General features: G+C 42.9%; 3 protein-coding genes across 4 annotated transcripts in view; 2 read left to right on the plus strand and 1 right to left on the minus strand.

Annotated features, from left to right (window-relative positions):
- Nucleotides 1-16,990, minus strand: part of CHN2 (chimerin 2) — a 251,383-nt gene extending 234,393 nt beyond the window's left edge. The window contains exon 1 of the mRNA XM_075271454.1: nt 16,542-16,990. Coding sequence (XP_075127555.1) covers nt 16,542-16,590 — 49 coding nt within the window. The 5' untranslated portion in view covers nt 16,591-16,990. The remainder of the gene's footprint in view (nt 1-16,541) is intronic.
- A 16,462-nt stretch (nt 16,991-33,452) lies between these two features.
- Nucleotides 33,453-86,794, plus strand: CPVL (carboxypeptidase vitellogenic like). Of its 2 annotated transcripts, none has more exons than XM_075271451.1 (13): nt 33,453-33,576; nt 39,447-39,633; nt 41,487-41,605; nt 44,084-44,198; nt 47,625-47,683; nt 50,042-50,121; nt 51,121-51,187; nt 54,745-54,867; nt 55,144-55,275; nt 59,006-59,104; nt 60,620-60,793; nt 71,493-71,675; nt 86,636-86,794. In XM_075271451.1, exons 2-13 carry the CDS (start codon nt 39,456-39,458, stop codon nt 86,750-86,752), a joined length of 1,446 nt encoding a protein of 481 aa, XP_075127552.1. In that variant the 5' UTR covers nt 33,453-33,576; nt 39,447-39,455; the 3' UTR covers nt 86,753-86,794. The 2 variants fall into 2 exon arrangements, with proteins under 2 accessions (XP_075127552.1, XP_075127553.1); XM_075271452.1 differs by having other exon boundaries at nt 33,459-33,525.
- A 10,724-nt stretch (nt 86,795-97,518) lies between these two features.
- On the plus strand, nt 97,519-101,819 carry TRIL (TLR4 interactor with leucine rich repeats). The gene has a single exon (XM_075271391.1). It carries the CDS (start codon nt 98,055-98,057, stop codon nt 100,680-100,682), a length of 2,628 nt encoding a protein of 875 aa, XP_075127492.1. The 5' UTR covers nt 97,519-98,054; the 3' UTR covers nt 100,683-101,819.
- The last annotated feature ends 42,360 nt before the right edge of the window (nt 101,820-144,179 follow it).

Raw genomic sequence — 144,179 nt, forward strand, 5'->3', positions numbered from 1 at the left:
GTCCAGAGGGTGCTGCCGCGAGGTGGACGTTGGGTCTGAATCAGGCGCGGAATGCGCCTAAAGAAAGGCAAGCTCACTTCTTTTTTCCATGAGTAGCGAAAAGTAAGCTAGCGGTCTACATAGACCTCTATTGTGAGGGGGAGAATTATGACGTGGATTCAGCGCCAAAATCCGCCCCCTCTTGCCCGTGTGAACGAGCCCTACAAGTTAAGATGGCCAATTTCAACATGGCAATTGACCATTTCAAGGTGTATGGGAGTCTCCCGGACCAGGATAAAGGGGATGATGGAGGTCACTGTCACAAACTTGGCAGATGCCAGTTGCATCTGATAGAAGTATTCATGACGGTCCGGGCTAAAAGGAAAAGATGAGAAAACAGAACAAGTACAATCAGAGGCCACTGGGTGTAATAAGTAGTTTTTCAGTATTGAGAATTCAGTATTTGTCTTTGGTCCCAGTATTTTTAAGACCATAGTACTCTGGACCAATTAATAAGATCTCTGTGTTACTTACAAGCATTTTGAGGTTTTGGGTGGGGTAGGGATTTTGGTCTGACAAAAAATATTACATCCACATCACTAGAATGGCATCCCAAACGCCATGAATGGCAATGTTGTCGCGCAATTGCTTTGCCATGGCATTCAATGTCAAAGGGATGATGGAAATACCCAAATACAAAAATGATGACCCTTCGTATTTAAGACCTGGAAGATGGCTTGTTTGGCTCATAGAAATTGTTCTTCACTTGCCCACAGTTTTGACATTCTGTTCCTAAGAAAACTCATCAATATTACTAACAAAGATGGAAAACCTCATCCATTTTTAGCCCTTTTTACATGATCCACATTACATCTCTATATTGATGTCATGTTTTTTTGGATAAGAACTAGTCACCTCATCTTTTTCTCCCATAGACAACCATTTTGAAACAAGCACCCTCCTCATAAACCGCACTACGACAAAGAGCTTGTAGGGTTATTGGTTACTGTGATTGTCGAGGCGTATTCTTTGATTTACGGGAAGAACAATGCTTCTACTCAGAGCAAAAAAATACATTGTGTGAATGGTAACAGTAAAATACTGCAAAGTCAAACGTGAGGCAAATGCTGTGTGTGAACTGGGCCCCATTGTTCCTTACAATAGCTGAGGAAGAACAGATCCATTAATCAATAAGGACAATTTCTCATCTACATGAAGAGAAGCTTCATCTTTGTTTTGCTCATAGTCATCAAAAGGAAAAGTCATTACCTCTAATCTCCTAAGTATTTCAGAAGACGACGGCAGAATTATTAGCTGATTAAAACCCAGAATATTCCATAGTTTATGAACAGATATGAAAGGCAAAAACACAACCAAAAAGTCACAAAAGTCAATCACATTCTTCTTATTATTCCACAATTACATACAATGTCTACAGCTTAGAAGAAATCTAGAAAGGAAAGTTAAAAGATAACATACATGTGATTATACATGACATAGTTATACAAATGCAGAAGGTATGTGGACCCCAGCATTAGAAGGTTCTGGCAGCAGGACCCTGACCCATCAGGCTTTCATTGAAGTTGCTTCTGCCACACAGCAAAACCTTTAGAAAGTCCTCAGAAACAGGAGCATATGTACAATGGCCATAAAAAGGGTGCTAAAAGTAGAAAACAAACGAACGGTCCCGTTAACTACTGTTTGACATTCGTCGACTGCTTGCTGACAGTTTCTATATGCTGCAGATAGTTGTGTTAGTGGACCACTTTTTTGGCCCCATCTATTCCTTCTGATGCCCCCTTCCATTTCCACATACACTCAACCAAATGTACATGTATTCTTGAAGGGTAAAGCTGGCCATTCTTATTACAAGTATGTAATTTCTTCCGTTATTACCTACCACTGACCAAAACTTGGGGCACCCCCCAAACATATTAGCTGGGCAGCTGGTCCTACCAAAAGTAGATTGCCAAGGTTTATCTACTGTGTATGGACACCTCAAAAATAAAAGAGTAATGACGCTAAACTAAAAAAAAAGCAAAAAAAGGAAAGACTCTCAAAGGGGTATTCCAGTTATTTCAAGTTACCCCCTGTGCACAGGATTGTGGATTGGTGCTGACCATTGGAATGGGGGTCCCCCGTCTAAATGGAGGGACAACTCAAGCATGTTTGTTGCTACTCCATTCATTTTCTATGGGAATCCAAATACAGTGTTTGGCTATCACAAGAAGTTTAATAAAAGTGAATGGAGTGGTCGTACATGTGTGACCACAGACCTCGCTCGTGACTGGTGGAGGTCCCAGTGTTTAACCCCTACCAATCAGCAACGTCTGATGATATAAAAGGAATAACCCTTAAAGTTTTGCATAACTGTAGAGCAAATGTCCATAATTTGTGGAACTTTAACTATGATCATGTAGAATATGAGATGAGATAAAAAAACAGATAATACAAAAAGGATGTAGTATCAGATGATCAGATCATGTATCAGATGATGTATGTAATGAAGAAAACAGAAAAACTGTACTGTGGCGTCTATGAGAGACTTTACAAGTGCAGCTTTATGATGCAGTGTTTATTTGGCACATTACATAGGCACATTATACCATTTACTATGCTATATACACGTTGCATAAGTAATAAAGACACATTTGTTAGATAAAGCTGTACGAGGAGATGAACTACAGGACTGTAAATTGTTGTTTTACAATGTGCTTACATCTTAGCCCTTGAAGGGCACAGACAATTTTCTCAGCTAACTCTTCTGATGTGAGGGCATATAACCATTCATGGCATAGCAAGGTGGGGGCACTAGAGATCGCCCAACATGAGATGACTAAAAAGCCCTTTAATTCTAATTAATTCAGGTTCATAGTAATGAGTTTAGTGAGGACGCTGGTAGAAAGGATGAGTATTTTGTATTATCTCTTTATTATCTCTTATATTAGACATGATCACAGTTAGAGTTCCATGGATGATAGACATTAGCTTTACAGTCTGCAAATGCAAAACTTAAAGGGTTATTCATCAGATATTGGTGCTTGGTAGGGGTTAAACACTGGGACCTCCACCAGTCACAAGAACGGGGTTTGTGGTCACATTGCTGTGTGTCCAGCACTGTCACCCAGTAGTTGGCATACGTGCTTATGGCTACCTAATGGTCCCCATTGTACTGTTTTGTAATTTGTCCATTTTACAGTGTCTGCCCACTCTGGCCCATCTTTCCTGCCAGCAAGTTCATGGGTGACATCATTTAGGGAACTGTTTAGCAGGCAGTCATTTCCTGATGATACACACAGCTCCCATATATTACTGGGTATCCTCCATTGTGACAGCTCCTTCTACTTGTGTGCAGACCCTCTTCAACTAATTCCTTTTATAGGGTTAGTCCCACTTTAGGGCATATTGCTACCTAACACGGTGGGGTTTGGCCTCTCCTGAAAATAAAGTGGTCTAGCACTAATTTAGCATTGCACCCACTTCAGTGCACTGGCCCCTGTCTGGCAACTGAACCGTGGCCCCATGCAAGTGAATAGGGTCAGCAGCCGACATGTATGGAAGCACTAAATAAGTACCATTTGCTGTTCGTTCTCAAGATCACTGGGCCGGAATTAAAAAAAACGCGTTGCCCACATCAACCAATCCCATCATTAATTTTTCAAGAGCCCTATAAGAAATGGAAGCTGTGCGTCAATTGGTTGCTATGGGCAGCAAAGACTATTTTTCTTTCAGACAGCTTCATAAATCTTCCGCTACAGAGTTTTCCTTGGATATGATCTATTTCTATAGACGTAGCTGGTATATCCTAGCAGGAGCCATTATGTATAGCACTCAGTGTCATGATGTCTGTAGAGCCGCTCTCTCCAGGCCTCACTTGATAGATATTGTAGATGTCTGACCAATGTGAACAATTTGCTACAGGGACCCCCCAGCATGACCTCCATCAGTTTCCTGTTCCATTTCACACACTCGGTGTCACACAAATCGTACAATAACAAGTGTGCAGAAATACTGAAAAATTTCATGAAAATGTAGAGAAAGAATGTACATAATTATTATTATCATTGTTTTATTGGAAAACGCGAAATTATGAATGTAACGCACATATATGATAATAACTATCCTGGAACTTGTAGTGCGAGAAATGTATGATCATCTATGGAACTATTTACATCCCCAGTTAGAGGGTCTGTAGATGCAAAAATGGAGGCTAAATATGGATGAAAATGGAAGCAAAGGGATCAAGTCCTGTACACAAAAAAATGGATCCATCTATAATATTTTTTTTTTAGACACCAAAATGTATTGTATTACATGGCGACCATACAAATGGCCGAAAGAACTGCAACGAGCAGATGTTGTGTAAGGGAGATTCAAGTGGTGACTTTTGACTTAGAAATCATATCATACAGTCCTATGAAAAAGTTTGGGCACCCCTATTAATCTTAATCATTTTTAGTTCTAAATATTTTGGTGTTTATAACAGCCATTTCAGTTTGATATATCTAATAACTGATGGACACAGTAATATTTCAGGATTAAAATGAGGTTTATTGTACTAACAGAAAATGTGCAATATGCATTAAACCAAAATTTGACCGGTGCAAAAGTATGGGCACCTCAACAGAAAAGTGACATTAATATTTAGTAGATCCTCCTTTTGCAAAGATAACAGCCTCTAGTCGCTTCCTGTAGCTTTTAATCAGTTCCTGGATAAAGGTATTTTGGACAAACAATTCAAGTTCAGTTAAGTTAGATAGTCGCCGAGCATGGACAGCCCGCTTCAAATCATCCCACAGATGTTCAATGATATTCAGGTCTGGGGACTGGGATGGCCATTCCAGAACATTGTAATTGTTCCTCTGCATGAATGCCTGAGGATTTGGAGCGGTGTTTTGGATCATTGTCTTGCTGAAATATCCATCCCCGGCGTAACTTCAACTTCGTCACTGATTCTTGAACATTATTCTCAAGAATCTGCTGATACTGAGTGGAATCCATGCGACTCTCAACTTTAACAAGATTCCCGATGCCGGCATTGGCCACACAGCCCCAAAGCATGATGGAACCTCCACCAAATTTTACAGTGGGTAGCATGTGTTTTTCTTGGAATGCTGTTTCTTTTTGGACGCCATGCATAACGCCTTTTTTTATAACCAAACTACTCAATTTTTGTTTCCAAAATGAAGCTGCCTTGTCCAAATGTGCTTTTTCATACCTCAGGCAACTCTATTTGTGGCGTACGTGCAGAAACGGCTTCTTTCTCATCACTCTCCCATACAGCTTCTATTTGTGCAAAGTGCGCTGTATAGTTGACCGATGCACAGTGACACCATCTGCAGCAAGACGATGCTGCAGCTCTTTGGAGGTGGTCTGTGGATTGTCCTTGACTGTTCTCACCATTCTTCTTCTCTGCCTTTCTGATATTTTTCTTGGCCTGCCACTTCTGGGCTTAACAAGAACTGTCCCTGTGGTCTTCCATTTCCTTACTATGTTCCTCACAGTGGAAACTGACAGGTTAAATCTCTGAGACAACTTTTTGTATCCTTCCCCTGAACAACTATGTTGAACAATCTTTGTTTTCAGATCATTTGAGAGTTGTTTTGAGTAGCCCATGATGCCACTCTTCAGAGGAGATTCAAATAGGAGATCAACTTGCAATTGGCCACCTTAAATACCTTTTCTTATGATTGGATACATCTGGCTATGAAGTTCAAAGCTCACTGAGGTTACAAAACCAATTTTGTGCTTCAGTAAGTCAGTAAAAAGTAGTTAGGGGAATTCAAATCAATAAAATGATAAGGGTGCCCATACTTTTGCACTGGTCAAATTTTGGTTTAATGCATATTGCACATTTTCTGTTAGTACAATAAACCTCATTTCAATCCTGAAATATTACTGTGTCCATCAGTTATTAGATATATCAAACTGAAATGGCTGTTGCAAACACCAAAATATTTAGAACAAAAAATGATTAAGATTAATAGGGGTGCCCAAACTTTTTCATAGGACTGTATTTGATGAGTCCAAGTCCTTTCCGCTGTTGTATACAAGGATTTACCATCTACGTACAAAGACTACATTAGTGATGGCGGCTCTATGGTGGTCCATGGTGCTTTCTGTCAGATCACACATATTCAGTCTGCCATACTGAAGTAAAGTGACACCTGCTGCAAATCCATTTCACTTTTTCACTGCAATATCTTCCGTATCAAACGGCTATTAAATTTTCACATCTAGAAGGCGGACCGGAGGACCATTTCAATGGATCTTACATCATTTCTATACTAATGGCGTTTCGACTCCCCGTGCACTTCTGTCTGCTTTCACCTACTGGGAACTAGGACGATACACTCAAGACACCAAGCAAGAACATAAGATAATTACATGAAGAGTAAAAAGCTTCTGGGAAGGTGGTCTCAATATAAAGGCGGACATATAGCGACAACAGGAGCGCATTGATTGATGAATATGTGCAAGCCTGGGAAGTCACATGTCCAAGTCAGTCAGAGGCAAAGAAGAAAACAGAGAATATTTTACTTGTGATCAGACATTGATTTACTAAGAGACAGCAGCTTAAAGGCAGCTTGACGGGAGAACTCCAAATTATAGAATATTAAATATTAAAGGTGCGGATATAATTGGCGCTGAATTAAATAAACACAAATCAATAGTTATGGGTTCCCCTTCTACCGAATAACCGCACAACATGCTGACGCTGCAAAATAAAATGGCTGCTGTAATAAATCGCTTGCAGAAAGCACTTCAGGATCTCATTAGTTCTTATCAAAGTCATTTTACACCACCACAAATGTAAGACTATAATGCAGAGTAGTCTATTTAAAATCACTCATACAGAAAGAACAACTCTGTCAGGCTGCATTCACACGTTCAGGTTTTAGCAAGCAATTTTTAAAGCGAGAATTTAAATGGAGCGAATGTATAAAGGACGGGTGCTGCGTCGTCTTCCAACCCACAATAACTACATGCAAAAACGTGCACACGATCCCTAAAGGGAGTCTGTCACCATGGTGAAGCATATTAAACCAGCAACACAGTTAGATAGGTCAGGCTCACCGGAACGTAACGCTCATTTCCCCATGAAAGTTCAGGCCTCCGTTACTGAGATATTCATTTATTTCACAATATGCAAATGAGCAGTCTGGAGCTCCAAGGACGGCTCCACAGCGCTAAACTGCTACACTCCAAACTGCTCTAATATGCCGGCATTCACATGAGAGCTCAGGGCCAGGCAAGATTTCAACATTTCCACATTCTCTGGCAATAACAAAGGAGGGTTATTAGAGCAACAGAACCTCCCTCGGTGCTCCAGATTGCTCATTTGCATAGGGTGAAATAAATGGCAATGGAGGCACAAATTTTCAGGGGGAAAAGGCATTACATTCAGATGACCCTGACCTGCCTAACTGTATTGCTTGTTTAATATACTTCACCCTAGTGACAGACTCCCTTTAATACTACCTCTACCAACTGCAGTTTGCATCCTTTATAGGCGCTGATCCACTGACTTCGGCATACAGGTGTCTTCCATATGACCCCACTCTAGCAGAGCATAAAGGCATATGCATCGTCTCTATTCTAGATGGGTTTTCCCCATCTCAGAGTCTCAGCAGGCTGCCTGCCATGTCTGCTTCTCACTTCCTGTATTTGTCTCCCCTCTCCTCCCTCTGGCTAAACGGGACACAGAACACTTATGTAGATCAGATAATACGCAGATGCTTGTACAGAATGGACTCAGCGTTATCTGTGTGTTTACATAGTGAGATAAACGACTCTGCTTCATCAGCAAACTTCTATTAGCTGAACGATTGTCCTGCCAGCAAGAGCAGTGAGAGACGTCAATTGTTCTATAGGTCCGTGGTTATAGCAACGCTGTGTAAACAATGGAAGGAATAAATTCACATAGCAGGCAAACAAAGCAGAATTTAGCAATATAAAGCAATATATTTAGGAAAAGTCTTCAATTTACATAAGCTACCAGTATAGATAGGATCCTTGAGAAGGAACAACCCCTTTAAAGGGAGTCTGTCAGAAGCAAATTGGTTCTACACAATCACAGTACCTTGTAGAGGTGATTCCACAGTTTCCAAATATGCCTCTTATTTAGCTTTGGAGCCCCATTTTTAGGTAAATTGCCATCTTATTAATAGGCAAAGGAGTGCCCTAACTTTCCTGGGCTTCAGTCTCTACATTCCCTCATTTGCACACAAACAAAATGTCCAATTACATGAAAATGGGGTTCTAAAGCTGAATAACAGATTTAGAGATATAGTTGGAAACTATACAATCACCTCTGCAATGTTTTGGGATTAGGTTTATAACTAATGTACTGCTGACAGACTCCCTTTAAAGGCCATCACAGTGATCTAAAAATCCTCTGTCCTGATGTGAGCGGATACTTATACTAATAATAGTAGAATCCACTGGTGACACACACATAAGTTCAAAGGTGTAAAGGCAAAGTTCCGGTGCTATTTTATCCGCCCACACGCTTTACAGATGTACAGAGCAGTTTTGTGGACAATGTGGGCAGAATATGCAGAAGTGATTGAGTCAGAAATGCTGACAACCCAGGATGTTTCCAAGTGCAGGTTCATCGCTGGTAAACACAAAGGAAACCGAAAAAAACCCTAAAATAATTCTATAGGAACTGCTTAAGCAGAGACAGTGTAACAACACTGAACTTTAATGCTATCAGCTGTATATAGGCTACCTTTGTTGGCAGCCTATATTCTGTCTGTATGAAGGAGTAGGCCAAGACAGTCAGTCATAAAATAGGCTGTGCACGCTACAGAGTTACGGAAAAATTATTTCCCATTTCCCTTTTTTATTACTGGAACACTCTTGCTCATTCTGGAGTTAGGGACGACTTTCTATAAGGCTACGTTCACATCTGCACCAGGTGTCAGTCTGGCACAGATCCGTCAGAATAAAAAAAAAAAAAAAAACACCTGATAGATCCCATTATAATCAATGAGATGCAATGGGCTCCATTCCCGTCCCTTGTTTTTTGGGGTCCATCATTATTCTTTTTTACATTCTTCCAGTCCACCAACAGACCAGATACAGAGATGCAAACATAACATAACCACTTGTTTCTCTGTCCTTTCAGTTTCAAAAGGACGGACACCCGACGAACCCCATAATAGTCAAAGGGGTCCAGCTGGCTCCATCTGTGTCCACTGTTTTAGTGGTCCGGCTCTCCCCCAACAGACCCTAATGACGAAGAGCTGGGGCTACTGTGAACCTAGTGTAACAAGCCTCTTAAGACTACAGTACCATACTCATAAGATTATTACCTGTAAGGAACTGTCCAACTCTCAAAGCAAGCATCCAGGAAGCTGAATATTAATGGGGTTGTCCAACATATTTTTTGCTGAAATTAGTGACTGGCTCCAGTAGTCACCTAGCACACACGGGACATCATAGCTGATGTCAGCCAGGGACCTCTAAAAGGGAGACCACAGGTGGAGGACCGGGGAGAGGTGAGTATTTTATTTTAATGCTACTTGGCCCTTTCACCAACACTGTTAAACATTTAAAAAAAAAATTGGACAATCCCTTTAAGGGAATATCCTATGGGAACTGAGACACTGCAGAAAATTGGCAGATTCAGGTAAGCAGACTAATCCATTCCATACAATACAGAGAAAAATCTGCAGTGGAAATGCTGCGATTTAAAAAACGCACTTTTTTGTAAAACACAGCATGTCCATTATACCTACAGAAACGCTGGCATTTTTCGCCTAGGTATAATAGAAGCAGAAATTCGGACTTCCTGTGAAAAGTGCTACAAAAAATTGCAATGTATTTCCGCCTAGTATTTTTTCTGCATCACTTTTTGGCTGTGGTTCTCTACATGGGGACTTCGCCTTAAAGGGCTTCTTTGGGTTTTTATTTTATTTATTTTTTTAATGTAGATTGTGAGCCCCACATAGAGCTCACAATGTACATTTTTTCCCTATCAGTATGTCTTTGGAATATGGGATGGAAATCCATGCAAACATGGGGAGAACATACAAACTCCTTGCAGATGGTTTTATGCCCTTGGCGAGATTTGAACACCAGGACTCCAGCGCTGCAAGGCTGCAGTGCTAACCACTGAGCCACCGTGTGGCCCCTTTTGGGTTTTTATTTTAAAACCTATTGTTAGAATAGCTCATCAATACATCATTAGTAAGAACTGACATGCAGACCCCCGAATCGATGAGCCGCTTGGGACTGCTTCCAGGTCTATACAGTGTACAGAGACAGAAGCAGATGTCTCCATACATTGACTAGTGGGAAGCCACACTATTAGTTCAGCAACCATTCATATGATAGTAGTACAGTATAGTCCCCACACTATGCACAAAGCCATCTGCTACCTGCAGCAACCCCAAACAGGCTCCATCAAAACTATATATGAACGTCACTGATACAATGTGAACAGGGCCATACACTTGTGAGTTCATGAGCTGGAAACATTCCCAATTTCCCGTGTGAAGGAGCCAGCATCACAGAAATGTCTGACCAGCACAGAAGGATTCAGGATTATTAGCAAGTCCCGCAGTATTAGTTCTGGGAATTGGCGGTGTGCTCCGCTCAGCCATCTCCATTTCATGTCAGTGAAAAACACCTTTAATAAGCAAGGCCCAGTGACAGCATAACAGATCAACTCCACTGAGAATATACCGTCGGTAACACTTTAAAGAACACCTTTCGTCAATCACGAAAAAAACTTGACAATCCTGCTGAATCTTGACAGACGCAAATTAACTGCTTGTACTCCAGACCTCTCCTGCCATTATTGGGGACAGGAAGTAGCTGTCTCTCACCTAGAGCTATCAGCCATATTACAGTTCCTGGGATTTTGTTCCGTCACCGGGTCACTCAGTGGCCCCTTCTAATCGATATATAGTTTAACCTTAGACATAACTAGATAATTTTTTTTTTTTTTTGCTGCGGCGTTTTATATTACCTGCAAAGTGGATGGGATTCTGTCTAATTCCATGCACACACTGCAGGAAAAACGCTTTGGATGCTTTGTAAACTGAAGTATGTCAATTATACCTACAGAAACGTTGGCGGTTTCCCTATAGGTATAATAGAAGCAGAAAGTCCGCAGGGGAAAACTCTGCCGACTTTTTTTTTAAAAGAACTGCAGGAAAAACCCTTGATGCATTCCACTGTGTTTTTTCCCCCCAAACGGACTACCGAATGCATTGACAAGCAGTGAAAGCACACGGACCCCAAAGACTATAATGGGGTCCATGTACGTTCCGTGCGGTCTCTGCACGAGTCATGCGGAGAGGAAAGTAGATCATGAAGTACTTTTCTGTCCGCATGTTCCATGTGGACACCGCACGGAAAACACACAGACCCCATTATAGTCTATGGGGTCCGTGTGCTTTCATAAACTCACTGCTTGCCAATGCGTTCAGTATTCCATTAGAGGGGGTCCCCATGCGGACTCCTCGAACGGATTACCAAACACAGATGTGAACCAGGCCTTACTTAAGGAATGGCATACAAAAGTCTCCCTGGAAGGTGGTGCCCGGATCGCCCATGGACCCGTTGTTCTTTGTTACACAGTTGGACGTCTAGGCGCACCGCTGTACTGGAGAAGACTGCTAAACTAAGGCCACAGCGCCTTCACTATGAGGATTGGTAGGTGTTCCAGAGGTAAGATCCCGTCTGATCATAAAGTAATGACAAACCCAAGAGATAAGTCATGAATTATGGGCTAGAAATACTCCTTTATCCTGAAGCTCCATTTTTTTTGTTACAGATGTTTTTGAGCCAAAGCCAGGAGTGGTTTGAGAAGAACTTCCTTTGGTAGCCATTCTTGGCTTTGGCTCAAAAATCTGCATTTCCTCAACGTGGGGCCTCATTCTTAGGGCTAGTTTCACACAGGGTCCACAGTGCAGCGGCATCCAGTCGCGGCTTTCGGCTCCAGATTAGGCCCAAATGAATGGGCTTAGTCCAGAGGGTGCAGTCGCGAGGCGGATACGGCAGCTGAATCAGCAGCGGGATCCGCCTGAAGAAAGGGCAGCTCGCTTCTTTTTTATGCGAATGGGAACAAACCGCTAGCAGAAAAAAAGAACATTAGCGCTCTACTTAGACCTCTTGCCCCGTGTGAACTAGCCCTTTGACCGAGTTCACAAAGAGTTTTTTGGTCAGGAATTTGGTCAGGAATCCGCCTCAAAAAAACTCTGTGTGAACTCAGCCTTAGGGTGCATTCACACTGAGTAAACGCTAGCTTATTCTGAACGTAAAACACGTTCAGAATAAGCGGCGTCTAAAGCAGCTCCATTCATTTCTATGGGAGCGGGGATACGAGCGCTCCCCATAGAAATGAATGGGCTGCTTCTTTCACTCCGTGCAGTCCCATTGAAGTGAATGGGGAGTGCCGGCGTGTACGCTCCGGCATGAGCAGAGCTTGCCGTATACGCCGGCACTCCCCATTCACTTCAATGGGACTGCACGGAGTGAAAGAAGCAGCCCATTCATTTCTATGGGGAGCGCTCGTATCCCCGCTCCCATAGAAATGAATGGAGCTGCTTTAGACGCCGCTTATTCTGAACGTGTTTTACGTTCAGAATAAGCTAGCGTTTACTCAGTGTGAATTCACCCTTAGGGTCAGTTCACACAGAGTTTTTTGCAAGCTGAAAAAAAATCTGCTTCAGGAATTAGGAAACTTTTTTTTTTTTTTACACGATTTTTGGCATGACACAGTTTTTTGGCATGGTGCATTATATTTTGCTCTAGCACACTGTATGGACCTAGAAACTTCTCTTTTAAAAAAAAAAACGTTAGTGGTTTTTAAAGCGGTTTTTGCAAAAACTATGCCAAAAAAATAAATAAATAATTTTTTTTTTTTTGCTTCCCATTGACTAGAATGGGATTTCCAGGTGGAATCCGCCTGAAGATAGGTCATGTCGCTTTTTTTTTCCCCTGCTAGCTAAAAAAAAACGCTAGAGGAAAAAAAACTGCTAGCGACTCCCATTGAAATGAATGGGAGGCGATTTTTCAGGCTGATTTTGAAGCGGATTGGACAGCATTTTCCATGTGACAGGTGTCCTATCAGAGTGAATTCACACTGTTTTTAGAGCTGATTTATTGGTACTTTCCACTTCAAAATCTGCTTCAAAAATGCCCCAATTTGCCTTTCATTGTCTTCAATGGAGGATAGTGACCAATACGTCTTTTTTTTAACAGCACAAAAATAAGCCCCCTACCCTATAGCACTGCGTATTCAGCGTCAAAATCTCTGCTAAAACCGCACAATTTAGCCACAATGATCAACCCCCAAACAAAGAAGGTGCCTCGGATTTTCTGCCACAGTTTCAACAGGCAAAATACATGTTAGGGTGCAAAAAAGAAAAAAGTTCTATGGGGAGGCTTTTTTCCGCGTGGGAATCTAATGTGGATTCCGTGCTAATTCCGCACGGAATCCGCGCCATTTTCATCTGCGTGTGAATACACCCTGCAGATTTTTGCTTTTTTTTTGGGGGGGGGGGGGGGATTCAATGTGAACCCAGTTTAGGAAAGGATAGATTTATATTTTCCTGCGGAAGTGTCCTATTATGAAGTGATGTACATGTATATACAGATGTATTACGCTGAGGCACAACAAGATGAGGAATTATCGTGTTTTCTAGGCTGCAGCACATCTTGACTTAATTTCTTTGATAACCTAATCTAAATATTTCCGCCATCTGATGACATCTTTACTAAGGAATAGCATACACAAGTTTCTACAATAAAGCCATGCATATTAATGATGAAAACATGTAATGTGCTTGCAGCGGTGTCACTGACCCCCAGCCTCGCAATGAGCTGATTTGTCAAGAGCAGTGTATGGCTGCAGAGTAGATTTAGCCTCAGGTAACGTACACATAAGGAAAGGGTTAAATGAGAACTCAGGATGCCGCACAACCTGGCACTGCCTGACGTGGCCACGGGGACAGGAGCAGCTGCCCTTTAGGACAAGTTTCATTTTAGCTATTGGATACAATGGTAAATCATCTGTCATTCAGGAACCAGAGCTGCTCAGCCCCTGGCTATGGCAGAATAAACCAGCGCTGCCAATCAAACTGCAAGAGAGCATTCACAGGGCACGCAACGCATCCCGGATTATCCTCTGCACTGCATGAACTGTCTATGACACTGAGTTACAGATAGCAATGCCTGGACATAGGATCACCCGCATAGCTGTGCACAGGAAGGGTTAAGTACATTGTAACTGCCCATCAGTTACAGTAATAATAATACATTTTATACATATTCCGCAACAATTTGTAACATTGTTACTATATAATAAATAGTGGTATAAAAGGTAATGGAGAACTTATAGGGCACCCGATGCCAGGAGGAGGGTTAGGAAGAGCAGGGAAGGGCTCTACTTATGTTTTATAGGACCACAAAAACAGCATTGACTGATCTGTCATATGACGATGGCACCTGACGGACCCTGGACTGTAATGTGATCCATTCAGATTCCATTATGGTGTCCATCATTCTTCTAGATAATATAGCACTGCAGGTCTCTGCTGAAATTCGGACAATATTGCACTGGCGTATTTTTCCCTCTTCACGTGTTTCTGAAAACCATAATTGCAGATCCCAAAATCCACATTACTGGATGTCATCACAGAAAAGCCACAGATTACCCCATTAAATTACAATAGGGCTAATCCACATATCGATCTCCTAGCCATCAGCATCCTGACAATTTTTCCTGAATAATCTGTGGTGGATTTACCTATGCAAAATCTGTGCTATGTGAACATGGCCACAAATGATGAGCCCCTACTAAAGGAGAAAGGTCTGACCTTAGCTCTGTACACACAATCCCTGGCAAATAGAATAGAAAACATTATAAGGAATAAGCAATGACAGGGGTGTAAAAGATCAGACAACAGCGTAAGAACAAGCACCATTCCCACAGGCAGGGATGATGTGCGGACACCAATTCACCCGGGTATTTTGGAGAAGTGGGCACTCGTTGTCGCCTGGTTTTATTTATTGGGGGGGGGGGGCATTTTTTTTTTTTACAGGGGTTTTCATTACAATGGTCTATATTACCTGAGCAATAGAGCAAGTGACCAAGTGTAAGACAGAGAAGACCTGCAGTCCTATGCAAAATCACAGGTAATGCAGCAGATTATGATGGAAGCAATAAATAAATCTTTCTACATACCTACAACTGCTCCACTCATATCTACACACATACATACTCTGCTACACATATATATCCACCTGCACCACACATATATACTCTGCTACACTCATATATCCATCTGCTACACACATATATACACCTGCACCACACATATATACTCTGCTACACTCAAACATTTATCTGCTCCATTCATACATACTATGCTACACTCATATATACACCTGCTACACACACACATTCTCTGCTATACACATACTTACACTCACTCCACTCATACATACTCTGCTACACTCATACCTACACCTGCTGCACTCACACATACACCTGCTGCGCACTCACTACACTCACACATGCTCTCTACTACACTCACACATACACCTGCTGCACTCACACATACTCTCTACTACACTCACACATACACCTGCTGCACTCACACATACTCTCTACTACACTCACACATACACCTGCTGCACTCATACATACTCTCTACTACACTCACACATACACCTGCTGCACTCATACATACTCTCTACTATACTCACTCACACATACTCTCTACTATACTCACACATACACCTGCTGCACTCATACATACTCTCTACTACACTCACTCACACATACACCTGCTACACTCACACATGCTCTCTACTACACTCACACATACACCTGCTGCACTCACACATACTCTCTACTACACTCACACATACACCTGCTGCACTCACACATACTCTCTACTACACTCACACATACACCTGCTGCACTCATACATACTCTCTACTATACTCACACATACACCTGCTGCACTCATACATACTCTCTACTATACTCACTCACACATACTCTCTACTATATACTCACACATACACCTGCTGCACTCATACATACTCTCTACTATACTCACACATACACCTGCTGCACTCATACATACTCTCTACTATACTCACTCACACATACTCTCTACTATATACTCACACATACACCTGCTGCACTCATACATACTCTCTACTACACTCACTCACACATACACCTGCTGCACTCACACATACTCTCTACTACTCCAGCCCTGCACTTCAGCTCTGCTTCATCTTTCAAACTCAGCTTTGCAACGCAGTATCTTTCCAATATCCGGCAAACTCAGCTCCACTACATCTGCCATTTAAGTTTAAACTAGCTGCGAGGTCCAACTCTGCTACATCTTATAACACATCCAGCTCTGCTTCATATGTAAGGACACTTCCACTACAGCTGACAGACTCAGCTCGACTTCACCTCTCCAACTCAGCCCTGCTGCATCTGGAGAAAGTTGTATCGGGCAGCAGAGGGCACCTCCCGGCAGCAGCAGCCCCTCACCCCCCGCCCTGCTGAGGGCACCTACCTGAGGAGAGTGACGAGCCCGAGAGGCTGGAGTTGCTGGATGCTGCCATGCTGGACAGCTGTGGTGAGGCTGGAGCTCTCCTCAGCCCATGTCAGCCAGCGTGCATCCTCCCACTACTTCCTGCTCTGTCAGATGACGCGCTCCCTGTCCTTCCAGGTGTCGGTGTGTGGAGTCCTGTCACATCGGAGTCCTGCAGCCTGTGCCGGGATGAGCAGCGCCGAGAGCCCGGGCTCCCTCAGCCGCCTCCCACCCGATGTGTGTGCAGGCACAAAGGCAGTGCTGGAGATAGATGGCAGCGTGCTGGGGGCTGGAGCCTGCCCTCTCCTCTGTGCTGCTAGGCAAGCGCAAGCTGAAGAGTCAACTTGTGGATGGCATCCAAGTGCTGCTATCTGCAAACATTGCACAAGCCCTGTGTGTGTTTGTGTATTGTGCGTCTGGCACAGCACCAAGTTACATTATGTGTCTACGGAAGAGTCAGACAATAATACACAAGACATGCAGCAGAGGAGGGAATCTCTGTGACATCATAGGGTGAAGTACCTGGCCAGTGAAAGGGTTAATAACAGGGTATAATGGGGGGACTCTGATCATGGATAAGCTCAGTTCTTCATTGGGCTGTCACCAAAATATACCAAGGTGGCAACAGGTGCTACCGACCATATCCTCGTAATGGTCCACAAAGTTCAGTCACTGACCAAAATAAGATTTTTAATTTATTTTTAATCCTACAGTCAGGATGGAAGTAGAATATGGTCATGGTTTCCTGGGAGGAGCGTTTCTTTAAATTCAGTATTTTTACACATGATAACCATCATGTATGCCATAAGAGTTCTCACATTTGTTGCCACTAGAGATGAGCGAGTACTGTTCGGATCAGCCGATCCGAACAGCACACTCCATAGAAATGAATGGATGCACCTGGTGCTTCCGCTTTGACGTCGGCCGGCCGCTTAACCCCCCGCGTGCCGGCTACATCCATTCATTTCTATGCGAGCGTGCTGTTCGGATCGGCTGATCCGAACAGTACTCGCTCATCTCTAGTTGTCACCAAGCTCTCCCATGCTCCTGAATAAGTCCTGTATAGCTATGTAGAATTACATTTCAGGATCTTAGGCGAGTAGGGTTACAGCCTCAGTAGGGCTCTAGTCACATCTGTGTCTGAGGCTCAGGTAGGAGTCCCTGTCAGAAAGGTCATACAGAATATCGCAGCTTACAATAATGCGAGGCCTCGTGCCAGTACCTGACAGATCATATTATAGTGAATGGGGTCCGTCAGCCACCAATAGTGTCCTCCAGGTCATGGGCCGGCACTTCTGTTAATTTTATTGATCTGATCCTATAACAGTAGGTTCACACTAGTGTTGGCCTATCCATTGTTCTGGTCCTATGATGAAAAGCTGGACCACTGCAACTACAGACACATACAAAGCCTGATGGGCCCCATTATCTGTAATGGGATCTGTTGGGTGTCCGTTCTTTTACTCTGAAACTGCTGAATAAAAAGATTGGACTTGCAGAACTTTTTCATCCAGCGACTTTCAATGCACATTTCTAGGGTCTCCAAATGTAGACTCCAATGCAGATGTGAATATAGCCAAGCAGGGCAGACAAACCAATGCAGATGTGAACAGAGTCTAACCATAACGCTCTACAGTTCTTGCATTTAGATGGATAGGCTGTATACTTTATCTGTAGGTGCAATTTTCATTTAGATATCATGGTACAGATGAAGCAACTACCTTGGATTATGCATTAGAACACGGTATAAGGCTGTGTTCACATGTATGTTTTGGTTTCCACTCTTAACCCCTTCCCTCATCTTGCTGTTATGAACAGGTATGCATTAATGCATATTGTTGTACATTTATGGCATAATCATGGAGCTGAGCCCATGACCGCAGTGTTTGTAAGCTGCAGGGTGCCATGTTGCTGCAATAGCCTGGATCAGATCTGATCTTAACTGTTTAACCCCTTAGATGACGCAGTCGATAGTAACCGTGCCATGTAAATGATTAAACAGAGGGAGAGGCCTCTCTGTCACCTCATCATCCCTAATAGACAACTCACAAATAGGAAGTAATACACATTACTACTAGAGATGAGCGAACAGTGAAATGTTCGAAGTTCGATTTGAGTAGCCGCTCAATACTTGACTGTTCGATCGAACCCCATTATAGTCTATGGAGAATAAATACTTGTTTAGGGGGAAACCACTATTCGACTCAGGAGAGTCACCAAGTCCACATGACACCCCAGGAAATGATGCCAACACCCTGGAATGCAACTGGGACAGCAGGGGAAGCATGTCTGGGGGCATCTAACATGCCCAAGTTACTGTATTACGTCGGGATCCCTGTCAGCTTGCGATATGCGGGAGCTGACTTTTTCCCATAGGAATGCATTGATCAGCATTGATTGGCCGAATGCCATACAGAGTACAGCATTCGGCCAATCAACGCTGGTCAATGCATTCCTATGCCAAGATGTAACAGTGCTGGCCGTGCGCTCAACTTGGCTACACTGGAGATACCGCCGAGCTGAGCGCACGGCCAGCACTGCTACACCGGAGATGTGAACCCTGCTGCACACTCAGCTTTGCTGCATCAGAGATGTAGCAGACTGAGTGTGCGCTGAACCCTGCTGCACACTCAGCTCTGCTGCATCAGAGATGCGCTGAACCATGCTGCACACTCATCTCTGCTGCATCAGAGATGTGGCAGAGCTGAGTATGCGCTGAACCCTGCTGCACACTCAGCCCTGCTGCATCAGAGATGTGCTTAACCCTGCTGCACACTCAGCTCTGTTACATCAGAGATGCAGCAGAGCTGAGTGTGCGCTGAACCCTGCTGCACACTCAGCGCTGCTGCATCTCAGCAGAGCTGAGTGTGCAGCAGGGTTCAGCGCAAACAACGCTCTGCTTCATCTCCGGTGTAGCAGTGCTGAGCGCACGGCCAGCACTGCTACATCTCGGCATAGGAATGCATTGACCAGCGTTGATTGGCCGAATGTCATACAGAGTACAGCATTCAGCCAATCAATGCTGGTTCTGCTGGAGGAGGCAGAGTCTAAGATCGGTCCACAGCAGTCTCCATTCTGGTCAGATCTTAGAGTCTGCCTCCTCACAGACGAGCCTCTGGAAGAACCAGCATTGATTGGCAGAATGCTGTACTCTGTATGGCATTCGACCAATCAACGCTGGTCAATGCATTCCTATGGGAAAAGTCAGCTCGCGCATACTGCAAGCTGACAGGGATCCTGACCAGATAGAGCCCCAAAGAGCTGTGTGAGTGAAATTCCCACCTAAATAAAGGTAATCCCTAGCTATCCCTGCCTGTACATCTATCCCTGTCTCACAGTCACATAGTTCACAGTCCCATATGAACCGGATATTAAATCCACTGTTCATATAAATTGGAGGTCATATAAATTGGAATTATCCAGCCAATTACTGTTTCCGAATTTTTTTCGATGCCTCCATTGTCATAGTTCCTGTCCCACCTCCCCTGCACAGTTATTGGTGCAAAAAAAAGCGCCAGGGAAGGTGGGAGGGGAATCAAATTTTTAGTGAGTTTGCCACCTGGTGTTCGACTCAATTCGAACATCCGAACAGCCTGATATCCGATCGAACGTGTACTCGATCGAATGCTGTTTGCACATCTCTAATTACTACGTAAATGGAACTACATGAAAAAAAACTAAATAATAATTATTATTATTATTACTGTAGCACTCATGCACCTTTCCACTAGAGTGTAATCCAGAGTGCATGGTTCTCGCGTGCCAGTGAGATGAGTGAAAGAATTATACGGTCCAATACTTATTTTTGTTAAACACTTTGCTTTAATTGAAAATATATTTTTTAAAAATCATAACAGCAGCTTCAACACGTATCAGAGTCGTTATCGTGTTATGCATTTTGGACAAAACTTGTTCTTTGTTGAGCATACAATAGATACTGTCCAAAATAAATAGCATGGCAATGAATGTTGAAGTTGCTCTGATTTTTTGATTATGAGACTACCGTATTTTACGGACTATAAGGCCGATAGAGCCCAACCGTAAAAGTTAGATTAAACTACCCCCCCCCCCCCCCCCGTTTTAAAATAAAAGCCTGAAACTGAACTGATAATGGCCTGGGCGCATGCGCAGTAGTAGAAGCATTATGATATTGCACATGCGCCCAGGCCATTAGTTCGCGAGCGCCGGAGGAAGTGGTCAGGACATCGGAGGAAGAGGAGGCCTGAATGCCCGCCCGCCCTGCACCGCTCGGTAAGTTTCACGTTCTGTTTCAGGCCGGCGTGACAGCAGGGCTGCCGGATACTTCCAATTCATTTCTATGGGAGCCGGCATGCGAGCGCTCCCCATAGAAATGAATGGACTGCTTTTTTCCATTCATTTCTATGGGGAGCGCTCGCATGCCGGCTCCCATAGAAATGAATGGGAAGTGTCTGTCCATTCATTTCTATGGGGAGCGCTCGCATGCCGGCTCCCATAGAAATGAATAGGAAGTGTCCGGCAGCCCTGCTGTAACGCCGGCGTGTACGGCTGTGATACACGCCGGCGTTCCGTAGTGTGAATGCACCCTTAGGGTGCATTCACACTGAGTAACGCCGGGCGTGTATGAGAGCCGTACACGCCGGCATTACGGCAGACTGCCGAACACTTCCCATTCACTTCAATGGGAGCGCTCGTAAACGCCGCTGTTACGAGCGCTCCCATTGAAGTGAATGGGAAGTGCTCGGCAGCCCTGCTGTAACGCCGGCGTGTACGGCTCTCATACACGCCCGGCGTTACGTAGTGTGCATGCACCCTTACGGTGCCTTTTATGTATGTATGGAAGCGGCACGCAGACTTTGCCGCCGCTTCCATCCATATATAAGGCGCACCGGACTATAAGCCGCACTTGCGATTTCTGAGGAAATCGTAGGTTTTTATGTGCGCCTTATAATCCGGAAAATACGGTAAAATATATTGTGAAAAAAAAACAAAAAAACCTATTTTTAAGAATGAAAAAAACGCAAAAATAATTTTTAAAATTCAGAATTGCTTTTTTTTTTTTAGTTCATCCTGAACCCAAAACATGGAATGAAAAGGGATCAAAAGGTTATGTGTAACCCCAAAATGGTACCAGTTTGGAATTAAACCCTGTCCAGCAAAAATCAAGGCCTTCCGCAGCTCTGTCTATGGGAAATTTAATAAGTTATAATTTTTAGAATATGGCAGTGAAAAAAGATGTTTTTTAACCATTTGCCATCATTTAAAGTTGCGTGGTCAGTCAGCATATAACTGTGCAAGGGTGTTTCTAACTTAAGTACCAAAGTGCTTAATTTCTATGACTATGTATTTAGCAAAAATGATTGGCAAAGACAGGCATTTGATGGGGGGGGGGGGGGGGTGTGCATGCGGACTGGAGAGACACACACAGAGGTCTGGTTAGGGGTCCCTGACCTCTAACACGACACTTTAGAGCTATGGACATTGACAGCTGATGCTTCTATTCTGTATTATTCCTGTATCTACTTTTATAAAGATGTCAATAAATTTCCATGTTTTTATATTTTACAAGTGAGTGAGGCTTCCTGCACGTTTTTCATGACTAGCATACTGACCTGTTATATTGTGATGGCCCCATATACTTGTCTATGTATTATCATGAGGCCGTGAGAATGGATCAAAACTTAAGATAGGTCCTATACCTCTATGGCCCAGGCTCATTGAAAAAGTGAATAGGCCTGTGGAGACAGGCGGCCATTGGCGCATCAATGACATCCTTCATTGCTGTCTGGATTGGAAGAAACACACAAACACCCTGGTCAAATGTTTCCCCTCATGTTTCTAACCACTGAAGACAGTCCCTTAGGGTTTCGTGTTTCTACAATTGTAGCGGTGCCTGATCCGAGCACTGGTTTATTGCACAGTCTATTTTTCCTGTTGAGCTGCACCATTTGCCATTTCTCCACTTGGCCTAGGCGGCACTTCTTTGATATCTGTACCTTTTGATCTTTGTGGTGTCATATTGCCATGATCTGTGTTAGAATGTCGTAAGAACTAAAACTAATTCTTCCTCTTGGTTTCTGGTCTTGTGCCAGTCTCTAGCCTGTTTTTCTTGTATCATCCTCTATCCTGACTTCTTAGTTTGTTCCTGATTCCCTATTTGACATCCCCATTGGTTTCTTGCCCCAGTGTGGCTTATTCTTCTAGTTTGACCATTGGCTTTGTCTTTTGAATAAATATCTGATCCTTAGTCTCAGACTCCTGGCCCTCGGCAATCTCCTGTTTATACTCAGTATCTCCAGCTGTTATCAAATAGAAGCTTCTTTGAGAACTGCAACCTGGTGATCCCTTGTGGCTAAATCCAAAATCTACAAGAAGGGGTCAAGGGTGTAGATCAAGGAATCACTAAGGGCCCTTTCTTTGAACTATGGGGGGAAAGAAAAACTGATGAAGATTAAACATGTAGTGTGAATTCTCAGACAGCACATTGAGTGTCCTTTTCTGATTCAGGAAAATCGCCCGAGAGTCTTCATGACAAATCCTTAGTACTGTGCTGTATCATCCATAAACCTGCACAGCAAAAACATCAATTACAAGACTGAAAGGGCCACAGTACATTCCCAAATAGGATTCAGAGAGTACTGTTTGTCCTTGTGGAGACCTACATCTGGTATAAGTAGACTAATAGACGGGCAATGTACCCTGGGAAATGGCTATGCAAACAGCTTCCTTTCTTCCAGATGAGAACTAATTTGCATATACTTTAGCAAATGTTATGTTCCTTCAACATTAAAAGGAGTTTACTTCGTCCCCAAACATATGGAACACCATCGTGTTACAGAACACATTACAGTGATAAACAGCGTAACTTTGTTATATATGCCACTTTTGCAGATTTGGAGAAAAACAATTTTGAAGTCTTATGCAAATGAGGCAGTTGGTGCACTGGGGGCGGGCATTAACTGAAAGTCCCCGATGCCTCCTCCTTGTAATCATTGCTCCATTCACTGCCATGAGGCTTCCGGGACTGCAATCTTTGCCAATGCCAGCATGCCCATAGCAGTGAATGGAACGCCAGTAATGCAAGTGCACTAGGAGGCGTGAGGGATGTTCACTTCATCAAAGGGAGTCCCAGCAGTTGGACCCCTACAGTCTGATACTTAACCAGTGATTGTTTACTGGACTGCGGATTGTTCATTCCGAAGATGTTGGTGCAGAGAAGAATCAGGCATGTCACATTTCAACAGGACTGACATCAAGTCGGCACTTGACTATTACTGTACATCACTGACCTCAGCGGTTTCACTAAAGTGATTGTCTGGAGTGGCAATCTGTATTCAGCACTTATTACATCTTTTTCTTCCCAAGACTATGCTACTGGCTCAGTCACTACTGCAATCCCAGTCGTAGTCACAGTGCAGAAGGACACATATCCTATCATCCCTTTTTATTTCATATGTCTAAAGGTATATCATCCAGCACAATATAGGATACCGTGTTTGATAAAGAGCTTCCAATACAGAACATCCCCTTTAATTAAAGGAAGATTACCCTGGCAGTCTGTATGGTTATAGGAGCATCAAAATGCACCACCGTCTTGGTAGCCTTGAAGGAAGTGTACCAGCACCAAAATATCTACTAAACCACTTATATGCTGTTACAGGTGAGATCAGTGATTTAGTGAACATACCATTTCATGTCAAAGTGCAGCCTTGGTCCCAAGAAAAATCAACTTTGTATCTATATGAAATAATATATTGAATGTGCCCCAGAATGTGACTGTGCTTGCCAGATCAGCCATTTTCATCTGTGATTGCAATGTGTCCATCCCCAGCAGCAAAATTTCACTCTGACTCAAAATAGATATGTCCGCTATGCCAACAATCACCCCTACAACAGCATATTGTGGTTTAGAAGAGATTTTGCTGGCTGTAGGCTCCCTTTACCTGTAACAGCTCCATGCTTAACACTTGTCCACCAACAGCTATTTCCTCCAATCTTCACATACACACAGTGCTTAAATTGGGCCAAAACGCGCCAGAATTCAGTTCCGGCATAATTACAAACTGTCCTTCAGCATTCCAGTATAAAGTAATCAAAGCCTCAATAATCCAAAGTGCAGAACATAAAAAACACCATTACTCACCTCTCCTGGATCCGGAAGGCTTCATGTCTATTTGGTGACGTCCCAGTCGTCATGTGGGCTGGGACTTGTGTCCTTTTGCATCCCGACGCAAGCCCCTGCTCACGTGATATGCCGTACATCATTGAAGATGGCCAACATCTGTGGGGAGTGCATTGGAGCCAGGTAGAGGTAAGTAACAGTGTTTTTTTATGTTTTTATCCTCCCCTGAGTCTCCGATTATTATTATTTTTCATACCCCAGAGTATAACAATTGTACATGGGTGTCCACCATGGGGCATAATACTGTGCGCAGGGGCCACTATGGGACATAGTACTGTGCGCAGGAGCCACTATGGGGTATAATACTGTGTGCAGCGGCCACTATGGGGCATAATACTGTGTGTAGGGGCCACTATGGGACATAATACTGTGCACAGGAGCCACTATGGGTCATAATTGTGTGTGCAGCGGCCACTATGGGGCACAATACTGTGTACAAGGGCCACTATGGGGCATAATAGTGTGTGCAGGAATGTGGGGGGGGTCTCATCCATCAGTGCGTCAGGCTTTTTTTTTTGGGGGGGGGGGGACTTGGTTTGGCTGAGCATGCATGTGTGCTTCTTCATCTACCTTGAAAACAAAGGACAGTGCATGTTGATCCTTCTTGCCAAATGGCCTAAAAATGGCACAATGGTGTTCATTCTCTGTAACATGTTAAAATACGTTGAATTGATATGATGAAAATGTCTGTACTAGAATAGGAGTAAATTAATTTCGGGTGTCACCTTGTGTTTCATTTCAGTACCGCTAGCAGTAATTGTACAGGCTTTCTGCCCCTACTGAATAAAAGCATATATTAATTTTCTCATTCTTAAGCGAAACACATACTGAACTTCTATCAAATGAAGATCCTTTCTTCACTTTTAATTACTATTATCAACCTCATTGCGATTACAGCTTGCGTCCCTGTTTGCTGCAAGTAAAATTCCAAGCTTTATTCTTTTCGGCGCTGTTAATTGAGTGTTCTTTCTATGGGGGGCATACAGCAAAAGAGTGGAAGCGGTGATTAGGAGAAGGGGGACGGAGGTTAGAAACCGCACAGAATAGACAAACTCGAAAGCTCTGTCAAAAGCTTCCTTAGCTCTGCAGCTGCATATCACTCAAATGCTCTTTTGGGTCAAGGATTAACTGGCAGTAATTTGAGCGAGTGCCCTTCCTGGGTACTCCTATGGCAACTGTACGTATTGTAAGCCTCCTGAGAGGAAAGCAACATTTTAGACAGTTCTTCTTTCCATCGCAATATATCAAGAACAGTCAATGGCCGGCTATAAAGTGCATGTCAGAGACTGAAAATCTCCTATCTGCTTAGAGACAGGAGCCAGACCTCAGGGTTGCCATATCCATCATGACAAATGTTCCTCATAACAACAGCGGGGTTTATTGTTGCAGGACTATGGTAAACTATGTAGTGAAAATGGGATATTTGATTTATAAAATGTGTCATAATCCTTACTGAGACTGCTGCAGATTGTGTGAGAAAAGCTCCTGCAGAATTTGTAATAATATCCCCAGCTGGTGCGGAAAATGGAATGTCAGCTATATTATGCCGCTGTTAAGTATTGCGCTTAAAGCAGAAATTGTACATAAAAAACTGGACAAAGGTAAGAAAACGAATATGATTAAAAAGAACAATAGCTTACGGTTAGCTGGAACCGTGAAATCATAAATGATACAGTAAAAGCAGCAGTCGAAAATGACATAAATGTCATACGAAAAATCACATTGTAATAAAATGTCAGTGACTACTAAAACTTCACATCATTGTTCTCCTGTCTATGGCATGAATGGCGTCCCAGTTAGAGGGGCTGAGGTCCCCTTTGTAAGGCATGAGAAGTCTATAAAATGTTCTGCAGAATATTGTTTTTGTTTTAATATGGTTCCATCAGGGGAAAAACCTGGGGTATCCCGGCCCACCAGAGGAACTTATTCTGAGACTCACCCTCACATCCATACAATAACAGCGTATTTCCATTTTAGGTTTTGAATGTCATTGACATAACTCAGTTCGGATGAGAGGAGGTCCTACAATGGAGAACCACTCTGATCACTAGAATGAGGGTGGTTTGCTTCCGCTTGTGAATGGAGCAGTGATCAGTGCGCTCCCACTCATACATTTCAAGTGGACTGAAATGATACGGCACGTATTTTGACCATCTCTATATTCAGACCACTGTTTTTGTGATTTCAGCAATTGGACCCTCTCTGATTTGAAAATTATAAGTGGGAAAATCTCATTAGGGCTATTGGCGCAATGTAGCGTCCGGCAGCAAAAAAGTGGTGCGGTAAAAACTGTGGCGGCAACACATTGCAGTTTTTCTCGCAACACTTTTCACAGAAAGTTCACAGTGGTTTCCTCTGCGGACTTTCTGCTTCAATAGGGAAACCATAACGTTTCTTTCAGCGGCGTTTCTGCCATGGGCAAAGCTCAGCGTAAAGAGGTTTTTCAATACCTATTCCATGTTTAATCAGTACCTGTTCTGTGGGGGTTTGATACCCAAACACACACAGATCAGCTACTTTAGCTGCATCCAGATGCCTGAAGCTACTGCAGTGAATGGGAAGTGAAAATAGCTCCTATTTAAAGGGATTCTACCATTAAAAATCTTTTTTCTGTGGCTAACACGTCGGAATAGCCTTTAGAAAGGCTATTTGTCTCTTACCTTTAGATGGGATCTTCTTAGTAATAGTAATACCTTAGTAATACCGGTTTTTACCGGTATGTAAATTAGTTCTCTGGCAGCGATGGGGGCGGGCCCCAGCGCTGAAAATGCGATGAGGGCGTCCCCACCGCTGCCCGAGAACAGGATCCTGCGCCACCTCTATCTCCTGCTGCGCCTCTTTCTATCTCCGAAGGATCCAGCAAAAGATAGAGGCGGTGCAGGATCCTGTTCTCGGGCAGCGGTGGGGACGCCCTCATCGCATTTTCAGCGCTGGGGCCCGCCCCCATCGCTGCCAGAGAACTAATTTACATACCGGTAAAAACCAGTATTATTAAGGAACGGTGCGGCGGAGATCCCATCTAAAGGTAAGAGACGAATAGCCTTTCTAAAGGCTATTCCGACGTGTTAGCCACAGAAAAAAAGATTTTTAATGGTAGAATCCCTTTAAATAAAAAGAGGTACAGATTCATCTACTCTATAGCAGTGTCACCAGGGAACTGCAGCTACTCTCGTATCACTAGAATAGGAGTAGAGCTGTTTCCATTCCCTGGATGCTGATGGAACAGCTGATCTGTGAGGTGTCTGGGTGTGGGACACTGAAGATCAGATACTGATGACCTATCTTAGGGTACATGCACACTGAGTAACGCCGGGCGTGTATGAGAGCCGTACACGCCGGCGTTACAGCAGGGCTGCCGAACACTTCCCATTCACTTCAATGGGAGCGCTCGTAAACGCCGCTGTTACGAGCGCTCCCATTGAAGTGAATGGGAAGTGTTCGGCAGTCTGCCGTAATGCCGGCGTGTACGGCTCTCATACACGCCCGGCGTTACGTAGTGTGCATGCACCCTTATGGATAGTTCATCAGTATTAAAGAGCTTGTCCAGGGAGAGGCCGGGGTAAAATCAGACCCACCTGTCCTTGGTGTTCCCTGTCTGCTGCTGCTGACCATTTAAGTGTGTGCTGCGCCTTTCATTACCAGAAGTATTGCCCTGCACAAATTTATGCTATGCGGGGTCCCGGCCTTAAAGAAAACTGTGTTAGCTGCCCATAGCAACAATCACAGCACAGCTTTTATTTCTTGTAGTGCTTATGGAAAAAAATCTTTGCTGTGATTGGTTGCTCTGTGTTTGGACCTCAGTTTCCCAGTTAAATACCCCTGAAATACTGTATTGCCACTATAAAGGTACCAGTGACCCAACAGTAAACAGTATTCTACCACTGTACCATAGCAGAATATTACTACCACAGTGACTGAATAAGCAGTTGTCAATCCTCATGTTAGTTAAAGGGTTAACAATTTAATTACAATTTTTTGTTATGGGGTCCTAGGACACTCAGCTCATCAGGCAACGGTATTTGCTAGCCAATCCTAGCTATGCCACTATGTGACCTGCCTGGGTAAGCAGGTAAAGGATTACAGATGCCCGGCTTCCAACTCTAGATTTTTATGGACTTCTTTATACTGCACATTCTGAACACAAAATTGATTCATGAATGAAACATTGACAGCAGTTTTGTAAAGTCTAATATCAATCGTGTAACATCGCTTTGCAAAATCTATATTCATTTCCCATCTGCAGCTTCCGCTTAGTCCTAATAACCATAATCATATCAACCTCTATATTCATTGCCAAAAATGGGAACAGACCCCAGCAGCAGGAAGAAGAAAAGGTTATCTTTCTCCCTCTGACTGAGATCTGTTCCTCTTTTCCGCTTAAAAGTAAAATACAGATGTCACAAAGAAGCATCATAGCACAGGTATAATATGCGCAGGAATGTCCCAATAAAGGGATAATACAAACAGTGATGTCATATTACAGGCATTATGGAAATAGTCATGTCACATCGAACCAAAACCCAGAAAATAGACATATTGTTTCTAAAACCCTAAAATAAAAGAAAACAAGAATTCACATATTTTTTTTTTACTCACAATAGAACATAGAACACATATCAGAAGTTGAAAGTGAGAAATTTTCCATTTCAGATGAAAAAATAACTAGAAATTGTGGGCATCACATCTCCAAAAAGCTGCGAGAGGGTTAACAAAAGGCGGGCAAAGTTACTGGTACTTATGAGAAAAGGGGACGACATGGTGGCTTAGTGGTTAGCATTGCAGCACTGGAGTCCTGGGCTCGAATCCCATCAGGAACAACATCTGCAAGGAGTTTGTATGTTCTCCCCGTATTTGCGTGGATTTCCTCCCATTCTACAAAGACATACTGATAGGAGCAAAAAAAATGTACATTGTGATCCCTATACGGGGTCTCAGTCTACACAAAAAAAAACAGCTGGAGGGTCAATTTTCACCTGTCACATGACTGTATAAAGCGATCATGTTAGAGGTAGCATCAATTAAAAGTAAAGATGGTCAGAGGTGAAAAACTGTGGATAAATATTGTGGAACAATATAAAAAAAAGTTCTTCATTGTAAAATTACAAATACTTTGAATACTCCACTCAGGTATGCTATAAGGAATTTTGAGGCGCCATACTGTGAAAATTTGTGGGCCCCCTTCTTCCCGATGTATCTCACAGTTTTCTGCCCCACACAGTATATATAATGCTCCCCAGCGTATGATGTTCTCAGTTCCTTTTGATAATCCCTTAGATGAATATTCATGACGTTCGGGCTTTTCAGTTCGGTTCAGTGCTATTCTTGTACTCTGTTAAACTCACCTCCCATGGGAATCTGGTGTCCCCTGGTGTCTTCTTCAAGCATCTTCTGGCCCTTGGCTAAAGCACCCAAGGATCACATAGTGTACACTGACATCATGACACGTTGACCTAGGAACCGCTGGATGCCCAGGTTAGGTGATATGACTGTTTGGTATTTTTACTTACCTGCCAGGTCCTCCACTTATTATTTTATAGGATCTGGGGTCTCTCCAGAGTATAATAGTGTTTTGTGGGTGACAAATCCCAAAAGTTTTGGTTTTGGGCAGAGCCTGAAAATTCTGGAAAATTCTGATTGAATGTGATACTGCCACCCTTCATTAGTATTCACTGACATCAGAGATGGGCAAATCAACTTGTAACAAGCCATGTTTGTCTTGAATAATCCAAATTATTATTTTTTTTTTTTTACAAAACCGAACAAATGGAGCAAAATCTAATACGTGGAAGCCCAGAGGAGATTACAAAAATAAAAAAAATCACTCATTCTTCCCTTCCGTTACCTGTCTCGTGCCTTCTTGCGGTGTCTGGCGCTTTTCTGTGACATCATCAGCCTGGGATCAGCACTGAGCACTGTGATTGAGTTTTACTGGTGACCTGGGCACGCCAAGCGTCATGGCATCTTTTATTGGTAGCTTCTATTAGCAATGTGACCAGGTCTCAGAGAATCCGGAGAAATCCATGTGCACAAGAGGCAAGTAGAGCTGTGGGTCAGTCATCAGTAAGAAAAAGCATCTTGGGGCTGGAGAACCATTTAATTCTTTGCGCTTGCAGTGTAAAATATAGTAGCAGCTATACCCTGGATGTGGACTAGTCATGCGGTAGTGGCAGAAAAGTGTGGCTGTTTGAGGCTAAAGCCCCATGTACCAAAACACAGCTAAAAAAAAAATCACAACATTTTTCATTGAGTTTTTGCTGTGTTTTCCGCTGTTTTTTTTCCCCACAAAATGAGATTAAGCAAAATCTCATTCACTTTGCTGGTACTGTTAAACACTGCGTTTTTTTCTGATATGTCTCTGTAACATTGGGCCTTACCGTGTCCATGAGTTGGGTCCGTGGTTGAACGGCATTGGATGATTTTTGTGTTTCACTGTTTCTCCACGGACCCATTACTTTACTACCGCACTCCTTGAGGAAGTATGGTGAAACGCATGCTGGAGTGGGCATAGCTAGGTGTTTGTATGTGTCCATACTGGGTCAGTATATGAACTATGGTGGTTAGGCTGTGTATCATTATTTATTAAGGTTACTTGAGTGTTTCGAACATATTGGTGATGCGACCTATCAGTACTTATGCACTTTTGGTGCTTTTTGAATATACTCAGGACATTATTCATTTACTAGTAGCTATGCACCTTTGATATTATTATTTGTTTGCCTGTCATACCTCATATTAATGGTTCTGGTGTAGAGATGAGCGAGTAGTATTCGATCGAATACGACTATTCGATCGAATACTTGTATCAGTCGAATACCACGCGGGAAAATTCCATTGAATTCAATGCAAAAACCTCCTCATGCTCCTCGTCCTACTACTTCCGGAACTTGTAGGATCCAAGGTGTCGAACTTTGGTTTCCATGGAAACCGGAACAACATTCCTGTTTTTTCCCATAGACTATAATGTTATTCGATATTCGATCGAATACTACTCGCTCATCTCTATTCTGGTGTGATATGTGGAGGTGCTCAACCCATGAATATGGAGAAAATTCTGGCAATATCAATTAGCATTACTCCAAGTTTTTTAAGTCCAGATACAAATCAAATGATGTTTTGGTAAAACGTAGAAAACCACTGCAGATTCTGCTCCAAATCTGCCTCCCGTGGTTTTTAATGGGAGGCAAAGATCACAGCAAGACGCTGAAAAAAATGAGCATCCTGCTCAGTCTTGCCGCAGATTCCGTGACTCAGGAGTCCCTGCTAGTTAGGCCCATCATCCAGGCCTAATCAGCAGAGGAAAACCGTAACTGAATGCCAGTGTCCTGCATCAGCATCACAGCAATCTGAATACAGCGGCGGGAAATGAAGAGGAATCCATTTCATTTTCCACTGTATGAACCTAGCCTAAGACCTTCATCAGATATTGGATATCAGGAAAAATCTGCGTAATTGGGATACAATATACAGTATGTCAAGACATTGTTAGGTCTGTTGTAGTACTTTATTTCAGTGAGCCTGGGCCGTGAAACAGATAGTAATAGGACCAGGGGTGAACCTAGCTTTTATGCCGCCTGAGGCGGACGACAGAAAGCCGCCCCCCACCACCAGCGGACGGGGCGGCGTTAGCAGGCAGAGAGCAGGCAGGGAGAGGACCTGCTCTCTGCCTGAGCGTTTAGGGGAGGCCAGTAGAGCAGCGCTGCGTCCACAGGGCCTCCCCAATCCACCGCTCGCTTCCTGTGCCGGGCTGCCGAGACGGTGACACTAAGCCAGTCCAGGACAGCTTGTCCTGGACTGGCTTAGGTCAGCAAAAATGCCGCCCCCCCCCCCCCCCCCCCCCGGGGTCCGGCATAGCTCCGCCTGAAGCGGTTGCTTCAGGTCGCCTCATGGGAGGTGCGGCACTGAATAGGACCCAAGGCCCCATATACCAGGCTAATAAGTGGTCGTGGAATATAATTGGTCAGTGTGGTAACAGCTAGCACACTGATAATGTACACAGCCATGTGTATGAGGGTTTGTTAGGGATAGTTCACACGGTGGAAAAAGTTTGATGATGATGATGGTGTGATTTCTCCGCGTGGCTAGCCGCAACAAGATGGCGATGCAGGCCTGAATTAATGGGTCTAATCGGGAGTGAGTCAGACGCGGAATCCGTGGGAAGATAGGACATGTCTGTCTCTTCTTTTTTCAACTTGCTGAAAAAAGTGCTAGCTCGACAAAAAAGTGATCAGGGGGCTGATTTCTGATTCATAGTGGAATACACTCACATGATATCCAAAAAGGATAGGATCTGCTCTATAATAACCGGAATGGGGCATCAGCTCCCATTGGAAGAGTCTCAGCCTGCCATGGAAGACTCTTACTGCTGATTCCCCTGTATCATACAGGATAAAATAAGATAATCCTTTAATAGTCCCACTATGGGGAAATTTGATAATCCTCAACATCGCAGTTTTCACCGTATGTACTGTGCTCTGTTGCCCAAAACAAGCTAGAAATACAACATGAAACAACCTGAACGTCCAATGGATCCAGCAATCTGAGCTAACCCAAATATAGCAGCACCTGTGTGATGTCACTCCAGCCTGCAGGTCACCCCCAGCACTCTGACTGCTTCCACTATCTGGGACTATTGTGCAGTCCCCTCTGGCGCTGCTGCTTCCAATCATGTTACGATCTGCAGCGCCATCTATTGGACACGTGAGTAATTGCAGCCTATTGTCCTAGCACTCGGCCGAGCACTCCGGTGTATTTTAGGGCAGGCCCAGCCGGTCACTGCTCCGTCTCTGCTGAGGGAGAGCTAGTGAGGTGAGGCCGCGCAGCTGAGCTCTGCTACATCTACTATATGGCAGGCTGTGTGTAAGTACTGAACTGTATCCTGGCGTGTATGTCACCGGCTGCCTGTGGCAGAGAGGACGTGACTGCACGGGCACACAGCTTCCTGTTTATCTGCCTGCTGCTACTTCCTATAGAGGGCTCAGGGGCTGACTGCAGCCAATGGCTGTGGAGCTGCCAGTGCGGGGCATACTATATAATGTTCTATGTGTGGGCTACATGGCAGCTTTCCCTGTGCTGCGGTCTGTGATGGTATACAATGTGTCATGTTTATTATGGCTGCCCCCAGTGCTAAGCTGACCGCTGAGGGTCCTGTGCCCCATGCTGATGGCCGCTGAGGGTCCTGTGCCCCATGCTGATGGCCGCTGAGGGTCCTGTGCCCCATGCTGATGGCCGCTGAGGGTCCTGTGCCCCATGCTGATGGCCGCTGAGGGTCCTGTGCCCCATGCTGATGGCCGCTGAGGGTCCTGTGCCCCATGCTGATGGCCGCTGAGGGTCCTGTGCCCCATGGTGATGGCCGCTGAGGGTCCTGTGCCCCATGGTGATGGCCGCTGAGGGTCCTGTGCCCCATGCTGATGGCCGCTGAGGGTCCTGTGCCCCATGCTGATGGCCGCTGAGGGTCCTGTGCCCCATGCTGATGGCCGCTGAGGGTCCTGTGCCCCATGCTGATGGCCGCTGAGGGTCCTGTGCCCCATGGTGATGGCCGCTGAGGGTCCTGTGCCCCATGCTGATGACCGCTGAGGGTCCTGTGCCCCATGCTGATGACCGCTGAGGGTCCTGTGCCCCATGCTGATGGCCGCTGAGGGTCCTGTGCCCCATGCTGATGACCGCTGAGGGTCCTGTGCCCCATGCTGATGACCATAGTGAGGGTCCTGTCACTATACCCTAAAGTAATGCTCAATACGGGCACATCTTGGGTACATGACCAAGCAGCGTACTCCAGAGTAAGAGATGGTCTGTGCGGTGACTTTGTGCTCCAGCTAAGGCTCCATGTACACAACCTTTGTCAATGAGCCCTCAGAGTTTTTCACAGCTAGTACTCTGCAGCAGACATTGTGTGATTTCCATAACCGTTGTGTTTTTGGAAAATCGCAGCATAAAGATATAATTGAAGCAGAAAGACTCGGTTATTTTGCCCCTAAGGTCACTCCCGCACATGGGGCTCCCAAAGTACCAATAGGTCTGGAGTACGGATCCATAAAGACTCTGTATGCTACCATATGACGGCTGTGCACATAAAGTCTGTTTTATTTTTTACTCCGTGTCTCATTAACCACCATATTTACCACAACACGGATGACCACTTTTACTTCTGCTTCCTGTTACCTTATTTGCATTGTGTGGGTGTTGTACCTGTACACCTCATAACTTCTTCTGTCATTTTATATCATTGCCTTCAGACTCCTTAGCCCCTTAAAGGGCCAATGCTGACCAGCTGTATCAAGGAACCACAGTTCCCTGTTCACTATTTATATCACATGATTCGCTGCCTGTTTTCTAGTGGCCACGTGATGTAATTACTGCCTTGTACCATAGAAGTGAGTTACAATTACAGCAATACCTAATTTTATAGCAAATATTTTACTACATTTGCACCATATTCTGACATCCATTTAAATATTAATTTGATTAAGATGTGCGAGTTCTCTGTGCAGGATACAGTTTGGGTCATTACAGATATATTAATACAAGTTTTTTTTATTTAATATTTTATTAAACTTTGCTGTATAATATACCTGTCAGTTTTATATGGATAGCCGGCATATTAGACCCTGCTCGTTGCAAAATGTCAGGCTCCGAGGACACTATCTGGTCTAGAGCTGCCATGGCAAACCCCAACACACTGCAGTGTCTGCCAGAGAGGAACATGTTACTTATGTGTGGTGGTGTTTTTGTTTGTGCAGATTAGGTAGGGTTCACACTGCCGTTGGTGTCCGTTTAAAAAAAAACAAAAAAACTGGACACATCATAATGAACACAAACGGACAGTAACTAATGGCTATCAGTTACTGTCTGTTATATGTCCGTTGCCCATAGACCTCACTGTTGAAAAAAACGGACACTTGCTTTCTTTTTTTCAAACGGACTGAAAGTCCTGCATGTAGGATTTTTTTATCCGCTTGAGAAAACGGACATGGTTGTAAAAGGACACAAGATAAAATCCCATTGAAACAAATGGAAATTGCAAACGGAGCAGCTAGTGTTTGTGGCTAAAATCTTACAGACAATAGCCATGGACACTGCTGAGTGGACACTGGTGAGCGGACACTAACTGTAGTGTGATCGCCCCTTACTATGGAAAGGTTTCAGAAACCAGCACAGAATTGAGGTCAGCCTAGAATTCCAGAGGTTTCAGGATCCCTATTATACATTTTGGTCATAACTAGGGCTTGGTGTTTATGGCCTAAATCAAATTAATTGAACAATTTATCTTGATTATGAATAATGAAGGATTATTATAAGCGCTCCTCTTATTACATGCCACGTATGTTATTCATATATCATCAGTCCTGATTGGGCAGTGTACGGTAAGTGACATATCTGATTGGGGTGTGAGACAGGATGACACGGGTATGGAAATAATTGAAATAATCTATGTAAGCAAGTTTACATTGCTTACTTATTAATAAATTTCCCCCTGTGTTTCACCTGGCCCTTAAAATATTGTCTCGCTTCTCCAATCCATGTATCAGCGGATCTATGAAGAAAAAACTTGCTGGAACAGAAACTTCTATATCCTTTTTTTTCCGAAGACTTTTGTAATGCTCATCTGGGCTTGGTAGTTATTGCACCTATAGACTGACCAACTTCCTCACCTTGCACCCACACAGCTCTTCCTGTGTTGGTTGTATTTGTTCCAGAGACTTGGTCCTTCTTGCAGCTTTACATTTGTCTTTACTACATTTTTTTGTCTAATACAGACAAGAGCAAATAATAATAAGAAAAAGTAAAGTGCATGGGAATATGCAAAATTGTACAACAGATAGTACTAGTTTTTCTATATTAAAGAGGCTCTTCCACCTCCTGGGGCACATGTGGTTGTATATACCGCTAGAAAGCCAACAGTGTTCTGAATTCAGCGCAGTATCGGCTTTCGCGTTCTGTGCCCCCGGTAAAGAGCTATCAGTGCCGGTACCGTAGCTCTTCACCGTCAGATGGGCGTTTCTGACAGTCAGTCAGGAACACCCTTCCACACAGTAGCATCTATTGCACTGTACTGTGAGAGCGTTGAGGAAGACCCCCTGCCCTCCTGATAGTACTCGTCCATAGACGAGGACTGGGGGGACGTTCCTAGCGTTATCGCTGGGTGGTAAGCAACACCCCCACTCACAGTACAGCGCAATAGACGTTACTGTGAGGAAGGGCATTCCTGACTGACTGTCAGAAACGCCGTTCTAAGATTGAAGAGCTACAGTACCGGCACCGATAGCTCTTCACCAGGGGCACGCCGCTAGAAATCTGTCATGCAGAGAGGCTGCATACAGACACCGGTGGCTTGCTTTAAAAACCCATTCAAATGAATGGGTTTTTAAACTGACGGTTGACAAGCTGTCCCCAATGCAGTTTTTCTGGGGATTAGGACGGACAGGGGCGCAGGTGTGAATGCCCCCTTAGCCGGTCTCTCCCAGTGTTGCCCTGTATCCTTGCTGAAAGAATTCTTCCAGATTACCATTAATAAATCTACCATAATATGTTAGATGTAAATTGTGGTTAACAGCACACTATGCCACCCCTCCACCCACACCCCCCAGCAGGACACTGTCTCCCTGTAATAGATAAGCTCAGCCTTATGTGTTGTATAGACTGAATTTATTTACCCACATTTTGATAAATGGCAGAGTATAAGATTTCTAGCTCGCAGATATCCCTGACTTAGCTGTTGCAGAACTTGCTGTGTGTGCAGTCCTGCTCCTGTGGTTAATGTGTAGAAATACTAATATTACAACACTTTGTTGGTCATCAGCTCCTTAGTGGACTATTCCCTAAATGCAGGCAGACGAGTTAGGTTACCTGCACCGCCGACCCTGACGCCGGGACCTGTGCTGTGGCTGGTGAGGCTACCTATACACCTGATAATAGTTTGCTATCAGTCAGTTTTTTTTTGTTTTTTTTTTTAGAAGAGGTCATGTGCCCTCTTGGTTTCATTGGATTCTGGGCCAGACTCTGCCCATATAGTATTATATACTGTATATTACATACTGGATATAATTTATATTTTTTATGTTTTATTTTTATTAACTGGAAACGATCTGCTTCTGGTTCACTAAGAAATTTCACCTTATTTTTTCCTGTAATTTGAGTTATTTAGAGGTGTGAACAGATCTAACATGTAGATAACGTGTAGAAACCAAGATCACAGGATACATAGGTCATATTGGCTAACATAAGGTTTTGCTCAACATAGTTCCGTTTTGTTGTGTTTATTAAATAAATAAATATATATATATATATATATATATATATATATATATATAATTATTCATGAAAGGGTTTTTTTGGGAGTAAAATATTCATAGCATATCCTTAGTATCTGATATTTTGTTGCTTGGGGTCCATACTCAGGATCCTCACAGATCACCCACTTGAAGCAGCAGTGATTTGGTGATTGTATCTTCTGCTTAACATGTGCAGTGTTGTTCGATATTTACTGAAGAGGCTGTAGCTGATCTGTGAGGGTCCACATCTCAGAACCTCACTGATCAGATATTGATAGCATATCTTATGGATACAAAAATCCATTACAGAAAATCCTGTGCCATATGCATGGGAAAGATTACCTGAAAATCTCTTTAAGACTAAGGCCCGACGTAGCGGACTATGATGGTTTTGGAAATCACAGTGTGTCTGGTGCGTGTATTTTTCCGCAAGGTTCACTAAAATCCCATCCACCTTGCAGGGAGTACAGTTTTTGCCATGGGCAATGCCTTCTTCATCAGTTTTTGGCCAATGCTTTCCTCGCCCCTTTAACTCTTGCCTAAACCTTTATTCTGTATCTATGACCCCCTTACTGCATCTGTTTAATTGTCTGTTTTTTTCCAATCCGTGCTTTCTTAGTTTAATATGGTTGCTAAACTTCTATATCTTCTCATGCAATTTCATAAATGGTTTCCTGACTGTTGTGTTTTAGAAACCACAGACTAGTCATGCTATTTAGTTGCACAGTGATCTCTAGCTATATCACAGATGGTTTATCTGTCTATGTAATATACTTGTTACTTATCTAGTGCAACTAATCCGTTCTAGTTCTAGATTTGGGTTAGGCCTCATATACACAAGTGTGATAATTTTGTCCCTTAATACCAAATTAAAGGGGTTGTCCAGGAGGTAAATATTGATGACCTATCCCAAGAAGAGAGTATCAGCATCAGATCAGTGAGAGTCCAACACCCAGAACCCTTACAGATTAGTGGCAACAGTGGTTGGGTGAGCACTGCTTCTGCTTCACAGAATGTCATCTGATGTCATCTGCTTCACAGTGATGTCATATTTATTTGTCACATGACCCATGTACAGCTCACTCCCTTTCAAGTACAGCACTGTGCTTCATACTCGATGTAGATGTCGTATCGCCCAACCAAACACTGAAGATGCTTTAAACAGCTGATTTTTGGGTCATTGAACCACCACCAGATTGATATTGAGCACCTTTCCTAAGCATAGGTCATCAATACCTGGATATACCTTTAAGGCCTCCTTCAGACAACCATTGTGGAATTAGCCTGCCAAAAATAGCACATGCTTCATAACTTATGGCCCTTGAATATGGCAAGGACACATGGCTGCAAAAATACCAGTCGTGTATCTCAGCCCATAGAAATGAATGAGCCCTTTTTTTCTACAGTCATATGCATGAGGTCAAAGTATAGTTACTGTAAACCTTTGTTTTGTTACAGGTAAACAGAATGGACAGTCTCAGGATTTTGACACTCTTGGTGGTGGCCGGTAACCTGGAGCTAGCTTATGCTGGGGGTTCCTTAAGACACATGTTTCAAGGAGTGAAGGTTCCTCCAACCACTAGAGGAGATCCTGGCAAGCCTCTCTTCCTCACACCTTATCTAGAGAGTGGGCAGATTGATGAAGGTAAGAAAACATGCACCTCCTTATTGATGTGAATTGGCAGTTTAGGTTAATATCCCGACTTCCAGACTATCCATGTTGAACAGTTTTGCTCTGAGGCACTTTTCCAGCCAAAACAGTAGAGGATTCCATGACGTCGTGTTTGAAGCTCTTGGCTTTATTATTCTTCTTCAATAATCTCCAAACTGTGGTTCTCCATTTGTTGCAAATACTACAACTCCTAGCATGCCAATACACCTGCTTCACAGTGACCGGCGAGCCGTAGGTTGAAGACCACTGTTCTATGTTAATGTTGGACACAACAGATGGGGGGGGGAAAAAAGGAAGCCAAAAAATAATGACACGATAATAATATTAAAAGGCATGGTCATGAAGACTGCAGGCTAGGAGGCTACATTTAAAGTGTCTGCCACGAAGACCTTACCTAGTATATCTTACTGGGCAACAATATGTGAGTTATATATGGGTGGACGCTGTTCTAGATCTACTCCAAAACGATCCCACAATCTGATCCGGTTTATGCCCCAATCCTGTTCTAGAGGCTAAAGTGGCTTTACATGTTAAGTTCCTACATGCACACATTGTAATTTGGTAGATATGGTTGGATGCATAAAGACACAGGTTCATGAAGACCAACCCAATATTGATCTAGAAAAAGGGGGGGGGGGGGGGGTACCAGATACCCTATATTAGACAAAAAAAAAATCCCTTCTCAACTTGGAGTAAATCTGTTGACCACCATCCATACCAAAATAAATAACTTTCATAATTTATATATGATATTTATGCTTTCAAGGAAGGTATCCAGACAAGTTATCAGCCAAAACAACATTCTATGGAGGACAGTTCTTACTGTAAGGGGGCATTCACACAGAAAAATTTGGCGCTGATTCTGTTGCGGACTCTGCATCAGAATCAGCGCTCAAAAAAAGTCTCCCATTGACTTTAATTTTATGTTTTCCATGCAGTACCCATTAAAATCAATAGGAAAAAAGCCTCTCATTGATTTCAATGAGTTCCGCGCTAAAAATGGAACCCATTGAAGTCAATAGGAGGCTTTTCTCAGCGCTGATTCTGATGCGGATACCACGCCAGAATCAGTGCCAAGTTCCTCCATGTGAATGCCCCATAAGAACTCCTATGTACGATGTTGGTAAACCCTTTTTTCAATCTAGACATAGAGGATGCCCCACTGTAACCTTGGTGTAAAGAAATCATTGGAAAGATCTCTGTACTGTCCGTTCATATATCTACATTATTGGAAAATCCCATAGCCAAATGTTCTCCATAAACAGACTATACATATTCTAAGGCCTATATGAGTACGGATAAACCAAGTTATGAATGTTTTATCTAGATTGGTGACTGCATGGATTTAGTTACATAGTTAGTAAGTACGGTTGAAATAAGACTTGTGTCCATCAAGTTCAGCCAGGGGATGGGAAAGGGCGACAGTCTATACATTTCCATTAGCATCAATGCTATTTTGCTCTATAAAGCCATCTAATCCTTTTTTGAAGCTGTCAGCTGTGCCCAGCTCCTGGGTAGGCTATTCCACAGATTTATAGTCCTTACAGTGAAGAAGCCTTGTCTGCTCTTGAGATTAAACCTTTTTTCCTCCAGATGGATGGAGTGCCCCCTTGTCCTTTACATGGAACAGCTTTTCCCCATATTTCTTATATGGGCCATTTATATTAACTCCTTTAGTCTCTCCTCATAACTGAGGTCCTCCGTGCCCCTTATCCATTTTGTGGCCCCCTGTTGAACCTTTTCCAAATCTTGGATATTTGTGTCTGTGTATCTAGATTGTTTTTAGTATTATATTCACATAGTAAGTAATTCTGCTTTTATTTCAGCCCGTGCATTAAGCCTTGTGGGCGAACTCCCAGGGACAAATGTCAAGAGTTATTCGGGATATCTCACCGTGAACAAAATCTATGACAGCAATCTCTTCTTTTGGTTTTTCCCTGCACAGGTATGAGTACAAACCATTTTCTGTGCTGTACTGCCAGCTTCTCTCTTGTATAGATATGTTATGCCTCTGTAGATTAAAGGGATTATAACATTAAAGGTGTATTCCCATGTACAGAAACATTTTTAAATTTATAAATAATTAAAAATTAAACATTTTTGCAAATATAAGTGATTAAATATTTTGCAGAGTTTTAACAATTTTCTCTAAATATCTTGTGGTCACACTTTTATGTCGTTCACACGTGAGCCCAGGGGAGGTTTTTGACAGCGGATTTCGCGTCAAAAACCTCCCCTTACAATGGTGGTCTATGTAGACCGCCAGGCTTCTTTTTTCCGCTAGTGGCGGGCTGCTGCTAGCGGAGAAAAGAAGCGACCTGCCCTATCTTCAGGCCACTGGAGCGCTGCTCCAGTGGCCTCCCCAAACCACCACTCGGTGCTAAGCCAGTCCAGGACAGCTTGTCCTGGACTGGCTTAGGTTAGCAAAAATGCCACCCTCCCTGAGGCCCTGGCATAGCGCCGCCTGAAGCGCTCGCTTCAGGTCGCCTCATGGGAGGTGCGGCGCTGCAGTTCACGTGTGAACGAGCACTTATGATTTTGATCGGTTGCCAGTGAATACGACCATGAATGCAAGATCTTTCTAAGGTCAGAAAATCAGGAATGATTTTGTTATTATGGCCGGGATATCTTCTGATACATGTAACGTCCCTGCCTGATAACACAGCTACAATAAGAAAATCATGGCTGGATTTTTGATAAATCTCAGATTATATTATAATATATATATATATATATATATTATATATTTGCATACAAACAAAAAAACGGGATTTCTACCGAGCAGGGGCCCGGAGAAGACATCTAAAGGTAGGAGAAGAATAGCCTTTCTTAAGGCTATTCCTACTTGTGATCGAGAAAAATTGTGATTTTTAATGGTAGAATCCCTTTTAAGATATAGTGTTTTTTAGAAACTCCATAGCATAAATTTACTACAGGAGCCGCTGAACGAGTGTATTGTGGAGTGCCAGTCTTATGTTTTCAGGAATTGGATTATTTGACTTGCTCTCCTCTATAATATTTCGCTGTAGACAGAATTATGGGAAGTTTGTAAAATGGGCAGAAAATTATACAGTGTAAGGGTCCAATAGGTAAATATGTAAATACACTTTACCAAGTTACCTTACTGACATTTCCTGTTTTATTTTGGACGGGGGATTGTACTGTACATGTTCCCCTTTCAATGGAAAAAGTAAAACTTTTTTGTTTTTTTATTATTCCAAGTATATGCAATAGATGGAGCTGTTTCACTTTTTTTTTTTTTCCCGATGTGATCAAATTACTATTACAGTTATTGGCCTAATCTTTATTAAAATAAATATAAAATACCATGAACATAATTTACTTTTTTGATTATTCTAAAATGTTAGTGCTATAAAACCTCTTTTAGGTGACCTCTTAAATTTGTATAGATCTTTTTGTGAGGGGGTCATCTCAAAAATGTATACAAAATGCAGGTTAAAGTGCCTAATGGAGTCATCAGAGATGTATAGATAATATTGTATAATTAATTAGATACATAGTTTGTTACATATTTACTTTCATAGGAAGTCAATCACTGGCTTTTTAATTAACTTTACTGCTTCTGACTGAGGAGTCGGAGTCAGGTTGTAATAAAATAGGAGTTGGAGTTTGTGGATTGGCCTACTGACCTGATTAAAACCGCCTTGGTACTGTAGCCCAGAGGAAGATGGCCCCATTATTCCTGGATCCGGCAAGGCGCTTTTATAAATCTTGTTCCCCTGTCATGGCTCCTCTCTCATTCTTAGTCCAGAGCATGGCTCATATATCTGTTTTCTGCTTAACTTGATGGCCAAGATTGTCACATCTAAGCACTGCTCTAGAAATGCCCTAAAACTTGCAGGCAATTCCTATTTCAGATGGGATTTACATAAATTTCACCCCTTTTGGCTACCAGGATTGCAATAATAACATGATTGCAATCCTTGACATTCATTCTTGACTCATAAGAGAGGTCTGCAGCCTCCCTTCTTCAGCAATTTCAGGACTTGCTCCATCTCTATATACTCCAGTGATGCAGCCCATTGCAGGCAGTGTTTCTCCCCTGGTGTCCCATGCATACACCTGCATAGCACATATGAGCCCAATGTGTGGTCAAATGGGAATTCCCATTGAGAAAGCTCAAAAAGTAGTCTTTGGTCAGAGTGAGGGGTGGTGTGCTTATAGAGGGATAGTTTATATAATGTTTAATTGGCATGGGAAGAATCCTTCTGGAAGGGGCGATCTTTTGGGGAGGGGTCACTGTGCTTTATATCCTCATTGGAGAGACATTAACTTCTTTTGTGTGGTGCTCAGTTATGGTTATAGTCAGAAATTAATAAAAACTGAGAAATTCGGTTTTTAGACTAAATAGTAAATGCTTTTTACTCAATGACTGATTTCAACCTTTTCTCTTGACTTACAGCTTAGACCGGAGAGCGCTCCAGTATTATTGTGGCTGCAGGGAGGACCAGGCGGTACGTCCATGTTCGGCCTCTTTGTGGAGCATGGACCATATGTCGTGAATAAGAACCTGACTTGTAAGTAATTTTACATTTCTTGCTTATTCTACTGATTAAAAAGCCAATTCGCAATAAGAATCAGGGGGCGAAGAGTAATAGTTTATAGTCTGTAACCATAGAGACACACAGTTCTGAATACAAGCTGTATACACACATCAGGTTTGCAAATTTGCTTTGTGTTATTGTAAATGCCATGAAGGAATAAAAAAAGATTGGGTTACTACAGTTCACATAGGGCATGCTGCAGCCAGCTATCAGGGTGAGATACAGATCACTGAAGTGATTTTGTTTTAACCCCTTCCTGCCTGAACAACTTAATTACTGGGTTAATGGTTCTGTCTGATTCCCTGTTTGCTCTTGTGCATAATACCATCAGCTGGTTTGGGTTTCAGGACAGACCAATCCCTGTACTGTGTCCTCTCTGTGTCAATAAATGACAACATCATTGCAAACAAAATCATCTGAGAAGGTCGGCATGATGTTAAAGGGAGCGCCCTCTATTGGTTTGCTTGCCTGAGACTCTGTCTTCCTAATTACATCATGGAAGATAGACTTGCACATTCTCAGTCAGCGCCCTCTGAGGCACTGGCATCCTAATTACATCATGGAAGTCAGATTTGCATATTCTTTCCATATTTCCTTTATGTAATAACTGAAAACACAGCTTGTATATGATGTGTTGTCTCAGCCAAAGAGTATGTTTTACATACTGAAAAAATCTGCTACAGGAATTAGGAAACAGTTTTTGCCACATATATTATATTATGTGGCTTTTGACCCTTTTGTAATTTTATATCCAGTTAAAAAAAAAAAAAAAAAAAAATTGCTAGCTTTTTTTTTTTTTTTTTTTTTTTTTTTTGCAAAAAACAAAAAATCTGATAGGTCTTTTTCTGTATCCCATTGATTTCAATGGTTTTTCAAGATGGATTCCACATGAAGATAGGGGGAAAAAAAACTTGATACTGACTCCAATTGAATTGAATGGAAGGTGTTTTTTGAGGGGGGGGGAAGCAGCGGAAACAAAGGTGATGTGTTTCCATTGCTTTTTTTTTTTCCGCAGCGTTTATTTGCTGCATTTCATTCTGTGGGGCCTTAGCCTAAGGGGGCATTCACACTTGCGCCTGTGTCTGATTGCCGGGTCTACATCCTAATCACCAGAGAGACTGCATAGAGCAAGCATGTCAAACATGCTCCAGCGGCCGCCCCTCACCCTTCGCAGAGAGCAGGTCTCCCTGCCTGCTCTCTGCCTGCTCCGCCCCCTCCTCCCCCTCCTCCCCACACGCCAGGTGATGTGGCCACGTAATCGGGCCCGCACCCGACGTGTACCTGCGTCCTACGCGGTCTCACAAGACCACTGCGCAGGCTGAAAAGCAGAAGCAGGTAAGCTTCTGCAGAAGAAATTGTGATTTTTCAAGTATTTAACTCCTATCCTACGGATAGGGGATAAATACTAGATTTATGATGATGGGGGGTTGGAGTGCTGGGGAAGGGTTGGGGGAGGGGGGCTTTTTGATGTCTCTGGCCCTTCCTTAGGCTTGAGGACTTTTTTTTTTTTTTTTTTTTTTTCCCACCCACCTTGTAATTCTTTCACTTGGGGGTTATTTGGAGCATTACAGTCTGTAGTGCTCCTATTAACCCCCAAGTGCAGGAATTGCAAGTGGGCGGGAAAAAACAGTCCTCAGGCCCAAGGAAGGGCCAGACATCCAGAAGCACCCCCCTTCCCCAGCACTCCAACACAATAATGGTGTCTGCCAGCTTTAACTGAGGTGCCATTTTACCGGCAATCGCAGGCACCCGGAGCAAGATTCGGGGCCTGCGTGCATTTTTATGGCAGCCGGGAGCCTTGTGAGGCTCCAGCCTGTCATTCTATACTTTCTATTGTAGGCTACTCTATGTAGCCTGCAATAGACATGCCGGATTTTTGCGATGCATGGTATTAGTGATCAGTCCCCTAGGCCCTAGCCATTAGCTGCTGTGTGCGGCCCTCGCAACAACCTCTTGTTACTCATGTGGCCCTCGGGTTACCCTGAGTTTGACATGCCTGGCATAGAGGACGGCTTCCTGGCGGTCGGTTTTAAAACTCATTCATTTGAATGGGTTTTTTAAAGCAAACTGCTGGACTTTGTGTCCTTGCAAAAAAAAAAAAAAGGTTTCCCCCTGGAGAGGCCACATACAGACACCGGTGGTTTGCTTTAGAAACCCATTCAAATGAATGAGTTTTAAAACTGACCGCCAGGAAGACGTCCTCTATGCAGTTTCACTAGGGATTAGGACAGAGACCCGGCGGGCAGACTTGGCGCAAGTGTGAACGCCCCCAAGACTGTTTTCTCTTCCTTCCGTTACTGCATGGATTGTGTAGCATTGTGTGCTCTTTTCCACACCACTTTTCAACCTGGTACAATAAGTCATTTCATTTATTCTACTTTCTATTTAGATTGCTAACAGAATCCCATCTTATTTTGCTTATTAGATCTTCCCCATTGCATTGTGAGCAGGAAAATCTGGTGTTTAGTATTCCGCATATAGTTCACAATAAGGCTGGGGTCATTTGGGAGTGGTGGTAGAATTGCAGAATTACTACAACTGAATGGGACAAAATTTGGATGCAAAATTCTGTCTCAAATTAGGGCAACTACTAGATGGTTATAAACTCCGACCAGACAGTCTAAAGATGCTCTAGATTTATCATCCAGACTCAGTCTGGTGAGTTTTCAGACCAGTTCACATCTGCGTATAGGTCCCTAAGCGGACTCTCCGAATGGAAACCTAATCTGCATAAAAATCCCATAGACTATAATGGGGTCCATGTGGTTTCCACTCGGTTTTCCGCACCAAAAATGCGGAGAGAAAAGTGCAGAGTTTTTCTGTCTGCGTTTTTCATGCAGAGAGGGGACTGGACAGGCCTCAACGCAGATGTGAACCCAGGCCTTAGTTTACACTATTAGGTAAACAGTGGCCTAGATTTACTGTCGGGGAAGACGCAGACGACTTGCAAGACTTTTCCACCTATAGGGAAACATTAACTTGTGGTAATGCCATAATACTACGCAATACCACGCCTCATGGTGAACTTGTGTGGCTTTATATAACCATGGAATTTTCTGCTTTGTTTTTCTGCTACCTCCTTAAGAACAATTCCTTCTTTTAACCATTTCATAGTGGATTGTGTTCTGTATGACTAGTTTTGATAATTACTTTACACGGTTAAATTGTAAGTATCCAGTGAATGCTTTTAAAAAATGAAAAAAAACGTAAAATGCGGATTATGTGGGGGTCGGGCCTCCTCTTCTTGTGTAAATATCCAAGCAGATTTTTTTCTCAGTAGTTAGGGGAGTTCACTGTTTCATCCAAACATAGAGGGATATTTGTAAAGAAACATCTGTTTCGGGGATTTTTAGTGTTATTGTCTGGTAATGACCACATGTTCTTCTTGTGTCCTTACAGTGGTTCATCGGGAATTCGCTTGGACAAACAAGTACTCAATGTTGTATATTGATAATCCTGTAAGTTTTATTCACTCTCTCTTTTCTATTTAAGGGCGTAAGACAAATGTCAGCTCTTAAAAATCCTGCATCTGGGTTACAACAGGCCATAGCAACCAGATTCAGATGCAGATATCGCTCTTTTTACTGTGACACTTAGGATAAGGAAAGTCATGGCCTGACTGGTTGCAGTGGGCAACTACCCTACTTTTCCTTGCACCAAGTTCAATAATGAGATCGTCCATAACTAGTTATTTGTGTTCCCTATTCTCATATAATGAATGGAAAAATCCTATGCATCACGTTTTTCGTAGATTATCCAAGGATGCAAATCTGATACAAAGGAATGTGACAAAAGGTGTACTGGGATTTACTTGCTATGAACACTTAAATCATGTCGGTAAATGGGATACAAAATCAAGGAATTGTACTGGTGTGAAGTACCTAATGTAGCCTGCAGATGTCAGTGCTACAGATGATTGCTTTATGTTGAATGGATTATGTACAAGCATGTCATCTAATACATCCCCAGACCCTGCTTTACCAAGGAATGTAGCCGTGTAGATTTGTTTCTTAAGCTGGTCTTACACAACCGTAGTTGTTTTTGCGGTCCGCAATGTGCTGATCTGCAATACTAAATTACACTCCAAAAAGTCATTCCGCAGATGTCCGTGTCCAGCTGCACGCGCCCAAAGAGTTCTATGGGACAGTCCGTGCCGTGCTGTGATGTCTGACTTTGCGGACATGCAGTATTCAGTGCGGACCTCTGGCACCGCACACCACGGATAAAATATCTGGTGGTGTAAGAGGCCGCACTGAATACAATGTGTCCACAAATGGTCAGCAATTGAGAACCCACATTTGCGGACTAAACTTACTGTTGTGTAAGGCTGGTCTTACACGACTGTAATGCTTTTACGGTCCACAAGTTGCTGATCATCAACATAGACTCCGCAGATGCCCATAAACTGCCGCACTCGCACATAGAGTTCTAAGGGCGAGTCCGTGCAGTGCCGTGAATTATGGCCATTATGGACATGTTCTATAAAGTGTGGACCTCGGTTGCGGCCCGGCCACACCACGGATAAAATATCCGGTGGTGTAAGAGGCCGCATTGTATATGTGTCCGCAAATGGTCTGCAATTGAAAACCCTCAATTGCGGACCATTTGCTGTCTTCAACTATGGTCTGTAAGACCAGCCTTGCATGTGTTAAAGTTCCCTTGCTGGGTGTATAGTTACTAATAACCTGTGGCCCTTTCATGTATCACTAGAGTAATATTCTAATTAGAATTTCCCCAAACCATTGGCATCCTTAGATTCTGGTCACAGGTTCCCAAGAAGGCTGCAAGAGCTGGAGACATCCTCACATACCAATTCTGTCCACAACAAAATATGTGATGAATCTGCAGCAAAATCTGCATTCATTTCATGCAGATTTGCCTCAGAATTTGTCCATAGTAAAAATCTGCACCATAAACTGACATGGAGGTGTAAAATCTGCACCACCGGTCAGTTATCAATGAAGATTTTCCTACAGCAATAGATGAAATTTTTCTGGTACACTAGTATGGTGTGTGTTTTCCATCTGCAAATCCGGACAGAAAATTCATACCTTATCTGTCCTGTGTGAACATACTCTTACAGTAGTAAAAGTAAATTATTTTTAGACTTCTCAAAGATTTCACTTTGCAGAATCTGGCTTTGATTTTGAGGGAAATTCCGCCCATTGTTTTCAATGGAATTCAGCTGCAGAATCTGTGTCATGAGACACACCGATAATGAAGTCAATTCATCAATGCTTAATGAAGAGGAATATAGAGCTGGGGTCTTCCTCAATTCCTCATCATTTTCTGCCCTTTAGGGTAAGTTCACACAGGGTTTTTTGGACCTAAACCTGAGGCGGAGGCCGCATCAGGTTCCGGTCCAAAATATAGATAGCTGCAACTGGATGCCGGTGCACTGCAAATGAATGGGCCTAGTCGGGAGGGAGTGTGTTCAGGCAGATGTCGCAAGGCAAATCCACCTGAAAGAATGAGCATGTTTCTTCTTTTTCCGGGAGCCGGAACAAACGGCTCCTGGAAAAAAGATCTGACGGGCTCCCATTGATTTCAATGGGAGCCGTCTTGTAGGTCAGGATTTTGAGGCGGCTACGTCCTCAAAATCCTGACCATAAACCCCCGTGTGAACTTACCCTTACAGTCCTTTGCCTATCTCTACACTAAATTCCTATTGAGGTGAAAATAAGAGTATGGGATTCCTGAGAGGAGAATTTTTTTTTTTTTTATATTGGTTGGCCCCATAGTAATAAAGCTATTGCACTATACTGTACGCTTTCTGGTTGGGATAATGAATAGTTGTCATCTTTTGACCATTTTAGGTTGGAACTGGCTTCAGCTTCACAAGAAACGACCGAGGGTATGCAGTAAATCAGGATGATGTCGGCAGAGACTTGTACAGGTATGGGGGTGGGGGTTGTAATAATTCACAGTTCTGGATTTGATGGGATTAATCTGTCCAATGCAGTAATTCTGTAAGTGCTAAGTATTATCACAAAAGGTCTGACTATCCACTCTGCAAGAAATATTGGTCCATTTATGTAACGTCTAATACTACGTACTGCTAGTTATGAGTCCACTTTATTCATGAGCCCGGTGTACCACTTTTGCACTACTGGGTGACTACTCTCCACCATGGACTGGAAAATTCATCTCTGGCTGCAAATGATCAGTGAGGCCTGATGGCGAGACGATAATGGGCTCATGAATATAGAAGACTCCTGACTATGAGTTTGATGTATTCTTTCTTCTTGGTTGATGTGCCAACAGCCCAGTATATGTGGTATATGGTGTAATAGCAAGTCATACCTCTCAGACCACCCTGTGATAGCCAGTCATACCTCTCACACCACCCTTAAATTTTCTACCAGAAAAGTACATTGGGCAACAACGGGACCCGTTTGGGCTGCATTCTGTTGGCTGTAACGTAGCTCCTTGTAGGAGTTGTATATTTTGTGTCAAGAAAGAGACTGGGTTGTGTCTGGTCAGAGTAGGGAAACCTCTTCTAATCAACAGTTCCCCTTTAGTCCTCCTTCACCTCTTACGCTGGTTTCTACACATTAGATGTACATAACCCAAAGCCTCCTATCTCACAGGACTGGCCAACCATGTAATGAGTACGGGGGCCTCCCATATGGACCCTGGATTGTACGTTGGAATTGAACATGTTGGATCCTTTTGTTTACAGGGAAAAGAAGGCTTTCTACCCATTCAGAATATATACACTCTCAGATGCGTATACATGTGTATGGCGGTATAGGAAGAGACAAACTACTTAATGCCAATGACCCGCATTATATAGACCATTTCTGAGAAATTTACTAATCTAATGAGCTAAAGAGACTGTTATTATTATGTTGTCAAAATCTAATCTTTAATATTTCTTTTGATTCCCTTTTAGTGCACTTACTCAGTTTTTCCAGATCTTCCCAGAATATCAGAAAAATGAATTTTATGCCACTGGAGAAGTGAGTATTTAGTTTAAGAAATGGTGGCCTAAATAACATTGCAAACCATCCATACACATTGATACAGTATGTACTTGTGTACCAATAGGTTGTGCTGCGTCAGAGATATGACTGAGGCTTAGATTATAGGCCTGTCCCTTATACAGTATTCTATAGCTCATGTGATTGTTGCTGATAGACGTCTGTAGCTTGCAGCAGAGCCTTCCATAGCAAGCAAGAATATAGTTCCCTAGTATTCCATATGTACTGTAGAGATTTGTTACACAAACAACGTATACATATTAGTAACACTACAGACCTGGACTTCTATGCTTTTAACTGGGGTAACATGTTATATAGAGGTATACTCTTCTTATAGTGTGATAGCATGTCACTAGGATATACCATCACTTTATAATCTAGGGTGGGGTTACGATTTCTGGGATCCACACCAATCCTGACAATGAGGGGATATACAGAGTTGGTGTTGTGTGCTTTCCCCTACACACGGTTTTAGCTTTGCACAGTAGGTCTCTGGCTACTTGGAACAGGAGCGCAAACCTCTTCAAGTAAATAAGGCTGGCTGTGGCCATAGTTACATAGTAGATGAGGTTGGATGAAGACATCAGTCCATGAAGTCCAACCTATAACCCTACAATCCCCATGTGGCTGGGAGCGCTTCTGTACATGTAAAAGAAATCTGCAGTGTGTCCCCATTATTCTCAGGATTGTTTCGGGGTCCCAGAGGTTAGAACTGAACAGTAATATAGAAATTGCGTATCTTAGTCCTATACACTCAGCTTCTAAAATGGAAATAATCTTTAAAATAGCTGTAACTTTTTTCACACATTATTATCCTCTTTAGTGACCATCACAGTGTTCTGTATAATTCACTTCATACATTGCGACCCCTGTCCATAAGCACTATAAGGACACATGAAGCCCCACTAACAAGGAGAACTGCTTGGTCTCGCATCCATTTGTCTTCTCTCGACAAAATCTTTGTGACAACCCCTTTAATGACTTGGCAAAGATTTTAAAGGAACTATACAAGCTTCTGATCTAGATTGCCAGAGAACTTGCCAGTGTGTTGCTCAGTATGGTACAAGTACATTGTGACTCTTAATGTCCCTAATATTTACCTAATGGTTTAAATTGATCCTTGAACAAGATTTGTCCCTATGTGACCCTGTAGTGATGTTTCGTTTGTACACAAGGGGGCAGTGTGCTTCCACATACTCAGAATGTCAGTCTCTTATACAGTAACAGCCTGAATCCAAGATTAATATGAAGGTTTGCCTGATTCCTCTTGGGTTTTTTTTTAAATTGAGGTTACAGTGGCCAGTTGGCATGTCACTGTCACCAGGGCCGGGTTGAGGGTACCAGGGACCTAGGGCTGTTCAGTAAGCTTTCTCCCTCTCCCTTAACACTACAGATCCCTGTGACAGTATATTGTACCATGGTGGCACAACACTATGACATAACACTCTTATATTTGCTCACCACATATCCCCATGGTGCTCATGATGATAATGTGAAACATGTTCTAATATGGTCCATTTTTTCAATGTGCAGGCCTAGATTTGCTTTGCACTGGATACTTGAACCATCGCTCTTTTCCTACCGTCTTCATGAATAAGCCCTGTGTGAATAAAGTCCTTTTTCAGTTGCCCAGTCACCAAACCTAAAACAATTTTGGTGATATTTACAGACTGACCTCAAAAATGTCTCCAGTAGGTAAAGAAATAAAAGCTAGACAAATGTTACCATGCAGTTTATGGCCTCTAGGCCCACTATGTGTACTGGCATTTCATGGTAGTGGCATTCTTGTGTTTTCCATATCCTGAGGCCTGACTCTGTAGTTTATTGCATTGCAAAGGAAGCTTTAACTGCACAGCAGGAGGAGATCTTCATTGTTTAGTGGCAGCAGACGATTAGAAGAAGAATAGCGGCCTGGTAACATGGGCAGACCAGTGTTGTTTAAGTTCAATTTCAATGTCTATTCACATTCGAGTGCAATGTTTATGGGCTGACATTAAGTGTGTGAATAAGTCTATACACATGAATAGGACTGGGGAAAAGCAATCCACAATAGCACCTTATGCTCTATGGTAACCTAATTCTATGAGAGTAATACAATATGTTCCTGTAATCAGCAGTTTTTCTGTTTTGCCAGCTATCACTTTTCCGTCGCACTGGTTTGTATGCCAAGTCTATGTGATGGCATAACAACCCCATGAAAATATTCACTTCTAAAAATTCTGTAGGTACAAAAGCAAAAAGATGATCTTGTGTATTTATTTTCCGTGTCTATAACCAGCATATGATATGATCATTTCCAAATTTGTGCTTAGTAGTCTGGTAAAGCTAGGTGGGATCCCTTTTGCAGCTGTATGTCTACAACCATATCTACAAGGTCCTGCCATGTACTCTAAGGGAGCGTTCACACTACCGTCGGTGTCCGACAGGTAGTGTCCGCTGCTAATGTCCATTCAAAATCTTGCACTGACATTAGCAGCGGACACTAGCTGTGTCCGTGACATTTTTCATTGATTTAAATGGAGATCGGGTGCGTTCTTTTACTGTCCATGCCTGTCCTTAACTGTCCGTTCCCAAAGATGTCCGACTTTTCAAGTGGACAGCAAAAACCTACATGTCAGATTTTGGATCCCACATGGACCCCATTAAGACTATAATGGGGTCCATGTGTGTGCTGTCCGCACGACTCATGAGGACAGGAAAGTAGATGGTGAACTACTTTTCTGTCCGCAAGATACCTGCGGAGATCTGGTGGCAAGCACACGGAACCCATTATAACCTATGGTGTCTGTGTGCTTTTACTTCGCCAGAGCTTTCACTTGCGTTTGGTATTTGTATGGGGGGTTCCCATGCGGACTCCCCCGAACGGCATCCAAACGCTGATGTGAACGAAGGGTAACCTGAGTTTCATTCAGTAGGACGATGATGGCTGTCTCGTAGTACACAAGCTGAGAGGTGTCCATGTATGACCATAGACTAACCTAAAAGGGAGTTTACATTAAAATATCCATTGCCTATTATTAGACGCTCTGCACTGTAGCCTCTTCATTGTTTGCGTTTGCCCATCTGCAGTGCAAGGTATTACCGCTGTGACCTACCCAAGTAAAGCTTTTTGGAGTTGTGTCATGAAGGCAGTCCCTGTCCATAGGCCCAGTTTTGGATATTATAGAGTGTGTTTCTCCTCTAGGAGTTAAAATAGAAAACCACTTTATATCTTCAGCAACCTTTCTGGTGCTCTTGTGCCATACTAGTATTACATGAAGCCATATAAGATAATAGTCTTGCACTACATGGACAGCCAAAGGCAAGGAAAATGCCTGGGTGGGAGTGACACATTTGACTGTGTGGTTCAGAAGTGGGACCCGGGGTGATTAGGTAATTGCCCCGGCTGCCGTTGCAATACATGTTGCTGTCATTGTGAGCATGCATGCTCCCTCCTTATGTCTATCTCCCCCATTTCCATGTTCCAGAAATGTTACTTTTTGCCTATATTCTTAATCTCCAAATATATTGCTTATGTATTTATTTCTCTTCTGCAGTCCTACGCTGGGAAGTATGTTCCAGCTATCGGCTATTATATCCACACTCGCAACCCAACAGCTAAGGTTAAAATCAACTTCAAGGGAATTGCCATTGGAGACGGGCTCTGTGATCCTGAAGTGGTAGGGCATTTTAATTCAATTTTCTATCCTTTTGATCTACAAAAGGAGGTGGAATTCCTTTCTTCCCTTGCACTCTGTTTTGATAAAGTATGCACGTTCCCTTAAGACGTCTGATCTGAAACATTTGTTAACAATGCATTACTAAGCAAGATGCTGTATCACGTTTAGGCTAGAAAGGATTTACCATTTCTTATTGCTTTAACTGATTAGGATTAAACACAAACCACACGGCGCAGGGAATCAGTAATTCTAATGACTTGTGTGTATGTCGAACAGATGTTGGCTGGCTATGCTGACTTCATGTACCAAACTGGCATGGTGGATGAGAACCAGAGGGACTTCGCCCAGCGACAGAGTGACCTGGCGATAAAATATATCCAGCAGCAGAAGTGGATCGATGCCTTTGACGTACGTATTGGCAGTATTGTATCAGCAATGTCCTGTAACACCACAATAGTGTTTAGTACCGATTTATCGTTTTGCCGGCAATTTCAGGGTTAAATTTTCCCACGAAGTTGAGATTTATTTATTATGTTTTTTAATTGCTCCACTTCAAAAGCCTCACATAAACCGGGGACAATTTAGATGGAAGTGAAATGATTTGCCTGGTTTGGGAGTGAGGGATAAACCAACCTGAACATGAAAACTCATTGCAGATGTCCTTCTGCTTGTATACGGAGTAGGAAAACTGCAATGTCTATGATGATGGTAATTTCCAGCCAGATAATGCATGCTGCCACTTTACCAGTTAGGCCTGGTTCACATCTGTGTTGGATATTCTGTTTGAGAAGTCCACTTGGGGACCCCCCGAACGGGATACCGAATGCATTAAAAAGTGGTGAGCAATGAGGCCACATGGTGTCCGCACGAATCATGCGGAGGCAAAAGTGCTGCTTGAAGTACTTTTGTCTCCACATGATTCTTGTGGACACCGTGCAAAAAACACACAGACCCCATTACAGCCTGTGGGGTCCGTGTGGTTTCATTGCTCACCGCATTATAATGCATTCAGTATTCTGTTTGGAGGGGTCCCCATGCAGACTCCCTGAATAGAATACTGAACGCAGATGTGAACCAGGCCTTACCTACAGAGCTAAAGAAATTTGTACCTATGGAGACTTTTATGTAAGGTGTAGGCTCTTGCACCTAAAAAAAAGTACATGATGGAATAGAAAATGATCTGAACTACAGGCATTCAGAATCTGGCACAACACAACAATATTGTAGATGGTGGAGGGATTGTGAATATAAGATATATATTGTGGCCAGTACACACTAATCCACTGTACATGGATATACAGTATACAGTGGTGTACAGACCTGTTTTGCATGCTTGTTACCGTGGAGGTTTTTTGTCTTTACTGGAAGACTATATATTTCCCTTTTAGGCTACGTTCACACTACCATTAGTACAGTCCATTTCTATAATCCATCATAGCATAACAGCAGCAGACATCATTGACAGTAGAGTAACGGGCACAGAGCCCCCTCTGTCTGTGACTGTTCCCATTGACACTAATATAAACAATAAAACAGACACTTTCTTCCGTCTCGTTTGTTTACTTTTGTAATGGAAGGAAAAGCTTCTGTTATGTGTCACTTTAAATAATAATAAATTTTATTTATACAGCGCCAACATATTCCGCAGCGCTGTACAATTTGTAGGGTTCAAATACAGACAGAAAGATACATTACAAAGAAAGTCATTTCACACAATGGGACTGAGGGCCCTGCTCGCAAGAGCTTACAATCTATGAGGTAGAGGGGGTGACACAAGAGGTAGCAGGGGCGGCATTGCTCATACAATGGTCAGACAATTTTGTAATAGAGGTTACGGTCATTACACAAACATAAAACTTTGAGCCGTCACCAGTCGTGTCCTTTAACATGTGGATGGTGCCTGGACATATAACCATGAAATGGCATCATATCATGTGGGGTAATGTGGGAGCTGGAACAGAGGAGGGTTTGCTTTAGGGATTCTTATTACGGTACGGAAGGGTTTACATTAGGAATTGTGATAGGCCTGTCTGAACAGATGGGTCTTTAGTTTGCTGTAGAAATTGGGAGTTAATCTGCTTGTCCGGGATAGAGCATTCCAGAGAAGTGGTGCAACTCAGGAGAAGTCTTGTATACGAGCATGGGAGTGGTTTTCAATGCAGTTTTTGCAACAAAAAAACACATCAAGTGGATTCTGTCTCAAAATCAGTCTGCAAAAAAACCCAACATGCCCTTAGTTAAACCTGCTGATTGGGGAGGGGGGGGAATGGCCAACTATCTAAAGGAGTTTCCTGACTCTCCCCTGCTGACAGATGTCAGAGGAAAGAAAGATTGGACATGGTGGATCTCTCATGGGATATAGGCTACTACCAGATGAGTCTGAGCATCTTGTTTCTTGCTCCCCATAGATAGTATGTGCATGTTCGGCCAAGGGTGCTTGTACATGGGGGGAGAAAAAGCAATGACTGTCAGCAAACCAGCTTTTGTCCGACAACTTCAGTGTCTAAGGTGGTGTCTTAGGCACAGTTTACACTTTCATAGTGTTTTATTTTTGTATCTGAAACTGGAAATGAATTAAGAGGAGGAAAAAGCCATTTTACCTTAAGGCTTAGTCACTGGATTAGTCTTGATGTCTTGTGTCTAGTTATAAACTTGTCAACATAGTGCACAGCGATGTAATAGGGATACATAAGACTGCATGACAGGAGAAACCTGGTGTAAGATCTCTGCTGGCTTAAGTTTACAACATAGCAAAGTTTCATAAGGATTATTCAATATATAATGGGATCTGCCATTGTTGTGTGCACAGACACCGAGTTGCTGAGGCCTATTTGTATGATTATAATTCGGAGCATATGTATTACTCTACTGTTGTCATGGATGTGTTGGGAATCAGGGGCTGGTGATGTCATCGGGGTATACAGTACATGCGCTGTTCTAGACTGCTTCTCATTAGGCTCTTACATGTTCTGTCTCTTGTACACATGGAGTTTATTTCCACGTAATCCTTAGCCTAAAAAAGACCTACAATGCTCCCTTCAAAAAAAAAAAAATATATATATATATATATATATATATATATATCTGTGTAGATATTTATTAGGACTCTGCAATTACCGTAATTGAATTAATTTGCCATTTGAAAGACTCATAAAATTGATCATAGCCCAGTCCCCGATATAGTCCAAGGAGACTTTTTGCAAACTATGTATAACAGTTCCTTCATTGTAGCCAATAGTTGGGTGGGATGAGGAAGCTTGTGTGCAATATATCTCACTCCCCCCCCCCCCCCCCCCCCCGTGCACCAGATCTCTGAATTTTTTTTTTTACAATATTTTACTTTTTTTTTTTTTTAAATAATCCAGTCCTAAAATTTATATATTGGGTAATGACCATATTGGTTGCTATTCATAGGTGCCTCTTGTTATTTCTGGGTCCCATGTTATCTGTTCATGCTGTTGCAGTTGACATGGAAAGCTAAAGGCTGGCCTCTTCTCTACAGATATAGTAGAGTAGAAGTGTATACATGAAGACAATATACCTTTTTCTTTTTTTTGCATTGTGGCCAATGGCAGTTATGAGATACTTTTACATTTTGGGTCGATTGATTGTAATGTTATAAGCCAACAGTATTGTTGCAGAGCCATGACCAGCTTTAACTTAAAGGGATTCTATCATTGGGAGAACTCATTTTTAGACAAGCACAATATAAATAAAAACCGACTTATACAAAAACTACTGAGGCAATTTACATACAAAAGGTAGGTGTGAAATAGCCTTTCTAAAGGCTATGCAAGGTTGTGCTTCGCTAAAAATGACATTTCCTAATGATAGAGCCCCTTTAAGCCTGCGGAGCTGAGTGGATTTTACTGCTCACTCATAGCCTTCCCTCTGTTAGTATTCATGGCGCTGGACTGCCTACTGGGCTCCGTTCCTGAAAAAAAAAAAAACTCCCCTTGCTCTGTAGCATAATGCTGCACCATGTACAGCAGGATCCATATGACAGGTCCTGGATCTGGAGCACCGGATCATGACGTTAAGCCTATGGTGTACCTGGTGTTCCCGTTGAATGGAAATTGGAAAATAAAGTTTTCATTACTTTTTTACTTTAATCCCTCTTTTGCTTATTTTTCCATAGGTGTTTGATTCATTACTGAACGGTGATAGGACTTCATATCCTTCTTTCTATCAAAATGTTACAGGTTGCAGCAACTACTTCAACTTTCTCCAGTGTAAGGTTAGTGTTATGCTGGGTTCATGCGATCTTTGTCTTTTCCTATAGACGTACACCAGAAAATTTTACAAAGTTTTCATACTTGTCTGCTTAGATCGGTGGAGGAGACAGACTTGGAGACAATAGTCTTCAAGTCCATGACCTCTGTAGTATGACTGAAATAGTCCATGCTGTTCAGACAGGGACACCACATGGACAAAAAAATGTGAATTGGCTCTTACCACTGAAAAAGAAGTCTGTAATGGACTTGAAGATTTGGAGTAGGTTCTGAGGTTGCCAAGAGGTTTGTGATAGATGTATTGTATACTGCTAGTTTTTTGAGGCAGTTTATATGAGTGATGTTTGCTTTTAGGATACTGGAGCATATTTAATATTCTTATTTAATATTTTGACAGTGTCAACAGACTAGAGAGTCTATAAATGCAGAAGATTTATCTCTGTGACTGATGCTGGATGTGATGTGATGTGGTGTGAGCTACATTTATACCTCCTAGTAGTTGGCACAGTTTTGCGCACATTGCAACATCTTGAGCCATGCCCCTTTTGGACAACCTATTTCCCCCTAAGCAAAGACTGTATGTGCAAACTAAAACTCCAGCTCTGTCAAGTTCAATTTTGTACCTCGTTTAATAGGTGCTGCTCTACTGATTCCGGCACAGTTGGGTTTTTTTCTGTAGCCCCCACCGTTCCCAAGCAACAAGTGCTTTTACTTTTGGTGCGACTTTTTTTTGCTCCGGACTGACATCACCCACTTGACAGTATGGAGTCTAAATGGCTTATCAGGCTCTGAAAACTAATTCACTGAGTATTCAGGAATGGTGAGAGCTAGAGAAAAAACTCCAACTGTGCTGGAATCCATGGAGCAGCGCCTATTCACAGATGCTAAGAACTTGAGGTGGTGATGGATCCTCTTTAAGCCAGTATTCTGGTATCTTTAGCTTAGTAAACCTCCCCCAATATAATTCAATGTTGTAGCCATGCAAGAATAAGGAAACTGACTAATGGGGAACACCATGGTGGATAAAATTTGGGGTATAAATTTGACAAGCTGTGAAATGGAAGACATCCAGCACTCGGGGATAAAATTCTCCAATTTTATAAGGACTTAGGAATCAGGTTTTGAAGTTCATATTTTTTGTTGATTTTATCTTAAAATCTGCAGATAATAAAGTTGATATAATAAGAACGTGACGAACCATTACTTATATCCTATAACAATTACTTCCACTGGTGTTTTAGATTTTTTTTTTTTTTTGTAAATACTAGAGATGAGCAAACAATGTTCGGATCAGCCGATCCGAACAGCATGCACCCATAGAAATGAATGGAAGCACCTGTGACGCTGACTTTGCCGCCGGCCGGCGTCACAGGTGTTTCCATTCATTTCTATGGGTGCGTGCTGTCCGGATCGGCTGATCCGAACCTTGTTCGCTCATCTCAAGTAAATGCGCAATCCATTTTACTATATCTCCTGGTTGTTTGTCCTTCTAGCAGTCTGACACTTTTTATAATGTGTAGGAGCCAGAAGATCAGGAGTACTTTGGACCTTTCTTGGCACTCCCAGAAGTGAGGAAATCTATCCATGTTGGTAACCTGACCTTTAATGATGGATCTGAAGTTGAAAAACATTTGCTTTCTGATGTGATGAAGACCATAAAGCCATGGTTGGCGGTGCTAATGGATAATTACAGGGTAAGTGTCCTGCAGCCTCACGTCTCATTACTCACATTAGCCATCAGGACATGGCCGCCATTGCTTCAAGGTTAGTGGCTTTAACAGCCTTTAAAGTAAGATGAAAGCTCCACTTCTCCCCATGCAGCACAACAAGGAAAGGTCCTGCAATATTGGAGGGTCACCCAATGATTTATAACTTTTTAGGTGGTAAAATGCTCTTGTAATGGATAGTATTAAGAAGTGTAGTCATTGTGTAGCCTATTAAATGGCTTTTGAACTACGCGTACCTATACAGCTGTACTTTCACAGCTGGAGATTCGGCAGGTTTTGTGGTACACTTGATTTGTATATGCTTGTTTTAGTATGTTGGACAAGCAAAAAAAAAAGCAATTTAAACCAAGTTTTGCTATTTTCCATCTCATGCCTTAAATGTCTTATAGGTACAGACCCTCCCCTGTATATCAGGAACAGTGGTCAGGGTCCCATAGCGGTTCTGAAAGGAGAGGTGGCTGCACATTGTGCATTAATGTTCCTATGGCAGTTGCAAAAACAGCTGAGTTAGCATTTTTCGTCTAAGTAAATAAATAAGCAATTGCCGAACCACTTCTCATTTCACAGCAAAACAAGGGTCCTCAACCTCCATTCTTGAGTTAGGTGGGACTAGCATCTATAAAACATCTACAGCTTTTCCATTAGATCTACTATATGTGCCTGAGCGGGCAAAGACCTTTACAAAGCAGATTATTTCATATGTTTGCAGTAGAAACCACCTTCTTATGTCAACCTGTCATTGATAAATGTAATTTTAAGGAATGTTAATTTACAAGCAGGGCTGTGGAGGCCTACGTCCAACTCCCCCTGCTCTGTTTGCCTTGCCTGACTACGACTCCTTCATAAATGGCTGTCAGTCATTGTCCGACAGAAACCGTGAAGCTCCTATAACTCAGAAAAAAAGTGATTGAATTCTTCTGAAACTAAACATGCCACAAATGTTACATCTAATTAATTATACAATATTAATAATTATACAATTTAAAATAATTAATCTTAATAAGTAATGTAATTTTTAAGCCAGAGTCTGAATCCAGGTTCACACCTGCGCCCGGTCTCCGCTTCGCAGGTCTCCGTCTTCTGCCCAAGAAATTGGACAGAAGACAGAAACTAGCAGTCAGTTTTCAAACCCATTCACTTGAATGGGTTTGCAAAGTGTCCGCCCGTGAGTGTCTTCTGCTCTCCGCGATGAAACGGTTTTTTTATTAACTGGACACAAAGCTGGATATGCAGGACTCTGTGTCCGGTTAAAAGACAAAAAAAAAAAAACTGTTTCGCTGCGGAGACCAGAAGACACCCACGGGCGAACACTGTCTGCCAGGTTTCCGTCTCCTGTCCAGTTTCTCAGGCAGAAGACGGAAACCCACAAAGTGGCGCCCTTATTTTTTTTTTTTTTTTTTTTTTTTCTTCTTCCCTATCCCTGACTCGACTGGACCCTGACTCCATAGCCCTGTTTATAAGCCTATTGTAGCTAATGATGCGAGCTACTGAAATAAGTAAGAACAAAGTATCGGTTGGGGTGAACATATGGCCATCCCATTTTCATTTTTAGAAATTTTTAGTGTCTTGTGTCCTTTGAAATAACTAAGCAAAGAAACTGTTAACGTCAAATGGATGTTTTATTGGGGTGTTTGATCCTGAGTGATTTATGGGGGTGAGTTTTCCAGCAGACTTCATATATTGACTGTAGTGATTGTATTTACATACAGCTGTCAAAAGACTATCAAGCCGAGACTGTCTAAGGAGATAAGGACTGCCCGTATGACTCTTTGTGGGTAGCATGCATACTTTACATCTCCATGTTTTGATTTATGCTGCAGGGGACTTTTCAGAGATGTCCATTGCGTAGAGCGATATGGTGACATTTTAACGGACTGAAGCTGTGATGTCGGGTTCCCTTTAATTGATCTTTCTTCTTATAAAAAAAAATTCCAGATTTCTATCATTTGTGACAATTTTATAATGTGGCCAGAAAGCTAAAAGCAAGTTTGGCGCTCAAATTTTTGGAAAGCAGTGCTTAGTCATTCCTAAACCTACAGTGCAAAGCTGCTCTTAAAACACCTAGTCCGCTTGTTATAACTTCCCTTGTGGATGGGAATTACTGAGATTAGTCCATGACATGCAAGTTACGTTGTGATAGTTGATGTGCCCCGGGACAGGAGCAGCCTGTTTAGAGATTACCTAGCCAGGAAATGATGGTTATAAAACCGTAGAAACTGTCAATTTCTCATCTGCAGCTCATTACTTCCCAGCTAATTGTATCCTTCTTGTGCTGCTCAGTGGTTTGAAGTTTTTGGCAGTTTATAAAATATTTTCTTAGGTTCCAAAATCTAAAAACATAATGGATTTTTATCTGTTTAGTCTTATTATACTAAAGATTCTTTATTATTGTTTTATTTTAGAACTAAATACAATCGTATTGCATATTTGTAGAAATAATTTATATAATCTATGTCAATGTTGCCTGAAGGTGGACAAAATTCTACATCATTTAATCATATATCATATTTCTTTATTTTTATATGACCACTGGCTTGTCATGTCATATATTTACATCTAGCAGAAGGTATAGAGAGTTACATGCAACTTGTCCTAGCTTCGAGGGCATTTTCAGGGCATTACTTGCTTAATAGGAAAAAGTAAATGTTTGCTTATTGACACAGCCTGAAAAAAGGTGTGAATAGAGCCTAATGCTGTAATAATAAGATGATTCCTGACAACTTGCGGGTTTGATCACTACAATGAATATTCCCCTTTCATGTTAATTGTATACATGGAGCAAATGATTTGCTGCCACTTGTCAGCAGAGGCGACACTTTACCTTTATGTGAACTATTGCCCCTGGGCAGTCGTAAAAGGAAATAGGCCTCAGTTCTCCACACTTCATTCAGATAAGTGATATTAAGGTGCCATTTGTTACCTTGTTTGAAGAAATGACAAAAACAGATTTGAGGCATGGAGTGAACCAGAGAAAATACTCAGGGATACTTTTACAACTCTTCAGTACATTTATACCTACGTACATAAATGTATTATCTTTACAGTATCAAATAAGCGGGCTATAGAATAGAAATGTATTATATAGTGTGAAGAGAATCTGGTTTTATCGTCTATTGTAATAGAATCATATAGTTAGAACATTCTGTGTGAATGCGATTTTCTTCGTGTAACTTCCACTACAGCTTTCCTGAATCTCTGTATATTAAAGGGGGTGTTCAGGTACCTAAAACCTTTCAAAACCATTTAGTGTGCTAGAATAAAAGAAGTAATACTCCCTGTAAATCCCTATCACTTCTTTCTTGATCCCCAGCGGTCTCGGTCCATTGGCGACAATATCTGTGCAGCCATGTGACTGGCATTGGCTGCAGAGGTGCTGTCGGTGGAGATGACAGGTCACCGCTATAGTAGTCACCTGTCTGTGTCAGGAGCCCGGGATAAGACCAGTGGAGACTTGAGAAGTATTAGTAGCATGGGGAATCAGTAAGAGGAGTATTACTGCTTGGATATTTTTATTTTTTTTTATGTAGATTGTGAGCCCCATATAGGGATCACAATGTACATTTTTTCTTTTCCTATCAGTATGTCTTTGTAGAATGGGAGGAAATCCACACAAACACGGGGAGAACATACAAACTCCTTGCAGATGTTGTTCCTGGCAGGATCCGAACCCAGGACTCCAGCGATGCAAGGCTGTAGTGCTAACCACTGAGCCACCGTGTTGCCCCTTGAGTAATTTTTTTAACGTTTGTCTTTACATTTTTGTTGGCCAAACAACCCCTTTAACAGAATGGTTACTAATAAATATTCCCTCTAGGAGGAAAGATGCTCAGCACTCCACTGTGGGGTATAAAAAAAAACCACAAGTTGGCCCCTTTTTCAGCTTCCCATGAACCCTGGCATCAGGTTAAACCATCAAACCTAAAAATGTACGGATGGGGCAATTGAAATTTCAACATTTTTATTACACACTGTATATCAGCTGCTTTTATGGATGACGCTACAACATACTAGCCTTGGTATAGATCATTATCCATATAACTAATATATACGTATACTAAAAACCTATAGCAATAGAAATCTATTCCTTACAGTGGAGATTCTCATTGTCCCACACACAAAGATCCTCTCTAGCCTCCGGGTCTGGCTAGCAGATGTGGAATGAGATCTGCAAAAGATAAGGGAGGCCCTAAAGTCCATATTTACAGAAGAGAAATGTCTCCTATGCTGTCTCTCAATTATCTGGAGAATTGGATAGTGGATTACATGCAGTACACTTATTCCATATGGATTTGCATAGTTTTAGACTTTATCGCACATGGGGTTTTTCTATATTCCTCCTCTGAGTAATACTCTAGGAGGGGAGGCCCCTGTTCAGGATTCTCATTTATTGGCCAGCAATGCATACAGTGATTCATGTACTAGACAAAGACGTAACCTTGATTTATTATCTATATATTATAGGGGAGTGAAATTCATTTAGAGGCACTGTATACTCCTCTTCATGAATTCGGGGCATCTCCTGTACTATGAGCACCAGAAACTCAAACTCTTCTGACTGGTTCCCTTCAATATGTCCCAAACCCTGCCTTCAAAATGTGTGTTTTTGTTTTGTTTTGTTTTTTTTATAGGTTGGGTCTGTAAATTTGGGTTGGGTTGTGGTTCTGACTCTGTGAAGCCATTGGTGTGCCAGTCCTTCCCCTCAGTAACCCCAGAACAATGTCTGTTTGAGTGATAAACAGACAGGAAAGCCTTTCCAAAAATGTGATGACCTTACAGCACCTACAGTAAAGCAGATAGTTTGATATCATAATCTTTACACAGATCTATGTAAAGTGACTACCGATGGACCATCTGTAGTTTTCTACTGAACGCTCTCGACTCCTGCTATTGATTCTTTTTTGGAATGAGAGTAAGTGATGCAATGCTGCAGTCAGAACTCGTCAGCCCCATGAATATGAACACAAGCTTTACTACATGCCATAGAGCAGTATGGAAGTAATTATTCTTATTATACTCCATTGTTCTAAGTAGTATCCCATCTCCAGAGTGTGTGAGAATATGTATGAGGCATGACGTTCCATGTTGTGAGCGGAGTACTAGAAAACACACATTACAAGGAGCAACAAACTATTGGTAAGGTCTGTAAAGAGTTCAGGTTGTTATAATGAAGATAATCCGCTTTGATAAGGAGTAACTCCGGCCTCTAAAGATGCCTCAATATTTATGGGGCAATGATTTTTTTTTTTTCTTTAAGTTTTATTAACGGTATTTAAGTATTGCAAACAAGAAAAGGAAAACTGCAAATGGCAAGTATAAATAGGACACATAAAATAGTGGTTTACAGCTTGAGATCATTGGTATTTTTGCAAACACTCGAACAACATAAAAAAATAAGGATATTGGAAAGTGTAATAACTAGAGATGAGCGAACAGTGTTCTATCGAACACATGTTCGATCGGATATCAGGGTGTTCGCCATGTTCGAATCGAATCGAACACCACGTGGTAAAGTGCGCCAAAATTCGATTCCCCTCCCACCTTCCCTGGCGCCTTTTTTGCACCAATAACAGCGCAGGGGAGGTGGGACAGGAACTACGACACTGGGGGCATTGAAAAAAATTGGAAAAAGTCATTGGCTGCCGAAATCAGGTGACCTCCATTTTAGACGAATAGTGGATTTCAAATCCGGGTCATATGAGAATGTGAACTTTGTGACTATGAGACAGGGATAGCTGTACAGGCAGGGATAGCTAGGGATAACCTTTATTTAGGGGGGAATGTTATTAAAAATAACTTTTTGGGGCTCTATCGGGTGTGTAATTGTGATTTTTGTGAGATAAACTTTTTCCCATAGGGATGCATTGGCCAGCGCTGATTGGCCGAATTCCGTACTCTGGCCAATCAGTGCTGGCCAATGCATTCTATTAGCTTGATGAAGCAGAGTGTGCACAAGGGTTCAAGCGCACCCTCGGCTCTGATGTAGCAGAGCCGAGGCTGCACAAGGGTTCAAGCGCACCCTCGGCTCTGATGTAGGAGAGCCGAGGGTGCACTTGAACCCTTGTGCACCCTCAGCTCTGCTACATCAGAGCCGAGGGTGCGCTTGAACCCTTGTGCACACTCTGCTTCATCAAGCTAATAGAATGCATTGGCCAGCGCTGATTGGCCAATGTATTCTATTAGCCTGATGAAGTAGAGCTGAATGTGTGTGCTAAGCACACACATTCAGCTCTACTTCATCGGGCTAATAGAATGCATTGGCCAGCGCTGATTGGCCAGAGTACGGAACTCGACCAATCAGCGCTGGCTCTGCTGGAGGAGGCGGAGTCTAAGATCGCTCCACACCAGTCTCCATTCAGGTCCGACCTTAGACTCCGCCTCCTCCGGCAGAGCCAGCGCTGATTGGCCGAATTCCGTACTCTGGCCAATGCATTGTATTGGCTTGATGAAGCAGTGCTGAATGTGTGTGCTTAGCACACACATTCAGCTCTACTTCATCGGGCTAATAGAATGCATTGGCCAGCGCTGATTGGCCGAATTCCGTACTCTGGCCAATCAGCACTGGCTAATGCATTGTATTGGCTTGATGAAGCAGTGCTGAATGTGTGTGCTTAGCACACACATTCAGCTCTACTTCATCGGGCTAATAGAATGCATTGGCCAATCAGCGCTGGCCAATGCATTCTATTAGCGTGAACTGAGTTTGCACAGGGGTTCTAGTGCACCCTCGGCTCTGCTACATCAGATTGCTACATCTGATGTAGCAGTGCCGAGTGTGCATCAGATGTGTAGTTGAGCAAAACTGACTCAGCACTGCTAAGTCTGCATTCGCATAGGAATGCATTGGCCAGCCTTCGGCCAATCAGCGCTGGCTCTGCCGGAGGAGGCGGAGTCTAAGGTCGGACCTGAATGGAGACTGGTGTGGAGCTATCTTAGACTCCGCCTCCTCCAGCAGAGCCAGCGCTGATTGGTCGAGTTCCGTACTCTGGCCAATCAGCACTGGCCAATGCATTTCTATGGGGAAAAGTTAGCTTGCGAAAATCGCAAACTGACAGGGATTTCCATGAAATAAAGTGACTTTTATGCCCCCAGACATGCTTCCCCTGCTGTCCCAGTGTCATTCCAGGGTGTTGGTATCATTTCCTGGGGTGTCATAGTGGACTTGGTGACCCTCCAGACACGAATTTGGGTTTCCCCCTTAACGAGTTTATGTTCCCCATAGACTATAATGGGGTTCGAAACCCATTCGAACACTCGAACAGTGAGCGGCTGTTCGAATCGAATTTCGAACCTCGAACATTTTAGTGTTCGCTCATCTCTAGTAATAACACTTTACATATAGCCAAGTATCAGTAGCAACCTTCCAAAGGCGTAAACGTAACCAAGAAAAAAACACATGTCAAAGGAGAGGAGTGGATGGGTAAGGGTTGAGTCTACATGGAGGATATAATACACTAATGCAACCATATATGTCACTTCCATATATGCTATATGTAGTGGCAATGGTAGACTTAATTGTTTAGGACAGTGGTTCTTAATCTGGTTTGAGGTACCGAACCCACCAGTTTCATATGCACCGAACCCTTCTTTAGTGATGAATCAAATATGATTTTTTCCCAAATTCAAGACATAGGGGTGTGTGTATGTGTGTGTGTGTGTATATATATATATATATATATATATATATATATATATATATATATATATATTATATTTTATTTTTTTTTCTTTTTACTGGTACACAAAATGAACCATGCATAGGGCCTAGGTTTTTATTGAACCCTGGTTAAGAACCACTGGTTTAGGAGAATAAGACTAATAAATCATGGGGGGTCCTTAAAATTCTGGCCAAGTTCTCCATACCCAGAACTGTGGAACTGAGTGAGCCTTGGATTCCAACACCAATTATTCAATGCGATGAAGATGGAGTATCGCTTTACCCCACTCAGTTATTTTGAGGGCTGGAGCTCCCCTCTGTAGATGAGGATTACCAGGGGCAATGATTTTAAAAGTAAATGGTAAAACGGTTGTTTGTTTTTTTGCTAGATTTACTGTCAAAAACTTCAGGATCAATACAGAGTACCCCTGTTAATCTTTCCTGTGCTGTGCTCTTTGCCATGCCATTTTGAGTCAGACCTTATTCGCACATCTATGAATGTCCATGCTCTCAATAGACAGAACACAATCCCATTGATTTCAATAGGTGTCTTCAATCATGCATTGCTTTGGTCAGCTTTGGAAACCAAACACCCCCATTGAGCATCCCAAATGCTTGGTATGGGTTTTGTGTCCACAAAATGGCCATGGACGTGTACATAAGATCTAATGCTGCATCCAGCTTTGCCAAAGCATAAACCTAATCCAAATATAAGCCCCCTTGGCTTATACTCGAGTCAAGCCAAAAAAAAAAAAAAATCATTTTTTTTGGGGGGGGGTCTATGACCAGCCGCAATTGTAATGTATAGAATATCCCATAAAATAGTGGGGGGAAAAAAAGAAGATTTAAAAAAAAAATAAAGTAAATAAAAGTTCTAAATCCCTCCTTTCCCTAGAATACATATAAAAGTAGAAAATGACTGTGAAACACAAACACATTAGGTATCCCTGTGTCTGACAGTGCCCGGTCTACTGAATATAGGTATCTGCAGTGCTCCTGTTCCGTCGGGAAGGGGTTAATAGGAGCACTGCAGATACACTATATTCAGCCAGGCTGAATTCCAAGTGGGGGAAAAAAAAAAAGTGTCCTCAGGGAAGGGGCAGACAGACAACCAAAAACACCACCTCCCTTTCCCCAGCACCCAGCATCTACTGCACCCAAAAACTCCGACCATTTTCATTTTTGAAATTTTCCAGTAGCTGCTGCATTTCACCCCCTCGGCTTATACTCGAGTCAATAAGTTTTCCCAGTTTTTTTTTTGTGGTAAAATTAGGGACGTCGGCTTATACTCGAGTATATACGGTAATATTGCACCATATGAACAGGAATATGCATCTGAATGCTTAGTAAAATGGCTATTTCTGGCCGAAGTTCCTTTCATTTAAACTTTATGCTCGGTTGATGACTCCATCTGTATATGAGCCATATGTTGGTTATCACTTTTTGCTGTAAGGAGTTTTTTTTTTTTTTTTTTTTGTTTGTTTGTTTTCTCCATAAAACAGTTTAGTTAAAAGGGTTGACCCACAGTCAACATTTATCATGGCTAATTCTTACAGGTCCATAGGGCAGAAGCATGTATAGATGTACATAGCTTCTTTCCAACTGGTCATTGTGCAGTGAGTAGGATTGGGGTCTTAGACCATTGGCACTGTAGCTGTGGGGCTCCCTGCTATCCTGAAGATATGTGATAAATGCCAATGGTGAGAAAAAAAAACCTTTAGGATATGTTCACATCAGATTGAAATGCATCAAGGTATTTCAAGCAGAAAATTTGCAGGGTTTCCGCTGGAAATCCACACCAGATAAAAAATGCACCAAACTTGCTGGAGATTGAATCTATACACCGAAAGGCTGAAATCTGCAGCATAAAATTGACTGACTGCAGGTGAGTTTCTGCACAGGTTTTCTGAAGCTTATATTTGCAGCACATGGGTGGAGTTTCTTACTATCTGATCCACTTTGTTGCTACTGTAAAATTCTGCAGCGTTGCAGTCCCGCGGGAAGAGACCCTTATTGAACTTCTTTGGCAAAAGATAAATTGTTTTCATTTTTCTTATGCACTTATATTAACCTTTTAGAGAATTCCCAAGCACATTAAATGATGTTACTACAGTTCATTAGGAAACAATAATAGAGCACATGTACTAATGGTGGTGGTCCTAGGCTTTCCATTACTGTTTTTGAGCTTTGATTTAGTCTAATTTCCTTTTTTTCACTATTGTGTTTCGAAGGGGGAGGGGGGTTTGGCCATCATTTTTGTAATACACTTTATTAGCCTATCCAACTTTCTTTTTATTATAAAACACTGATCAAGACAATAGACTGTCACTGCTAAGATGGTTAGAGGAAATCTTTCAAACGCTGCAAAATTTTTACATGAGTTTAATTGTTTTGGCAAATTGTTCTGAGCTAAATGGCGTTTTAAAAGTAGAGATGCCCTACTCTAGACAGCTCTGTTCTGGATGTAGTGGTGGAACTGGGTTACAGCTGCTTAGGTCCTATTCAAATTAATAGGAGCTTATGTGCAGTACCGGTACTGGCCACTACCCAGAACAGCGCTGTCTGCTTCTTGTTTCATTCCTGTGTATCAGCTGCTGAGAACATCTGATCGATGGGAGAGCTGGCTGTCAGACCCCCACTAATCTGATATTGATGATCTATATTTTAAATAAGTCATCAATATTTTTAGTCCAGAATGCCCCTTTAAACACCATATCATATGCAGAGGAGCACATACTTTTTTTTTTTTTAAACCTATGTAAAATCTGTACAGAAAAGTTGTTACTCTGTAAATACAATTTGTTATCCATATGAAAATGAATATATACGGGGCACTTTAAGGTACGATGACTTTTTAGAAACGGTTCAAGTACATTAACTAACATAAAGCACATTTCTTACATCTTCTTATTTCTATGTGCTTTGTTAATTTTTTTTTTTTTTTTTTTTTTTTTTTTTAATACGAAAACTTTATTTTGTAAATGTTGCATTTATCATCTCCCTTCTCATCAGGTCCTCCTATACAGCGGTCAGCTTGACGTGATAGTCGCTGCTCCCCTTACTGAACGATTCCTGCAAACTGTGCCCTGGTCAAGACTAGAAGAGTATAAAAAGGCTGAGAGATCCGTCTGGAAGATCAGGTCAACTGATTCCGAGGTGGCTGGCTATGTCCGTGTGGCTGGGGAGTTTGCTCAGGTAAGAGATGACAGAGATGAACGTAGGATGTTTTTCATAGGCTATATAAAACCTGTTTTCCGATTCATAGTAAATAACCTGGTCCTATATTAATTCATCCTGCATAAGTGATAAAGAAAAGCCTTGTGTAAGTATTGTACCCAGAATAAGGACATGATTGTGTAGGTCCAGAAAAATGTAAGTATCTGTTCATGCCAAGTATGCTGTAGAAAGAGTATAGTGAAGCCACTAAAGTGTTGTAGACCATATGGTGAAGTGTTTAACGTGAACCTTTCATGTCCTCTAAGATGTACCATGTTACATAGTGCTGCAAAGCTGGCTGTGCACAATTCAGCGCACTTTGTTTTGTAGATATGTTCCCCAGTTTTATAGAATGGGTGCCTGGAGTTTCAGATTCCAAAATCCGTGCACTGTCAAAAGGGTCGGCCTTCAAGCTCCGCTTCATCACTGATCAGTGAGAAATACCCCCCTGACTTGTTCTGTCAGGGGGATGTTACCCATCACCCAGTGATGATGCTGAGCTTCGAGTCCAGCCCTTTTGACAGTGAAGTGATATCAGTAGCCGAAACCTAACGGCACCAATATCTCAAGAAATGGGGCACATATTAGAGAAGATGAAAGGTTCTCTTCAAAGGAGTTGTACAGGATGAGAAGAACCCGCCTGCTTTCTTTCCAGAACAGCACCACATCTGTCCATAGGTTGTCTCTATTATTGGAGCTTAGCCAGAGATTCAAAGCTGCAATACCTCACACAAACTATGGACAGGAGTGGCACTGTTTGTGGAAGAAAGCAGCCATGATTTTCTACTCCGGTACAACCCGTTTAACCATGTGGGTTCTCATCAAGTTTTATTGACTTATGACCTCAGACAGGAGTCATAAGAACCAGAAGCAGGACTTCCAAAACAGGTAACTTAATTTAGTAGTGGAGCTCAAGCTTATTCAAGTAAATGAGACCAGGTTGCAGTACCATTTACAGCCACACTTGAGTGAGGTGCTGTGTCTATGTAAACAACACAGATTTAGAGTTCCTTGGAGACATGGCAATTTGATGTCCATGCCCCGCTCACCAGTTTGATTCGTAAAAGAGGTACCATATCAAGTCTGAAGAGTCCACCATCTATTCTCATTTAGGACAAACCACTTTCCACCACAGAGTTGGTAAAATGTCTCATTCAATAGCTTTAAGCATTTGATTTCTCCATGCACGCAGTGACATCTGACTTGTCTCCAAATAAAACCACTGCTGAGATCTTAGATTTCAGGGGGGAACAATGCTCTAAGACTTGAGTTAACAGAATATAGATTGCAGACGTCTTCAGCTATGTAACTATAGGGTTAATTTATAAGCATGAGTACTTGGGAAGCACAAAATAGAAAGCATATTTCCGGCTTCCATCTGCTGCACAGTTTAGCACGGGGGTGCTGTTACTGGCTTTACAGGGTGACATTCAGAGTCTTCTGTGTGACTGTGATGAGAAGAACAAACACAATGGCTGATCACATCCTCATGCTTTCTCCTAACACTTCATACTTTTGTAAAATGTCCTGCTCTGGTTTTCTAACAAATTACTTGGAGCAGCAGCTGTGACCTCCACTAATATTGATCAAAAAGTGACTTACTTTCTGGGGTATAATGATCGCAGTTGCAGGTGGTGTGACCGCGACCAGGCTAGCCGGTGCAGGGGGCCCGCAGCCAGCTGGAGATGGCTGGGGCCCTACAGCATCATGACAACGGTTGGGAGAAACCTGATTCCCCGACCAGAGTCTTAGGTAAAGCTAATACACCTCCAGCACCTCCAGCAGGAGAGATCGGCATTGAACTCTGCTGCCTGTGGATGTCACTGTACCGAACTCTCCATCTCTGCTGCCATACGTGTATTAACTGTACATAGGAGACAGCAGTCTTGTTATCAGGCTTTCCCCCACCATTATAGTGAAGCTGGAGTGGGGACCCCTCAGTGAGTCACCCCTCTGAAGGGCTATTCCACTTAGCTGTTGTTGGTTATTTATCTTCAAGATAAGTAATTTATCAAAGATCAGTGGGGGTCCAACACCCAGGACCCCTGCTGATCAGCTGTGTGAAGGGACCACAGTGCCTGCACGAGCTCCCTGACCCTTTGACATTACATGCCATCCTCTTTATAGCTGCCATGTAATGATATTACAGGTCATCACGCTGGCAGGGTGCAGTGGACAGTTTTATGATGGTGCCATTTGTCATGTGAGCACCCAACACTTATGTAGCCTATAAATATGTGTCAAGTGGAATGACCTGGCCAGCTATTGTCTACCTTTTGGGCGAGGCATTCAGATGATTTCCACCAGATTCACTCTTTAGCAAATGTATTTCCAGTTGTCCTCTTCTCACTTCCAGTGGGGATTACCAACAAGTAGAATTTCCTAAGTTTTGGTCCATTATAATAATTTCTTCGAGTTATATTATAACTGGAAATATTTTTTAGCACATGTGGTTGGACGCTCTATGCTCACACGCAATACATGGTTTCAGATGGATGTTGTAATATAGCTATGAACATGGCCAAATCTTTGCTTCCATGGCCAATTTTTCATTGCCCCATAAGCCCCTTAAATTGATTTGTAAATGCTTTACTGCGATTCTGTAATTGTATTAAGTATATCCTGTTCTTGCTTCCTTCCTCTGAATGTCCCCAGCAGATTACAAATCTCCTCTTCTCATTTTGCTGTCTCGTCCTGTATACTTATTTCATAACCTGGATGGAAAACTAATTTGTGGAAGAATCTGCTTTTGTTTTCACCTTGCAGATCTCCCTGATCATCAGTAGAAACAAATCACTGTGGTTAGAGGCGGCCATAAAGTAGTGGAAAATATCTCAATTTGTTCCAATGGAGTGTAGGCCAGCTGTAGCGTCCATTCACGTCTGTGCTCTGTTTGCTGTGTTTATATGCATTCCAGGATTGTATTTCCTTCGTTGGGGTAGGCGTAATATAAACTGCAAGAGGTGCAGGGGGAAATTCAAAGAGCCAAGACATTTTGGACAACTGCAGTCATAATAATGGCAGAAGGATATTTATTCTATTGTTTTATGAAAACTTAGACCGTCTATGAGGAAATGCTTCTCCCCTGGTCATGTGGGTTTTCTCTTGGTGTTCTTGTCACCTCCCACAGTCTATTACATTATACAGGCTGGTAATAAATTCATTTTATAGCTTCATAAAAGTATTGTTCTTATTGTGTAATATATATTCATTCTGATGGGCCGCAGGGGGTCTTGTGGTTTGGACACTCACCTATCAAACTTTAATGACTTATCCTGAATGTGGCCATACATCTTTTATATCTTCATTGCTTCTCCTGAGCTGAAGGATTGAGTATGCTGAAATCCAACATGCTTAATATTCTCGCTGCCCCCCGCTTGCACACATAAGTCAGCTTGTCCTGACAAAATTTACAAGTTTGAGTTCTATGGCTATTGCAAAAATTTATTTGGTTGTTCATTGAGGTATTATTTCTTGCGTGTTATTATAAGTGTCTAGTGCTTTACTGTGCATGGTGACACGCTATATGGTCTATACTGCATAGTTTTATATGTGAATGCACTTTATTTAGGTGTAATCTAATTTTTAAATAAAGTTTTCCAAAATTCAAAACACAACAGAAGGTAGGCTCTGGATTAAAGAGGGGGCCGAGGGCCCCAGGGGGCCAGAGAGAAAGAACTATAGACCGAGGGAGTTATAAAAAGAGGGAGGAGAATTCTGCAGATTCCTGAAACACGATCCACAGCCACCAGAGGGATTCAAACTTAGACGGGTCCGCAGAGTCCTCCGCGACGAAGGCCTCCATTCTCCTGATAAGGAGGAGGTCCTGGAGCCATTCCATCAGAGAAGGGGCCGTGGTACTACGCCTGTGGTGAGGGGATAACTATCCTGGTGGCTGTGAGGAAGTGGCGTAGGAGATCGCCCTTTACTTTAGAGATCTTACCAGGGGTGAGGGAGAGGGGGTCAAGGAGCGACCACTGACCTTCGCATATAAGGAGAAAACACAAGACCAGAACAACTGAGTCTCTCCCCACATGCCCACCAAATGTGGAAGAAAGAACCCACCGCAGCACCACAGTGCCAACACACTTCAGGAACAGCAGGATAAAACCGATGCAGGAGGGTTGGGCAACAGTACCAGCGGGTCAGGATCTTATTTTATTTTTTCCTGGGCACTATAAGGCAGTGGCAACTTGTGGACCAACGTGAAGGAGCGAGCCCAATCTGCAGCAGATAGAATGCACTTTATTTAGCTGCTATTTGGATACAAATCAAATCAATCAAATATACTTTCCCATATTGAATGACTGGGATAGACTCGCATTTTCAGTATTTCCTTCATCTCATTTATGAGGACTAGCCCCATGGTGGGACTATTAAAGGATTATCTTATCTTATCTTAAAACCAGTAGGGCAAAGTGACCTGTGCAGCAGGCTTCAAACCTGCAGCATGGGAGGTGACCTGCAGAAGATCTGCAGCCGTTCCTGACTTGGGATGTTTTTCTCTGCAGCAGCTTCCTTGATGGAAATTCAGTAGCATGACCATCTTATGTGAACTCAGACTAACTCAGAACTCAGACTAAGGCCCCACATTTTGGAAACACAGCAGGAAAAAAAAAATGCTGCTTTTTGCAGTGCCAACAATGTGAATGAGATTTCCTTAGTCTCCTCTACACATTTTGGGGGAAAAAAAGAGCAGTGAAAAATGAGTTTATGAAAAATATGTTAATTCTAGCAGTTAAAATTTATAGGGAAAACATTCACAATTTAACAGGGGAATTGTCACGGGATGGGTAGAGTCTATACTATAGGCAATGTGTAATATATATTTGGTGTGGAATGTATTCTATAACCTGTTGTATACATCAATGTGTAGTTGGCTGATTAAGGTCTAGTGTGTTAGCACATTGTATGCAAATACCTCTAACTAGTGAGGACCAGTGAGGACAATGGGTGGAGATAATCTGATCAGTGTCTCCAAGAAGATGTTGGATGGTTCATTGTCCATAGTAGACAGGGAGTCTGCTCTCCTTGGTACAGGTGAGGGGGGAAGGATCTGTGACTCAGCCCTTCCCACCCACAGATATAGGTGTAACAGTCTTAGTATATAGTTGTAGCTGGCAGTTAGTATGTGTTAGCCGGCCTGTGCACAGCTCTGCAGAGAGCCAGGATTTAGTTACAGGACCAAGGAGCCAAAGCTATCATTGGATTGTGACTTCTGTGGACTTATTGTTATTACAGTTGATGTGACCGCCGCCGGCTACTAACTTTGTGGATTACAATAAATTGCTGTTGTCTCCCAACCTCTTGCGTCCGTGTTGATTCAAAAGACCATCCGGAGGAAGACGTATACCTTTGCTCCGTGACAGGAATGAAAAACTCACTGAAAAAGCCTACATAAAAAAAAATGCAACGCATTTGAAATGTTTTTCCGTAGCATGTTTTAGCTGCACTTTCCTACGTGACGCAGTTTATGAACACAATGCCAGGACTTATTTACGTGATGGATTTGCCGGTTAGCTTGCTGCAGATCCAGAGAATATTTCTAATGGCTAATATGGCTCACGATTTGAAAACTATTGCAGAAAAATCTATCACTGTGTAAGCTGCTGCAAAAAATTTGCAGTGGACTCAGTGTGAGGCAATGGTGGGGGATCTCATATGGATTATATATGTTGAAATCCATGTGAACATGCCCTTAAGGCAAGGGAAGTAAAACAAGACAGCTACTATTTCTACTAGCTGCATCAAAAATCAGCATCAAAATGGCACATGTGAAAGGAGCCCAAGGGATATTTAGAAGTTTGTTTTTGATTAAAGCTGAGGAAGCAGGGCTGTATGTTTAGTTAATTCTGCTCTTCTCGCCTCCTGGATCCTTTGTCCTTAAAAGCAATGATTAGCGCTCCTACATAGAGCTGCATTTGGATCTGTATCATATGGATGCAGAATACCGGCCAGTAAAAAGCCATTGAAAGAGTCGGGTTAAAGTGCCACCAACTTTGCGCCTCTATAGTTTTCCTGTACAGGCAGAGTTTACTGACAGAAGTAGGTAGGACATTGTGGTTCCTAATACAGATGAGTGAATCGGTTTATAGGAAGCCAGGTTCATTACAGGTTTTCTAAACATCTCAGGTTTGATCAAACCCAAGGTTTTTGATATTCACCATCTACGAATCACTATTCTTAGGTCTCTACAGAATAAGAAGCGGAGGCCAAGAGGTGTGCGGAATATTAATAAACACTTATTCTCACTCATCTCCTACTTACCTCACTCATATATTCACTCATTTCTCCTGGGATCCATCGCAGTTGTTCTCTGGCCTCCTGGATAAGATAAGATAATCCTTTAATATTCCCACCATGGAGAAATTCAGTATGTTACAGCAGTATGGATAATAGTCATATAATTCAAGAAAGAACACATACAAGATCAGAATAGCAGATAGAAAAGATACTAGGAGTCATAGCAACTAGGAAGGAAAAAAAGACTCAGGATCATTTAGTTCTCTGTGCAGAGTGATCTTCGCTTAGTCTGATGCTGATTATACAGCTTGACCACGGTTGGGGGGAAGGATCTCCGATTAACGCTCCTTCTCACACTTGGGGTGAAGCAGTCGGTCACTGACAGTACTGCCCAGGGCTGTCTCATATGTGGGATGGGCGTTGTTCTCCAGCATGGAGCTCACCACGGACAGTATCCTTCTGCCACCCACCACCTGTACTGGGTCCAGGGGGCTCACCAGGTCAGAGCTGGCCCTTCTAACCAGTCTATCAAGACTATTTCTATCCCTGGCTGGTATGCCTCTCCTCCAGAAGGCCACTTCAAAGATGATGGCTGATGGAAAAGGCCCTAAGAAGTGCCACCTGGACTCAAAGGATGACATCATGGGCCCTGGAGAACCAAATGGGCTTGTGTTTGTACATCAGTAGTCACATGGGGCACACTAACGTCATAATGCATGCATCAAAACGCCATGACATTGCTGCATCCTACGTTACTACTGAGTCCCAGTCACAGGTCTGTTTGGTTCTCCAGGTTCTGTGAAGTCACCTAGTAGGACAAAAGACAAATAAAGAGGACCAAAGTGGAGCAACAGATACCATTAGGGGGCCAAGGATAGATGAGAGAAGGGGAGCATAAGTATTTATTTTTCTGCATCTCTTTTGGCCCTTTGTTTATTGTACTCTCAAGTTTGAGCAGACCCAAGAGTATTATAATAGCACCACCAAAACTGCCAAGTGAACCTTGCAAATATACATGAAATGAATATTGTAAGGTTCATCCATATCTAGGTCCTAATATTGTTCTTGTTTGTCCACCATACTACAATCTAAAATGCATAGTTACTGTAAGTGCATGAGTCCTTAGGCTGCATTTTGTACAATTGTAGCCTTGATCCGTGTGCTATCGCTTACAGATACATAATAATGGATAGTATACGGACTCATTCTTTTCTATGGCTCCATATATGCATCCGTAGTTTGTACAGATCCATGTGGGACTGTAGGATGAAACCACAAAATATGGGGCAGATCCTATTCATGTCCATTTTTTGCTTCTTAGTCTGGCTACAGACTGCATATGGAACCTACTCAGCCCAACCCCCGACCCATATTATATACTTACCGTCCACACTTCTTACTTACTGTGAGACTGCTCTTCCTCTACTGATTCTGTCTATGCGTGCTCTTCTCCAGTGATGATCCATCTCTACTGCGCATGCGTGGAAGCACAGTACAGGTGAATTATAGTCAGCAATAAGCACAGAGCTTAGAGAATAGGAGAAGACCGCACACCCTCCAGAATTAGTACAGGAGGAAAAGCAATCTCTCCAGAAGGGGGGGGGGGGGGGAGTATAATGGTGTAGTGGGGGGGGGGGGGGAGTATAATGGTGTAGTTGGGGGGGGGGGGGGAGTAGTGATGAAGTGGATTGTCACCAGATAATCAGAAAATGTCCCTGGGGCGGTCACATGACTGCCCCAGGGATATGGGTAAATATACATTTTTGATTATTATGCATATATTGAGGGGGAGGGTGTTTGGATTAGTATTTGGATTTCCAGTTATCCTGGACAACCCCTTTAAGTGTTGTACCTTTTTTATTCCAGTTTTCTAGCGTAGGGAGATAGTAAGTCTCCTCCATTGTTTTGCCTTCTTACATTTGGCAGTTCTGTTTATGAACAGCAAAACAATTCGGAAGCATTTTGCCCCATCCATAAGGGGGAGAGCTCGTGGATTTGGGGCAGCCGCCGACTTATCCTGAGTTTCCCTGAGCGACCATGTTGCGTAGTGTAAATTGAGGCAGCTGATCTTCCAAAACAGAATATGTGCCTGTAATAGCAGAGAAACTAATATAAAAAGAGGATGACCGTCTTATATATAGTCGTGAGTGTAGTAGTGAAGTCTGGGGGCTGCATTCATGTGGATTATGTGGAGTTTGGCTCCATCCTGGAACTTCTACAATTAAATTGACCAAATACAAACAAGCCAGAGTAACTATTTGCTTCAACAACCAAAAAAATGCAAACTTTGAGCAATGGTTGGTATATTAACAGAAGAAACCACAGAGACCCAGAGATAAAACAGGTATTTTCTGTTGTAATGAACAACACATGGAAATACTTCAGTAAATTGGCCTCCAACTGGGAATTTTTTGTCCTTAGCAATGCTGTGCAGAAAATCGGCGGCTCCTTGAACATATGTATGTGAAGTCAAATGTGTTTGTTTGGTTTATTTCTACACTTTTGATCCTAAATGTAGAAGAAATTCTTGTGATAATTGAAAATACATTTGATTGGAAGGATTTTTACAACCAGGAAATGTCATCTTGATGGTCCTGTAAATGGAGCTTTAATAGAGGTTGTCGATTCCAGTGTATTTAACAGGAAGGAAAATCGGAAGACTTTACCCCCTTCAGAAAACCATTTTACATCTAGATAGTAACCGCATTGATCTGCTTATCTTGTACTTACCTTGTATCATAGGCATTACTGTAACTTAAAGGGGTTTTCCTGCTAGTATATTGCTATTTAACTATGTAATCAATGTAAAATTATTGATTTGGTCAAATGGAAATACAACAATAAAAAAAAATATTTAGTTTACTAGTAATCCACATGCATTCATCCGATCAGGTGTCCTTTTTTTTTTTTTTTTTTTTTTTTTTTTTTTTCCTTTTCCTGTTGCACTTGGTTCCTTTTTTTTTCTTTATTCTGTGGCCGCACAAATATAGGCTATAGATTGTATTAGTGACAGCGCCCCCTCTTATAAATACACTTTGCCAAGCATTTCAGCCAGGCCAATCATCTTCAGGAATTTAGTTGCACTGTCGAGGCTGAATGCAACAACGGGTTCGTGGTAATATGGCATGGATGAAACTTCTTACAGTGAACCTGGGCTGCAAAATGGACAGGAGTAGGACTTATGCTGAGTTTTTCCCGTGGCTCACGGCCCCCTACATGGACTTGAATATATACGGATATGTCTATGGGGCAATAAAAATCCAGCTAGCACACTGACAAAGCACATATTCCCATGCATGGAGTCTTACTGTTGATTCTTCCAGAGTTTTTTTTTCTGGGGAAAGGGAAGTGGCAAGCTGGAAAGAGACTGAGCTTTGGAGTTTGGCCACTAGAATCATGGGAAATGTTACCATCAGGGGGGTTGTTGCAATTATATGACCAGTCCTGAACTGAGATTTGCAAGGAGATAAAGTACAGAGTACATGGCAGACTGTGAAAATAACTTAAAAATGAAAGGGGTTTCTCTCTTATCAGGATTTCTCCTGCCCTCTTGTCTCCTCTCCTGTCCTCTTGGCTCAGGTTTGTTTTAAATTGCTCTATAGTTTGTTTTATACTTATCAGGGATCAGAAGGAAGGAGAAAGAAAAGAGAATATAGGTGGCCAGGAACAACTGCTAGAACTCGATAAGGAGAGGTGGCCTGAAACCTTAGGCAACAAGCTGTAAACATTGAGGAGAACAATATACGCATAAAGTTTTTATGTCCCTCCTGCCTGTGTTTGCTTGGGTTTCTTCACGTACTCCTGCTTTCTCCAAGCATATTTTGTTAGCTGCTGTGAACTTTTTGATGTGGTGCCTTAGAGGAACACGCTTCTGAGTTTCCTTGATGGAAATTCCACAGCACGTTCTTCTCTTGTAGCTCCGACCATATTGTTTAATTAGGAATTTAGATTGTGGGGAATGATGTGATTGATATTTGTACAGCGCTGCAGAATATGTTGGAGCTACAGAAGTGTATAAACTACAAATACATAAAGTAAGTACATTCTATAACCTTTGAATTAGAAGCCGGACTTCAGGAAGGAAAGCTTCCGTCTGGGCTCAAACGTCTGCCGGGCTTCTGAACTCAGTGCCTTAATCTGGAGAGGGACCCAAAGGGTCACACTAAAAAATAAATAAATAAACAAATAGCCACTGGGACTCCAATTTAAAAAATATATTAGATAGATAATATAATATGGATATAATATAGATTAAGTGACTGTTTCTTACAGATGTGGTTTAGGTAATGACCGTTCATTGCTCTTTACTAACCCCCTTGTCCTCAGGTCAGACAGGAAATGCGGGTCACAGATTAATTGGCCCCGGCTCCGCAGTTGGCGTTACCTTTGTTTGCTGAACACTGGATGTTAGTGTGCTATGGGGCCATTTTGCTGGCAGATGTTGTTTGCTCCTCCTGTACAGTTCTTGTGGTTAATAAAGAGGCCACTGGTTACACATCTGCTCCCTCCAGCCATGCCAGCCTTTGTTTTTTCATTTTATGAGTTGACTGTGCACATAGCATTGTGTAACCACAAGTGGCAGATTACTATCAGTGCACAGGAGCTGAGACCATCTCTGCAGACCCTTCTGAGACATTTCATGGTTAGGTGTTAAAAAAAAAGCAGGAAATTCAGTTCAGGCTCCTGTTCTTGTTTTTTTTTTTTTTTCTGTTTTCATGTGAAGGTCTTCTCTTTGGAAAGGATTTAAAGAGACAATCTATGCACTACCTTTATCCTAGACAGTATTATATCATTTGAGCCCTCTTTCTTACATGTAAAGGGTCATACACCATAGGTTGTTGGTATATTTTCTTAATCAGAAATACTTACACTAAAGATGGAAATACAGATCATACGTAACTGTTGGACAAATAGTCATTTATCTGACAGCTACTCCTTCCATCTCCCCAATACACATGTACCCTCAGCTTTACGGTTTATAGTATGGAGAGGAAGCCTCTGCTACCCTCCTCAGGCATCGGCTTCTCTTTCCTGACTTGGCATACTCCATGTTAGTTTTTAATTAATACATTGGCTTTGTTGGTGATTCCATGTATATGAGTAGCTTACAAGGGTTGTGCTATTAGAGACACTTCTTTCCTATCCATTGCGAACAGGACTGAAAGTCCTCCTGCAATCTCTGCGCAAATGCTTGACCATCACTCCATTTACTTCTATGGGGCTGTTAGAACTGTTCTCCAGAAGCCTCATAGACTTAAATGGAGCACTGGTCACACACGCAGACAGGCGCCTCATGCACAGGGATAATACTGGAGGACTTTTTGTCCCCTGTTCTCCTGATCGCTGAGGGACCCAGTAGTCAGACCCCCAGCAATCCAACATTTATCTCCTGTCATTTGGATAAAGGGTAAGAGACACTTATGGCAAAATCCTTTTAGAGAAGGTGCAGATGAGTTAAAGCAACAGTAACTTTTTTTTAATCATTTGCCCATTAGTAAAGGCATCCTGCAAACTGAAGCATGGTGCGTTTACAGGACCAGCGCATCCTATGTAATACTGACTATGATTGGGTCCCTGGTCAAGTCATGTGATCAGCAGATTGATTTCCCGATTCCCACAGCATCTGCTGTGTGCACTGCAAGAAACTTCTTTATGCAACTCCTATATTCACGGTTAGACGGTCATAGACTTGCCGAAAAAAAGCTATTTCTGGTCCACTCAACAGATGTTGTGTGAATTGGCAAGTCAGTCTTCTGATTACATAACGCTGAGGACCTTAAAGGGGTTGTGCAGGACTTCGAAAACAAGGCTACTTTCTACTTCTTCTCAGGAAGTAACATAATGTCCTCGGTCACATGGCAATGCTACATCTCCTTCCCATTAAAATGGATGCAACTGAGCTGCAACTTGGCCAAAATGACATGTTGTCACTTCCTGACCAGAAGAAAGCAGACGTGTTAGGAGTCCTGAAAAAAACCTTTTTATGGAGCTCACCACATTGTAGTTTACAAGGTGCTCAGTACTATACCTCCCAACCTTCAAAGGGCAGAAAGAAGGAAAAATTTGCAGCATGTGTAGCACGATGCAGAAAATCTAGCTTCTAAATTGACCCTGCCCATTCCCATTGATTTCTCTTTGTGCTTCCCACACAATATGATGCTCCTACGGTCACCCTAACATCATATGCCCCCACATTATAATGTTCTCCTCAAATTGACCTCACATTTTAAAGTCTCTCTCCAGTTGCCCCAGTTTAAACTGGGGGCAAATAGAGGGGGCATTAAACTGGGGGCAACTAGAGGGAATGTTAAACTGGGGTAGTTGCATAGGGACATTCAACTGGGGGCAACTAGAAGGGAACATTAATCTGGGGTAGCTGGATGGAAGCATTAAACTGGGGCAACTGACATTAAAGGGATTCTACCATTAAACTACTTTTTTTTTTTTCTAATTACCACGTCGGAATAGCCTTAAGAAAGGCTATTCGTCTCCTACCTTTAGACGTGGTCTCCGCCGTTCCGTTCCGTAGAAATACCGGTTTTAACCGGTATGCAAATGAGCTCTCCGCAACAATGAGGGCGGGCTCTGGAAAGAGCTCTGGGCAGCAATGGGGACGCGCTCATCGGTGTTTCAGCGCTGGGGCCCGCCCTCATTGCTGCGGAGAGCTCATTTGCATACCGGTTAAAACCGGTATTTCTACGGAACGGCGCGGCGGAGACCACGTCTAAAGGTAGGAGATGAATAGCCTTTCTTAAGGCTATTCCGACGTGTTCATTAAAAAAAAAAAAAAGGTAGTTTAATGGTAGAATCCCTTTAAACCGTGAGGGCAACTAGAGGGGGACATTAATCTCCCCCTCCAACTGCTCTCGGTTTAATGTCCTCCTCCAGTTGCCCCCAGTTTAATGTCCTTGTTCATCTGCCCCCACAGTTTAATGTCCTCCATCTGCCCACAAAGTTTAATGTCGGTCTTGAGTAGCAAAAGTTTAACACTGACACTAACCTCTCCTTGCTCGCCTGCTGTGCAGTCTACAGTCTCTTCTTGTCCCGGGAGTTGCAGGCGCAATGTGAGTGACGTCATCACATTGCGCTTACAGCTCCCAGAGTTGAAGCACATGGGGAGCACAGTGTCCGCTCCTGCTACACCGCTGTATTCAACTCATCTGTGTCCTCTGTATAGGCTGCCTGTAAACTAAGGCTGTAAAGTTTTTTTGCAGAATTAGGTGAGGGACAATTGTAGGGCTATAATGTAGATTGTGGAAATATCACTGTGTGCTTTAATATGATATTTCTTGATTCCTTCTGCATTGAAACCCAGTAAATCCTGGTATATTGTAGTGATCTTGCAAGTGGGACAGGCCCATTTGACACTGCCCTGGGGTATTGAAGCTCATTTTATATTAACTTAGCAAGTTTTTCTAGATTTGTTAGAAACTATGTCTGGATAATAAAAGACTAAACTGCCTTGCAAAATTCAGGGTGCAAGATTTTATAATCGCACAGATTCCAAGGTGGCTGCTGAACCAGGAGAGTGTATGTGACCCAAGCTTTCCATGGGATATATCCTAATTTCTTCCTTCTTTGACGTGCGACATCTAATATGCAAGTCACTTATTCAGGTCCTGGCTTGGTTTCTTCTACATCTTGAGTGCTCTGTGTGTCTTAGAAAGCAGTAATAATATTGCTACTCTTAGTGAGGCCTCTTCCGTCTAGCAATGCTTTGGCATTATGTCAAGAACTTCCTTGGCTGTCTAGGTGTAGCCAGGGTCAATAGTAACTTCATAAGTAGAGACTGTACAGTTTCTCTTATTCTACGCATAAACAATACATAATTTAATGCCCCTACTAGTGGATCCTACATAATTTAATACCCCCACAGGTGGATCCCACATAATGGTTCATAAGTGACCCCTACAAAATTTGATGTTCCCTTAAGTAACCCCCACATCTAACCACCTGCCTCCTCAGTGCCTGTTTAGTCAATATAATACAGTATATACAGTTCTAGTGTGAGTTATATTAAAAATCTAGGCCACTTTCCTAACTGATATAGATCTCTATTTGGGTACTGATTCGTAAGTAAGTCGTGCCCTGCGCCTGTCCAGACCTTTACTAAGACTGATGTGTAAAACTTAATAAAACTGTCCCAACGACTAGAAGATGCAAATGACTGTTCACTAGGAGAAGCTCTACCTTTTTTAATATTTGCTTTATTGTTTTATTGAGAAAAGCCTATTGGTGAGTGGTAATATTTTGTCCTGTTTAAGATGCAGGACAATGAGAAGTATACGACCATAAGACAAAATCATGTAATTTTTGTATTACAGATGAAAGATTCCTATTTTTATTGTTGCTCGTTTTTGTAATATAAACACCTATGTTACTGGTACCTATCTTTTATGGAATATTAACTACATGTGACAAACAGAATTGTTGGGAGTCTGATCACTGGAACTGACTGAGTCAAAGAACAGGGGTGTCAGGTCCCAGACAAGTGTTTGCGCATGTGCCGTTGTTTCCGAACTGACCAATTGCACTATGGCCGGTCTACTAGATGTGCCATATGCAAAATAAACAACTTGCATTGCATTGTGGTTGCTGATATCCCTGGATTCCATATGGTAAAATCTGATTCCCTTCCTTCGTCACTTCTAATACTGTTCAGTTAATTCAATTTCTTTTTGTCTTTCCTCTTCTAGGTAATAGTCAGAGGCGGTGGCCACATCCTTCCTTACGACCAACCTGAAAGATCATTTGTGTTGATTGACAGGTTTATAAGTAACTGTACGGCCTTGAATTGTGAGACGATCTGGTAATTCCACATCAGAGCAATGCGCAGGAACAGTAAAAAGATGATTTGATTTCAAAAAGTTAATGTTAATAAAAAAAGAATTTTTGTAAGAACAATGTATTGGTTACTTTATATGAAATTCTAAGCTGAATTTTGCAACTTTTTTTTTTTTTTCTCAGCCCGTGCTAGCAGTGTTCGACTACTTATAGAAATGTCCCTCTGACAAGTAGACCTGGTAACACTCCATTGTCATATTCCAGCCAGAATCTGAAAAAAAAACAACCAAAAACATCCTGCTCAATTTTAGGGTGGATTCTGAACTTATTCATCTGTGGAACCCAAAGCGCATCATACTCAAGACACACTTTTTTCCCCTCTTCGTTCCAGTGAAGGGAAATTTTATTGGCTCAGCAGACCAAAACATTATGGGAAATTGTATGCTTCCAACTTTGTGGGAACAATTTGGGGAAGGTCCTTTTATGTTTCCATTGACCATTTGGTTCTCAACAAATTACAACATTTATCTCAGCAAAAATTTTCAATATTCAATCTTTTGTTCATTGAGATACAATTTGTGACTTTACTCTTACCTGAATTTTAATGAGCAGTCAAGCTTTTAAGCAGACCCCCCCCCCCCCACACACACACACACACATAATTTAACATCTCCCCAAGTGGCCTGCTCAATATATTATCCCCTCAAATAGCCCCCACATAAAGCCCCCTCAGTGATGAATGAATCCATATATTACATGCAAACAAAACAAAACACATCACTGTTCCCACGGAGCTGCCTGGAGTCATGGAGCTAGTAGAAGCCATGCTTCTCTATTGTATTAAATTTTATCTGCATTTTAAGGATGCACTGTTGAAATCAATACCTACCACCCAGAACAGCGGGACAGCACCTGAAAAGCAGGACTGTCCTACTCAATCCAGGGCAGCCAGGACCGTTTTAACCATAGAGAAAATGGTGCACTTGGAATGGGCCCTATGGTAGCGGGTGCAGCCTTGGAACTGTGGCACAGTCCAGCATTTCAATGTTCTGAGCAGCAGGTCTGGGCCATCCTAACTCCAACTCATGTGCATCCTAAAGGCTCCCTGCTTTACCATTCAGTCTCTGCCTCTTGCTGACGGTGTATTGGGAGAAGTAGACACGATGTAGTGATATCAATTACATCACGTCTGTTGCTCCCTGAAGCCTCTGGGTGCAGAGACAAAGAACGGGAAAGGTGAGGGTTGTGGGTTTTTTTTTTGTTTTTTTTAAATCATTATATTGTGGGCATCAGGAGGGGATATAAAACAGTGGGGGCAACCGTGAGGGGGGGACAGGTTAATGTGTAATGGGCCATTATATTTTATGGCACTAGTACAAGATCATTTGACTGTGAGAGGGCCACCGGGGGGGGGGTAATATACTATGTTGGTGCCACTGAAGGGGCATTATAATTTGTTCGGGTCAAGTATGTCTAAATGGTGGCGATGGAGTGATAAATGGTGGCATTGGAGGGAGGACCACTTATGAAACCTTTGCACTGGGTCAACCAAACAACCCTTAGGGGGGACCCCACTACCGTAATGCCTGGTGTGGATGCAACATTTGCCCTATGGTTAAAGCCTTCTTTCCGTTGTACAATTCTCCCCAATAAACTTTTTTTTTTTTGTTAATGTGTGTATGTATTTTAGGTTTTCTTACAATATTTCTCATGTTTAACCGCTATATACTACAGTATATTCTTCTGGCTTCTCTTTTTGATTTAGTCATTTTGATTCTGGCAGACTCAAAGGAAGAAAAACTGATATTTTTTTTTCTTAAAGTTACTGTCTCCATTCATTGAGCGATTTCTATTATGGCCTACAGAGCTCCCTTTCCCTAATGCTGTCTGTTTACTTGTCCTCCTGAACTCTGCATACTAAGGTTGCATTCTTCCTTCGGACATAAATTCTAAATTCAGTGGAAAATCAGCGTGTGAGCGAGCCATGCTGCCCACCCCCTCCATCGCTCTGCAAAGACGGCATCGCTCTGTAACCCTGAAAGGAGATTCCCATTCCAATGTGCGCCTAGCATTCTAATATTACTGTTATTTTTAGTATTTTGCCAAAAAATAGAAAAGAAACCTAGAAGCTTCTAACTTTATACTCCAGACCCTTCTAGGTGAACGTCTATATTGATAAAACAATCCACCAACATTTCTGTTAAGTGTGGTGTGTGAGATTAGTAAATAGCGCCTTTGTTCTAGAAACAGCGCCACTCTTGTCCATGGCCGGTTTATGATATTGATATTGCAGATTAACCTTATTCAAGTAAAGGGATCTGAACTGGAGCTCAAGACATCACCGTTGTTTTTTTTTGTTTTGTTTTTTAATTCTGTACAACCCATTTAAGGTTAAAGGGGCTCTATCAGCAAAATCATGCTAATAGAGCCCCACATATGCGTGAATAGCCTTTAAAAAGGCTATTCAGGCACCGTAAATGTTTATATTAACCCCTGGTCCCGTTTTTAAATGGATAAAAACATCTATGCAAAACTTACCTGAACGTGCACCCTGGGCGGGGATAAACGATGCGGCGTCAGCTTCGGGCACGCCTGCCTCTTCTGTCTTCTTGGAGTAACGCCCTCTTGCTCCGTGTCTTCTTCCGGCTTCTTCTCGTGAAATCCTGCGTCTGCGTAGTAGCGCTTCCCTCCGAATTGCTACTGCGCAGGCTCACTTGCCATTTCACTTAATGGCAGTTTGCGATTGTACTGCGCATGCGCAGTACTGTCGCGTGCGTCTACGGGGACTGAGCCTGCGCAGTAGCGATTCATAGGGAAGCGCTACTACACAGGCGCGGGATTTCACGAGAAGAAGCCGGAAGAAGACACGGAGCAAGAGGGCGTTCCTCCAAGAAGACAGAAGAGGCAGGCGTGCCTGAAGCTGACATCGCATCGTTTATCCCCGCCCAGGGTGCACGTTCAGGTAAGTTTTGCATATATGTTTTTATCCTTTTATTTAAAAACGGGACCGGGGGTTAATATAAGATTTATGGTGCCAGAATAGCCTTTTTAAAGGCTATTCACGCATATGTGGGGCTCTATTAACATGATTTTGCTCATAGAGCCCCTTTAAGGTCCTACATTGCGGAAACGCAGCATATTACAGGAAAAATCCACATATTGCGGGGGGAAAAAGCTGCAGAAATCCTACATTTTTAAAAACACATGAGTTTTTGAAAAATGCAGCCTGCCTGTTTTATCTACGGAAACCCTCACTTTTCCCTATCAATTTATTAAGGGAAGAAAAACTGTAGTAAAAAACGGCAAAATGCAGTGAAAAATGCTGCAGAAAGAATGTGTTTCTGCTTCATTTTTTTCCCATTGCGTTCATTTGGTTGCATCCCACAGTGTAGTGCGGTGAAACATTCGACCAAACAAGGTGGAAGAAGAGAAGTAGAAGCTCTGCCTTCTATATTATCCATGCAGAAATGTCATCTTTTATGTGTCCATTGTAAATGGTAGAAAATGTGGTCTAGAAGATTGTACATCTGACGCTAGGTTCACACCTGCGTTCTGGTCTCCGTTCTGTGCTTTCAGTCTTCTGCATGCCAGAAGACGGAAAGCACAGATCGGGTCCGGCCGTGAGCGTTTTATGCTCTCCGCCGCGAAACCAGATTTTTTTTTTTAATCCGGACACAGAGTACTGCATGTCCGACTCTGTGTCCGGATGAAAAAACCCAGTTTTGCGGCGGAGAGCATAAAACGCTCACCGCCGCTCACGGCCGGACAGCTTTCTCACCCATTCAAATGAATGGGTGAGAGAGTCCTGCAGGTTTCAGTCTCCTGCCTCTGTTTTATGCAGGAAACGGAAACCTGCGGAACGGAGACCGAACGCAGATGTGAACGAGCCCTGAGATACAAGAGAGCCACCTCCATCTGGGGGCCATTGGAAAGGGCATTCCTTTATCCTCCACATAATGGGGCCAGTTTATGGTGGGAAAAAAAACACTTTAAGGATTTTTTTTTATTTTTTTTTAAAATAAGGTTATATGGGCCATCCACATTTTTAGCATCAATCTATGGATGAAAATTGATAGCCTTGAGTCATTGTAAAAAAAAAAAAAAAAAAAATGTTTCTATAACTTTTTTTTCTTGGATGCAAAAACCCTTTGATTCATGTAATACTCAATAACAGGTTTTTCTTGGTCCTCTGTAATATCACCAAAAAGTGACCTAAGTCCATGAGTCAGGAAACACTTGTGACATAGTGAACATCACAAGATCCTGCCATAAGGGTGCAATATGCTTACAATACATGAAATCCTACCAGAGAGGAAGAGTATGTTACAGTATAATATGGGATAAGAGCGCTCGGATGTTGCTGAACAACCTCCATATCTTATCTTCTACCCAGTTTTCCCTATTAGACTGTATCACATTATTTAGAGAAAACCCTGTAACAAATGGCTTTATATGACTGTCCCCTTGTGTGGCCTCTGTAAGGTCACCGCCAGACGGACATATGTTAAGCAGCGATGTATTCACTTTGCCACCAACCTGTCGTGAAGGATTCATCATGGTTTTGTGTCTGACCACATACGGCAGATCAATGCTGAGCGCTGGTTACAATCTAGATGGGTTTTCACTACTTGTGGACACATTTTTGTGACACGGATATAGACTTCAATGTCTTTTTATGACATGAAACTAATACTGCTGATCTAAGGCTACTAAGGCTTTAGTCGCACTTATATTCTTTTTTTGTCAGGCTGCGCTTTAATATCCGGAATAACTTGGCCTTGCACGCATATGCTGTGAAGAGGGGAGTAAAGCCGGCCATATACTTGATAGTTCTCAGCCAAATGATTGATCTGGTACTGAACAGGCAGGGGAAGAAAGCGGCGGCCATAAATGGTTTATTTCCCAAAGAACTGAAGGATCTGGCACTTAAAATCCAGAATTGGTGGTTATAGCCATTACACATCTACTGTGTAGGGCCAAATTAAAGGGAACGTGTTTTTCTATTACATTTTTTTAAGGATTTTTGATTGTTTTATTTAATTTTCCATGTTATTATTTATAGCTTAGAAAATCCTAAAAATCTTGCTATTCCAACTGCTGCCACTAAGCTTAGAATAGTTTATGACTTCCTGTCTCCTGGAGATGGGCCATGGGTGATAGACACAATGGTCCGGAGCAGGCCCTACTGTCTGTAATGGCAGAGTGTTCTAGGCATGCTTTGTGACCTCTGGTGTTGAGGGTGGAGTGGATAAACAGTGACTGGTGGATTATGTGTCTTATCTACATATACATGAAAGCTGTGATCTGGGTGTTCTGATAAGATGGCTCCTGCAAAGAATCTGTACAGAAAGCAGGAAGTCACAGCATCTTATTATTACTGACTCAGAATCGAAATTGCAGGATTTTTAGGAATTTGTAAAATATAATTGCATGGAAAAGTTTTAAAAACCTCACCAAAAATTCTTTATATTTTTTCAAAAAATATTTTTAACATAAAATTTCATTAAAAATAGGTCATTTTCTGATGACACATTCCCTTTAAGTTGCTGCCAGACACCTCCAAGAAGCATATCACTCCTATGAACAAAAAGATAAGGTAACATGCCCTAGTCAGGACACTCCCATACACATATGATAAGATAGTCCTTTAATAGTCCCACCATGGGGTAAGTCAGGGTGGTACAGCAGCATGGATAATACAGTAATATATTACAAGTACACATACAAGCTCATAGCAGAAAGGAAAGACACTAGGAGTCATAGGAACTAAGAAGAAAAAGAAAGCCTCAGGATCATTTAGTTCTCTGTGCAGAGTGATCTCCGCTTAGCCTGATGTTGATTATACAGCCTGACCGCGGTTGGGAGGACGGATCTTTGATAGCACTTCTACATCATGTAGTGTCATTAACCAGCCATACCAAATCACCAGGCTTGGTGTACTATTATTTAAACTGAATGTGCATGCCTTTGCCCGCGACTTCGTCTGTGGGTTATTGGAGTGGGTGAGCCGCCTATATTCCACAAATTGCTGCCGTTGATGGTTTGCCTGCTTTGGCATTTTGGCAGCTCCTAAGCTGTCCTGCTGCTGAACTTGTTCCTCACACCATGCCTGTGATTGTTCCGGTATCTCAGCAACTCGCTGGGACGTCATATAATGAGCGTGTTGTTGGTGTTGATGATCCACCTGCTTCGGCGTTTCGACAGTTGTCAAGCTGGCCTGTCGCTGAACGCGTTCCTCATGCTGTGCCCGAGATTAGTCCTGCCAAAATAAGGTAGGACCTATTTATACTGGGTTAGATAAGAACATACCTGTTACTAATGCACAGTAAAGTGTCAACTTTTGCAAGCAATTCTCAGAACCCCCAACTACAGTTAGCATAGTGACAGTCCTCCAACCTGGCCTTATCAGTATGTGCACGCCAAAACCAGAAATGGAGTTTAAAAGAGAAAAAAACAATGTAGATTTTGATGCCAATATTGGTTTTGTTGTAGAGATACGGTTACAAAATACTGACCAACTAGTGATCTGTGAGAGTGGCCTAACAGAGAAAACTAAGCTGCCCATATCAGACATAAGAGTACATTGTTAGAGTACTTGTATCCCAACCAAACAAAGGACCAGACATGCTGCACTTCACTGTTTGTTGTGGGACAGACAGGATGGCCCCATACACATCTGATTGTCAGTCTTGGGATCTGTACACATTGATCCAAAGGCCTTTTCACATTGGGATTGCAGGGTTGGTCAGAAGTATACACTGGGATGATTTCCTGACACCTATCATCCATACTCTCGTGGAAGCAGTACTCACCCAAGTGTCACCGTATATTCAAACAGCTGATCTGGTGTCCCCTCCCCATCAATCTGATATTGATACCCTCTAAGGGCATCAATCTCACAGTTCTGCAAAGATTCCACCACCTTGAGCTCCACCTTGACCAGAGTTATAGAGATCCACATACCTTTTACTTTTGTTACCACAATGGCAGAGGGACCCCTATGTCTGCTTCTAGGCCATAGCTACAGTGGCTTGAAAAACTATTCATACTCTTTGAACTTTTTCATATTTTGTCACCTTACAACCACAAACTTAAATGTATTTTCTTGAGATTTTAACACAAAGTAGCAGATAATTCTGAAGTGGAAGGAAAATGATACAAGGTTCTCAAAATTCTAATCAACTAGAAATCTGAAAAGTGTGACATGCAAAAGTCTTCAGCCCCCCTATATTAATACATTGTAGAGCCACCTTTGGTTGCAAATACACTCACCGGCCACTTTATTAGGTACACCTGTCCAACTGCTCGTTAACACTTAATTTCTAATCAGCCAATCACATGGCGGCAACTCAGTGCATTTCGGCATGTAGACATGGTCAAGACAATCTCCTGCAGTTCAAACCGAGCATCAGTATGGGGAAGAAAGGTGATTTGAGTGCCTTTGAACGTGGCATGGTTGTTGGTGCCAGAAGGGCTGGTCTGAGTATTTCAGAAACTGCTGATCTACTGGGATTTTCACGCACAACCATCTCTAGGGTTTACAGAGAATGGTCCGAAAAAGAAAAAACATCCAGTGAGCGGCAGTTCTGTGGGCGGAAATGCGTTGTTGATGCCAAAGGTCAGAGGAGAATGGCCAGACTGGTTCGAGCTGATAGAAAGGCAACAGTGACTCAAATAGCCACCCGTTACAACCAAGGTAGCCAGAAGAGCATCTCTGAACGCACAGTACGTCGAACTTTGAGGCAGATGGGCTACAGCAGCAGAAGACCACACCGGGTGCCACTCCTTTCAGCTAAGAACAGGAAACTGAGGCTACAATTTGCACAAGCTCATCGAAATTGGACAATTGAAGATTGGAAAAACGTTGCCTGGTCTGATGAGTCTCGATTTCTGCTGCGACATTCGGATGGTAGGGTCAGAATTTGGCGTCAACAACATGAAAGCATGGATCCATCCTGCCTTGTATCAACGGTTCAGGCTGGTGGTGGTGGTGTCATGGTGTGGGGAATATTTTCTTGGCACTCTTTGGGCCCCTTGGTACCAATTGAGCATCGTTGCAACGCCAAAGCCTACCTGAGTATTGTTGCTGACCATGTCCATCCCTTTATGACCACAATGTACCCAACATCTGATGGCTACTTTCAGCAGGATATTGCGCCATGTCATAAAGCTGGAATCATCTCAGACTGGTTTCTTGAACATGACAATGAGTTCACTGTACTCCAATGGCCTCCACAGTCACCAGATCTCAATCCAATAGAGCATCTTTGGGATGTGGTGGAACGGGAGATTCGCATCATGGATGTGCAGCCGACAAATCTGCGGCAACTGTGTGATGCCATCATGTCAATATGGACCAAAATCTCTGAGGAATGCTTCCAGCACCTTGTTGAATCTATGCCACGAAGAATTGAGGCAGTTCTGAAGGCAAAAGGGCGTCCAACCCGTTACTAGCATGGTGTACCTAATAAAGTGGCCGGTGAGTGTACATCTGTAATTATATTTGGGTATATCTCTACCAGCTTTGCTCATCTAGACACTGAGATTTTTGCCCATTCTTCTTTGAAAATAGCTCAAGTGCAGCCAGATTGGATGTGAACAGTAATTTACATCCATGTTTAAGTATGTGGTTGTAAGATGACAAAATGTGAAAAAGTTCAAGGGGTATGAATACTTTTGCAAGCCACTGTATAACCATTGCAGTTTTCACTTCATAGACTAACTCCCAGGCACTCCTCAGTTGTCATGTTGTCGTGAGAAGTACAGATAACTTTTGAGCTAAATAGGGTTGCAAAGGGGCCAAAAGCAGATTTTTTTTAGTTTTTAGCAAAAGTTGCACTTTAGTGATCCTTGTTTGTAGACATGTGCTGTATGTTTTCTCCTGCTGCTCCCTTGTCTGATGTGGACCATTTGCTGACTTGGTGAATGTTTGTTTAGCTTCCTTATCTCTATTAGTTTATTGTCAGTTCCCCTGGTCTGTCCCTAGCTGTTCTTACCTTATCAAACACTTCTATGAGAAAATCCAATTTGCATTTCATTAACTAAGCAGTGATAAGGAGCCAGTGTGATCTGTGACCATTGTTAAGCTAAATGATTCACTAGCTCCCCTGTAAATGCTCCTTTCATGTTCCAGTTTTTCTGAAGCTTGCTGTACCTTAGGGCTTTCAGAAGGCCATTTTCTGAATGGCATGTTATTCATGTGTACATTTTGAAGGCTGTTGTTTTGGACTTACTGTGCCATAAGCCATGTGGCATGAAGTTATCTGATTGTATTGAGGACATGCGGATCAATAACTACATTTAATAACTTAATCTAACAATGACCAAGAAACCATCATAAATAGATCAACTTTTTCACCTTTGGCATCTGTTATGCTCATTTGTGTAGTAAGAATGCATTGACGGGCAGGAGAAAATGGTCTAAATCTGGTGGCTAAAATCTCCGACATAAGGATCTCCAAAAGTGATAAGCATAAAATGGTATTTTTATCTACATGTTAGGACAAGATTTTTATAACACCCCCTCTACCTCATAGATTGTAAGCTCTTGCGAGCAGGGCCCTCAAACCCATTGTGTGAAATGACTTTTTGTAATGTATCTTTCTGTCTGTATTTGAACCCTACAAATTGTACAGCGCTGCGGAATATGTTGGCGCTATATAAATAAAATTTATTATTATTATTATTGGCACCTTTGGAGTCTGACAATGGCACATTTAATTATATGATGTCTTCCAACAATAGAAAAAAAAAATCATTTGGACATTATAATATATTGTATTATACCAACTACCAACTGTTGGCCCATTATTACCCACTTCTATCTAATGTATGCCTCAATGCTATCATACACATTAGACAAACCCGAACTTCTATAGTGTACTAGAACAATGCAAATCCCCAAATAAGCTTGACTATATACTTCAGATGGCTATCACTTGTTTGGCTGCCAGCTATCTCTCCAACCCCTTCCCCAAGCACATGGTAGCAGGGTTCGGCTAGGCATTCCTCAGCTTATCTACCCTGAAGACAAAGGGAATGGACATGTTGAAATCCAACTACTTGATTTATTATTATGCTTACTTATATAGCGCCATCATATTCTGCAGCGCTTTACATTACATTGTCAGCCATTGTCCAATATTAAAGGAATATCTTAATATCTTATATAGGGCTCACAGTCTACAGTCCCTATCAATATATCTTTGGAGTGTGGGAGGAAACCCACGCAAACATGGGGAGAACATACAAACTCCTTGTAGATGTTGTCCTTGGCAGGATTTGAACCCAGGACTCCAGCACTGCAGTGCTAACCACTGATCCACTGTGTTAGCTACATTTTTTGCCCCCAAGATCTGCCTTTGGAAAAGAGACTCCATGCACATTAGATGGTTGGCTGGACCTTCCAAAGTTTACGGGTTCATAAACATTAATCTCATGTGTATAGGCATCTTAAGACTAGACTAAAGTGGGAAGTAAGTGAATGAAGGACAAACATTTTCCAGCTCTCTTTCTTTTGCATCTTTAAGGTAGTATTCCGATCTAGATGGAAATATTTTAATGAAATCAATATGTAGCAGTACAATAGCTACAAGGATTGTTGGGGGAGAGAAGTGTTCAGACTGAGTAGATGATTTGGCCTTGGCTCCGGCTTCCCCTTTGTTTCCCTATTAGAGTCAGTGGCTCTCTCTCTTTCTATCTAACATGTGCTGGATGTTTCCTCCTCCCACCAGCAGCTCTGAGCTGCCTCACTAGGATCCTCTTTCCTTGCTAAGACTCTCCAGGGAGCCAGTGTGGGAAGCACGTATTTCCTCCTCTTCCTACAATGCACTGAACTTCTCTACTTCACACTACACAAGACTTGCTGCACCATAGATATCTTCAAGTTGAACAGAAGACGAGGTTACGCTGTGGGCATGGACACCTGAATCCTTCTCTAAACTTTAAGAGCAAGCTGTGCAAACTTGGGATGACTTCTAGACCAAGTGTAAAACCTCAGGTTTCCATGTGTGTCTGCGAAGGAGCTGCAGATCTTCTACACTGCCCCGCCACATCTGGTCACCCACAAGAGAGTGGACAATAGTAGTTGCAGCAGAGGAGCTCTACATTGCGCAGTGAGTCATTCATGTTCCAAATGACTATACTTGTTATCTGCATTCGCATCTGAATGTCTGCCAAGCAGTAATGTAGGAGTTAACAAGATGTTAAGAAACTGGAGCTCCTGTACAAACCTTCAGCTGAATGTCTCCGCTCCTGGAAAGGATTTTATAAGCTTGAATGCAGGAAGGGGATGCTCAGCACTAGGTTAACCTACACAAAGACCCAGGTGAGATGGAGAAGGCTATATTTTTGGTGGTATTGGTGACTTCCACTGTTTCTTGGAGTGTGGAGAAATGTCCAGAGCCATGTGATTGTCAGCATCCACAACATATACTGTGCTCCAACAGGGGGTTATTTTCTGTTCCAAAATCCAGCCACTTTGCAAGCCTAGCCACCCCTAAAACCTACAGCTTGGGAGGAAACTATATCGCCAATATAAGTGCCATAGACTTTTCACTTTATCATAATTTACAGAGGCTGGACCTGCAGTACAATCAGATCCAGTCCATTCATCCCAAGGCATTCGAGCAGCTCACTCACCTGGAAGAACTGTACCTTGGTAACAACTGGCTGCTGACACTTTCTACTAATGCTTTATTGCCACTGAAAAAACTTAAGGTACTCAATGTAAATAGCAACCGGCTTCACAATGTCACTCGCTCCAGCTTGACTAACATGGTGTCACTGGTTAAATTGAGACTAGACAATAACAATATCCAGATACTACATGGCTCTCCTTTCTTGGGTCTCTCAAATCTACTTTATTTGCATCTGGAAAACAACAAAATTAACAATATCAGTAAAAATGCATTTGCAGGACTTGTAAAACTGCGATTATTGAGCCTGTCGGGAAACCCCTTGAATTCCTTGAGATATCCTATATTTTTACCACTGCGCTCTCTTAGTACACTAACCATGGCTGGAAATAATCTACAGCAACTGGGACCAGGTGTTTTCAATGGATTACAAAAGCTTTCCAAGCTCATTCTCAGCTCAAACAGGATTTCTACACTACATAGCAAGTCTCTTCAAGGGCTTGGGATGCTGCAAGAGCTGCAACTGGATGGCAACTCTCTGGGCCAGCTCCCTGAAGGCCTCCTGGCATCATTGCAAAGTTTGGAAGTGCTGAACCTGAGCCGCAATGCCCTGTCAAGGTTGCACCCTGGAACTTTTAATGGACTAAACCGGATGAGGGTGCTGGATCTGCAGCATAATTTGTTGAACTTTCTGCCTGGGGATATTTTTTCTGGAAATCCATCCCTTTACCGGTTACAGCTGGATGGAAATCAATGGAACTGTAACTGTCATTTATTGGGGCTCAAGCACTGGATTCTGGGGACTCTGCATTCCCGTAGCCGCATGTTGACTGTGTTTGTACAGTGCAGGGAGCCTGGGGAAGTCGCAGGGAAATATTTGGATTACCTTGACGATAACTATTTACAGGGAACAGGAGGTTGCTCACTCAGCACCACACCTCCAGGACTGGCTACCACCATGCAAGAAGATGGTTTAGTCATGCATCATGCTGAAAACCAGGCGATGGGTGACACAAGTACTGAACCATTAGAACAGACAATGAAAATGGTTTCCAAACTTAATTTGTTGTCTCCCAAATCAACACTTCCTTCAGGGATATCAACAATTCTCCAAACCCTGGCATCGTTGCAAAAGGTATCGAGCACAAAGGGCCCTCTGAACATGAGGCGGGATGGTGGCACTGGGCGTCAAAAAACACCTCAAAATGATAAAAAGCGAAACATGAAGACTTCAACTGGATCCCGGAATCCCCATGGTACTAAACAGATGACCCCAAGCCAACTGCAACCAGAGGCTGAAAAACAAAATCCAAATACAGTTCAGACTCCAACCGAGTCATTAACACAGCTACATCTCAAGCAAGTTGACGCTCAAGTCCCAACTTCCACCATGTTTCCTCATAGTACCCCTACAGCTGAATTTCCCTATGAGCAAGCACATGAGACCAAGCGGCCTCCATCAGAAGATGAGCACTCAGAAGTCACTGGTACCTTGCAGTCACCATTGGAGTTGCCACATGTAGGTGACTTGGATCCAACTTTTAAACAGGCCATGCCTGTAGCAGAGACTTTGCATCAAAATAAGCCATCACTTGATTCTGTTCATCATGGCCACAGTGAAACATTGCACCATGTTGCTCCTTTAGGCCTAAACGACCCGTGTGAATTTAATAAGCTGCATCTACTGAATCTGTCAGTGGAATCGGTAGGAAGTAACACTGCTCGTGTACGTTGGCAGACATCAGCCTCTCATACCCACAGGCATGTCGTGTTCAGGGTGCTGTACGAGCGTTTTGGGCAGAGTGGCCGTTTTCAGCGTTTTGTCTATCCTCGGGGCCATGCAGAATCTTTAACTTTACTGGAGCTGACAGGAGACACTCCATATTTAGTGTGTGTGGAGAGTATAATCAATGGACGGGCTTGTCCTGTGGCCCCTAGGGAACATTGTGTGGGGCTTGTGACGTCACCTTCAGAAGATGAGCGCCCTGTACTAAATTACCAAATATTAGCTTTGGGGTTACTAGCCCTCAATGCTTTGCTGCTTTTGATAGGGTTGGTTGTTTGGGGTTCTAGGAAAGCTCGCAAGAAATGGTGTCGTAGAAGAGCCCCTGTCCATGTACGACAAATGTACTCTACACGTCGACCCTATAGGTCTGTGGGTACTGGAGTTTCCACAGATTTCTCAGGTTTTCAGTCTCATCGACCTCGCACTGCTGTGTGTGCTCTGGGAGAAGCAGATCTCATTGAGTTTCCTGGCTGCGACCGTTTCAGAGAGGGAGGAAATCTGCACAGGGATGATCTCCTGCAGAGGTTCACAGACTGAGTCACAAAGAGGGTTTCTGATGCAATTGTGATTGGGGAGTTGTTCCTACTCCTCCCCGATCAGCAAGGATTAACCCTTATTTATGATCAAATGCATTAGACCTCAATAGGTGCATGAGAAACATGATATGCTAATATGTGTACAGTATCCGGAAGAAGCAGTGTCCTGAACATGTATGACAAAATAATAAGAACCACCAAAAGCAATGGATGGGAAATGTAATAGGTTGGGTCTAAGGGGGTGCTACTTTGGGTTACACCATTTGCTTGTTGCACCATTGCAAATTATGTGATGCAATACAGAACATCTCAATGATTCGTTGATAGCTTGAAACAAGGTGAAATATATGTATAAACCTGACAATATGTTTTCTATTCTTTTTACTGGTTGACATTCTATCATTACTATTGTCTTCAACTACATTGCAATGTCTGGAGGTTCTCTAGTCTTTGCGTGTGCTCTCTCTACCTCTTGCACATTGGAGTTTGCTGTTGATAGATATGTGTGAGATGTACAGAAGATGTGTTATAGTGAGATACCAGCCTTGTTATTGTCCAGAATGAATCGGTACTGTCCTGATTTTTGAGGGTACACACGAAGATAACTGCAGAATGTATTGAGTCAATTGGAATTACGTTACTGTCACTTGCTAAAATGTTGCTGCTGAACATGGGGGTACAGAACGTGGATATGGGGAAGGTGCTGTCCATACAGATATCTGCTAGGTGCCCCCTCTTATGTACCTGCTCTTATTAAAAACATTCCAAATCAATCTATGTTACAAAAGTTTGGCCATGTTATGTGCCCACACCGTGTAGCCAATGGTGGGCAAAATTTAGGGACATCCCATGCTGCTACTATGGGTCTATATGTTAAGGAGGTCCGCTCTACAGGTACAATTTTTAATAAGTGTCATGACGTTTAGAGAGAGTGAAATTTGATCAGGTTTACAATGCCCATGAAAATGGGAATAAGGCCATCTTTAGCAGTCATGTTTAACTAACCACTCTAAAGCTAAGGCCCCCAGCATCAGAATGCAGCTAAAAAACGCTGTGGGAGAAACGTAGCGGAAATGCATCATGTTTTTTTCACAGCGCTTTACACTGTGCTTTTTGCTGCGTTTTTCTTCCCCCATCTCATCAGGAAAATCACTGAGTTTCCAGAACTTGTAGCCTTAGCCTAAGGCTGAGGCCCCACGTCGCGGAAACGCAGTTTTTTTTTTTGTTGCATATTTTGCTACTTTTTTTGCGCCAAACCCAGGAGTGGTTTGAGCAAAAAGTAGAAGTATAAGAACTTCCAATAGAGTTCTCATTCCTTTTGTAGCCATTCTTGAATTTGGCTCAAAAAAACGCAGCAAAATCTGCAACAAAAAAAGCTGCGTTTCTGCAACGTGGGGTCTCACCCTAAGGCCAGGGCCCCACAGGCCAGAAATGCAGCGTTTTGCCTGCAGTGTTTTACAGTATCTGCAAAGTGGATGGGATTCATGCAAATCCCATGCCCATTTTGCGTTTCAAACAGCACAGCAGACACGTTGCGATTTCCAAAACCGACGTGGTTTTGGAACTCTCAGCATGTCAATTATATCTACGGGAACACCGGCGCTTTCCATTAGATATAATTGTAACGGAAAGTCCGTGGAGGAAAGCTCAATGAACTTTCTGTTCGAAGCGCTGTGGAAAGAACGATGCGTTCCCGCCGCGGTTTTCCTTCAGCGCTTTAGTGCTATGTAGCTTCCCGCGGGGCCTTAGCCTGAAGGAGTTTTCCAGGTCTTATTAATTAATTAATTAATTAATGAACTATCCTTAGAATAAAGATTGGCGGGGGTCCGACATTCATTGGTTATGTGGCCTGATTGCAGCTAAGTCCCATTCAAGTGAATGGGCTCAGCTGTGATACCAAGCACAATGTATAACACTTGGTAAGTAGTGAAGAGGCCTCAGCCCTTTCCCAAATGCAGTGCCCTCTTTAAGCAGCTGGTTGTCAGGAATCCTGGATAATGGACCGCTGCCAATCTTTACTTATCAAACCTGGAATCCCCCTTTAAATGTCTGCTTACTTTTATCAGACGTTGCTCCTATGGATTGTTATAATCTGGTTGGTTACTATGCAGTAGGCTATTCCAGTGTTTGTAGTGTTGTACTTACATTTATCTCTTTTGATATGTGGAAAACGATTAGTGTTCCCAATATCATTACATTTCATGCAGGCGTGCCCTATAATTTAATTAATCTGGGGGTTAACACCCTCAAGTGTTTACATGGTTCTCAGTGTTCTGGTTCCTTCGAGGATCCCTGAGCCAATGCATACATCACCAGATTCTTTTACAATGCAATCACAGGAACAATTTCCCTGCCAGTTCTATTCTATTCTATTGCTCTGCATGGGCCTTGCAAGGGAGATCTTGGTGCCTCTTAGTCACATCTGCTACGCAGAGGGCTCAGTATGACTACAAATGTATGGAGACTCCATGTGCTAAGTCCCCTGTGACATATACATTGTGTATTGTTCATTACACACAGTACATTCTTGTGTCACAACCAGATCCGCTTGTACATGTGCTAAAGGAGTGGAAGCTATTGCTTGGTTGCTTGCCATGTCTTACTATACGTTTGAACTTTTATTAAATGGTATTGGTTAAATTAATATTGCATATTAATATTAATTTATTACAGCTTATATTCACGACCATAACTTCAAAAATACTTTGTTACTTTTAACAGGCAACATGTGTTGTGGGATCTATTACTTAACTTAGAAATCTGTATAAAGTAGACTAGGCCCTAGTGCATGTGAAAAGTAATGGCTGCTGTCACTTCAGTTATAGAACAATGTGCTAGTTGATCCACCCACAGGCCCTGGTTTCTAAGGGGGATCCCAATGGTTCCTCTGCCACATAAAATACACCACCATTCACCTTAGCTGCCTTTATTATGTATACCCTAAGGGGAATACTGAGTACTCCCTAATATTGTCTGCACATAGTTACATATTTGATGCGGTTGGATGAAAGACATTAGTCCATCAAGTATAACCCTACAATCCCTACAGGGTTGATCCAAAAGAAGGCAAAAAACCCTATGAGGCTCATGCCAATTGCCCCATTTCAGGGGAAATTTTTCCTCCCAACTCCAATCTGGCAGTCAGTATAAAACTCTGGATCAACGTGTCCTTAACAATATCTAGGACCCATAACCCGTAATATTCTAAAGTATCCATTATAATAAAACTGAATATATATCCGCTATTCACAAAGTGTATCTTTTGTTAAAGAAACCTTTACTTACCACGTGCAATACAAGCAAGCAAGCACCAGGCCTCTGCCTACTCCGCCTATCTGAAGTATTTGTCTTGTAGGCCACTAATTTGGGGAATTTTAGACATTTTATGCATATTAAATGGATATCGCCCAATAATCTGACCAGTGGGGGAAGACATCTGGGAACCATTTGCACCAGAAGACAAGGATGCTTCAGCCACTTGTTATTGGAGTAGAGTTACTTGTGGCTGTATAGTAATTCATTTTTATAGCAAACGGAAACAATTTATCCATTTCAAAGCCTGCGGGGGTCTACTGAATGGTTAACATACAGTACAACCCCTAGCTGGAAGGCAGTGTAGTAGACTCAACTGCACCCTATAGTTCAGAGCTATCAGTAAAGCTGGGTTCACACTAGCGTCGGTGTCCGATGCTAATGTCCGCACAAGATTTTAGCATCGGACACTAGCTGCGTCCGTCACAATTTTGCATTATTTTAAATGGGACATCATGTAGTGTCCTTTAGTGTCCGTGGGTGTTCTTAAGTGTCCGTTTACAAAGATGTCCGATTTTTCAAGTGGACAGTAGAGATGAGCGAACACTGTTCAGATCAGCCGAACTGAACAGCACGCTCCCATAGAAATGAATGGAAGCACCTGTGACGCTGACTTTGCCGGCGGTCGGCCGGCGTCACAGGTGCTTCCATTCATTTCTATGGGAGCGTGCTGTTCGGATCGGCTGATCCGAACAGTGTTCGCTCATCTCTAGTGGACAGAAATATCCTACATCCTACAGATGGCCATGTTTGTGTGCCTATATATTAAATATTCAGTATGTCTCATTTGTGGTCAAATTTTGAGCCAAGTTCTCCCCTTTAAAAAGTACATAACCGAACAACTTATTTTTTTTAATTTTTTTTTTGGTATTTGGAACCATATTTTATTACAACCATGTAAAAAGTACAAGACAATCTTATCAAATTCAGCTTGTCCTGAGCCAAAAAAAATGGCAAACTTGTAAAAACTGAGGACGACTTGTCTAATGATAGGAAGATACATTATTACTTTTTTACATATTGAATATTCAGTGTTTTTCGCCAAACTGTGAAATATTAATGTCAGATCACCATTTGTGGCCCTTATTCCCCCTTGTAATGGACTAATATTATTAATTTCAATTTATTTCTGATATATACATGGTTATTGTTTTATATATTGAGTCATTTATGATGTCAGGAAGAATTATTATGTGTCGGGAGAACTTTGAGTTGCCTGTAGGGTACATCTGGTATTGTATGTAAGTGTACTTTATATATTACTGTATAATATGCTGTTTTCCATTTTCTATTCTATAGCAAGGACAAGTGACAAAATTTAGAGGACCCATACAAGTGTAGATCCCTGTGAATTTCGGTACTAAAACCAGAACTTTAAAAAGCTATAGCACATTGAATAAATATGAGTTAAACCCACATGCAGGATGTGCCAATGATCTAAGGGATATGGCGGCTGGCAGATACCCTTTGGCATCCTCTGGGGTGGGGGCATTAGGTAAGCCATGATGTATTTTTAACAGCCTTATTGTCTCAATATATGTTATGTTGTTTTTTTTAAGTTATACAAAGTGCAAATCTCAAGCCTCATTCCGTTTTAGCTTCTGCAATGCTACCAAAGTGGAAATGCGTACTTGTTCCGCTTTTTGCATCAGCTACTTTCTACATCAGGTACTCATGTTGTCCTCCATAGAGGATGGTGGCATAGAGCATGCTATATTATATATGAAGCCATGATATATCCTATTCTTGTAGTGCACATTGTATAATAGCTTCTCTCCTCCCAAAACCTTAGCACAGTCATGTGTGAAAAGCAACGGCTTCGATAAAGACCTAGTATGTTTACTGCAAATTGGTGCTTTTACTTTCTATGCTTAGTTCATGGTTTTCAATATCTTCCACACTTGTACATAATGTCCGTGCCTTAGTGGAAGAAATCCCTTATGGATATTAAAGAATAATACCATAGTAAAAAACCACTAGAAATGAAGTGTATGTAATTTGATGTCATCCTATCACTGGATATTCTTCCAATGGGAGATGCGAAGATGTTATTTCTACTTGTATTTCTTACACAACGATTGTAATATTTAATAAGATGGTGCTTGACTATTACAATTAGTTTGTACTTTATGAAATTAAATCTTTTTTTTATAAAAAAAAAAAAAAAAAAAAAGTGTTTGTGGTCTTTGTGTTTTTGCTGCTGCTCGTAATGTACCATGACTGCGGGACTATGTTTGGTGTGTTTACTTTTAGGGCCCCTTCACACGGAGTTTACGCTCAGTGTATTCTGTACATTTTACACGCGTAAAAATACACGTGTAAAATGTAGTTAGCCATTGAGTTCTATGTCTTTTTCGTATAACACCAATGAACTCAATGGCTAACTACATTTTACACGTGTAAAATGTACAGAATAAACGGAGCGTAAACTCCGTGTGAAGGGGCCCTTACATCTCTATATAGATGAACCTTACACTTTAAAAAAGATCTGTCCGCTTAATATGGTGCTCTATTTAAAGGGATTCAATTATTAGAATCCTTTTTTTCAGGCCTACCACATCGGAATAGCCTTAAGAAAGTCTATTCTTCTCCTACCTTTTGAATTCTTCTCTGCGCCACCGTTCCGATGATATTCCTGGTTTTCGACGTAAGCAAATGAGTCTCCAGACAGCACAGGGGACATCCCCTGTGCTGCCTGAAGACTCTCCGGTGATGCCCTTCATTTTCTTCTCGAGATCGCCTCTTCACCGCTTCTTCATCCAAAAGCGCTGACTGTGCATTTCCATCGGCCATTTTTCCGTAGCCTCATACATGATTGTAAGAGGCCAAACAGACAATCGTGTAAGAGGCCACAGGAAAATGGCTGGCAGACATGCGCAGTGGATGCTTTCAGATGAAGATGCACTAAAGAGCCGGTCTCAAGAAGAAGATGGAGGACGTTGCTGGAGAGTCTTCAGGCAGCACAGGGGAGCACTGTTTGAGCGCAGGGGGACCACCCCCTGTGCTGTCTGGAGACTCATTTGCATACGATGAAAACCGGGAATATCTACAGAACAGCGGCGTGGAGAATTCTAAAGGTAGGGGCAGAATAGCCTTTCTTAAGGCTATTCCTACGTGGTGGTAAGTCAAAAACGGATTCTAATGATAGATTTCCTTTAAAAAGGAGATTTCACAACTTCCATTGGCTCCACCGCTTTTCATCCTTTGGTCTTTCCCTGATTGTGACACAGTTGGAATTTTTTCTGTAGCCCCCACCATTCCTGAGAAATCAATGCTGCTAGGTTCAGCTTCTAATATGTCAATTATGATTTATCAGGAACAATAGGGGCTAGAGAAAAAGTTGAATGTCGCCTATTGAAAGATGTTGGGGTAGGTGGAGGTGTTGAAAGGTCCTCTTGAAAAACAGCATATTAGAGTTACAGGTTCCTTCTTCTAGTAGTCAAAATTATACAAAAAAAGTGCTGTTTGGCTTTTAACAGTGCTGAAAGAATACACCGGACACTGTCCAATACCGCCCTAAGAGGAGAGCGGAAGAAGTGTCCTTATGAAAACATACTGGGGCAGATTTAAAATTGAGTTTGGCATTTTTCTGACTTACTCAATGTGGGTATGTTTTTGTGGGAGAAAAGGGTAGTATCTTAAATGTGACAAAATTTGTTAAGGTTTGCTGGAGCGGAATAACAGCATCGCTTCTGCCGCTGCTGGCTTCATGCAGGGCAGAAGCATGGCGATGTTGCTTGCTTCACCTGTGCTGGCGTCTAACTGTCCCCGGCATCCGCTGTAATAGAGAGGCGGATGCCGGGGACAGTTAGACGCCGGCACAGGTGTAGCTTCAAGCCAGCAACATTGCTATGCTTCTGCCCTGCATGAAGCAAGCAGCGGCAGAAGCGATGCTGTTCCGCTCCGGGGTCACATATGCAAAGCCAAGCGGCGAGCTGCCGCCGGCCCTGCGTGCACACTCATACACCAGTCTAGCCTTCACAATGCGAATACAGACCCGGCACCCTGTCGGGTCTGTATTTGCATTGTGAAGGCTAGACTGGTCTATGAGCGCGCATGCAGGGCCGGCGGCATCTCGCCGCTTGGCTTTGCATATGTGACCCCCGCCCACCAATGACGAAACAAAGCCGGAAGACAGAAGATTTCACAGAAACAAAGACTGGTGAGTATGCGATGTGGGACAACCCCTTTAAGGCTGAGGCCTCACGTTTGAAGCCACTCTTGGCAGAAAAACTGCAACAAAATACTCAGCTGTCCTGCAAGGTACAGCCCAAAGTTGCTAAGTAGGTTATTTCAGTTCTGATTTGTGAAGACCACAGAAATTTTTTTTCTAGCTGTTTAGTCTTATATAATTTTGCTACATACACTATGTAATCAAAAGTATCCGGACACCTGGCTGGAAATGACTTACAAGTTGGTGGCGCCCTCCATCGGTAATGCTGGATTTCAATATGGTGTTGGCCCACCCTTAGCATTGATGACCGCTTCCACTCTCGCAGGCATACATTCAATCAGGTGCTGGGAGGTTTCTTGGGGAATGGCAGCCCATTCTTCACAGAGTGCTGCACTGAGGAGAGGTATCGATGTAGGTCGGTGAGGCCTGGCACGAAGTCGGCGTTCCAAAACATCCCAAAGGTTTCTATAGGATTCAAGTCAGGACTCTGTACAGGCCAGTCCATTACAGAGGTGTTATTGTCGTGTAACCACTCCGCCACAGGCCGTGCAGTATGAACAGGTGCTCGATCGTGTTGAAAGATGCAATCGCCATCCCCGAATTGCTCTTCAACAGTGGGAAGCAAGAAGGTGTTTAAAACATCAATGTAGGCCTGTGCTGTGATAGTGCCACGCAAAACAACAAGGGGTGCAAGCCCCCTCCATGAAAAACACAACCACACCATAACATTGCCACCTCCGAATTTTACTATTGGCACTACACACGCTGGCAGATGACGTTCACCGGGCATTCGCCATACCTACACCCTGCCATCGGATCGCCACATTGTGTACCGTGATTCGTCCCTCCACACAACATTTTTCCACTGTTCAGTCGTCCAATGTTTACGCTCCTTACACCAAGCGAGGAGTCATTTGGCATTGACCTGTGTGATGTGTGGCACCCAATCACCTGACCATGTTCAAAGTCCATGAATTCCGCGGAGCGCCCCATTCTGCTCTCTCACGATGTCTAATGCCTACTGAGGTCGCTGACATGGAGTAGGTGGCAGCACAATGCACCTAATATGAAAAGCGTATGTTTTTGGGGGTGTCTGGATACTTTTGATCACATAGTGTGTATATGTGTGACAGTGTGATCATGTTGAAGCTGGAAATACTGTTAGTTTTGGTGCATAATTTGCTTTTTATGCTCTGAACTGTCATGTAGGCAGTGTCAGGAAGGATCAGGAGAAGGGGTGTGATTCACCCAATCAGAGGTGAACAGTGTCAGAGGTCAGAGTGACACCACTTGCCTGACACTGACCACATGACAGTACAGAACCTATATGAGGCAACAAAAGTAACAAGAATGATTGCTCAGGAACGGTGGGGGTTAGAGAAAAAAATTCCAACTGTGCTGGAATCAGTGCAGTGCAAAGAGCTGAATGGGGGTCTCAAGTTCCCCTTTTCATTCTCATCATTACGCAACCACAGTGAGGAGGAGTTGAATGGAATGGTGGTCTATCATGTACCCTGACTCCCGTATTTAATGTATTCAAGGCTGATCAATGTCTTTCATGGGACAAGCGCTTTAAATCTTGCAAGTCAGTAAGAATTTGCTTCATAACATTTTCCTGGTCCTCAGAATGACTTCCAGATGTGGTTATCCATTATTTATTAGCATTTTAAAGGGACACTCCAGGGAAAACCAATGCACTGTGTAAAGCCTATTACACTGCGTAAGGGGCGGTGCAGGGTATAACATGCTTTCAGACTCTTGTGTAGTGTGATTTAACACATTTAGTTAATTGAGCAATCTGTTGACATATCGGTATCATATCCTGCTCACATGGTGTCCCCGGTGATAAACGTGCTTATTGTTTGTCTGGAACACACTGCTCTTGTCAAAGGTGAAAAATAACAATATTTAGTGAAATTTTAGGTTTCACTTACATCATTTGTCCCAAACATATTGTATCATGTTCCCAGAAGAACCCTGTGGAACGTGCGTCATAGTATGAAGGCACATTGCATCTGCCAGTGGTGTGACTTGACTAAGACAAGACCTGGGGAGCTATGAATACAAAGAAGACACAAAAGACCCGGCCAAATGGTAATACAGTGGTATAATGCTTCACTTGGACATATGTTTGTCAATAAAACCCTCTTGACTTTTCCTACATATCATTTATGTTGTATTTGTTCCAGATGGAATGAATCATATTATCCCCAAGGTATTAGAAGAATTTACACATTGGTCAGATACAGTAAGAAGCAGTGTAACTCCTTTGGCAGTGCAAGCATTACAAGCACCGGAGAAGTTAGCCAATGTTTAAGGGAAAATAAAACGAAGATCAACAGGAGATCTCTGAAGTCTTATTTCTTCCTACCTTCAGTTGTCATCTTCTCTGTAGGAAAGCCAAAAAGGTGATATTAAAGTACAAAGACAAACATTACTTCTAGTAATGGTGATAAACATATGTTTAGCACAAATTATTGGATTTCACACACGTCTGTGGTTTTCTTCTGACCATAAGGGTTGTACGAAGCCATAATAGGGATACAGTATATTCTAAAATAAAAACATATCCCATTCGGTTTTTCACAGACCAGGTCCACCATTGCCACTAGGACAGCGTGTCTTAGATACCATAAGCCAGTCCATGATTGTCCAAGACTTCATGCACATAATCTAAAGCTGGATATGTTTCTTCATAGAATTCATTACTAGGTACATTTAGGGATGACTCAAGGTTAAAGGATCCCCCTGGGCAAATATTTGGTGAGACACCCTTCTGCGGTAGCAATGTAGTAATAAAAGTTAAAGTTGGTGTTTTCCAGAGCTTTGAAAATTGATGACCAAGGCAAGGAGGGGAGATAGGCAGAAAGGAGGTCTGCTTCTATGGATAGCCATTGCTTATCTAAAGTTCTCCAAACCACCAGTCGAAGAGGCGCAACAGAACAGCTGAGAGTTAATACAGGTAAAAGTCTGGGGTGATGGTCCGAAAGTGACCGGGTGATGGTCCAAAAGTTCAGTCTGCTGCGAGAGTGTCCACACTCAAAATGCCCAAATAGTGTCTGAAAAGCCCCTGGGACTGGGTTTGGCAGGGCTTGGGAACTACTTCCATTTTTACTGAATTGATGCGTCCAAACCAGGACCCGAGAGCACCATAGGTCCGCAGATCAGCCGTTGTTTTCTCCATTAGAAGGGTATAGTTAAGGTTGAACAAGTCAAAGGGGATCTGTAGCCCTAGATAGCTAATGTAGCAAGGCTGCCATTTAAAGGGAAACTGGGCAGCAAGGTGTGTTACCTCTGTCTGTGATAAGGACACACCGAGGGCTTTGCTTGGTTAACTTTAAAGATAGACATATTACCAAAGCGTTGGAACTCTTGAAGAATGGATAGGAAGAAGATGCGTGGTTGGGTGACATAAAGGAGAATGTCATCTACGCCATTTTAATCTGAAGCCGACCTATCTGGGGACCCCAAATACCAGTGCACTTCCATAGAGCTACTGCGAGATGCTCCATCACTAGCTGGTAAAAGAGGGGGGACAGAGAACAACCCTGCCTGGTGCCATTGTGGACCAGAAGAGAATCTGATAGGAGGCCTTTAGAGCATACTCTATAGGTGCCGTTGCTGTAAAGGGATAAGATTTTCTTTAGGAAAACATGACCGAGTCCCACTTGCTCCAGGGTAGCATGCAAGAATCCCCAATGTACTCAATCGAAAGCCTTCGCGGCATCAACAGAAAAGAGTTTTGCATATGTTATCGCTAGCTTCCGGCCGGTGATAAAGCCGACATGATCGGTATGGATCAAGTTGGGCATTAAGGGAGGGAGCTGATTTGCGGGTAACTTAGCCTACATTTTGATGTTCACATTAAGAGGGGAGATTGGGCGGTAACTCGTACCAACAGATGGGTTCTTTTCTGTGTTTGGGGAGAACGATGACGAGGGCCGAAAGAGATTGGCAAGTGAAGGAAGTATGGTCATCTAGGCTGTTAAACACTCGTAGTAAAGAAGGAGCTAGTAGGTCTTTACATATCTTATAGAAGTGGGGGATGAAACCATCTGGCCCGGGGGAGTTACCCATGGGGGCTGCCTGGATTAGTGCTGACAGTTCCTCCTCGGTAAAGGGTTCGTCAAGGGCAGCCATGTCCATTTCGGGAATAATGGAAAGAGATAATTTTCGTTAACTTAATCCCGCATTTTCACTGCTGCAGAATTCAGGTCCAGGTCAGCATATTGACCCCTGAGATTGTGTAAGTCTTTGTATTATGAGTGGAAGGCATCTGCAATGTTCGTGGGGCTGTGGGCGGAGCAACCAGAGCTATCTTGAATATAGGGACTCAAGGGTGAAGACATTTGGCAATGGAGTGGTCACATTTGTCAGCAAACTTGTGATAGTGCTTGACTTTCCCGAATTAGATGTATTATTGAGACAAGTGAGTTATCTGCTATAGCAAGAATGAATATTCAGTTGCTAGATATATTGATACAAATAAGTTATCTGTAAGAGGCAAATGTCAGGCTTGGTCTTTGTTCTCAATCTCAGCAATGGACGTGACACTTACCAGACTTTTTACAGTTACAGTAGATGTATTTACAGGACAGGTGAGCTCCCTGCTGCCTCAAGAGCCATATTCTGGGCTTGGTATCTGTTCTTAATAATGGACATGACACTGGACATTCTGTAGTTATTGGGGCGTGAGGTGAGAAGAAGCTCGCATAGAACTTACATAGCAGGAAGCTGAACCTAGTAAACAAATGCAGAAGATTCTAGGAGCTCCCAGAGACACCCAGAAATCACTCAAAACACTGCTAAAGGTACTGTATATGGGTGCATTTATTAAGCCATCAATAGCACTAACAAACCTTTTTTTAAAAACAAACAAACAAACAAACAAACATTTTTTTTGCCTGGAAAACCCCAATAAGCTACCTCTATTTGTTTCAAAGACTCTCTTCTATATTTGAGTCCTCCAATGCAAATTCATTGTACATTAAAAAGGTTGTCCAGGAATTGCAGAAGTCAGGAGGCCGGGAAAAATGGACCATAAAAAAATCATACTTACCTGTTTCGGGCACTCCATTGCCAGCAGAAGTCTTGTGCCACATGTGACTATTGAAGCCAATCAAAGGTCTCAGTGGTCAAAGGAATCAGTGATGAGTGTTTATAATTCTGCCTTATAGGAAGCTCCCCATATAACATAGTGCTGTAAATAGTGCCCCATATAAATATGTGCTTTATAGAGCAATTAATTCTCCATTCTTATCTATCCTTCTTGCCACAAGAAGTCCAGTTTTCCTATGAGGAGTCCCTCTGTTTTTACCCTGCTTAGTAGCCATCAGTCATGCAAGTTGGTGTGATGACATCCACCAGCATTCGTTTGCCATTTTTCATGTTGGCCATGTAGCATACCCGTTCACACAGACTTCTTTCACAGGCGAGGAGACTGACAGAGCAAATGAATCGGAAGTGAAACTAGATGTACTGGATTTGGATTATGCAGGATAACCAGTTTTATTCTAGCCTATCTAGTACTTGTCAGAAATGTCTAGATTTCCATAGACATGATTTAATCTATAGAAATTTCAGAATTCTGCCAATCCTCTAAAAACAATTCCATTGTATGCTGAAGATTTATTAAAACCAAACAATTATTATGTGGCTATTAACAATGGGGCAAGAATATTAACCAGATTGACAGAGGCTCTGCAGGGAGTCCTTCTAACCCCAAAGTGTCTGAGGAACATTGGCCACAATATATAATTCTATTACTGCTTAGTACAATGGGGATCAAATTTGAGAAAAGAAAAAAATTAAAAGACGTAATGTACTGGGAATAGTGTTCATTCCTAACACGTGGCCTCTATTATACATGTAGACACTAGATAATTCCACCGTCTTCCTGCAGGATTGCTGCCGCCATAACTGGACATAATGCTTTTATTAGATTGATTTTGTAAATTGCACTGTATTCATACATACTTAAACAGGAGCAGTACAAAGTGGTGGATCTGGTATAGTACTATCTGGTATTCGGCACGACACAGAAGTAGAGGTGGCAATCGGGGGAACTGGTATCAGAACGTAGGGTCACAGGACTTGTATTTGTTGCGTGGTTTCGCTAAAACCGAACTAGTCCAGTAGAACGAAACTTATTTTATTATACTCTGGGGTCTCTTCAGAGCCCAAAGTATCATGAACAGAGGCCCAGGAGAATTACGTCAGAGACCACTGAGGCCTATAATTGGGCATCAGCAGTCACGTTTTTTTACAACAGCTTCATTATGCGTTGTGATACTGGTGTGATAACTGAGGCCCAATTAGAGGCCTCAGTTCACCTCCTCTGGGCCTCTGATTATACTATGTGCCCTGGACAAACTTCGGATGGGCCTGGGGCAAGTGGTGACCAAAAGTTACTTGCACTTTCTATATGGGGACCTGTAAAGGGGACACTTACTGCATGAGGGGTAATAAAGGAGGTAGAAAACTGTATGGGGGCAAATAAGGAGGCACAAACTATGTGGGGGCCAATAAGAAGGCAATATACAATGTGGGGGATAAGTGGAGACTTTATACCATGTGGAGCCAGAAAAGGGGACGTTATATTGTACGGGGGCCATACATGGGGTGTTATACCATGTGGGGACCAGTAAAAAGAATGTTTTAGTGTGTGGGGACCAGTAAAGGGGTCTATGTTGTGTGGAGGCAGGGGGCTCAAGTTAATTTTTTTGCAATGAGGCACACCCATCAAGGGTCTCCACTGAGATCACATGGGGCATACCTATGTAATGACACTTTAATAACATTTATGTAATTTTTGTTGGTATTGATTGAGCACTGTATAGTGGCATTTGAGCACAGTATGGCAATATTATTTAAGTACTATATGGTGGCATTATGGCGATAGTAATCAATGAATTGTGGAAATATTTAATATGACACTAAGATTACATATTAATAATGTACAAGTCATTTTACTTATTTCAGGTTTTGGCTATGTAGTTAGGCAGAGTAGTTAGAGATGGGTTTGGAAACTAAATTATTTTAATGTGTTGTAACTATCAGCTAAAATGTGTATGCTTATATGCAAATTATCCCTAATATTATCTGGTGTATGTATAAACTTTCCTTACCTTTCCACTTGGCTGGACATATCTAGATGTATCTAGGTGTATCTCAAGATGGCCACCTTTTCAAAACAATATCATAATATCATTACAATATCATCCAATATGTGTCCATGAGTGACCACCAGTGGTTGGGTTGTGAATTGCAGTTTGTCAATGTCTTTTGAATGACATGTCTCAATATAGTATTGAATTGGTTTTTTGAGCGATTGGAGCCCTTGACCAGCTTTAAAGGGATCCTATCAGTCAGACACAATTTCTTGTAGGTACCACGTCGGAATAGCCTTAAGAAAGGCTATTTGTCTCCTACCTTTTGTCGTCTTCTCCGCGCCGCCGTTCGTCTACAATCCCGGTTCTTTTCAGTATGTAAATGAGTTCTTTCGCAGCACTGGGGGAGGGCCCTAGCGCTCAGACAGCACTGGGGGTGGCCCCAATGCTGCAAGAGAACTCTCTCCAGTGCCGCCTCCTCTTCTTCAGCAGTGTCATCTTCAGCCTCTTCTTCCGGCGCAGGTTTCCGACTTCTAGGCCTCGGGCCTTGGGCAGAGCAGATTGCGCATGCCCACAGGCCACGAGAAAATGGCCGCTTGCACAGTATTGTAAGGCAGGTATATAAACAGGTATATAGTATATTTCAGCAGATAAGACTGTGAGATACTGTGTTAGTGCTCACATTATTATGTGTGTGATATTGATGAGAGCACTACTAAATATTCAGTGTTCTTCTTCAGTCTAGCTCGTAGCAGTATAACATTTTTTAATCACCGTATTTTCCTTGTCTATATGTAAACTATTGGCTATAATGAAGCAAGTTGCAGCTGATATTTCTAGATAGATTATTTCTAGATATTTCTAGTTATATCTTCCCCATTGTCTCTAATTCCCATAGTTTAGTTTACATACAGTGTATCATTTACTGTAGAAGTACAACTCTTCCGCTTTATGATTTTTAGGAATAAAACTTTGCCAGAAATGTATTTCTTAACATAAATATCTCCTGCCTTTGCCTACAAAGACGGATTTCTGAGATCTGGCTTATGAAACAACAGCAAATTAATGTTCAACTCAAACCAGATGTTTTTTCCGGTTTTCGGGGACGGTCACTGCCAGAATGAGATAGACGAAGACTTTCAGATGTTATTGTAGGAAGTTTAACTCTGCAGATTGATGTCTAGGAGCCGAAATAAAATTGATCTCTTTAAAGCGAAGGTGGAAAGGATGGATTTCTGAAGGTTTAGTGGGAATTTGGAAGCAGCTAGCACACTGGAGGGACAGGACCTTCATGATGAATGATTATCTCCTGCAGATGGTGGAATAGTCAGCTGCATCCGTTCAAGTCTTAAGTAAAAATGGGTCATGTGACTCACAAATCTCTCAGATCTGCACACACATACGTTATACTATAAATCTGCACAGCTGTTAGCCAACAGTCGTATTCTCACAGGTATCACTTCTATAGATAATGTGAAGGAATCCCAGATGAAAAATGACACACGGAGCATGAGGATGATATTAATGGAGGGCAAAGAGTTAATAAAACAAGGCCAATCAGATTTCATTTCAGCGCAGGCAAAGTGTGCCGACAGCCGCCACCAGGTGGTGCTACCGCATATGTATTTACACAGACTCCAGGGACTGTATACATATAGTATGTGTGCAGTGAACTCCCTCTTGTGGTGGCTCCTGAACAATGGGATCGTATCATTGAAGACTGTATAAGGCTAAGGCCCCATGTAGTGCACTGTAGTAAAAAAGGGCTATGGGAAAAACCGTGGCAGCAACGCATTGCAATTTTTCCTGTAGTGATTTTCACAGAAAGTCCACAGAGGTTTCCTCTACGTACGTTCTACTATCATTATACCTATAGGAAAAATGCCGGGGTTTCTGCAGGTATAATTGACATGCTGCAATTTCCAAAACTGCCACAATTTTGGATTTCTCAGCATGTCTGGTACATGTATTTTTCCACAATGTGTGTATTAGATTTGCTAGAATCCCATCCACTTTACAGGAACTGTCAAACACTACTGTTTTTCCATATTGGACCCTGGCTTCAAAGTAAGCAGTGGATATGAAAATCTATAATCAAATAGTGAGATGAGACCTCTATAAAGATATATTTCTTTCGTTGATCATGCAAAACATATAAGTAATCCTGTAATTTCTCTGACAATATAGCCATAAAAGGGCTTGATTTTTGTAGGACTAGTTATAACTTGTAATGACACCACAATGGTGCATATTATTTTATTTGGGGATAGGACTGGAAAAAAATGTGCAATTGCACCATTGTTTATTTTCTACCCTGCGGTCATGTCATAAGGAGTTGTTAAGAAAATGACAGGGGAGCTCCTTTATAACCAATAAGATGCCACAGTCACTATTTATCACGGCATCTAATGCATAAACATAGCGGAGATCAAATGGCTGCCGCAGATGGTGCGGACACATCTCTCGTCACCGTACCACTGTTATGTATACCAATGGCATTCAGCACTAATGACATAAATATACAGCGCATGCAACAAGGGGTTAAAAATGCTCCTGTGAGTAGACATTGCTCCATAATTATTATTATGGACCTCTCTAATGTTCTGTGTGCTGTACCTCTCTAGTGGTAATTCTTGTTTCTTGGGTCGTCACATGTGTATAAGCGAATTATATCTGATGGACTACTGAACATGTGTGACCACCAGCACTGAAAACATTAGGTGGACATTCAAAGAGAAATTGAAAATAAGACTAGGAGGCGCCCTAACAAATACGTGACAGTAACATCTGGACACAAGCCTCAACACACTTTAGCATCCCAAAACACAGATTGCCTGGAAGACTGGGACACAGGACAGAAGGCTCCTGGAGCACACACTGTATATTCTCATGGCAAGTATGCAGGTCACATAAACACTTATGATCAGATGACTGGGTAGGGTCTAGTAAGGGGACCCCAACTAACCTAATACCAGCAAAACAAATTAGGGTTCATGCGTCTATCAGAAAACATGCTGGTTAACTCATATGCCATATTTATTCATTGTTTTGTACTTTTAACCTTAAATGGTGACAGTCTTGAACTATCTGCCAGTATATGAATGGCTAGCAAATCTGTTGGTGGTATACAACCTCAAACTATTCTACTATCCTTACATGTATATGTGCTGCCACCACTGTAACCATTGTTACAGTGGTCCCGCACCCTGTCGTTCAGGTCCCCAGCAGAAGAAAAAGAAAGAGACCTGTGCTCAGATGTGAAACTAGCCTTAGTTTGAGCCAGAATTTTACTCTAAAATTTTGGCACAATTTGGGGACATTTTGTGGCATTCAATCTTTGCCCCCTTTTATGAGAAGCATGGACATGTGTCTAGCAAGTTGGAAGAATTTTAGCTCCTACTAGATGCACCGAGATACGCCACATTCATGCCAGAGTCTATTCATAACCACAACAGCAAATCTGCCAAAGAGATTAAAGAGGATTTTAATAAAGCAACAAGTAATTTTATAGAAACTTTGTACAGATTATTTATCATGACATTTATTACACAGTCTTACTGTCCAATGTTGTAGGGGCAGTTTGATGTAATGCAGCTAAGTGCTGCCATCTAGTGACTTTATACTGGTACTATCTACATTGCTGGCATTTATCCTATTAATATTATAAATGTGAAAGTTTGTGAGTTTGGATGTTTGTGGGTTTGTGTGTTTGGATGTTTAGATGTTTGGATGTTTGTTCCTCAATCACGCAAAACCCGCTCGACCGATTTGGCTGAAATTTTCCACAAACATAGTCACTACACTCGATTGCGCAATAGGCTACTTTTCGTCACAACAGCACACATACGTTTGTGCCAGGACCCCCACAAAACCCAAACTCACACCACCATCTCTGCAATCTCACACACTTTGGACCATAGCAAGCCACAAAATTCATATTGCCCTCTACAGCCTAGCCCCTAACCCCACACAATCACATGTACATATACTTTACCACTTTGCCCCTCCCCTTAACGATACTCCAGGAGGCTCTCTTTAACGCTCCGGAGCAGCTATGTTTGCCGACCCCCACCGCTCTGACAATCCGCGACACCGCCCACCCATGTCAATACCCCTAGGAAGTCTAATAAATGCAAAAAAAAGTTTAAAAAAAAGTAAAAAAAATATAAAAACAAATAAAAAGGATTAAAAATTCAAATCACCCCCCTTTCCCTAGAACACATATAAAAGTAGTTAAAAACTGTGAAACACATACATGTTAGGTATCCCCGCGTCTGAAATCGCCCGCTCTACAAAGCTATACAAATATTTTTCCTGTTCGGTAAACGCCGTAGCGGGAAAAATGGTCAAAAGTGCCAAACCGCCGTTTTTTCACGCTTTTGATTCTGATAAAAATTTGAATAAAAAGTGATCAAAGCAATAACATTTCCCGAAAATGGTAGAACTAAAAAGTACACCCGACCCCGCAAAAAAAGATGCCCTATACATCCCCGTACACGGACGTATAAAAAAGTTACGGCTGTCGGAATATGACGACTTTTGGTTGCACAGTGAACGCCGTAAAACCAAAGCCCCTAAGAAAGTCGCAGAAATGCATTTTTTTGTCAAATCCACCCCATTCAGAATTTTTTCCCTGCTTCCCAGTACATTATATAGAATAATTAATGGTGGCATCATGAAGAAAAATTTGTCCCAAGAAAAATTAAGACCTCATATGACTCTGGGAGCGGAGAAATAAAAAAGTTATGGGGTTTAGAAGGAGGGGAGTCAAAAATGAAAAACCAAAATCAAAAAATGCCATCGACGGGAAGGGGTTAACTTCAAATACCTCTGTCCCAAAGTCACTATGTAACGTTTCTCACAACACCGTATAGCAGCTCAAATACAAAGTAACTTCAACACAAAAGTCTCACGTATTCTCTGAATTATAGCAAAAACAAGATACAAAGTTACATTTCATATCCCATACCTTATACACAGTACGAAAACCTTACCCACGCCTGCATATACCCACTTCTACAATCACCGCAGACGAAGTCGCGTGTACCAGCTAGTAGTTTATAATGGATACTTTCACTTAGGGAAACCTAGCCCATATAAAGGCGCTAAAGTAACTACTGACCTAATGTCACACCAACGGAGAAGGGAGGTACCCCTGGCTGCGTCTGTGTTCAGACTGCCCGTGTGTGCGTGCTACACTAATAACTATTAAATGACCCAATTGCGATATGGTGGGTTAATACAGTCTGTAGCCTCTTATTGTGGCTGTCGGTTAACTATAGCGCATAGGAGCTGAATAACACTGCCACTAGAGAATGATGATACTACGCATAGAGACTACTTATGGAGTTGTACCCCTTAAATGATAGGCGGTGAAAAGGAATAGTGCTTGAGAAATGAGAAGCTATCTATTCAAACCGGGCGCATGCGCGAGAACGGAAGGGACGAGGGGTGGTACACATCTCTCACTCTATCCAGGCGTCAGAACAGAGTAAAGGGCCAGGATATGGTAGACAATTTTCTAAGTTCTCGCGCATGCGCGAACTCACATGGGGACATGAACATTAGAGCCAATGAGAGAAGGTGGGAGGCACCCGCGAGATGGGCTGGTGCCGATGTGAATACAGGATTGGATGCCGTCGACCAATGAGGCTGATTGGTTCATATGACGATGGAGGGGTGTGGAATAGAGTTTAAGTATCGGGAGGAGAGCAGGGCAATTGACCGCTGAACATTTGGCGGCGGTCCTGCTGGCGGTCAGACCATCTACCGCTCACTGACATTTTTATATTTCTAATGACGGTCCGAAAGTGAGGACTAAATGTACAGACCCCTGATGAATCTCTTTTATTAGAGAAGAAACGCGTAGGGTCATTTAATAGTTATTGGTGTAGCACGCACACACGGGCAGTCTGAACAGAGACGCAGCCAGGGGTACCTCCCTTCTCCGTTGGTGTGACATTAGGTCAGTAGCCTCGGAGGGTTGGGGGAGCATTCCACTGAGCTTACAACATTGCGTCTCATTCTGGCTTTAAACCTGTGAGTTTCAGGTGCACATCAAATATTGGTAAAGGGAGATAGAGAATGTTTAACTGCAGGGTGAATTAGAAGCAGTACCAAATCTCCCTTCCTCACAGAGTGCTTGTCTTTTTAAACAGTGAGTTCGGGTGTGGAACACATTTTTGTTTTGCTTTTTGTGTGTCAGTTTTTATTAAGTTCTAATAAAAGTAAAGTTTTAGCCAAGAATATTCCTTTGGTGGATTAGTCAATCCCCCCTCAGTGAAACATTGTAAATAAGGAATAAATACATCCTATTTTTCGGTGAATATTGGTTTAAACTCCATACAGAGACAGCACCAAATTTAGTATCAAATGTGTACCAATAACAAACCCATTACCCATGTGGTACCTATTTTGGTCCTGTGCACTGTTTTACTATACACAAAAGAATGAAAAGGAGAGAAGGTAAGTGGGCGTTCACACTAGTGCCGTTGTCCGCCCCGGGGTTTCCATCCTAAACCCCGGGGAAACTGGGCAGGGGACAGCTTACTGGCAGTCAGCTTTAAAACCCATTCATCTGTGTTCCTATGAAGCCTCTGCGCCTGGAAACTGGTTTTTTTTGCAGACACAAAGTTGTATGTGCAGGACTTTGTGTTTGTACAAAAAAAACGTATTCCAGGCAGAGTGGCTGCAGGCGGACACCAGCGGTCACCATTACAACACATTCAGATTAATGTTTTAAAGCTGACCGTCAGCAAACCGTCCCCTGTCCAGTTTCCCCGGGGTTTAAGATAGAAACCCCAGGGTGGACAGTGGTGGTAGTGTGAACCCAGCTTAATAAATAAGCTTCCGATTAAGGTCGTATTCAGGAAATGCAGAATTGTCATGAATTTACACCACAATTCTGTAACAATTTACTGTACAGTACTTATGGATGAGGTTTTCATGTGGAGATCCAAAACAGTAGGGGATTCTTCTTCATTTTCTGCCAGCACCCCCAGCCTAACTCCCCGTGGAAGAATGCTGTAGCTGTAGTGGCAGATTCTGCTGTGTGAATGGGCCCTAAAGTATGCATGCTCCCTTCCACAATGTAAAAAACAAATCACAATACAAAGGTGCTACAATTTGGATTTGTTTTACAGATCACTTTTTCAAGTACTGCAGCAACGCCATCTAGTGGTGTTATATGATATTAAACGTTCATTCTTCCATGCATACTCAGACTTCTCTGCATCCCACCACAGATCACACACAACCTGTACAGTATAACATAAGAGGGCAGATCACACAACCTGTATAGCATTAGATAAGAGGGAGGATAACACAGCATGTACAGCATTACAGAAAAGGGCAGAGAGATGACACAACATGTACAGATAACGCAGTGGCGTAACTAGGAATGGTGGGGCCCCGTGGCGAACTTTTGACATGGCCCCCCCCCAACCGACACAGACGCCGAAGACCTCGACCGACCCCCTCCTCCGCACTCTATTATGTCCCTTAGTAAGCCCTGCACACAGTATTATGTCCATTAGTGGCACCTGCCCACAGTATTATCCCCCATAGTGGCCCCTGCACACAGTATTATGTCCATTAGTGGCACCTGCACACAGTATTATGTCCCCATAGTGGCCCCTGCACACAGTATTATACCCAATAGTGGCCCCTGCACACAGTATTATGTCCCCATAGTGGCCCCTGCACACAGTATTATACCCAATAGTGGCCCCTGCACACAGTATTATGTCCCCATAGTGGCCCCTGCACACAGTATTATGTCCATGATCGGCAAGGAAATAGGGCCCGTAATGGACAATTTAAAAAAAAACAAAAAAACGCAGCGGTTGTCACCAGGCCCCCTAATGGCCCGGGCCCTGTGGCAGCTGCCTCCACTGCCTCTATGGTAGTTACTCCCCTGAGATAATGTACAGAAGATGAACATGTACAGATAACAGGGCAGATCACACAATCTGTACAGTATTAGATAAGAGGGCAGATCACATAAAGTGTACAATGCTAGATAAAGAGGAGAGCACATAAGATAAAAATGGAGCGATGCAAGTACATGAGATCTAGGGGAGGCTGCAGCATCCTGGATACACAGATCTGACACCCACCATGTACTGTATTAGTGTGTGCACACATGATGAAATATCACAGATGCTTTTTCTACAAATTATTTGAATTCGGTTCCAATGCAGACGTACAGTAGGCTTGTGTTTATTAGTTATTATCAATGTGAATTATAGCATATGCTTTGTGGTTGCAGCTCATACATAATGGGCTATAGCTGTATTCTCACAACAATCATATTTCATATAAAAGTATTTATCATTATGGGTGACAATATCATTGTCACCCATTAAAGTTATCAGCCGAGTCAGAAATGCCCATTGAAATCCCCTTTTCTTCCCGATATCTGTTAGATAGGTCAGTGTTACAGCACCATACTTGTGTTGTCCAGATGGGGCATAATATGCAGTGTATGAATAACTTCTTACGTGTCTTCCTGGGCTTTGCTACACATACTCTTTAGCCATTGCATTCACAAACACTAGCTATGGGTCCAGTATCTCCAGAAGAGAACAGAGTCTCTTCCCCCGAGTAAGAAGTTCATGACAGTCACATATTGTGTTGGCTGCTGCTCTCCCTGCTGTTGTCTTCCTCTTCTATTCTCTCCATCTCATTGGATGTGACATATAACAAGAACAATAGTTGTCAGCAGGGGAGGCAGAGGAATGAGACCTCCGGCCACCCCAGCTGTGTTCTGCAAAAGAAATAAATTGGGTGTCCATTGGAAGGAATGCTTTCTATTCCCCACATGTCCCCTTCCAGTGGTCTGCTGCTTCTCAATGCATCACACTACTAACTCTAGAGCTGCTGTTTGATGCTGCCATCTGCTGGCCACAATAATTATGCCTCCTCTGAATTATTGAGGCTTTCTTATAGCACACCCCCCCCCTCCTCCTCCTCCTTCTCCTTCCAGACCGCTGTACAGCTGCTGTTACACGATCTATATTCCCTGTACTGTGTATATGCCACTATCTGGATTTGCTTAATTTTTTGTAAGCATTTTGCACAGGCCACATCTACATATTTTTCACACTGATCTATTGCTGCTAAGCAGGATTTTGAAGAAATGAACATAAGGTTCTTAGTATGTATTTTGATCAAAGTGTATGTCTGTAAGATAGTGTGATTGTTACTTTTATTGTTTATTATTCAGACTATTTTGTCATATTGACTGTTTGTTTAAGAGAGTCTATCACCAGCATATCAATACAACCCCCAGATAGATAGGTTAAGTTTATTTGTATCTAACAGCATTGTTGGTATTTCTGTCATCGAGGTATGGGGGCGTTCACACTACCGTCGGTGTCCGACATGTAGTGTCCGCTCAAAATCTGTCACGGACACTAGGAGCGGACACTAGATGTGTCCGTGACACCTGTCATTCACTTTAATGGGCATCGGGTGCGTTCTTTTGCACTCCGTGCCCGTCCTTTCCTGTCCGCAAGAGAAGATGTCCGACTTCTCAAGCGGACAGAGGAACCCTGCATGCAGGGTTTTTCTGTCCGCTTGAGAAGTCGGACATCTTCTCTTGCGGACAGGAAAGGACGGGCACGGAGTGCAAAAGAACGCACCCGATGCCCATTCAAGTGAATGACAGGTGTCACGGACACATCTAGTGTCCGCTCCTAGTGTCCGTGACAGATTTTGAGCAGACACTAGGAGCGGACACTACATGTCGGACACCGACGGTAGTGTGAACGCTCCCTATCACTGTTGGTGTCAACATGAAAATTAGTTCTTCGGAGCAATGAGGGTGTTGTTCCAAAAGAGGTAAGTGCCAATTCCATCATTGCTCCAAAAAGGCTAATTCACAAAAATGGTCGTATCTTGACAACAAAGGTACCGTTTCATAAAATCTGTTTAGGTGACTCTAATCTATCTGAAGGACAGAGTTGATATATGCCAAATATGTTGACAGGCTCCCTATAAAATGTAATGGGGCATCAATGTTTTTTCTTAGTGATCAGGGTTAAAGTGGTATTAACAACTGGCGTGTTCAGCAACCTGCATGCTTTGTGCTCTGTTCACTTCCTGCTTTTCTCAGTACATTGGTGGGCAGGGTTTCATTTGCTCTGCTAGGTCTCTTCATAGCAGTTAATGTTTTCAGTCAGTAATGACGGATTGGTTGTACATAAAGTACCACAGTATCACTGGAAGATGCACAATATGAAGCTGATGTAGTAGAGCTGGATTTGATTGCAATAAACTCTGTTTGTCTGTAGGTTTGTGCTTACATACAGGACTCACTATCTCAGCCCTTATTGGACAAATTCAATTAAACAGACTGATAACTGGAAGAGCAGGAGATAAAGAGTCCAGAGATACAAGCACGGAACACACCTCCCCCCTCCCCTCCTGGAGCAGGAGCTCCGTTACTTGTCTGTGGCAGAGTCATAAACAGCTCAGAAATACAAGCTGCTCCCCTACTCAGCTCCCCCCTCCCTCCCTGAGAGCAGGGAGCTATGTCACCCTCAATGATTGGCCAGTATCCAAACATTGTGGGAAGTAACATGAGACCTCGATCCCGCCTAAAAAGATCGGGATCGGAATTCCGATTTTCGAACATTTTTCCAGCCGGTCCTGATCGTAAAATTTGCTTGATCGCCGATCGGAATCCGATCTTTTCCCATCTCAATTGCTCAACCCTACTCCTCATTAAAAGTTGAAATGAATGGGCTTAGTTTTTCTCTACCAGCTCTCCCATTGAAGTGAATGGGAAGCGCTCGCGTGTACGGCTCGTAGAGAAAAAAGCAGCCCATTCATTTCAATGGGGAGCGCTCGTATGCCGGCTCCCATTGAAATGAATGGGATCTGCTTTATACGCGCTGATTCTGAACGTGTTTTAACGTTCAGAATAAGTCAGCGTATCCGTAGTGTGAATGCACCCTAATAGTGTTTTTTTAAGAGGGTCACTTACTGGGTGTGGAAACTGTACACTGCTCATTGCACGCTGACTACTGTATCTTCAGGGAGAGCGCAAGCTAAGTCCCCTCAACTCTGGGTCACATCCCCTACTGAAACAGTGTCATAGGCCATCACACATCACCAACTCCAAGATAACTTTTTCATGTTGCTTTAGTCTATAAAAGACTTGAGCAAAAAACGAAGATCCCCTCAGGTTTTGCTTAGCAGCAGTAGATCACTGTAAATAATGGATGTACGGGTCATTTATTCTATAATTGTTAAGTATCTATATAAATTGTATAGTGTCAGAGCTGACTGCCATGTTAATTAAGGGTTAATTAGTGTGAAGATATATATAGTCACACCATACACAATAAAGAACCCAATTATCTTTGCATTGACACCGGCAGGTTTTTAATCAATAAAAGCCAAGACGCTCATAAGATAGAAAGAGATTATCTAAATGTTCTGGCGCCTCGAAAGGCCGAGACCTTATTTCTGAAGTGAAAGATTCTGGGGACATGGTGGAAAATAACGCGAAAAGAGCAGACTGGTGACACTGGCTGTGTTGTGTAATGGACGGAGACATCAATCTGATGCTGTTTTATTAGTACATTGGGACATTTAAGAAAAAATAATCTGTAACCTTTGTCCCATAGGAAAGAATGGAAGTAAAGAAGGTGAGGAATAGTGACAATGTAACTGGAACAATACAGAGGCCACATTATTAAACCATGTCAGTGCCTCATCACCGTGACTGGCGGACTGACCTGTCACTGGATTTATTACATTGCAAATACTGTCATCATATAAGGCCATTTCTATTATATCTTTATCATGGGAGAACATTCAGAATGAAAGATGTATTAACTAAAATACTAAGGGAAAAAAAAAAGAAAGAGAGCTATGGCACCCCCTTGTTAATGTCTAGCACCCAGGAATGTGAATTGAGGGGTGCAGAGGGTGCTGTAGGAGGTCCATGACTATGGGGGGGGGAGCATGACTGTGAGGAAACCCGTGACTGGCCCATGACTGTAAGAAAACTAGGGACAATACATTATAGTTGGTGGTTCCGGTACATATTTTGCATTGGGTCCCAGGAGATTCATGTTATGCCTCTGGTAGCAACTACCTGTGCAGGACTCCCCTCTGAATGGAGAGGGAACCAACCACAAAGCCTCTATGTACAGTGGGCCAAATGTTGGATTCCCATTTTTTTGTTATTGGGTCCCCTCTCTCTCATATATGCCTTCTTGATTCTGAAATTCAGATAGTTATGCATGATACAGTAAGGCTAGGTTCAAATCTGCGTCGGAGTCCCTTTAGGAGTATCCACCACAGATTCTGCCGAAAATCGACGGAGAGCCTGGTGCAAGTGTGAACCTAGCTTAATCCTGCTAAGAGGAGAAGTTATAATCTAGATAAGCAATTCCGAGAAGATTCTGATTAAAAAAGTTAGAAGATTTATAGTTAGTGAAATACTAGATAGAAATATGATCCACTTTGTGAAGGAGAAGTAACCACAAAGGAGATGGGTTTAACCCTGCATTGCCCCTCATACTGAACCCTATCTTGTACAAGCCAGTTATTGGCACACTGTATACAAGGGCAAACACAAGATTTTTAAAAAGGGGTTTCTAAAACAGGTTCATCTAAAGTAGCTAGCCTAGAGCGCTCTAGAAATAAGCTCACGGCTCTGGTGGTCTAAGGTTGTTAAGAGGTTAATGGGTTAATGTATAGAAAACACAAAAATCCACATTAAAAACTGTAGAGAGTGAATGTCAGCCTGTCCAGTTGACAACTTTGGGTGGGTAACTATTGATGGCCGTGTACAGTGTTCCCTACTGAAGAGAGGTGAGCAGCCTCTATTTATTGGTGTATATTCAGTGTTATGCTCGTGTTTCTGACAATTGGGTTGATGCACTGTATAGCTTATTGATAATACAATGTGCTGACCACTGCTTTCTTGGTGATAGGGCCATAGGAGAATTTGTATAGCGGTTGCAAGATCAGTCGGTCAAAAACACTGCACCGCTTTCCTTATCAGCCCAATCACAGATTGTTGCTGAAGATCTGGGTTGGAGGACTTTCACTGAATTGTTAAAGACAGCTACTGCCACTTTATTGCTGGCTATTTAAGTATGTATGTTACGGTGATAGAGGGCAGTTTAGAGTCCAGTTGTGTAGAGGGCCTGGTAAGGGGCACACCGCTAATGAGGCAAGGTGAGGCGCCACCTCAGGCGGCACTTTCGGAGGGGTGGCAATTTGACCATTTTTTTTTACTTTTTTTTTTCTAAGCTAGCGCAAAACTGCCCGCTCTGAAAACAAAACTGAGCAGCCCTGTCCTGGGCTGGCTTAGACCTCTGCGTCTCATCACAGGCGGCGATCATCTGACGTCTTATTGCTGTGAGAAGAAGCAGCAGCGTGTCTCCGGCTCTGGCTTCATCAAGGATTGCAAGGTAGCTAAGTGAGGATACTTTTTTAAAAATTTTAATAGGCTGCTACCTGCTAAAGTATCCCCAGCAGGTAGCGGCGTATTCACCCAGGGGAGGTGAAGAAATATAAAATCACTGATACTCACCTCGCCTGGATCCGATGTTACTCTTAGCAGGCTTTTGACCTTTATGGTAATGTCCAGATGGCATCTGAGACATTACCATAATGGCCTGAAGCCTGTGCTAGGAGTAACAGCAGATCCAGATGAAGTGTGTTAGTAACAGTGTTTATTATGTTCCCTCACCTCCTCCTGGTCTCCGATTATTATACTCCAGGATCTGAAAAGACCTCAGAGCATAATAATAGTTCATCGGTGGGCCACTATGGGGAATAATAGAGGTTGAGTGGGCAACTGTGGGGTATAATAGTTGGGTGGGTAACTGAGGGCATAATAGAGGTTGCAGGGTCCACTGTGACCCCTGCAACCTCTATTATGCCCCACAGTGGCCCCTGCAACCTCTATTGTGCCCCACAGTGGCCCCTTCAACCTCTATTATGTCCCACAGAGGCCCACCCAACCTCTATTATGCACCACTGTGGCCCCTGCAACCTATATTAAGCCCCACATTGGCCCACTCAACCTCTATTATGCGCCACAGCGGCCCTCTGCAACCACTATTATGCCCCACAGTCTATTGTGCCACTGTTGGGCCTAATAGACGTTGCAGGGGTCATTGTGGGCCATAACAGAGGTTGCAGGGGCCGTTGTGGGGCATAATAGAGGCTGAAGGGGCTGCTATGGGGCATAATTCCGTGTGAAAGGGACATTTATAAAAGGGGTTGGATGCATAGAAAAGTGAGGAGTCAAAGATGTCTGTGTTGCAAACTTTAGAGACAAATCACAGCTGGAAGAAGTGGTCATGGCAGTCCAAAGGGAAAAGACTGGAAATGTGAGCAGACATCTCCTGTAAATAACAAAATATTGCTGCACTGTATTCACTGTAATCTTACCACTAGCACACTCTATGTTGATGCCTTTTCCCAAAAAGGTCTACTTTTGTCTCATCTGACCAGAGAACATTCTTCCAAAAAGTTTTTAGCAAACTCCAGCCTGGCTTTTTTATGTCTTTGGGTAAGAAGTGGGGTCTTCCTGGGTATCCTACCATACAGTCCCTTTTCATTCAGACGCCGACGGATAGTACGGGCTGACACTGTTGTACCCTCGGACTGCAGGGCAGCTTGAACTTGTTTGGATGTTAGTCGAGGTTCTTTATCCACCATCCGCACAATCTTGCGTTGAAATCTTTCATCAATTTTTCTTTTCCGTCCACATCTAGGGAGGTTAGCCACAGTGCCATGGGCTTTAAACCTCTTGATGACACTGCGCACGGTAGACACAGGAAAATTCAGGTCTTTGGAGATGGACTTGTAGCCTTGAGATTGCTCATGCTTCCTCACAATTTTGCTTTTCAAGTCCTCAGACAGTTCTTTGGTCTTCTTTCTTTTCTCCATGCTCAATGTGGTACACACAAGGACACAAGACAGAGGTTGCATCAACTTTAATTCATTTCAACTGGCTGCACGTGTGATTTAGTTATTGCCACCACCTGTTAGGTGCCTCAGGTAAGTAACAGGTGCTGTTAATTACACAAATTAGAGAAGCATCACATGATTTTTCAAACAGTGTCAATACTTTTGTCCACCCCCTTTTTTATGTTTGCTGTGGAATTATATCCAATTTGGCTTTTTGACAATTCTTTTTGTGGTTTTCCATTGAAGACAAATTAAATGAAGATAATAATACCAAAGAATTTGTGATTGCAATCATTTTCTGGAAGAAAATGAGTATTACCTGCAGAATTGCAGGGGTGCCAATACTTTTGGCCAACACTGTATATACAGATGAAGCAGAGTTGACCTGAATTTCTCCAATTGGTTAAACCACTGCAATATGATATCCTATCAGTGAAAACGACAAAAAACTGTAAAGCAGGGGCAACATAGTGGTTCACTGCAGCCTTGTTGTGCTGGAGTCCTTGGTTCAAATCCTGCCATGGACAACATCTTCAAGGAGTTTGTATGTTCTCCCCGTGTTTGCTTGGGTTTCCTCCCATACTCCAAAGACATACTGATAGGGAGAAATGTACATTGTAAGCCTATATGGGCTATATTGTTTTAGTGTTTAAAGTTGGTTGTCCAACCATCTAACCTAAGTGATTCCCTGGTAGGAGACTATTATTATTATTATTTGGACTGTTTTTGGAGCAGTTATTTGTGCTGTTGTTTGTACAATGAATAATCCAGGTATATCACCCTATTACTTACACATTGTATGGCACTATCATTGGTGTAGTGTATGGAGCTATTATTTGAGAGCCTGGTATTTACGCACTATATGACATTAATAATTATAACTAGAGATGAGCGAACAGTGAAATGTATGAAGTTTGAAGTTCGATTCGAGTAGCCGCTCAATACTCAACTGTTCGATTGAACATCGAATCCCATTATAGTCTATGGGGAAAAATACTCGTTTAGGGGGAAACCAATGTTCGACTCAGGAGGGTCACCAACTCCACTATGACACCTCAGCAAATGATGCCAACACCTCTGCAACTCAAAAAACCCACTATGTAAGTGGAAGAATACCTGGAAACCTTTTTTCCTCTCCAATTGAATGGACAGAAACCCAAATTTTACTCTAATGAAACTTTAACAAGCACCCCTTTAAATCACGTTGCCCATGACAACCACAGATGGAATAGGCAATGGGAAATCCAACAGTACCCACCCTGAACTGTCATTGTGGATGTGTGTTTGTGTGATGTGGTAAGACCTTCCAAAATTCACTTTTCTGGCCCTTAACGTGACCCCTTCCAAATTAAGTTAGAGGCCCATAAACTGAGTTACCAGCAGAGATTGAGGCCCTTTAGGTGACTTCAGCCTCTTACCAGCAGAGTTTGGTGAAATCAGGGTGGATTGAGCCTAGAAGGATCAGAATTGTGCAACGCATATGGTGGAGGAATATGAGGAGGAATTGTAGAGGTTGAGCGCAGACATGACAATTCATGTTGGGGTGCTTGACACTGGTGGGCACGAAAATGATGGGTCTATCAAGTGGCTGTTCATTTTTATGAAAGTCAGCCGGTCGGCACTCTCAGCTGACAGCCGGCTGCGCTTATCCGTGATGATACCACCGGCTGCGCTGAAAACCCTTTCAGATAGGATGCTGGCGGCAGGACAGGACAGCACCTCCAAGCCGTATAGGGCAAGTTCAAGCCACAGGTCCAACTTCGACACCCAATACATGTAGGGCGCAGAGGGATCGGAGAGGACAGGGCTGTGGTCGGACAGGTATTCCCGCAACACTTTTCCCACTTGGTGACACTAGACCCCTCAGTGGCGGGAGTTTGGCGAGAGGGTGCCATTAACGAGTCCCAGAGCTAAGACAGTGTACCCCCTTGTGGATGTGGACCAGACGGCACTTGTTCGTCTCATGGAGGAACTGTCCTCTCTGCCGCCAACAACACCTGATGGAAACATCTCCATCAAGTTCTGCACCAATTGCTTGTGGCAGTCATTAATGCGATTGGCGCTCCCCTCTCCCGGAATAAAAGACTAGATGTTATTTTTATACCGGGGGTCAAGGATTTCAAATATCCAGTATTGGTTGCTCTCCATTATTTTGACTACGCACTTGTCACTTGAAAAGCAACCCAACATGAAGTCAGCCATGTGTGCCAGAGTGTTACTTGGCATGACTTCACTGCCCCCACTGGAATGGCCACTCTCCATTTCCTCCTCTTCCTCCTCCTCCCTTTCGCTCCATCCGCGCTGCAAGAATGGGAGGCACTGAACTTCCCCGGTAGCCTCCTGTGTCACAATCATATCATCTGCCACGTCTTCATCCTTCTCCTCCTCCTCCGTCATTAAACGATGTGAAGCGGACAGGTGTGTGGAACTACTTTCCTGCTGTGACGGTTCTGTTGCTATCCCTGACTCCTCAGTGTGATCTGCGTTATCCCTGATGGCAATGAGGGATTCTCGCATCACAAACAACAGCAGGATTGCTACGCTCACTATTGCGTCGTCACAGCTGACCCTCTTGGTGGACTCCTCAAACACCCGTAGGATTTCACATAGGTCTCCCATCCATGGCCACTCATGGGTGAGAAACTGAGGCAGCTGACTTTGTGGCACCCTAGGGTTTTGGAGATGGTACTGCATCAAAGGTCTCTGCTGCTCAACCACTCTGCTCAACATAAGATATGTTGAGTTCCAGCCTGTGGGGATGTCGCACAAAAGCCGGTGTTCGGGCAGATGGAGGTGTTGCTGGAGTTTTTTGAGGCTAGTAGCGGCTACTGTAGACTTGCAAAAGTGGGCGCACAAGTGCCGCACTTTCACCAGTAGCTCGTGCACATTTGGGTAAAAAACGTTGCACCACTAGGTTAAAGACGTGGGCCAGGCATGGAACGTGTTGGAGGCTGGCAAACTCCAGAGCTGCTACCAGGTTCCTGCCGTTATCAGACACGACCATGCCTGGGCCCAGGTGCAGCGGTTCAAACCATATTGCTGTCTCATCGAGGAGGGCATCCCTCACCTCGAAGGCAGTGTGCTGTCTGTCCCCCAAGCTGATGCGCTTCAGCATTTCCTGCTGACGTCTACCCACACCAGTGCTGCAACGTTTCCAGCTCGTAGCTGGAGTCAATTTAACGACTGCGGAGGAGGAGGAGGAGGTTGTTGTTTTAGAGCCCCTGCCAGGAATGATAGGCGGGGAGACGAGGTACACCAGTCCAGTTTGTGACCCAGTCCCAGCCTCAACTACATTCACCCAGTGTGCCGTGAAATGTGAAATGAAGCGTCCCTGTCCGCATGCACTTGTCCACGCGTCGGTGGTCAAGTGGACCTTTGTACAAAGCGCGGAACTTAGGGCCCGCCTGATGTTGCGTGACACGTGCTGGTGCAAGGCGGGGATGGCACACCGGGAGAAGTAGTGACGGCTAGGGACGGCATAGCGAGGTGCTGCACTTGCCATCAGGTCCTGGAAGGCTGGAGTTTCCACAAGCCGGAACGCCAACATCTCCTGGGCCAGGAGTTTGGAGATGTGCGTGTTCAAGGCTTGCGCATGTGGGTGGTTAGTGCTGTATTTTTGCCTGCGCTGAAATGTCTGAGAGACGGTGGGTTGCTGGGAGAAGGCCCATGATGCCACAGGAGAAGGAGCTGAGACAGGACAGAGGAGGATGAGGGAGAAGTCCCCAAAGTGGCAGAGCCAGATGTTGCAGTGTCCTGGCTGGTGCTCTGGACTGCAGTGCCAGCACTGGCAACAGTGGGAGAGGCAGTGGCGACAACGCCGGACGACGATTGTCTTGTGTTTGCTCTCTCCCACTGAGCCCAGTGCTTGGATTCCAAATGACTGCGCATGGAAGTGGTCAAAACGTTGCCCTACTCAGTTTCGAGTGGCAAATTGTGCAAACTGTACTATATTTGTCCTCTGTGCATACCTTGAAAAATCTCCACACCATCGAGGAACATGCCTTCGATGGGGGAGTTTTTCTGGGATGGCTATGATAGGGAACATCTTGGGCCATTCTGGGTGTGGCCTGGCTTCGGCAAAGCAGCTGTCCTCTGCCTCTGGACATGCCTCTGCCTCTAGCTACCCTCTTTGGTGCTGCACCTCCCTCAACATCAACACTGCTTTCCCCGCTTGCCATCCCCCTCTCCAGGTCAGGTCAGTGTCCTCGTCGTTCACCACCTCCTCTGCCAATTCCTCTCTCGCCTCCTCCTCCTGCACACCGCACATGGCAACAGGCTGCCCTGATGGCAACTGTGTCTTGTCATCGTCACTGAGGGTGGCTTGCTGGTCAACCGCCACAACATCAACAGGAGATGGAGGAGACTCCAGTGCTTGGGCATCTGGACACAGAAAGTCGTCTGGTAGCTCCGTGGAATTGGGAAATGGAGGGACAGGGAGAGGTACAGTTAAAGGACCAGAGAACAGCTCCTTGGAGCAGGGAAAGTTGGGATTACTCTGCTTGGAAGATTGGGCATTTTGTGAGGAAGGCTGACCAGAATGTTGTGTAGGAGGAGGAGTTGAGGTAGAGGCTGACTGGCTGGTGGATAATGTGATGGAAGCATTATCCGCCAGCCATTGTAACACATGTTCTTGGTGCTCGGGCCTATTTAGGTTTATGCCCTGCACCCTACTTAATGTGGCCAGCAAGCCAGGGACTGTGGAGAAGCGCAATGCTTGCTGCCCCTGAGGAGTAGGCACAGAATGCGCTGTGGCTTCACCGCGACCTTGCTCCCCAGCAGCATTTACACGCCCCCGGCCTCGTCCACGTCCCTTACCGGTAGACTTGCACATTTTTAGATGGTTTTGATGGTTTGGTGGGTACACACCGTGACAACCTGGATGAAGCGTCTATAACCTGAGAATTAGAATGTATAACCCACTGCTTTTTTGTGGGTACACACCGTGACAACCTGGATTAAGCGTATATAGAGTATATGGGCATACAATTTCAGTGTATCCCACTTAGCTTAATCCCCACCTCAGAAAGCTGGGTTGCGCAGATACAATTAGAGGCTTAATTGCTGTGAATCCCACTTTGGCGTTTGTGGGTAGACACTGTGCCAAGCTTGTTTCAGCTTCTCCCTTTAGTGTAGCTCTTAAAAGAGCTGTTGTGGTTCTTCTTCTTTGATATTCCTGCCTAGCAGAATCTAAAACCTAACTAGCCCTCAGCAGATGTCTGTCTCTAACTAAGTGCAAGCACAAATGAATCGGAGATGATGCCGCCTCTTCGTTTGAATCAGAGGTCACATGTCCTCGGCAGCCAATGGCTTTTTCCTAGTTTTTTCAATGCCTCCATTGTCATAGTTCCTGTCCCAGCTCCCCTGCGCTGTTATTGGTGCAGAAAAAGCGCCAGGGAAGGTGGGAGGGGAATCAAACTGTAAGTGCATTTTCAACGCGGTGTTCGTATCGAATCGAACATTGCGTTTCTAATTATAATTATATTATTCATTACTGTATTGCACTATTTAGCCCTTCCTATGCACTGTGTATAGATTTGTATACTCCACATTGAATTGCTATTTGCCTTGCACTAAAATATAGAGCTAACGCTATATTTTAGTGCAGAGCTCATAAGATATATGATGTGTGAGAGCATTTATAGAACAGTATTATTTTGCCTTTTTAGAAGTGGGGAGCAGGTATATTACTATATTGTATACTTGCATTAATGAAACAGATGAAACAGAAATATCAGTTAGGGCAGGTTCACATCTGAGTCTGGTCTCTGCTTTGTGGGTTTCCGTCTTCTGCCGACAGGAGATGGAAACCTGTCAGACCTGTGAGCGTCTTCTGCCTCTCAGCGCCGAAACCGTTTTCTTTTTAACCGGACACAAAGTCCTGCATGTCCAACTTTGTGTCTGGTTAAAAAACCATGTTTCGCCGCGGAGACCAGAAGACGCTCATGGGCAGACATTTTGCAAACCAATTCAAATGAGTGGGTTTAAAAAATGACTGCCAGTTTCCTTCTCCTGTCCAGTTTCTCGGGCAGAAGACGGAAACCTGAAAGCGGAGACCGGCGACCTACTTGTATTTATTATTGCTAAGTAACGGTAGTAACTGTATAACAATCCAAATTTTCAACTCATACAACACACCTAAATAGGAAGCAAATGTATTCTACTTACTTAAAACATCTTGAAGGCTAAGGCCCCAAGTAGCAGGCTGCAGCAAAAAAGCGCAGCGGGAAAAAACAGAGAAGGCAACGCATTGCAGTTTTTCCCGCAGCACTTTTCACATTTTCACTTATCTGCTTCCATTATACCTAAAGGGAAACCACTAGCATTTCCGTAGGCATAACTGACATGCTGCGATTTCCAAAACCAAAATGGTTTTGAAAATCGCAGCATGCCCACTGCGTGTCTTTTTTCTGCAATGTTTGGATGGGATTTGCTAGTGACTGTAAAACACCAAATGCCAAACCGCAGTGTTTATGCCACGTGGGACCCACATCTAAGGTTCTGTTCACATTTGCATTGCAGTTCCTGCTACACATAGACATCATAATGCAGGGCTGGATCCATAATGGACACCAGCAGAGCATGATGGACCCATTTATCTTATAATGGGGTCTGTTAGGTGCTATCAAGGTGTCAATTTCATGGTAAAATAAAACTGCCTGCGAGTTTTTTGTTTTTTTTTTTGCTTCCTTTTATTATACATTCATCTCTATAAGTTGCAGAAAAACTGGTGTAAATGAAAAGCATGATATATCCAAGCCTTTCTGCAACCGCCGAAGTGTGAGGAATAAATGTCTTTACTGCAGATGCCACTGGGGGGCATTGTTGTATGAGCCAAAGTGATGTATGTGCTCTCAGCTCTTTATACTATGTACTGTACAGCCTCACATTGACAGCTCTATGAGTTTGGGTGATATATCAGTTTTACTTTAAATAATAATAAAGGAATGTAAATGTAATAAGAGGAGCCTGTTATTTTATGGCTCCTTTTCATCACTTCAGTGCTCCCATAGAAGCCCCATGTTTGTGCAGCGGAACAAATACGAATGTACTTAAAGATGTCGGTAGAATTTCTTTCAATGCCGAGCAAACAGCATTGTGGAAAATATGAATAATTCTCTTCTGACTTGTTATCCAGCTTGGATTAATTATAATGCAGTAATAAGTGAAAAGGTTACCGCATTGTTATCAGAGTGATCCATATTCCGTTATCATACTCTGAGACCACAGTGTTAAAGGTTCCCTGCTTATTACAAGTGCATAGATCCAGAAGAAGAGGGTGTCCGGGAGTGATGGGGTCCGTGTCATTAATAAAAACCTAGTTTCCATATAGGAAGTATGGGAGGGCGCTGGTATATCTGGTGCGGTATACAATACACATAGCAAGAAACTGCTACATAGTAAGATTGGATATAGCAATGATTCCAGTCCTTGCAGTGGATTATTACCTGCTGCAGAGTTGCTGCCGGTCAATACACTGTATGTACAGTAGCAGCAAAGTGGATGAGATTTCACCAGATCACATCCACACACTAGGCACAAATCCACATAAACTTGTGGTATGAGTTGTCAAGCCGCAGCATGTCAATTTATGTTGTAGAGGGGGAAAGCTGCAGGCTTTACCGTTTAAACGTTTATAGCGTTTCCTTTGATTTGCTTCTGCTGCTGCTGAACTCTGGAAAATCTATGGCTGACTTTACAGAACACTAACACGGACCCTGGCGGCAGTAGCAGGCTTTCTTTTCTTCTCATACAGATACCCATTAACAAAGGTCTTAGATATTGATAAGGTTAGAAAATACATATATTCCTTTTGTTTGTTGTCATATGGCAAAAACATTATAATCTTTGATAAGATATATATATATATATATGCTGCTTAAGAAACATGCTGTGAGGCTATATGATAAGATGGCGCCTGCATCTACGATGGGTGCAAGAAAAACAAATGCTTGGCTTGCTGCCAGAAGACAGCTCCCCAAGGTTACCACGCAGGACCGGGAGTAGCTGGCTATATATGGAACTGCTTAAACTTTTTTGTTTGATTGAGATGTATCATACCAATCAGGAATGAATATGAAAACTTATGTTGTTGTTATCTCTCTTACTTTCTCTTGTACTATTTAACCCCGCATTGTTTTAATAAAGTTTGTCAGTGCACTCTCTTCACTACTAAGAGAGGAGTTAATACCAACATTTTGTGTCTGGTATCAATGCCTCATCGCTAGCCCTTAGCTCATATCAATTAGGACAACGATAGTTACCCAGGATTATTGGTCAATTAGTCATAAACACGGCTTTGACCTTATCAATTTAGACCAAAATGTTTGGGATATTCTACTTTTTCCACTGACTGTGAGATGTAATCACTTCTGTTATTTCAATAGAGAACTACATTTTTCACCATAACACACAGATTGAGTGCCGTCAATATCTACACCATTGTGACTGTCCATGATGGTCCTTTGACAAGTACCTTTCAAGACAGTGTGTGCTATTCTACAGTTCCTACACAGACTTTCCATGGGTCAAGATTTTGTCTTCTCTTGTAATTTGTAGAACTGTGAATACAGCCCCGCTCATGTGTCCTTTAGTATCAACTTCCAATGTAGGAAATGACTGCACAGATCTTCACCCTCCAGCCAAGGGCAACAAATCTGCCGCACTCTTGTAGCATATAGGATTTTCAATCTGTACATCTGTCTCTGTTGCCATTAGATCCAACTGGAGGTAGGGAGCTGCCTAGGATGCAACCTCTTGGCAAGAGGAACATTGGGGTTAGGGGTGGGGTTGGTTGGTGAAGCCAGTCCTGTACTCCTGCACAACCCTCTATACATCTGTGTATGTACGGTAATAAATATTGTACATTGCAGTTTTTCTGCATAAAATGCCACAAAACTGGGGTGTACAATGGACCACCCGCAAACATTTGCAGAAGCCACCAGTCCAGTGTAGTTATTATGGGGTGTGTAGTTGACATCTCCCTGATACAATTACTGATGGATAACTAGACTACATTCACATGGATGGACACACACCGCAAATCCAATAGAAATCACTGGACGAAAAAGTGTTGCAGGCCTGACTTTTTTGTTCACCAATTTCAGTCACAAAAACAGACAATGAGATCAATGGGGTCAGTTATTGTCCGTTTTTCCATTCCTCTGGTCCTGCAGTGGACTAAATGAATGGACATCCCAGTGCAGATGTGACTGTAGTGTAATCGATTGTGGTGTGTTTGTGTCTGGTATAATCTAACCCTGCCAGTTTTGGGACATTAGACACTGCTCACTAAACCCTACCCCATTATCTTGTTCTTGTAAAAATTGAGCAAAAGTTACACATTTTTACACAAATGTAGCTTGTGCCCAAATCCGCGACTTTTGTACACCAGAAAACTGGCGTGAACGGGTTAGTAAATTCCACCATGTGTGTTTAAAGCTTTTGGAAATCCAGGTTCCCCATTGGCAAGCGTGTGCATATTATTTCAATAGAGAGGGGAAGATCAGTGGCTGCCAAAAACATCAGTTTTAGTTTGTCTCTTGGGAAATAATAGTAGAGCCGATAAAATCCAAACCGTCTGATCTGCCCACCTGCTCTACTGGGCAGTCTTACAGTTCTAGCCTCTTCCTGTAAACTTTATCCCGGTATTTACTGGCCCGGGATCTGTTGATAGATCCCACTCATTTCCATAGATGCTAAGATGCATCATCCTTCATGAGTACCTATATAACATCTATAATGGTCATCTTATTTTTCATCGTTGAGGTCCACTACGGGGGACTAAAAATCTGAAGCCAATGAACTAAATTCTAATTATTATTAAGTGGAAGCAACTGTCGGACCAAAAATATATGTATGGCTATGGCACACTGACATTCAAGCTTCAATAGGTTCAGACTAGTATATAAAGCTACTATCACAATCAAAGTTATTGTCTTTGGGAAGATGTGGTCCTTTATTCAACACTTCCCCATATTGCTTTCCCTAATGCTGGTGATACACTTGAGATTTTTGTTTTAACTTTGGCAATGGAATGGCTGACAATCTGCCATGTAGATGTCGGGTCACTTATAGAGATGAGCGAACAGTAAAATGTTCGAGATTCGATATTCGTTACGAATAGCATCTCAATATTCGACTATTCGAATGAATATCGAACCCCATTATAGTCTATGGGAGAAAATGCTTCGCTACAGGGGATCCTACCATTCGACTCAGGAGAGTCACCAAGTCCACTAAGACACCCCAGGAAATGATGCCAACACCCTGGAATGCAACAGGGACAGCAGGAGAAGCATGTCTGGGGGCATCAAGTACCTTTATTATGTCGGGATCCCCTGTCAGCTTGCGATATGCTGGAGCGGACCTTTTCCCATAGGAATGCATTGACCAGCATTGATTGGCCAGTCTACAACATTCGGCCAATTAACGCTGGTTCTGCCTGAGGAGGCGGAGTCTAAGAGCCGTCCACAGCAGTTTTCATTCTGGTCCGATTTTAGACTCTGCCTCCTCCGGCAGAACCAGCGTTGATTGGCCGAATGCTGTAAGACTGGCCAATCAACGCTGGTCAATGCATACCTATGGCGAAATGAAGCAGAGCCAGGCGTGCGCTCAGCTTGGCTATTCCTCCTGTCACACACATCTCTGGTGTAACATAGCTCAGCACACACTCAGCTCTGCTACATCGCTACACTCTGTTGTAGAGATGTAGTAGAGCTGAGTGTGCGCTGAGCTCTGCTACACACGAGATGTGTGCGACAGGAGGAGTAGATGGAGGGTTGGTTGGTTGTAGTGCAGAGCTGCTACACCAGAGATGTAGCAGAGCTGGCCGATGTTAGCAGAGCTGAGTGTGTTAGTCTGCTGCATATCTGCCAGCTCTCCTACATCTACATCTCCTACACACTCATCTCACCTACATCGGACACTACACGCTCAGTTTATCGGTATAGCCGAGCTGAGTTTGTAGCATCGGACACTACTGTTTGTTGATTAAGCAGAGCTGGGATTGTAACGACTATCCTATTCACTACACACCATGTACCCCACGTTGTGTAGTGATTAACCCCTTCCCCCCACCCCCACCAGTGTCTGCTTACCTGCAGCCCTTTGCTCTTGGTCCACTTCGATCCATGGTCCCGGTTTCAGAGCGCCCTGCCCCCCTCTCCCCGACTAGTATTATAGAGAAGGCAGGGCTTAGGAGAGTGTGGGCGGGGAGTCTCCCCTCCCAGTACCCGCCCACACTTTCCTAAGCCCCGCCTTCTCTATAATAATAGTCGGGGAGAGGGGGGCAGGGCGCTCTGAAACCGGGACCATGGACCGAAGTGGACCAAGAGCAAAGAGCTGCAGGTAAGCGGACATCAGGGGGATGGGGTTAATCACTACACAGCGTGGGATACATGCTGTGTAGTGAATAGGATAATCTCCCACACTGTACACTCATCTGGCTATTCCTTAGTAGTACTAACACGCTCAGCTCAGCTATTCCTTTAGTAGTTCCGAGCCATAGGAATGCATTGACCAGCGTTGATTGGCCACTGTACAGGCATTCGGCCAATCAACGCTGGTCAATGCATCCCTATGGGAAAAAGTCAGCTCGCGCATATCGCAAGCTGACAGAGATCCCGACAAGATAGAGCCCCAAAGAGCTCGGTGAGTGACATTCTCCCCTAAATAAAGGTTATCCCTAGCTAACCCTGCCAGTAGATCTGTCCCTGTCTCACATTCATATAGTTCACAGTCCCAAATTAGTCGAATGGTAAATCCACCATTCGTCTAAATTGGAGGTTATCTGTTTCCAGCCGCCAATTCCTTTTTCCGATTTTTTTTCACTGCCTACCTTGTCGTATTTCCTGTCCCACCTCCCCTGCGCAGTTATTGGTGCAAAAAACGCGCCAGGGAAGGTGGGAGGGGAATCAAATTCTTAGTGAGTTTGCCACGTGGTGTTCAATTGGAATCGAACACCTCGAATGGCCTGATATTCGATCGAATATCAATTCAATTGAACTCCGTTCGCTCATCTCTAGTCACTTACTAATAAACGTAATGTGGGTTTCATAAAATCAGTATTTATGACTTGCAATGCAAGGCTGTACTCCCGATGTCCATACACTCCAGCTCTCCTTTCCGACCCCCTGCGGATTGACAACTCGGGCTTCCTTCTGCTGATAGACTCCAAGCAGTAAGGGGAGAAGCCACTAGATAGCCCCAATACCACTCTATGATGCTCCATTCTGAAGCATTGGTCTTATCACTGTCACTGATGAGATGAGGAGCAGCAAGGACTGGTGTGGCTAGTTTCCCAACCGCCAAAACAACGGTACACACGGACTCACCCTGTAGACTATAATGGGGTCTGCCAGGTGTCCAACAGGAGTCCACTGTTTATACTAAAATCAGTAAAGAGAAAAGTAATTCTCTGGCATTTCTGGCAGTTTCTGTGGTGAAGTCTCCAACACAGATGTGAATTTACCCTGAGGAGGTTGTGTAATGGCTTCTCTCCACACTGCAGAGGGACGCCTACAATTCAACCTTAAAAGGAAGGTATCACAGTTGTGTGTATATATATATATATATATATATATATATATGTATATATATATATATATATATATATATATATATATATATATATATATATATAGCCAATCCATCCTGACCATCCTGATCAGGCCCCGACCAATGCATCTGCATTGGTAAAATGAGATCTTTCAGTCAGGGCTCGAGATCCACCGTTGGATTCACCGGTTCCCTGGTGGGCCAGTCCAACCCTGCCAACAACATTCTCATTATATGGTGTCCCAGCAAGCTGCTGAGATACCGGAAAGTCACAGTGCAATGAACGAGTTTAGTGGCAGGCCAACTTGACGACTGCCGAAACACTGGAGCAGGCTGATCATCAACGCCAACAACACCCTCATTATATGGTGTCCCAGCGAGCTGCTGAGATGCCGGAGCAATCACAGGCACAGCATGAGGAACAAGTTCAGCAGCGGGACAGCTTAACAGTTGCTGACATGTTGGAGCAGGCGAACCATTGATGGCAGCAATTTTCATCGATGCCAACAACACACAGACGAAGTCACGGGCAGAGACACACACACAAATGACATACAAAATACATGAGTGCCAAACTGGGCAATTCTACAGAAACAAAAAATGAAATATACCCGTGCAAAGCCGGGTCCTCCTGCTAGTGTGTGTGTATATATATACAGTATATATAAATATTATTATTATTATTATTAATTAATATGACTTTCTTATTTGTTTTTATTTTCTTATTTTCTTTTTCTTTTAGATTTTTTTTATTCTATTCTTTGTATAACATGATTATGGGGGCGTCCATCTTGCCTGAGAGTCTACTCTACTCTGTTAACAGCATTTACAGCACTCTTATGGCCATAAGCTGCCATAGTCTGGAGCTGAATCGCTGAGGTCTATGGGAGTGTTTTCTAGCTATACCTTATGGATAGAGGGATAAGCTGTGACATCATCTATAGCAGTGGCGTAACTAGGAATGGCGGGGCCCCGTGGCGAACTTTTGACATGGGGCCCCCCCTCCCCAAACCGATGCCGAAGACCTCGACTGACCCCCTCCTCCGCACTCTATTATGTCCCTTAGTAAGCCCTGCACACAGTATTATGTCCATTAGTGGCCCCTGCACACAGTATTATCCCCAATAGTGTCCCCTGCACACACAGTATTAACCCCTATAGTGTCCCCTGCACACACAGTATTAACCCCTATAGTGTCCAATGCACACAGTATTAACCCCTATAGTGTCCCCTGCACACACAGTATTATTAACCCCTATAGTGTCCAATGCACACACAGTATTAACCCCTATAGTGTCCAATGCACACAGTATTATCCCCCATAGTGTCCCCTGCACACACAGTATTATCCCCAATAGTGTCCCCATATGTCCCACTTTGGACACCTATAAACATTTATTAT

This window comes from Leptodactylus fuscus, chromosome 4 (assembly GCF_031893055.1).
Source record: "Leptodactylus fuscus isolate aLepFus1 chromosome 4, aLepFus1.hap2, whole genome shotgun sequence".
In the NCBI taxonomy this organism is placed as follows: Eukaryota; Metazoa; Chordata; class Amphibia; order Anura; family Leptodactylidae; genus Leptodactylus; species Leptodactylus fuscus.

What these genes read in the sequence shown, in the direction of transcription:
- TRIL (XM_075271391.1), top strand. Translation starts at nt 98,055, where the DNA reads ATGGAGAAGGCTATATTTTTGGTGGTATTGGTGACTTCCACTGTTTCT.
- CPVL (XM_075271451.1), top strand. Translation starts at nt 39,456, where the DNA reads ATGGACAGTCTCAGGATTTTGACACTCTTGGTGGTGGCCGGTAACCTG. An exon ending in TGTTGTATATTGATAATCCT is followed by an intron (nt 47,684 to 50,041) that starts GTAAGTTTTATT and finishes TGACCATTTTAG; the next exon opens with GTTGGAACTGGCTTCAGCTT. An exon ending in GGCTCTGTGATCCTGAAGTG is followed by an intron (nt 54,868 to 55,143) that starts GTAGGGCATTTT and finishes TATGTCGAACAG; the next exon opens with ATGTTGGCTGGCTATGCTGA.